This window comes from Stegostoma tigrinum, chromosome 3 (assembly GCF_030684315.1).
Source record: "Stegostoma tigrinum isolate sSteTig4 chromosome 3, sSteTig4.hap1, whole genome shotgun sequence".
Taxonomy (NCBI): Eukaryota; Metazoa; Chordata; class Chondrichthyes; order Orectolobiformes; family Stegostomatidae; genus Stegostoma; species Stegostoma tigrinum.
The window spans coordinates 1,031,049-1,175,227 of NC_081356.1; the positions used below are offsets into that span (position 1 = coordinate 1,031,049).

The following is a 144,179-nucleotide window of genomic DNA, read 5'->3' on the forward strand; positions in this document are numbered from 1 at the left end:
AACTAGAATTACCACATGGTGATGGAATGGAGCCCCTTTAACTTTAAGGAACAATCTAAATGGGTGTTACCAACTTAGCCAGAAGTTATAAAAACGCTTAAAGTAATTGAAAATGGTATCAAGTGGAAAGTCTATTAGACAATTCTACACTCTTGCCAAAGATTAAAATGTCCAACGCTAGTCTCAAGCTCTCTGTTGGAGCACAGGTAAGTGCCTCAAGCCCCAAATGTGTCTTTTTGTGTTGGGTTCTGAGTTTTTCACACAAAGAACAATAAACTCAAACAGAATTAAATACAGTCTATTAGTTGTGCTAAGAACAATGAAAAAGTCTTTAAATATCATTTATTTCATGATATACTATGGTAATGTATTACATGGTCTTGACGTGGGTCCTCATCTGTTTGTTGGAAATTCAGGTTCCCCATGATTTTCCACCCAGATGCAGAGGGATGCATTTTGCTAATGGGATATTCCATTCTAAGAATATGTTTTTGTAATTGCAGGTCACAGTTTCATCCAGAAATCCATTAAGGGGCACAGGGTGAGGAGAGGCTGAATAAATGTGACCCATGCTTTCTGGAACTTAAGAGGTGATTTTTCTATTAAACATACAAAATTTTGATGGTGCTTGACAGGTAGACACTGAAAAGTTAAGATAGCAAAGTGTGGAGCTGGATGAACACAGCAGGCCAAGCAGCATCTCAGGAGCTTTTGCAGTTCCCATTATCACAGACACTGAGAAGTTGTTATTTTGTTTGGGAAATCAAGAACACAAGGGCACACTCTCAGGGAATGGGTTGGTGATTTAGGACTGATATGAGAAATTTCTTCCCACTGAGAGTTATGATTCATTGGTACTGTGTATGTGAATGAATGAATGAATTATTTGTGAATGATTTATTGTCACATATATCTAGGGAGGTAGAGTGAAAAGTATTCTGTCGCCACAATCTGGTGCTGTTTTGAAGTACAAAAGAATAAAAAGAAAGAACTTAAATAAAGTTTGCCTCATTGCCCAGCGTCCCAAACACGGCTCCAGGACTTATGCAAGGCCTCAGCAAGGCCACCGCTCCAGGCTTACCGCAGCCAGGAGTCTCTGTTCCGGTCACCTCCACCTCAGGAAGATGAAGGAAAGAAGAAACAAAAGAGAGAGAGAAAAAAAGATGTGGGCCTTTACCCTCTATCTCATAGGGTTGTGGATCCTCCATCATGAAGTACACTTAAAGCCTGAGGTTGCCATTTTATTGTTTGTTCAGGGAATCAATGGATATAGAGAGTTGACGGAAAAGCTGAAAGTTGAAACCCAAGATCAGTTATAATCACGTTGAATGAGGAAGCATCCTCAATGGCCTCTATGGTCTGTTTTTGATCATGTTCTTCTTTGGAAAGTGAAGTTGAGATGGAAGAAAATTTCCTCTTGACTACTTCCAATATCTCTGAACTTGGCAGGCAGATTGGTAAGGATGAAATCACTTGTATGAAGTATGTTGAAACAATATTCCACCCCCAGTATTGTAAAACCACTCACTGGAGGCCCAAACATTGCTGCTTTTACTTTTTAAATAACTTCCAAGTTTGGAAATCTGCATGTATTTTAGGGATATATTTCTGGGGTGGGTGGAAACCATTGGAAGTAGAAAATCTAAGTGATTGAAATTTCACCCAACCCTATAAACAAATTTACGTTTATCTACACTTCTCAACAATTTAACCCATTTCTAATGTTTGGTAAACAAGAGCTGAAGTTTGCAGATAAATTATCCATTATCCTTCAAGAAACCATGAACTTAGTTATAGCCCATGAACTTAGTTATAGCCTAAAGAAATCTTTGGCATACCAGCTGACCTATTAAAAAAAACTGCTTATGCTCATCAAGTGCTTAGTACCAAACAATGAAAGGTATATGTTCATCTTGCTCATGTGAGTCATTTGGTTCAGCAAACTAACATGCCATTTACTAAGTCTCTATCGTTTTCATTCCATTGCATGAGTGCTTCTTGTAAAACAAGGAAGCCATTTGCTGATATTAACCAGAGGGAAAATAAGTTATTATCTAAGCTGCAGGTAGCTGAAATCAGTTTTTCATTCATATCTTCCAAGTATCTAAGTTCTACAGAAAAATAAACACTGGTATTTTCTCGGTGTGATGAAGGATAAAAACATCGCTTCTATTACACAATATTTTCTTTTTTGCCTTGGCGGTCCCTCAGCGCACAGAGGACACTTGACACAAATTCCCAAAGTATATGGAGAGGGTGTGGAAAAGAAAGGGAAAGATAAAGAGGGGTTGAAAAAAATAGTGGTGAAATTAGTGAGGGCTAAAGGATGTGGAAAAGGGAAACAATTAAGGAAGGGACAGATTTAAATTAAGATCTACATTCCACGTCGGCAGGCAAGGATTACTCGGTCTATTGGCCAGCATGTGGTCGAACAGGAATTGTCTGCCTTTTTGACCTTCTAATTTGAACTATCTATGTGGAACAATAATTAGCCTGTTCAGGAGTGACCTCCTCACACGTGTGGCTATCAGACACTGACGTTCTTCCTTAGTTGAGACATGAAAATTCATTGCAGACAGGTATAAAGATCCATGTGTATCTTTCAAAGCTGGCTTTACACTGCCTTGTAGTAATTACCTATTGCAAACTCAAGTACAGATTACCCCTCTTTGTGAATATTTCACACCTTTTTTATTCCTTAGGCCTCTAACCGCCGATTTATATTGATTGTTGCTGCAAAGTGGATGCTGGTAAGACTGAACTCTCTAGAAGGAACATTTTTTCTCTTATTGCCTCAAGTAAATAGTTTTTTTTAAATTGAGCATTGCTTTGGAATAATAGTATTATTTCTGCCAGTTGGTGTCCTGCACACATAATGTCCCATTTGGTCAAATAACAGCAGACCCTGTGATCAGAATTGCCTACTATATTTGGAAAGTTAGCTGCGTCAAAGAAATGCAGCACCATGTGAGTAGAATCCCTTATTAGATGGGATTATAGCATCACTGCCTGAGCTACAGCACTTCATCAATTTTGAACACACATGGAACCCTATTTCAGGTTGGGAATCCTTTCTCTGCAAACTGTGGAACCAACTGGTTTTCAGATGAAGGATATTTTTGGCTTTGGGTCCACTATAGTCCATGCAGGTCCTTTGGGAGGAAAGAAAGTGTTTTACTTCTAGGTTCATTTGGATCCATTCAAGTCAAGGAAATTTTATTTTCAAAAGAACACAAACTCAGAGAGCCAACAAGTTTAGGTTCACCTGCGAGAAGACTTTTTGGTTTTAAGGTCTTTTCAGTTTTTAGATGGATGCATAATAAGTACTTAACCGACACTTCAAAACGCATATACTCAAGAGGATACAAAACCTTCAAATTGTGTTGTTGATATCCCTGTTTTCAGAGATTAAATCTGCAAGTGGTCACCCAAACTAATCAGTAAATACTAATGTCGTCATTTAGGGGATCAGCAGCAAAGTTTACCCCATCACTGGAGACAGTGTAAATTTGATATTGATGTCATCAGAGCATCATATTTCACTTTAACACAGTACATGACTTTAAAATCATGCCAGTGATCTTAAGCAACAAAGGGCATTCTTAAAAACAAACTTTTCAGATTGAGATGAACTGCAACAGATGGGCTTAACCTAGAGGCAGACTCACAGCAACTTTCCTGAACATGTAATTGGTCAGATTTTGTTTCAGGAGTTGCGATTGATCAGTGATTGCCCACCAGGCCATGTCAAATATTCTGGCTGGGGTAATTTTCATTTTTTTCAATTGATTTGCATATGAATGACCACTCACAGGATCTGGATGTGTTAATTAACTATTGCTTCATAACTGTGGAATACCTACTTTACTGATTTACACGGGCTGAATGTTGCTTGACCCCTCACATTCAGACAGCAAGTTACCAGATGTGGAAAAATGGATATGGAAAAACTGGTCTCAAAAGCTTCATTTGATAATGCAACATGAAATGTCTAATGAAGATTTGTAAGGGGAATTTTATAGAGGTGATAGGATTCCTTCTTGAACGATGGAATTTGAGAGAGACCCATGCTGCTTCGTTTGGATTTACTCTGCTGAACTGTGGGCCTTTAAGGTGGACTCAAATGGAGGGGAGAGCCACCCACTGAGAGTTGTTCAACAATCAGAAACTGTTAGCTCATTTGCACAAAGAGGTGGCTGCTGTGGGAAGTATTCCCATCATGATCATGAAGCAACCAAGGCAAGAGGTAAGTGATGCCACAAGGACTTTTCTTTGCAGTGGGGCTGTGGGGGTAGGATGAGTTTGTGTGCTTTGGGGGAAAAAAAAATCTTTTAGCCAAATGGACCCAGACAAACCTAAAAGCAAAGCTTTCTTTCCCTCACAGGAACCTGAATGGACTACAGTGGACCCAAAAACCGAAAGTACCCTTCAACCAAAAACCAATTGGTCCTGAGGTTTTTCAAATTGTAATAGGATGACATGTGTGTTCAAAACTGATGACCTTCAGTAAGAAGTGTAGGGGTGTAGCACTTAACACAATGCTCAACTTTATCAATGCCAGGTTCATTGTTCGGGTTTTGAGTCACTGCACCTTAGAATAGCTTAGGTTTAGATTTGTTTCTCATGAAAACAGTGGCATGCTGGATCACCAGAGCCATTTTTGGATCCTACAACCAGAGGGTTTCTGGAATGAAGTGCAGTCCTAAACACGAATGGGATGTGAGTGATTGTAAGAGCACATGGAGCAATGTACTTGAAACATTGCATTTGAGGTGAGATTTGTGTTTAGTGTTTTGATCTAAATATTATGTATTCCTAACTTTTTTATGTTTTTAAAGCTGCCCAAATCCCATTAAATTATGAGGAGGTCCATGGATATTCCACAAGTTGAACCTTGTTGAAGGAGCTTTGAACCTGATAACGTTCCATTGTTTGGTCATGCATTTTTGAGAAATGTCTGTTTCAACAATGTCCTCCAGAGATGAAGAGGTCAAAGATGATGTGATTGTAATGATTAAAATAAGTTAACAGATAGAAGATGTCAGAACAAGAACATAAAAGTCTCAATACTGCATGAGCCAGTGCATTCAGGCTTGGAACAGACCAGACCAAATTCCCTCAAAATAATTTATGAAGATAGCCAAAACCTTAACTTTTTCTTATTTATAGGATCATAGAATCCTACAGCACAGAGACAGGTCCTTCGGCGCAAAGGTGTCAATGCCGACCAAAATGTCCATCCATGCTAACACCATTTCCCTGCACTTGGCCCATATCCTTCTAAACCTTTCCTATCCATGCATTTGTCCAAATGCCTTTTAAATGTTGTTAATGTACCCGACTCGACCACTTCCGCTGGCAGCTCATTCCATGTGCATATCTCCCTCTGTGTAAAAAAGTTGCCCTTCAGATTCCCATGTATTATTTCCCCTCTTACCTTAGACTGATGCCCGTTAGTCCTTGATTGCCCAATCCTGGAAAGAAGACGGAGTGCATTTACCCAACCATGCCTCTCATGATGTTACACACTTCTATAAGATCCCCCCTCACTCTCCTATGCTCTAAAGAAAAAAGTCCCAGCTTGTCCAACCTTTCCCTATAACTCAATCCCTTGGGTCCTGGCAACATCCTTGTAAATTTCTTCTGCACTCTTTCCAGTTTAATAACATCCTTCCTAAAACAAGGTGACCAAAACCGAACACAATACTCCAAGTGCAGACTAATCAACATCATGTACAATTGCAACATAACTTCCCAACTTCTGTATTCAATACCTTGACTGATGCAGGCCAGTGCACCAAAAGCATTCTTTGCTGTTCTGTCTACCTGTGACTCCACTGTCAGAGAACTGTGCTCCTGAACTCCAAGGTCCCTCTGTTCTACTACACTCCTTAAGGCCCTACCATTCACCATGAAATTCCTACTTTGATTTGACTTTCAAAAAATGCAACACCCCACACTTATCTGCACCATTTCTTGGCCCACTTCCCCAGCTGATCAAGATCCTGCTGCAACTTCTTCTTTGGATTCACCCTAATCGTCTCAGGCAAAGCTATCTCATGTATCTTTTTCATCGTCTTGATTTCCTTCTTCAGTAAACTCCTGTATCCCTTATATACCTCCAGGGATTTCCTTAATCCCAGCTGCTTGTTCCTGAGCTGTGCGTCCATTTTTCTGGTCAATGCCTCAATATATCTTGCCATCCAGGGTTCTCTACTCCTGCCAACCGTACCATTCACCCTCACAGGAACATATAGATCTTGAAATCTAGCTTTTAAAAGTGTCCCACTTGCCAGAAGTTCCTTTGCCTGCAAATAAACTGTTCCAATCAACCACTGCAAACTCCTATCTAATTCCATCAAAATTCGCCTTGCCCCAATTTAGAACTTGAACTTGTGGACCAATTCTGTCCCTCTACATAACTATTTTAAAATTAATGGAACTATGGTCACTGGTCCCAAAGTGTTCCCCTCATGTCACCTGTCCTGCCCTATTTCTCAAAAGAAGGTCAAGATTTGCCCTTTCCAAGTCAGACCCTCTATACACTGCTTGAGGAAACTTTCCTGAACATGTTTAACCCTATTCCACCCCATCCAAGCGTTTACCTCTATGGCAGTCTCAGTCAATGGTAGGAAAATTAAAATCCCCAACTATGCCAACTCGATTTCTCCTGCAAGCTCCGCAATCTCCCTGCATATTTGTTTCTATAATTCCCATTGATGATTTGTGGGCCTATAGTACAACCCCAATTACATCACCATCCCCTTCTTATTTCTTAGCCCTAGCCACAAAGCCTCACTGGATGTTCCCTCAGTTAGTTCATCTCTGACTTCTGCTGTGATACTTCCCTTAATCAAAATGCAACTCCCCTTCCCCTCTTTCCTCCACCTCTGCCCTGCAGCAGGAAGAGGACCCCAGTTTTTAGCTATAACAGAGAGAAGAATAAAAATTGCCACATCTAGCTTCAAGACTCCAGCAATTGCTACTGAAAGTTAAACTAAAACCCCGGTTCTGACTCCAACCATTCAGGTGGCTTCTATGATTCAAACTTTAAGCTGATTTTGTTTTGTCTTTGAGCAGCATGCTCAACACCTCTGTCTCAATCTTTCTTCATTTAAAAAAAGGACAAATGCGCCTCTCAAAGACATAGTATTGTCACAGTTACCACCAGCCACCGTGAAATTTACAAAGAGTGCATCTGAAATTCTGACAATATTGTATGCTTAGTAGGGCAGAAGATGTAGGAACTATGTACATTGTGATTTCCCTAAAGTTTATATAAGTATTTCCAATCTTGAATTGGAGTGATCGACAACTGGTTTATCTTTTGTTTCAGCATTATCCCTCAACTTATATTCTTCCCTTCAGATGAAAGAGGTTGTGTTTTTGTCACCAATTTCCTTGATTATCTTAAACACCCAAAACAGATTATTTCACAGCTCCTATATCTAAAACAATGTAGTTCATCATGCATCTTTCCTCAAAATTGGAAAACATCATTTATGGAAGCTGTCAACATCAGCACTGAACTATCAAAGGTGAGTACTGCTGAACATGTGTACTTCTTATAGTTTAATTTCATACATAGAAATATGGCATTTGTGCTGCAGTGCAACAGAAGTGAACAAGTACTACGAGTGCCCACAGTAATCAGAATGAAAACAGTGCCTGCTTTGTTTTTGTCAGGCTATACCTAGAATCTAAACTCATAAGCACTGGCACTTCACAAAACCCACCACATGTGGGCCGGAAGACCAAACAGTGCCCAGCCCAGTCCTGCCAAATTATGACTGCTGAAAGTTCCGTGATGATGTAATTATAACTTCACTGAAATCCATCTGCTAGTAGGAACTATGAACTTATAGTCTAGTGTACTGTAATCAGATTCACACAGGCAGTTAGTTCAGTCTGCACAAATAAATGGATGAATGTCTGAATGGTCTTTTCTTCCACAAAAATGTATGGGGATTAAATATATGATTGCCCACATACCTTTCGAAGCATGTGGAACTTTGTCCATTGCACGTGTACCTTGCGAACTCCTACACCTAGAATTTTTTTGTTCATTTACAGAAAACCATGTTTAACTAATTCTGAAAACTTTCATAATATTTGAAAATTATGCAATAAAATTTAATCTGCATTTTATTAATGAAACAAGTGAAATGCAGGTGATCATGCTGTTAATGAGAAACTATAGAATAGAATGCTGGCTATAATTGTATTTAATTCTTACACTGTAAGATCCATGCAATAATCAAACTAAGTTGATAGCTTTGATCTGTGATGATTGATAAGATAGTTAGAAGTAACTTGCCTTTGTGTAGCACCTTTAACAAAGCTGGCAAGTCTCAAAATGGAAAACAACCAAATGAAGGATCTTTGAAGGCTCTTAGTCGCTGTTATAATGTGGGAAATACAATAGCCCACTTGTGCATAGTGAGCTCTCCTAAAGAGCCATTTGATAAACAACCAGTTATCTGTTTTTTCAGTGAAGGATAAACATTGGCCAAGGACACTGGGCATATATCCCCTGCTCGCTTTTAAATCATAATGTGGGAACTCTTACAACAAACTGAGAAGACAAATAGGGTAATAAAGTGTGAAGCTGGATGAACACAGCAGGCCAAGCAGCATCTCAGGGTGTTTACTTAATATCTCATCTGAAAATGAACTGTCAATCTTTAGTTAAATTTAAAAGTTATGCAAAACCTGCATGCCTTAGAATAAATTTTAAATTGTTGCCATGTTTCAAGCTGTTTTAAAGAACATTTGACTCAGAGGGGATTATGATTAGTATAGATTATGGAGAGGCGGTAGGGTTGGCAAATAATGATTCACTGTTATCTCTGGTTTGTGTGGCCTATTTATTTTAATATAGGGTCTTTGCTTGCATATTGTTGCACGTGTTCAGGATGACAGCTTGCGAATAGCTTATGTGCAACCTCCACGATTATTGCACAGTGCTCAGGCATGACATTTAGAGAGAATTTTGGTTGTCACTGCCTCAGGATTATCTTTGAGATTCCAGTAATTAAACTCCAAGACACTGCTGAAGTCAAACACAGAAGAAAAAACTAAGGAGCATTGAATAAATTTTTGCTCTCATTGTTCTTTGAACACTTATTCATATGAATATTGTAGGTAGTTTAAAAATTGCTTTTAACCCTTGGCATTAATACTGTGCAATAGGACCACATTCTGATTATGCTTTCTTTCTAGGTCTAAAATTGCAACAACATTTTGATCCAATATTCCTGGAACCTGAGTAGGTGAGTTAGTTTCGGCCAATATGTGTTACTTCCAGGTATTTGCCTTTTCTACCCTTTGTGTCTGACACAAAATTTCTCACTTGTGAAATTGGATGCATTTCCTTTAGATAGAGTGGGTGGAAGGATGGTGAAATGACACTGAAAATCTTGCCACCTCCACTTCACAACAGATATTATGAAGCACAACTGCATGATGGAGATACATTTGATGTACATAAACTATAACTGGAATTAACAGTGTTGATGACTGCAAATATACTAATGAATACCAAGGAGAGCTTCAACATAACATTTACTTTTTTTATCACTTTGGTCAGATTGTCTTCTCAAAGTGATAAAACAGCCTGAAGATTTCAAAATCAACCTGTCTCCATCCTGTAACCTCCCCACTGATTGCAACCCAGAGCACGCTACCATGGATCTGATACCAATGAGTGCTATAGACACAGTTACACTTCTAATGACTCCTTTTCTCAAAACATCAATACCACTTATTTGGAATTGCCATTCATGTTGAAAGTAGAAAATTTCATCATTTTCTTGGCAGAACAGTTATAACCAGGGGTATGTTAATGTGCAATATTAGCAATGTTTACTTGTTTTATTGACTTCCTGTGACAGACTGACAAATAATATTGTGCGGGATCCTAAATGTAAGGATTGGAAGATGCAAGAGCACTTGCTCCAATTGTTGGTTGTTTTCTCCATACCTATTGATCCTGGTGGATCCCAACCTTGACTTGGGCAGGTTTCTGGGACCACACTAAGAAGAAACAGCAGAGATTATTCTCATATTTATTCAATGACAGTGAAGCTGTCGGTTATGCTTGTGAAGGACATGATCTGTTGAAATGTTTCTTCTTCGCACCTCAGACTTCCTGGGGCATCCCAGAAGAGTTTCCTTTAAACATATGCAATCTCTCAAGCAAAATGGTGAATTTGATTTATAACAGAAAGGGAAAGACTTGCAGTAAGAAAAAGATTGGACCTTTGACTTGTCATTCAGCAGCCAGCATGGGGATTCTGTTTTACAACAAAACTACAGTTATGTTCACATTTTCCTAATCATACGTGTTCAGCAAAGCCACTCACACAAGTAGTGCTGCAAACAGCAAAGTTTACACTCTGTCATACACACCCCTATTGCTTATCACTTCCCACTAATCAGACATAAGACAACTGAAACTTGACAGCAAGTAACTAGGGATGGGGGAAAGTAATACGAAGATATAACTTTAAAATATCACATACTTACAACATTTAAAAGGCATCTGAACAGGTACATGAATAGGAAGGATTTAAAGGGATATGGGCCAAATGCAAGCAAATGGGACTAGATTAATTTAGGATGTTTGATCAGCATGGACAAGTTGGACCCTCTCTGATGAAGGGTCTAGGCCCGAAACGTCAGCTTTTATGCTCCTGAGATGCTGCTTGGCCTGCTGTGTTCATTCAGCTCCACACTTTGTTATCTTGGACCAAAGGATCTGTTTCTGTGTGTACTGCTCCATGATCCTGTGACTTAACAATTCTGCAGTATGTGACACACACATCTGCATATCATTGTGCACTACAAGTCTTTACTCTTCCTTTTCCAGGCATGAGTACATAGTATCACTTCTGACACTTCTAACAAAGTTAGTGTTTCGAGTCTGTTATGACTCCCCTCAAAAGGGTTCAAGTCACTTGAAACACTCAATTTCTCTCAACAGATGTTGTCAGACCTGCTGAGTTTCTCCAGTGTTATTTTCCGTTTGTTGCATTTAAAATTCCACTGTGAATGTACCTACATTCAAAAATTATCACTTTCTTTCATATTAACTCAATTTCACAAGACCTGAATATTGTGGCATCTGAGGACAAGGATGAGAATTGGCCCTGATTGTGATCTGAAAGCACCCTTTATTTTCACCTGTAATAAGGTTACCTTAAAGGAATCTCTTTCTCAATCTCTCCCTGAGATGTGATGACCCTTAGGTTAAGCAAACACCAGTTGCCTCATTACAATCACGGCATTGCTGTATCCTTTGATAACCTTCATCATTATCCACAACTCCATTAATTTTCATATCAGTACATAGAACATAGAACAGTACAGCACAGTAGAGGCAGTGTGGCCCATGATGTTGTGCCGAACTTTTACCCGAAACCTAAAGTCTATCTAACCTTGTTTCAGAGAGAGTAGGAGTTGCGGATGCTGGAGACTCTGAGATTACAAAGTGTTGAGCTGGATGAACACAGCAGGCCAAACAGTATCAGAGGGGCAGGAGGAGAACATGAAGAGCCAGGAGGATACATGAGAAGTTGTTGATCAAGGTAAACCCTAAGGCTTTCTACAGGTATTTAAGGGATAACAGAATGACGAAAGTAAGATTAGGGCCAATCAAGGATAGTAGTGGGAAGTTGTGTGTGGAGTCAGAAGAGATAGGGGAAGCACTAAATTCACTCTAGAAAATGACAATGTTGTCAAGGAGAAGACTGAGATACAGGCTACGAGACTAGTTGGGATTGCGGTTCGCAAGGAAGAGGTATTAGAGATCCTACAGAGTGCGAAGATAGATTAATCCACTGGGCCGGATGGGATTTATCCTAGGATCCTCTGGGAAGCCAAGAGGAGATTGCCGAGCCTTTGGCATTGATCTTTAACTTGTCATTGTCTACAGGAATAGTGCCAGACGACTGGAGGATAGCAAATGTGGTTCTCCTGTTCAAGGAGAGGAGTAGAGACAACCCTGGTAATTATAGACCAGTGAGCCTTACCTCAGTTGTTGGTAAAGTGTTGGAAAAGGTTATAAGAGATAGGATTTATAATCATCTAGAAAATAATAAATTGATTAGGGATAGTCAGCACGGTTTTGTGAAGGGTAGGTCGTGCCTCAGAAACCTTATTGAGTTCTTTGAGAAGGTGACCAAACAGGTAGATGAGAGTAAACCAGTTGATGTGGTGTATATGGATTTCAGCAAGGCGTTCAATAAGGTTCCCCACAATAGGCTATTGTACAAAATGTGGAGGAATGGGATTGTGGGAGATATAGCAGCTTGGATCAGAAATTGGCTTGCTGAAAGAAGACAGAGGGTGGTAGTTGATGGGAAATGTTCATCCTGGAGATCAGTTACTAGTGGTGTACTGCAAGGGTCGGTGTTGGGTCCACTGCTGTTTGTCATTTTTATAAATGACCTGGATGAGGGCGTAGAAGGATGGGTTAGTAAATTTGCAGACGACACTAATGTCGGTGGAGCTGTGGATAGGGATGGAGGATACTGTAGGTTGCAGAGAGACATAGATAAGCTGCAGAGCTGGGCTGAGAGGTGGCAAATGGAGTTTAATGCAGACAAGTGTGAGGTGATGCACTTTGGTAGGAGTAACCGGAATGCAAAGTACTGAGCTAATGGTAAGATTCTTGGTAGTGTAGATGAGCAGAGAGATCTCGGTGTCTATGTACACACATCCTTGAAAGTTCCCACCCAGGTTGACAGGGCTGTTAAGGAGGCATACAGTGTTTTAGCTTTTATTAATAGAGGGATCGCGTTCCGGAACCAATGGGTTATGCTGCAGCTGTACAAAACTCTGGTGCGGCCGCACTTGGAGTATTGCGTACAGTTCTGGTCACCGCATTATAAGAAGGATGTGGAAGCTTTGGAAAGGGTGCAGAGGAGATTTACTAGGATGTTGCCTGGTATGGAGAGAAGGTCTTACGAGGAAAGGCTGAGGGACTTGAGGCTGTTTTCGTTAGAGAGAAGAAGGTTGAGAAGTGACTTAATTGAGACATGTAAGATAATCAGAGGGTTAGATAGGGTGGATAGGGAGACCCTTTTTCCTAGGATGGTGACAGCCAGCATGAGGGGGCATAGCTTTAAATTGAGGGGTGAAAGATATAGGACAGAAGTCAGAGCTAGCTTCTTCACTCAGAGAGTAGTAGGGGAATGGAACCCTTTGCCTGCAACGGTAGGAGATTCGCCAACTTTAAGTACATTTAAGTCATCAAGCATATGGACGTACATGGAATAGTGTAGGTTAGATGGGCTTCAGACTGGTATGGCAGGTCGACACAACATCGAGGGCCGAAGGGCCTGTAATGTGCTGTAATGTTCTATGAAAGTCAACATTTCGGGCCTAGACTCTTCTTCAGAAATGTGGGAGGGAAAGGTGGTTCTGAAATAAATAGGGAGACTGGGGGAGGCAGATAGAAGATGGATAGAGGAGAAGATAGGTGGAGAGGAGACAGACAGGTCAAAGAGGTGGGAATGGAGCCAGTGAAGGTGAGTGTATATGGGCAGGCGGGAAGGGGATAGGTCAGTCCGGGGAGGATGGACAGGCCAGGGGGGGCGGGATGAGGTTAGTAGGGAGGAGATGGGGGTGCGGAGCAGGGGATAGATGAGAGGAAAGACAGGTTAGGCAGGTGGGGATGAGCTGGGCTGGTTTTGGGATGCAGTAGGGGGAGGGGAGATTTTGAAGCTTGTGAAGCCCACATTGATAACATTGGGCTGCAGGGTTCCCAAACGGAATATGAGTTGCTGTTCCTGCAACCTACAGGTGGCATCATTGTGGCACTCTAGGAGGCCCAGGATGGACATGTCATCTGCGGAATGGGAGGGGCAGTTGAAATGGTTTGTGACTGGGAGGTGCAGTTGTTTAGTGCAAACCGAGAGCAGGTCTTCTGCAAAGCGGCCCCCAAGCCTCTGCTTGGTTTCCCCCAATGTAGAGGAAGCCACACCGGGTACAGCAAATGCAGTATGCCGCATTGGCCAACGTCCAGATGAACCTCTGCTTAATGTGGAAAGTCTTCTTAGGGCCTGGGATGGGGGTGAGGCAGGAGATATGGGGGCAGGCGCAGCACTTGCTTCAGTTGCAGGGAAAAGTGCCGGGTGTGGTGGGGCTGGAGGAGAGTGTGGAGCAGACAAGGGAGTCACGGAGAGAGTGATCCCTTCGGAGATCACACAAGGGTGGGGAGGGAAAAATGTCTTTGGTGGTGGGGATGATTTGCACATGGCGGAAGTGTCAGAGGATGATGCGTTGGATCCAGAGGTTGGTGGGGTAGCACATGAGGTTGAGGGGGATTCTCTTTTGGTGGTTATTGTGTGAGTGGGTGTGAGGGATGAGTTGTGGGAAATGCGGGAGACACGGTCGAGGGCATTCTCGACCACTGGCGGGGTGGGGAGGATGTTGCGGTTCTTGAAAAACGAGGACATCTGAGATGTATGGGAGTAGAATGCCTCATCCTGGGAGCAGATGCGGTGGAGGTGAAGGAATTGGGAATTGGGGATGGCATTTTTGCAGGAAGGTGGGTGGGAGGAGGTGTATTCTAGGTAGCTGTGGGAGTCGGTGGGCTTGAAATGGACATCGGTTTCTAGGTGGATGCCAGAGATGGAGACTGAGAGGCCCAGGAAGGAGAGAGAGGTATTTGACATGGTCTAGGTGAACTTAAGGTTGGGGTGGAAGGGGTTGGTGAAGTGGATGAACTGTTTGAGCTCCTCGTGGGAACACAAGGCGGCGCCAATATAGTCATCAATGTAACGGAGGAATAGGTGGGGTTTGGGGCCAGTGTAAGTATGGAAGAGGGATTGATCCACATATCCTACAAAGAGGCAGGCATAGCTTGGGCCCATGCGGGTACCCATGGCCACCCCCTTTGTCTGTAGGAAGTGGGAGGAATCAAAAGAGAAGTTGTTGAGGGTGAGGATGAGTTCGGCTCAGCAGATGAGGGTGTCAGTGGAGGGGGACTGGTCAGGCCTGTGGGACAGGAAGAAGCGGAGGGCCTTTAAGCCCTCAGTATGGGGAATTCAGGTGTATAGGGACTGGACGTCCATGGTAAAGATGAAGTGTTGGGGACCGGGGAATTGGAAGTTCTGGAGGAGGTGGAAAGCATGGGTGGTGTCACGTATGGGGAATTCAGGTGTATAGGGACTGGATGTCCATTGAGAAAATGAGGTGTTGGGGACCAGGGAATTGGAAGTTCTGGAGGAGCTGGAGGGCGTGGGTGGTGTCACAGATCTAGGTAGGGAGTTCCTGGACCAAGGGGGAGAAAATGGCGTCCAGTTAGGTGGAGATGGGTTCAGTAGGGCATGGGCAGGTGGAGACAATGGGTCGACCAGGGCAGGTGGGTTTGTGGATTTTGGGAAGGAGATAGAAGTGCGAGGTGCACGGTTGGAGAATGATGAGGCTGGAGGCTGTGGGTGGGAGGTCACCTGAGGTTATGAGGTTGTGTTTGGTTTGGGAGATGATGGTTTGGGAGTCGGGGGTGGGGTCATGATCAAGGGGGCGGTAGGAGGAGGTATCGGAGAGTTGGTGCCTGGCCTCGGCGATGTAGAGGTCAGTGCACCATCTAACCTTCACCGTTACCTTATACTATCATCCATATATCTATCTAATAGCCACTTAAATACCCCTAATGAGGTCGACTCCAGTACCCTCTCTGGCAAAGCATTCCACACCCCACCACTCTCTGAGTAAAGAACCTACCTCTGATGTCTCCATGATATCTCCCTCCACTCACTTTAAAACTATGCCCCTTCATAAAAGCTACCTCCACCCTGGGAAAAAGTCTCTGGCTGTCTACTCTCTCTATACTGATCGTTTTGTACACCTCGATCAAGTTGCTTCTCATTCTTCATCGTTCTAAAGAGAAAAGCCCTAGCTCTCTCACCCTTTCCTTTTAAGGCCTTCCCTCCATTCCAGGCAACATCCTGGTAACTCTCCTCTGCACCTTTTCCAACACTTCCACATCTTTCCTGTAATGAGGTGGCCAGAACTGGGCACAATACTCCAGATGTGGCCGAACCAGGCTTTTGTATAGCTGGAGCATAACTTCACCGCTCTTGAACGCAATCCCTCTATTAATGAAAACTAACATACCATACGCCTTCTTAACAACTCTATCTGCCTGGATGGCAGCTCTCAGACAACTGTGAACATGAACCCCAAGATCTCTCTGCTCCTCCACACTGCTAAGAATCTTTCCGCTAACCCTATATTCTGCTTTCAAGTTTGTCCTTCCAAAATGAATATTGTCTGCAAACTTACCAGTCACACCAATTACATTTTTATGCAAATTATTTGTATAAATTACAAATAACAGACGTCCTGACACTGACCTCTGTGGAAAACCACTGTTCAGGACCTCCAGTCAGAAAAATACCGAGGCGCAACTACTCCCTGTCTTCAATGATCAAGCCAATTGGCCAGACCCAGTCACTGTGGATCCCATTTGACTTAAATGAAGATGTGGAGTGAGAGAGAGGTATAACTTTTATGTGTGATGTGGCTGAATGAATATTGTCTATTTTAGATTCTCTCACAAAATCAAAATCTCCTGTAATATATCATGGAATTCACTTATGTTAACCCATGAGTGAAAATGAAACCTTTTGGGTGTTAATTGGGTTGGTACGTGCAGAATCCTACCACAATGCTCAAATCTTCAGATGAAATTGTTGAAAATCTAAACAAAATGGTTGAACGAATCTTAAGTTTGTGACTTTCTGTGAGTTTGGGAGTGATGGTAGAGCGTTCCGGTTTAGTGTGAGAATCCTTAGAGATCATTGCAAAAGGTCCCTCAGTGGCTTTTCACCCAAAGATAGCATTACCATACAATTTCCAGAGCTCCCAACCAATTGGTGCAAATGGATATGATGATTATGATGATGCACAAGACTACGCTGAAACACTTGTTTTCAAAAGTACACTCAAAATGTGCAATTAAAAGAGTTTGGCTTGGAAAACCAAAGAGAAATAAATGTCAGAATGCAATCCAGAGGAGTGAGTTTTCTGCCACTAGGCAAGGTGAGGGAGATAGACCCAGCAGTATGCCATTCCCTCGTTACCCTTGCTCTATTTCACCACAATTGGTAGTCGCTCCACAGAAAAGAGGCCAAAGAAAAAGGTAAATGTAAAGTTGCCATTGTTCTACAAGACTATACAACACCTCTCTCATTAGGAAGAGAGAGAGAGTGAGAGAAAGAAGAGAGGCAACATTTCTGAAGAAGGGTCTGGGCCCAAAATGTCAGCTTTCCTGCTCCTCTGATGCTGTTTGACGTGCAATGTTCATCCAGCTCAACACCTTGTTATCTCAGATTCTCCAGCATTTGCAGCTCCTACTATCTCTGAAACAAGGTTAGATAGACCTTAGGTTTCGGGTAAAAGTTTGGCACAATATCGTGGAATGCACGGCCTGTACGGTGCTATACTATTCTATGCTCTATGTTCTGATAATAAAACTAATGGAGTTGTGGATAATGATGAAGGTTATCAAAGGATACAGCAGTGTAGTGATTGTAATGAGGTCAGCTAAGTGATTCTCAAAGAATATGAGCTCCTTGGTTAGGGCTGTTAATTTGGGCCAATCAGGGAGTTCTTACTGATAGATATAAACAGGAGTGTCAGACATCTTGTTTACACTGAGACCTGGCTCTGAGGGAGCTGGATCAGTGCTACTCTCCACATGTAAGTAAAGGGTGACTTGTGAAAGGATGCTGGTCTCTGTGGAGTTATTCCAAGCAGGACACAGATCAGTTGGAAAGTTGGGTGTAGAAATGGCACATGGAGTTTAATCTGGTAAAGTGTGAGCCAATGTATTTTGGGAGGTCAAGTGCAAAGGGAAAGTATAAAGTCAATGGCAGGGCCCTTAGGAACACTATTAGATTATACAGTCATTGGGTAATACAGCATGGAAACAGGCCCTTTGGCCCAAGCTGGTCCATGCTGGCCATGGTGCCTACTCAGCTAGTTCTAACTGCCCACATTTGGTTCATATCCCCCTAAACCTTTCCCATCCATGCAATTTTTTTTCAGTGTTGCGATTGTACCAGCCTCAACCACTCTCTCTGGCAGCCCCTTCCATATATGCACTACTGTCTGTGTGAAGAAGTTGTCCCTCAGATCCTTCTTAAATCTTTCCCCTCTCACCTTAAACCTCTGTCCTCTAGGTTTCAGTTCTCCATCACTGGGAAAGAGACCATTTGCATTCATCCTATCTAAGCCCCTCATGATTTTATACACTTTAATAAGATCAGTCCTCATTCTCCTACGATCCGAGGAATAAAGTCATGTCTTGGCCAACCTCTCCCTATAGCTCAGGCCAAGTAGTCCTGGAAACATCCTTGTAAATCTTCTTTGCACATTTTCCAGTTTAACTATATCTTTCCTATAACAGGGTGACCCAAAACTGTACACAATAGTTCAAATGCAGCCTCATTCATGACTTATACAAATGTAACATAACATCCCAACTCCTATACTCAATACCTTGACTGATGAAGGCCAGCATGCTCAATCCCTTCTTCACAACCCTGTCTACCTGTGATGCCGCTTTCCACAAATTATGTACTTGTACTCATAGCTTCCTCTATTCCACTACACTCCTCACAACCTTACAGTTTACTATATAAGTCTTACCTTGTGTTTGACTTTGCAAAGTGCAACACCTCACACACACCTATATTGAATTGCATTTGCCAATTCTCAGCTCACTTCCCCATCTGATCAAGATCCCTCTGTAATTTTTGATAACCTGCCCAGCTATCAACAATACCTCCTAATTTTGTATCATCTGCAAACTTACTAATCATTTCTTGTACATTCTCATCCAGATAATTTATGTAAATAACAAAGGTCCCAGCACTGACCCCTGTGGCATATCACTAGTCTCAGGCCTCCAGTCTGAGAAACAACCTTTAACCATCAGCCTCTGCTTCCTACCATTGAGCTAGTTTTGAATCTGGTTAGCTAGGTTTTCCTGGATCCCATGCGACCTAATCTTCGTGACCAGCCTGCCATGTGGGACCTTGTCAAAGGCCTCACTAAAGTAATACAGATGGATCTTGAAATGCAAATCCAAAGCTCCTGAAAGGGGCAACATAGGTGGATAAGGTGGTAAAGAAGGCCTACGGCACGCTTGTGTTCATTGTTCGGTGCATCGAGCAGAAAAGTTGGCAAGTCGTGTTGTAGCTGTTTAAAATTTTATTTAGGCCACATTTGGAGTAATCTTTGCAGCTCTCTTTGCTGCACAATAGGAAGGATGTGGAGATTTTGGAGAGGGTGCAAAATAGGCTTACTGGGATGGTGCCTGGATTGGACTGCAATAGCTATAAGGAGAGGTTAGACTAATTTGGATTGGTTTCACTAGAGCGTTGTGGACTGATGAGTGACCTGACAGAAATATATAACATTATGAACGGCATTGACAGGATGGATAATTGGATTCTGTTTCCTAGGATGGAAATGTCAAATACTACGGGGAGTAGGTTTAAGGTGAGAGATATAAAGTTTAAAGGAGGTGCGCAAGGCAAGTATTTAATGCAGTCTGTGGTAGATGTCTGGAACATGCTGCCAGGGGATGTGGTGAAAGCAGATACAACAACATTGTTCATGAGACATTTCAACAGATACACGAACAGGCAGAGAACAAAGGGATATGGACCATGTATAGGCAAGTGGGATTAGCTTACAATGGCATCATGGTTCACAGAGATATGGTAGACTGAAGGATCTGTGCTGTACTGCTCTATGTTCCTTTAAATTACCCTCTTTCTGGCTCAGTTGTGTGGGTATGATAACTGAAAATAACTAGACACATTAATTTCTCTTAAAAAATTTTTCTGTGAAGTGGAGCAAGATACAGTATATACCTAATGCATTATTCGATGTTGCCTATATATATCTGCATTGGGCATTGTAGTTTCAGAGAAAATACACCACATGATTACATGTCACAATCTGAAACATCAGCTTTCCTGCTCCTAAGATGCTGCTTGGCCTGCTGTGTTCATCCAGCTGTACACCTTGTATTCTCGGATTCTCCAGCATCTGCAGTTCCTTTTATCTCTAACCATGATAAACCATTGCCTTAAACTTCTGTAGGTATGTGCAGTCATTAATACCAAATTGTGCCATTTCTCATATGTAAAACAATGAGGAAAGTCTTTTGGATACAATATGTAATGAAGCACACCTATTGATTATATCTGCAATTTCACTACACACTGAACAAAGCCTTGCTTTCACAGTAATGCAAGACCAGACCAGCAAGCTTGGTGAACTTTAAATCAGCTAGTTTAACCACAATATAACAGAATGTGTATACACTTTACAATTTTCCAGATTACATTTTGGCCATTAACAGTCAAGTTATGTAATGACAAAACATAATGTTTAACCGGATTAGAAACTTCCCGTGGCAAGAAAATTAAATTTTGAACAAGTTGAAGTTTATACAGTTGCAGGAATCAACTTGGTATACAGAACCTGCATGTTTATTTAGAAATAAACATATAATCAGTAGACATATGATTAGGTCCACACAAAGAGCTATGCTACTTTCTACAGTTAATTACATTGGTTCTGAATTACCCAGATGTCAAATTGTGATAAATTTATATCAAGGCAGTGTTATTTTATTTTTTATGAAGTTGTTATCTAAACATCCTACTGTTGTTGATGCCTCAATGGTGCAATGTAACATTATCCAAGGTATTAAAATGCTTTCTCAGCAGATGGGAAAATGTCGAGATTCCAGATGTTCAGCTACTTCAGTGGATGAAACTCAGGCATCCCTTGGCACTTAGCATATGGGAAAATTCCCTCAACTACGTAGATCACCGGCTATCAGAATTTATGTTATGATATGCATTATTTCACACTTTCCAGGTTGAATTCCATTAGCCACTGTTCTGCCCAGCTGACCTGTCTGTTGATCCCTGTCTTCTAGCTATGAAGAGAGGTTGAGTAGATTAGGATTATTTTCATTAGAAAGATGGAGATTGAGGGTGGACCTGATTGAGGTCTACAAAATCATGAGGGGTATAGACAAGGTGGATAGCAAGCAGCTCTTTCCCAGAGTGGGGGATTTAATTACTAGGCGTCATGAGTTCAAAGTGAGGAGGAAAGTTTAAGGGAGATATGCGTGGAAAGTTCTTTACACAGAGGGTGGTGGGCGCCTGGATCTTGATCGGCGCAGGCTTGGAGGGCCGAAGGGCTTGTTCCTGTGCTGTAGGTTTCTTTGTTCTTTATTCTCTGTATGCCCTCCCTGAGTTTATAACTATGTTAACTATTTTCCAGAGACAGTAGGAACTGCCGATGCTGGAGAATCTGAGATAACACAGTGTAGAGCTGGATGAACACAGCAGGCCAAGCAGCATCAGATGAGGAGGAAAGCTGACGTTTTGGGTCAAGACCCTTCTTCAGAAGAAGAAGGGTCTTGACCCAAAACATCAGCTTTCCTTAACTATTTTCCAGCCCATTTTGTTGCATTATTTATGAATTTCTTGATCATATCCCATGTTTATCAAAAACAGCAAGGACCCAAGCACTGAGTCCTGTAAAACCCCAATGGAAACAATCATCCAGTCACAGAAACACTCTCTACCATCACATAATTGATATACCACTTTCACTGCCTGCAGTCAGACCCCACAACCAAAGAGATATTCCCTTCCCAAGCCCTATCTACTTTCTCATCTGCTCCATACTCCCCACCAACCCTGCCACACCTGGCACCTTTCCCTGCAACAGCAGGAAAATGCTACACCTGCCCCTGCACCTCCCCACTCACCTCCATCCAAAGAATCCAACAGGGATTCACCTGTATGTTTTCTATTGTATCTGTTGCTCCCAGTGTGGGCTCCTCTATATTGGACAGACGAAGCACAGACTCGGTGACCGATTTGAGGAGTGTCTGAGCTCTGTACTCAAGAAAAAAAATGCCTCCAGTTACCAGACATTTCAAAACCCCCTACCCATTCCCTTGGTGACATATCCAGCCTGGGCCTCCTGCAATGTCACAGTGAGGCCTATTGGTATAACAACACCTTATATTACGCCTTGGGAGTTTACAGCCCAATGGCTTCAACTTAGAATTCACTAGCTTCAAAATCTCCCTACCCCTGGCCTCATCCATGTCCAGCCCTCCATCTCAACCCACCTCCTTGACCTGATACAACTTGTCCATCTTCCTTCTCCCTATCTGCCCCACCCTCCCATTGACCAATTTCCACAACTCCCTATCTGCATCTACTTATCACCACTGCACCTACCTTTGCCTAAACCAACACCCCCATTTATTTCTGAGCACCGTTACCCCTCCCTAGGCCTGATAAAGGGTTCCAACTAGAAACACCAGCGTTCCTGTTCCTCTCATGCTGCCTGACTTGCTGTGTTCCTCCAAGTCCATACTGTATTGACTCTGGCTTACAGCATCTGCAGTTCTTGTTATCCCTGTCATCACCCTCTGTTTCCTGCATCTCTGCCAATTTTGGATGCAACCTTGGAACACATGGGTTTTGGTCACATGGGATTTTATTTTCTTGACCAGCCTGCAGTGAGGGATCTTTAGGAAGGGTTTTGTTAAGCCCATAATGAGTGGCAAGGTAGCTTAGTAGTTAACACTGCTGCCTCACAGTTCAAGGGATCTGTGCTTAATTCCAGCCTCAGGTGACAGTCTGTGTGGTGTTTGCACCCTCTGACTGCGTCTGTGTGCGTCTCCTCCAGGTGCTCTGGTTTCCTCCAAGTCCACAGTTGTGCAAATTAGGGTAGATTGGCCATGGGAAATACAGAGTTACAAGAATTCGATAAGGATGTGGGTGGGAGGGTCAGTGTGGACTCGATGGGCTGAATGGCCTGCTTCCATACTGTAGGCATTCTATAAAGACTACATCAAATCCTTTATTCTTATTAACATTCTTGATTACTTACTCTTACATGACCTTTCTTGAACAAATCCACGTCACTAATCTGTCCCTCACAATTCTCACTGACCACTTCCAAGCCACAGGGGTTGGACTAATTTTCTGCGATTTTCTGGTTGACATTAATTTAATGGGTCAACTTAAGCAATCCTCTAGTACCTCACCTATGGCCAGAGAGGTTTTGAAAATCACTGCCAAGGCCCCTGATATTTCCTTTCTTGCCCCCTCCCCACCCCATAACAGTCTGCGATGCAACTTAATCTAGGTCTTCAGATTTATTTACTTTTAGGGGCTGCTCAATCCGCTAGCACCTGCTGTCTGTGTTAATTTCTCCTACTATTTCACAGAGTACCACCCCGTTGTCTACGCACTTCTACACACTGATGGTGATAGATGTTGGAACACAAATATCAATGAATGCTATATCAGAGATAGTGGGAACTGCAGATGCTGGAGAATCCAAGATAACAAAGTGTGAAGCTGGAAGAACACTGCAGGACAAGCAGCATCTCAGGAGCACAGAAGCTGACGTTTCAGGCCTAGACCCTTCATCAGAGACGGTCGAGGTCTAAAACGTCAGCTTTTGTGCTCCTGAGATGCTGCTTGGCCTGCTGTGTTCTTCCAGCTTCACACTTTGTTATCAATGAATGCTGAATCAGTTGTTAATTTTAAATCTTAGGTAGATATATTTTTGTGAAGCAGACGTATTAAGGGATACAGGGAAAAGGTAGGTAAATGAAGTTAGCCCACAGATCAGCCATGATCTTATTGAATAATGGAACAGGAACAAGGGACTGAATGGCCTACTCCTTTTCCAACGTTCCTCTGGTGACTGCTTCCTTTGTCCTTCTGAATGGAGGAGGTCACAAGTATGGAAGATTCTCTTAAGGAAGTCTTGGTGGGTGGCTAGTTTTCACTTTAGATTTTAAAATTTCTTCCCACTGTGCTCCTCTTTCTCCAATTTTGACACATTGACTGCTTGTTTATCATATTCCCCACACCAACACCTCTGACAGAGCATTTTTAGTACATTTTCTACAGAGTTGGTGATCCTGGAAGAGTAGGCATAGAGATCTCCCTGGTGGAACCAATGTAGCTATATTAGAGAATGATCAGAGGGAAGAGTAGCAGGCCATTGTAAAGGAAGCGGTGTACAAGTTGTAGACAGAGAAAGATTGAAAGATTTGGTTATTTTATTTTCTGCATACAGGAAGCTGTATTTGCTTCTTGTATACACAAATGTAATGGGCTGTGATCACCTTCAAATGTTTGACTTCTCAAGCATGATTTTGTGCAATTAGAATTCATTCCAAATTACACCATTCGATATTCTGTAATCCCTGCTGCAGTCTTGAACATTATAGAGCTTGACCAAATGCTTTGTTTTTGATTTGGCAGGGTTGTGTCTACTTGTCCCCATGCAGGAAGACAGTGTGTGACTGCTTGAATGTATTTTTAATGTATTCTCTTTTCAATCCATTTCTCAATTTCTCTGTCACACAGATCACATTAACATCAAGTGCCTATCTATATCATAAGCTAAGATCATATGACATTTTCCAAAATAAATATTAAAAAATAGAAACTTCTCATTTTGACACCAGAAATAAGGAAATGTTGTGGGACAACTTGTTACTTTCTGAAATTATTATTAAAAATATTTAGCATTGTTTACAGCAATGACTTTGATAACAATTTTGCAGACTGAAGTATTTAGAACATAGAACATAGAACATAGAAAAGTACAGCACAGTACAGGCCCTTCGGCCCACGATGTTGTGCCATGGAATAATCCTAATCCAAAAATAAAATAACCTAACCTACATTCCCCTCAATTCACTGCTGTCCATGTGCATGTCCAGCAGTCGCTTAAATGTCACTAGTGACTCCGCTTCCGCGACTAAAATTTTGTGCCCAAAATTTCAGGATCTTCGCAAATGAATGCCTTTGGCTAGACCTGTCATCTTTCACGGCCCTCTAGATGTCAGCTAAACTGATCCGTGCTGGAGATTTTCTTTATCACAACCAAGCATAGATGCTTGTATTGTTAGTTCAATATTTAAAGCAGAATGCTGCTGTAAAAATGAAGTAAAGTTTTGCTGTACCATGATACAAAAGCAGCTGCAGGCATATGCAATGGAAGCTGCTGTCAGTTCTTTAAATTTACCCCAGGTTTAACTACAGAATGATGCATATCATAGGAACAGTTCTACACCGCATGTCAGTCATGAAATTAATCAGCTTTTCCTTTATGAATGCACCAATCTTCATTGTTGTAGAATTTTATATGCTAAAAATAACAGGAGCACTAAATTTAAACGGCACAATTGATATACCTTGGTTGAAATAAAATTTAATAGCCCTATAAAACCTGCATGCTCGGTACTATGTAGAATTGCAATTCTCATCTCATCATCTCTGAAGTTAAAAAGACAGTTCACAGCAGGACTTCAATAACACCTAAACTGATATTTTACGCTAATTAGAGAGTGCTGCATTGTTTTTAAACCAAGGTAATTTCTACTTATTCAGGTGGATGAAAAAGCAATCGAGCTATCACTTGAAGTGGAGTAAGGAATTCCTGATCAAAACTGATCATTCAACCACAATCAATATGAAATGGTATAAGATAATGAAAATGATTCAAATTGTCAGTTGGTCAAGCAGCATTGTTGGAGAGAACACCAGTGAATACTTCCAGTATATGAATTTTCTTTGATTAAAAACAATATCAACCGGGTCAACTGATTATTGATGTCACATGCTATTTCTGGGTCTCTGATTAGCACAAGTCAGCTTGTGGCACAACAATGACAAAAACAGCAGTACTTTACCTTTGTCACAAGTTGACATTTCCAAACATAAGAAAACCACTCTAATTCAATGATAGTAGGAACTGCCAATGCTGGAGAATCTGAGATAACACAAAAGCTGACGTTTCAGGCCTGGACCCTTCATCAGAGAGAGGGATGGGGAGAGGTTCTGGAATAAATAGGGAGAGAGGGGGAGGCGGACCAAAGATGGAGAGAAAAGAAGATAGGTGGAGAGGAGAGTATAGGTGGGGAGGTAGGGAGGGGATAGGTCAGTCCAGGGAAGACGGACAGGTCAAGGAGGTGGGATGAGGTTAGTAGGTAGGAAATGGAGGTGCGGCTTGAGGTGAGAGGAAGGGATGGGTGAAAGGAAGAACAGGTTAGGGAGGCAGAGACAGGCTGGGCTGGAATGCAGTGGGGGGAGGGGATGAGCTGGCTTGGTTTTGGGATGCGGTGGGGGAAGGGGCGATTTTGAAGCTTGTGAAGTCCACATTGATACCATTGGGCTGCAGGGTTCCCAAGCGGAATATGAGTTGCTGTTCCTGCAACCTTTGGGTGGCATCATTGTGGCACTGCAGGAGGCCCATGATGGACATGTCATCTAAAGAATGGGAGGGGGAGTTAAAATGGTTCGCGACTGGGAGGTGCAGTTGTTTATTGCGAACCAAGCGGAGGTGTTCTGCAAAGCGATCCCCAAGCCTCCGCTTGGTTTCCCCAATGTAGAGGAAGCCACACCGGGTACAATGGATACAGTATACAACGTTGGCAGATGTGCAGGTGAACCTCTGCTTGATATGGAAAGTCATCTTGGGGCCTGGAATGGGGGTGAAGGAGGAGGTGTGGGGGCAAGTGTAGCATTTCCTGCGGTTGTAGGGGAAGGTGCCGGGTGTTGTGGGGTTGGAGGGCAGTGTGGAGCGAACAAGGGAGTCACGGAGAGAGTGGACTCTCCGGAAAGCAGACAAGGGTGGGGATGGAAAAATGTCTTGGGTGGTGGGGTCAGATTGTAGATGGCGGAAGTGTCGGAGGATGATGCGTTGTATCCGGAGGTTAGTGGGGTGGTGTGTGAGAATGAGGGGGATCCTCTTTGGGCCTCCTGCAGTGCCACAATGATGCCACCCGAAGATTGCAGGAACAGCAACTCATATTCCGCTTGGGAACCCTGCAGCCCAATGATATCAATGTGGACATCACCAGCTTCAAAATCTCCCCTACCCCACCACATCCCAAAACCAGCCCAGCCTGTCTCTGCCTCCCTAACCTGTTCTTCCTCTCACCCATCCCTTCCTCCCACCTCAAGCCGCACCTCCATTTCCTACCTACTAACCTCATCCCACCTCCTTGACCTCTCCGTCTTTCCTGGACTGACCTATCCCCTCCCTACCTCTCCACCTATTCTCTCCTCTCCACCTATCTTCTTTTCTCTCCATCTTTGGTCCACCTCCCCCTCTCTCCCTATTTATTCCAGAACCCTCTCCCCATCCCCCACTCTGATGAAGTGTCTCGGCCCGAAACGTCAGCTTTTGTGCTTCTGAGATGCTGCTTGGCCTGCTGTGTTCATCCAGCTCCACACTTTGTTGTCTTGGATTCTCCAGCATCTGCAGTTCCCATTATCTCTGACGCAGTATAGAGCTGACAGAACACAGCAGGCCAAGCAGAGTTAGAGGAGCAGGAAGGCTAAAGTTTCGGGCCTAGACCCGTCTTCAGAAAAGAAGTCTAATTCAAGTTGTCTTTATACACATTAAGAGGGAGAAATATTCTTGCATTGTTTCATTCTAAAAGAAAACAACTTTTATAACCAGGGTGCAAGTGCCTCTGGGTCACACATGTAAATGGAAAATCTATATAATTGTTTCAATATCCCTTTACCTGAAATCAATTAATATAGACAGTGACCTCCAAACATTCTCAGTGAGGTGTTCTCATGCACTGCCCGCGCCAGGTCAGTTGTTAATTTAGTTGGTCCACTGAGATTTTATGAAGCATTCCTCTATTGCTGAGTGGTTTCTTTCACACCCTCCATTAAGGCAGAGACTCTGGAAATTCCCTTGGCATTTCTAGGATTAATTTGTCTGTTATAGCTCCCCAATTCCCACAAGCTGTTTATTTACTAAGAGATCGTTCATAGAGTTATTAAGTCACAGAAATGCAGTATGGAAACAGACCCTTGGTCCAGCTTGTCCATATTGACCTGGTTTCCAAAACTAAAGAGTTTTCACCTGTATCTGTGCAGTCTCATACTGGCACAACTATTCAATCCTCCCTGCTTCATGTTTTATGTGCACCCTACCTTTAAGAGAGTTCACTTTTAGGCACTCGATGTGCTGTACGTATGTGATACTATGACTTGGCCTTGCAGTTAGGAAATCAGTTCGTTTCCGTTGTTGTAAAGTATGCTTCATAGCTTTAATTTTATTTTTACTGTTTTAAAATAAACTAACCCAAAGAGTTAATCAATCCCTAATGAGAAATTGATTATTAGATAATTAAATAAGAACATAGAGAATTGGGGCAGGTGTAAGCCATTCGGCCCTTCAAGCCTGCACCACCATTGAATATGGCCATGGCTGATCATGCAATCTCAGTATCCCATTCCCGTCCTCTTCCCCACACCCCTTGATCCCTTTAGCTGCAAGAGTCACGTCCAGCTCCCTCTTGAATATATCTAATGAACTGGCCCCAACAGCTTCCTGTGGGAGAGAATTCCACAGGCTCACAACTCTGAGTGAAGAAATTCTTCCTCATCCAAGTCCTGAATGGCTTCCTCCTTATTCTTTGACTAACATTAGGATTTATACAACATAGTCAACAGTGGTGGAAAACACCATGGTCAGGAAGGTGAAATATGGAGCCGTCTGAATGCACCAAGAAACTATGCAGCTGTCAATCAATTTTGAAAAGCATTTGACAGAAAGAAGTCATTTACAGAGGCTGTGCTCAGGAACACAGGTTGACACAGCAACAAAGAGTTGTGCTTCAATCCAAATAGCTTGCAGACAATAAGTACCTTCAAGCTACAATAGATACTATCTGATGCACCACTAGAGGTATACATGAAGCAATCAACATAAAAATATCCAGAAGTTTTTGATAAAATTATCAGTTTCAAAGGAATTGAAACACTGTACCGATGCACTGATGAACCAAGTACTTGCCGTGTCCACTTCAAAGTCAAATTAAAGTTCACACAGATAAGATGGATTGAGAGGTATTCATTAAAAGAGGACACAGACTGGTCTAACTTAGTAATAAATATCACAGAGAAAGATGCAAGTATGTGTTGACGCCCAAAGCATAAATGCTGCTTTGAAAGAGTGCCCGTACAAGATACCCATATTTCAAAAGATCTAAGGACTTAATGGGTCAGAAGAATAAGAGCACAATTTTTCTCGAAGCTTAAGTGCCACATGTTGACTGCTCAGTGCATCTTTTGGACAAGAGACATGACCTTGCTACATTTCACACCCAATTCCACCAATGCTATTTGCAATGACTGTCTTTCAGACTGCATTATCTAGGATTTCTTTTGAACTCTAATAGATTTCACTAGACCCACTGTGTACCAGTATGCAACTGTATCACAGCTGGCATTGCTATGTACAACAAAGCAAGAATCTGACTATATTGATGCAAGAGCCATACAATCAAAGATTGTGTACAAATCAAAAATATCACATTGAAGGGTTTCAGATGAACTTTTTCTGTTCTATTTACTCTATTTCATGCTTTAGGTCATGATCCAGGTAAATAAAGGACATCAAAAGCCATGCCAACTCCTCAAGACAAAGATAATCCTTGAAGGTGGGTAGGTCTCTTAATTTCTTATCACCACACATTCCCAATTTTGCTCAAAAGTCTTCATCATAAAGGAAATTAGAGAAAGAATGTGCCTTTCTCACCTGAGAACAGGTATGCTTCATATTTGTCTTCTGTTGAAACACCATTCTGTGGCATGAAGATTACCAATGTTTAGTCAAAGCACTGAAATAGTCACAATGAAGTATCAAACTTATAACTTTATAGTCCTATGGAGATAAGTATTCTGGAGAGGGGACCTCCGAGAAAAGTTTACAAGCTTACAAAATCCAAAAAGGTGCACTGATTGCATTTGCTTCAAAAGCTCTATCTGTGGTGCACATTGAGTCAAAAGCAAGACCTTCAGTGTTTGGTGTCATTCTTTTTCATTCCTATCTATTCAGCAAAAGGTCTGTGGTCAAGATTGGTCATGAGCTTCTGGAGATTATAGTGCACTGCATAATGCTCATTGTCACAGCAAGGTTGGGATCTCTCCTGGTAATGATCAAATGGTTATAACTGAGACATTAGGCACGTTAAGTAAGCTGACAGCTATTTGGATATCCTTAGCAGCCTCTGCAAACTGCTGAACACAGTAGACATAGCCTTGGTTATATAAACTGCCTTCAATGACATGAAACTGGAAGATACTTCAAAATGTAACCTGACATGTTTTGTTCAATGTAAATGCCAGCAATTGCAAGAGCAAACACCAAAAGATGGTGTACTAGAAAAATTATGGAAACATGTAGTTGACAAAAGCCCTGATCCAATTTAGCATGCCCATGAATATTTGAGGACTTTGTTGGCTGTTTTGGGATGAGCTAGGCATCTCCTTGAAAACCCTTTATCAAAGTGAGGCAGGTCATTAAACCGGAAGCTTCCAGACACAGTATTGTTGAATAATTTCATCTGATACTTGCTGTAGGCATAGGTATAGATTGGACATGAAGAGAGTCAGTATACTGACTGGGTGTCAATATTGTTGTTCAGAGCTTTGAGGCACATCCAAAAGCATATGCCGAATCAGAACAAAGAAACATTGATAATATATGAATTCCATGTCTATCTTTGTTTCATATTTGCAGTCAAAGTTTATCATAACTATAAAAGTGACTATGTCATTGATGACTTACAATACTTCACAATCTATTGGTGAGCCTTTTCAGGACATAAATGAGAACTGGAGTATCGATGATGCTACTTCTTCACATTAAGCCGGGTGTGGTGGTCTAAATGAACAGCACAAATGATATCTTTCTGATAAACTGAGCTGCTGTGCTCATGGTATAATTGAAGTGACTAAAGCTGTGCTCAAGATTTTGAGCCAAATCACGACACATGGTTTGAGGGGCTAAGTGAGAAAAGGGCATATTAATGTAGATGGCAGTAATGTCTCTGTGAGCAGGTGCAGTGTTTGACCTCTGCTCTAACACTGTTTTTCATCTGTTTTGTCAAGCATATTGAGGTTAAATTGGTAGGAAACACCTTTTCTAGCTGTTCCACTTATTTTAACACATGGTTGAAATAAATTGGCTCAAGTGATGGTAGTGCTCCATTTTTCACAATAACTATTCTTATGGTTGAAACAGTAAATGACCTCCAGGATTTATCTTCATCTCTACTATAGCAGTCAACGAGGTGCTGCTTATTAGCTCATGGTCATTTGGAGAAGTTAGTGTTCTAATAAATGACAACCACTGAGCTAAGAGACACATAGGTAGGGTCAATAAATGCATTATTGTAATAATACATGAAATACAGTGGAAAAATGTAGTATGTAGTCATTTTACAATAAAAGAATAAAGGTATATAAATAAAGCATGTTTTTTTTGGATAAAGGAATGCTCCAACAATTTTTTAAAAAATTGATCAGGAACCCGAGCAGGAATGACAACTGGTAGACACAAATGAAATTCTTAGATGATGACAAACAAGTTTATTATAAAGATAGAGTGATTATGTGAAATTATATTCTGTGTTAAAACTTCAGCAGTTTCTATAAAGTATAATAATGATTGGTTAAGTTACCTCGCACTGCAAAAAATATAGTTTTGTTACAGAGAGCAATGTTGGTAGATGTCAGATTGGAGTGGCTTTCAGCCCAGATACCATTTGGATATTACTGTTCAGCAGTGCTGCAGAGGATTGTGCTGATAGGATTCAATGAAGTATTGAGTCTTGTGTGAAGCATAATCTGGATGGGCTGAATGGCCTGTTTTGGTACTAGTTGCTCACTTCCCGTGGTTGTAACAAAGCAATTGAAACAACAAAGTAAATTTTAATGTTAATTAGGCGATAATTATGTTAGTTTTCATCCATGGGAGATGGGCCTCACTAACCAGGCCAGCATATGTCACACATCTAGAAATGCCCTGAAAAAGGCCAGACAGCAGAAAATCTGTAACGGATCCTATTATTTCCCAGGGCTTCTTCTTCCTGAGAGGTTACTGATCAATTGTGTTATTATAAAATAAATCCTTTTCTCACAGAATAATATGTGAGCCTGAAATATTTAACAGAAGGGTCAATGACATGACTGACACTACAATTGATCCAATAATGCCTTGTTAGATGACTGAAAACATGTAGATAATGGCTAATCCACCAGGGGGAAGTAAAGAACTGAATATGGAAATATACGGGTCAGTCACCTCATAGAGAGATGTGGGCCCAGATGTTATAATGACAGCAAAACTGTCAGCATTCACTATCATTATTCTGTTAAACTGTTAGAAACTATTGGTACCTACACATAAGCAATTATATGCAGAAATCCAGAAGTTGCTTCCAAATGTTTCTCTGCTCCTCCACAGGTTGTTCGGGTGAAATCCTTGCAGGTGTAAATCTTACAAGTTACTTGAACCAAATGAACTTTCACATCCTTTTATAACTATTATTTTTTAAAAAGTTGTGTTATAACTTATTGAATTGATTCAACTGGAGGTTTAATCATGTGCTAAATCATAATTACTCTTGAACAGACTCTCTAGCCCTGAAAAACTAATTCTACATTTGCTAAATGTCACAGTGTTCCATCATTATGAAAAAAATCCATTGACTTTTTTTTATAATTTCAGAAACATTTATTTGGTATTTCAATTTCTACCATAATCCCTTGTAAACTTCCCAAAGTTTATTATTTTGTTCTTTTAAAAATGGTTAATACATGTTGCAGTGTCACCCTTGCTTTTAACTTCCAAGTTTGCAATCTGTGAGAATTCTTCAATGTGACTGGTTACTTAGCCTACTTAATTTGCTTAATGCTATTAGAATACATGGTGAAAGACTCATTGATACATTGCGTCTCCACAAATCCATTAGTCTTCAGTGTGACGTCTCAAAAGTTAATTACTCTCATTTTTGGCAACCGAATTATGATATGAATGAGTGAAGATAGTTAGAATTGGTTATTTCTAATTATATCATATTTACTTCGATCTTGACTTTGCTGTGTCATCATCAGTGAATGGTGCATCTCTGGTCAAGTTTCTATTACATGCATTTTAAGTACCTTACTATGTTTTGACCTGTTCCTACTTTCTTTAAAATTGTATATTGTATAGTCAATACCATTTGCAAGTAATATCAGATCTTACTAAAGAAAGCTAAGACATACATTTTAGCTTTGGAGCATTGACTGTAGCTGTTACCTATTTTTCCAGCTTTCATTGATTTTTGATCAGGGAACACCACACCTGTTGCATTGAAGCAACTGGAATCAAAGACCCATTGAGTAATACAGCATGGAAACAGACCTTCGGCCCAAACTGGTCCATGCTGACCATGGTGCCCACTCAGCTAGTTCCAACTGCCCACATTTGATCCATGTCCCTCTAAACCCTTCCCATCCATGCACCTATTCAAATGTTCAGTTAGTGTTGCTACTGTTCCTGCCTCACCCTCTTTCTCTGGCAGCCCATTCCATACACTCACCACTCTCTGCATGAAGAAGTTGCCCCTCAGGTCATTTTTAAATTTTACCTCTCTCACCTTAAACCTATGATCTCTAGTTTTCTACTCCCCATTCCTGGGAAAAAGACTATAAGCATTCAACCTATTTATGCCCTCCATAATTTTATACACCTCAATAAGGTCACCCCTCATTCTCCTACATTCCAAGGAATAAAGTCCTACCCTGGCCAACTTCTCCCAATAACTCAGTTAATAACTACTAGTCGAGGCAACATCCTCATAAATCTTCTTTGCACACTTTCTAGTTTAACTATGTCTTTCCTATAACAGGTTGGCCAAAATGCACACAATACTCCAAGTGCGGGATCACCAATGATTTATACAACCGTAACATAACGTCTCAACTCTGATACTCAATACCTTGACTGATAAAGGCCAGCATGTTACACACCTTCTTCACCACCCTTCTACCTGCTCTGCTTTCAATGAACTATGTACTTGTCCTCCCACATCCCTCTGTTCTGCAACACTCCTCAGGACCTTATCATTTACTGTATAAGTCATACCTTGGTTTGACATTCCAAAGTGCAATACCTCACACTTATCTGTATTGAATTGCATCTGTCAATTCTCAGACCACTTCCCCATCTGATCAAGAATCCTTTATAATTTTTGATAACCTTCCTTGCTACCAATAATACCTGCTAATTTTATATCATCTGCCATCTTACTAATCATGCCTTGTACATTCACAGCCAGATATATATGTAAATAACAAATAATAAATGTCCCAGCACTGACCCCTGTGGCACACCACTAGTCAGAAGTCTCCAGACCAAGATACAGTCTTCAACCATCACCCTCTGCTTCCCATCATCGAGCCAATTTTGAATCCAATTAGCTAGCTCTCCCTGGATCCCATGCGACCTAACCTTCATGACTAACCTTTCATGCGGGACCTTGTCAAAGGCCTTACTAAGGTACATATAGACAACATTCACTGCCCTATCCTCATCTATCCTCTTGGTTACCTCTTCGAAAAACTCTAAAAGATTTGTCAGATATGACTTTGAATGCACAAATCCATGCTGACTATCCTTAATCAGACATTGACTATCCAAATGTTGGTTGATCCTGTCCCTCAGTATCCTCTCCAATAACTTGCCTATCACTGATGTCAGGCTCACTGGCCTGTAGTTCCCTGGCTTATCTTTGCTACCTTTCTCAAACAGTGGAACAACATTAACTATATTAGCAACATTAGCTCTGATCTTCCGAAACTTCAGCAGTAGCTAAATATGAAGTAAAAATCTCTGCAAGGATCTCTGCAATTTCTTCCCCAGCTTCCCACAACATCTAATGATGGTCTTGATTGAGTCCATGGGCTTTATCCACCTTAATGCATGTTAAGGCTGCAAACGCCTCCTCTCTGGTAATGTGTATGTGGTCCAACATGTCCCACTTGTTTCCCTTATTTCCTTAGCACCCATGATTCTCTCCTCAGCAAACACTGAGGAGAAATTGTCATTAAAAATCTCCTCCATCTCCTGTGGCTCCACAAATAGATGGCCATACTGATCATTAAGAGGACCTATCTCTCCGTCACCACCCTTTTACTCCTAATATAATTATAGAGCCTCTAGGGATTATCTTTAAACTTATTTGCTAGATCCATCTTCTTCCCTCTTTTTGCTCTTCTGATTTCTTTCTTAAGTGTTTTTCTATACTCTTTAGAGTCACCTAGGGATTCACTTCAGCCAATAGCTTAAACCCAATGTATGCCTTCTTCTTTTTCCTGACCAGAGCCTCAAACTTCCAGGGATCCCTAAACCTGCCAGCTTTTCCCTTCAGCCTAACAGGAACATACTGTCCCTGGACTTTTGATATCTCACTTCTAAAAGCCTCCCATGTGTTAGTCATTCATTTTCTTTCAAACAGACTCACTCAATCGACTGCTGCTAAATCCTGCCGAAAGTCCCTAAAATTGGCCCTGCTCCAGTTTAGCACCTTAACTTGTGGGCCTGACCTATCTTTTTCTAAAACTATGCTAAAACTAAGAGAGTTATGGCCACTGGACTCAAAGTGCTCACTGACTGACACTTCAGTCACTTGCCCGACCTCGTTTCCTAAGAGGAGGTCCAGCATTGCACTCTCCCAAGTAGGATCCTCTACATAATGATTTAGGAAACTTTCTTGGGCACATTTAATGAATTTCACCCCTTCCAGGCCTTTTACACTCTGGGTGGCCCAGTCAATACAGGGGAAATTAAAATCTCCAACCCGTACTATTCTGTTATTCCTACAAGTATGTGCAATCTCCTACAAATCTGCTCCTCTAGTACCCACTGGCTAGTTGGGGGTCTATAACACTGTCCCGACAGAGTGAGCAATTGCTTCTTGTTTTGAAGCTCACACCATATGGCCTCATTTGATGATCCTTTAAGAATATCCTCTCGAAAGACTGTTGTTATATCTTTGCTTATCAAAAGGGCAACGCCCCCTGTTCGCTTGCTTATACTTTGGTTGTGTCTGTAGTGTGACAAAAGAGCCTCACATATTCCTTTGCACTGAATGTTGAACCTTTTATGGTCTTCATCCAGCATTTGAAGATTCTCTTGCTCTGTCATGGTTGTGATCAATGCATTATCTTGATTGCACTTTGCAATGTGACACTGCTTGGATGATCTTCAGAGAAAATTTCACACCATCGAGCATCTTCTTGTTGAAGTATAACCCACTTGTCGGTTTATCACTAATATCTGCTGATTCACTCAATCCATACAAATCTGTACTTAAACATAGACCTACATAATTTAGTGAAAATCTCAGATTCCCCCAGTCCAACATACAAATTTTGTAATGTATACAACTCATCATTCATTGTCTAGTCAATTGCTTAGTCCATAGTTTTATCTGATTTGGTCCCATCTGCATCAGGGTCACCCAATCATTGTCAGTAATTTTCAGTAGCGTTATAGTTTTCTCTACCTTTTTTATTTCTTAAGATTGGGTTTAAAGAGCATACAAAAAAGACCTAGACTTACAATGCTCTGGTTTTGCATGATGCTAGATTTGTACTTATAGAGCATAGAAAAGTACAGCACGGTACAGGCCCTTCAGCCCACGATGTTGTGCCGTGGAATAATCCTAATAAATTATGTTTTGACATTGATTATACCTTCATAATTATCCTTTTAAACTTTCCCCTCACTATTCAATTGCTAATCAAGCTTCTTGGCCATTTTGACTTAAAAAAATGCTTGCAAGCCAACTTCAGCTTGAGGTCAATCCTCTCCTGTTAAAAGTAATTTGTTGAGTATCTAGCCGTGCCAACAGGCAGTTTGAGGAACTGGCTCTTCTACTGGAGCTTGCAATCTATTTGTTTATATTACCAGAGTAGATTTTCAACAGAACTGAGTTCTCAGCCAGGAGTATATTACCCAATTTGCCATTATTGCTAATCTTTACTCATGATAGAAGAACTTCACAATTTGCGGCTGAAATTAATATACTGTTAATTTAATCGCACTTTAATTTAAAAACCTCTGGCTGTGATTTTCTCCTCCCTGGAGGTAATGGAAGAGGTGGTGAGATTGGGGAGTAAATGGCATATTTTCTTGAAGAGAAACTAGCCTCCTTTTCAGAGAATCATAGAACCCTTACAGTGCAGAAAGAGGCCATTCAGCCCTTTGAGTCTGCAAAGATCCTCAGAACAACATCCCTCCCAGGCCCACTACTGTATCCTATCTCTGTAATCCCACATATTCCCATGGATAACCCACCTAGCCTGTGCATCCCTGGACACTATGGACAATTTAGCATGGCCAATCTGCCTAAGATGCGCATCTTTGGACTGTGGGATATAAATGGAGCACTTGGAGAAAAGCCACACATACAGAGGGAGAACGTGTAAACTCCACACAGGCAGTCACTCAAAGCTGGTATTAAACCTGAGTCCTTGTCACTGCTAATCACTGTGCCGCTGTGCTGCCCATCTAGTGCCTCAAGGGCTGGTTGAGAAGGTCCATGGATGAGTTTCTCATCTTGACAGCAATTCCAACTCTTATGTGGTCGACTATTGGCCATCTAAGGACCTTAACTCCCCATTGTGGTAGATGAGAAAGGTGGCTGTGTGTGTGTGCGTGTGTGTATGTGTGCCTGTTAATATTGCCCATTGATCTGATAGGCCTAATGGCCCCTCTTTTAATAATTCACAACTACTCAGATATTGAATCAGTTCATGTCCAAATGCACCAAGAACTGGATAAAACTGAAGGGGCAGGGTGCCAGCGAGGAAGGATATCAAGTGGGGAGATAGGATGGTGCTGGGTGGGTCAGATGCCAAAGGCGTAGGTAGGGGTCCAGGTGGACAAAGTTCCAGGTGAATAGGATTCCATGTGCCGTTCTAAGGAAGGGTCACCAGACCTGAAACGTTAACTCTGATTTTTTTCTTCACAGATGCTACCAGACCTGCTGAGTTTTTCCATCTACTTTTTTTAGGGTTCCATGTGGGTAGGGTTCCAGGAGGCTAGGGTTCTGGGTGGGTAATGTTCCAGTTGAGTAGGGTTCCAGTTGGGTTGGATTCCGGGTGGGTAGATTTCCACATGGGCAGGGTTCCAGGTGGGTAAAGGTGCACATGGGTAGAGTTCCAGGTGGATAGGCTTCCAGGTGGAGATGGCAAGAACTGCAGATGCTGAAGTCAGAGTCAATATAGTGTGGAGCTGGAGGAACACAACAGGTCAGGCAGCATCAGTGGAGCAGGAAAATCGATATTTTGGGTTTACACACTTCATTGGGACTTCATTCCAGGTGGGAAGGAATCCAGGTGGGTAGGGTTCCAGGTGGGTAGGGTTCCAGGTGGGTAGGGTTCCAGGTGGATAAGGTTCCAGGTGGATAGAGATCCATCTGGGTAGGGATCCAGGTGGATAGGGATCCAGGTGGGTCAGGTGCTAGGTGGGTAGGAATCCAGGAGATAACGTGCTTGTACCAGGAAATAACTCAGTGAGACAGTGATTATGGTGGATGTGACAAATCAGGTCTGTGGGGGAGGGTTGGTCAGGTTCACCCCTCATTCTGTGGGAGGTAGATCTTGGGATACGTGAAAGAATTCAGTTGAGGCAGATTGGTTCTATAGTGGGTGACATGGGGACAAATGGGGGCAGCACGGTGGCTCAGTGGTTAGCGCTACAGCCTCACAGTGCCAGGGACCCGGGTTCAATTCCCGCCTCGGGCGACTGTCTGTGTGGAGTTTGCACATTGCCCCCGTGTCTGCATGGGTTTCTTTCGGGTGCTCCGGTTTCCTCCCACAGTCCAAAGATGTGCAGGCTAGGTGGATTGGCCATGCTAAATTGCCCATAGTGTTCAGGGGTGTGTGGGTTATAGGGGGATGGGTCTGGACGTGATGCTTCAAGGGGCGGTGTGGACTTGTTGGGCTGAATGGGCCTGTTTCCACACCGTAGGGAATCTAATCTAATCCTAAAAAAGTGGGTGAAAGGGATTGAGGTACTGGGATGTTGGGGGAGCATTAAAGTGGTGGAGGAGCAGTGGATGGGAGTCTTAAAATGTGAAGGGGTGAGGGGAGGGGTTGGGACTCAGCAAGGTGAAAGATAGGCTCAGGTCCTGGGAGTGAAAGGTTTGTCAGGTCTGGACTGGGTGAAGGGATTTCAGCCCTGGAGCGGGGAAAAGAGTTGTGTCCAGGGTGGTGTAAACCAGAGGGAGGGGATTCAGTGAGGTCATGTCTGGAGCAGGGGGGGGAGGTGTTGGGTTTGACATGGGAAAGGGGTTATCCTCTAAATGAAAAGTTATCACATCCTTTATAATACATTCTAACATTTCCCTAACACACTACTGATATCAAATGAATAGATTGAGAGTTCGCCATTGTTCATCTTCCTCCCTCCATAAACAGGGGTGGTCGTATTTGCTACTTTCTTATTGGCTGAAGCCTTTGCAGGATCTAAAGAGTTTTGGAATTTATCAATCTCCATTCTGGTTAACTTTTCAAGTATTATCTCCTTTACAAAATTTTCTTTTAGTTCCTCAGTTTCCCATTAGTTCATCTTGTATTTCTAGGAGGATTTCTGTATCTTCCTCTCTGAACATATATGTATAGTAACTGTTTAGTCCTTGTTCTCCACTCACAATTTTCCCGCTTATAATAGGCACACTTGTCATGGGTTGACTTGCCTTTCCTTTGGGTATTTGTGTCCGAGAGGAAAGCATATCAGTTGTAGACCGTGTAGTGTTTAAATACTAATCATGTCTGTCTACCATCAAATATTTTAGTGTATTTTTTCAATTCACCAGAGCTCAATTGCCCCACATACCTTTGTATTTTCCTTTCTTCAGATTTAACTCAGTTGAGTTTTATATTAAACAGATCCAATTGTCTTTGTTCTGTTTGACTGACCACATATTTTCAACGGTTACCTCGATGGAACTGTTGCTATTCCTAATATTTAGATTATCAAAATATTTCTGACATTTTTTTGGTTCTATAATAACTGTGTTGCAGATAAGGTTATAGTTTTGGTGAGCAATACAGATGAATCTAATTATGTCAGAAATCGTACAACACCAGGTTATAGTCCAAAGAGTTTATTCAAGTAATGTGATTTTGGACTTGGTCTATCCCAGTCCAACACCAGCACCTCCATATCGAATTTAATGATGACTTAATTTAGCTTTGTTCTTTCAGTAAAATCTTACTGTGATATATGATAATAATTGTGAACCCAGGACCCATGTAAATAGTATCAACTTTACAACAGACAGCAGGCAGCTCTAAAGTGGATCATGCACACCTATGGGATGGCTTCGTCACCATTTTTCTTTCTATATTAGCATTGTAGCAAAGCTATACATCCTGATACACATCTCATTTTAATGTTCTTGGTGCACTCACGCACGGTGAATCAACTCTCCTTTTTTCTCTTTCCTGTAAGCCACCTCTCTGTGATTTTTGAATGAATAAAGATCCAGGAATTATTTGCAGTCTCTTGAGCAAACTACCCCAGAGTTAATCCATATGCTTGTGTAAACAGGATTAAAGAAATGCCTTGGCACTACAATACATGAAGAGAAGTTTGGAGAGCAAGAGAGTCCTTTCTAAACTCAGTGGAAGGAAAACCTAATTAAAAACGTTCCTTTGGCTACAAAAGCCTTTGTTTGTGATTCAGAATCTTGTTTGGGCATATATGAACTGATTAACCAATCTGTTTGTACTTGCTGTTGAATCATGCAGAGTTTTCAGTTCGATGGACAAATGCTGTTTTAAATATGTTGTGAAATGGTGGCTAATAAAAATTAGGGAAAAGAAAACATATTAACAGTGATTATTTTAAATGCTCATTTATTGTTTCTCACCCACTGTCCTCACACTGCAGACCATATATGGAAGGCCTAAATGTTTTGTCCCCAAAAACTTTTCAGTGATTGTTATCAATGTTAGTCTATTATTAAGAATAGAAAGAAATTGCAATAACATAGTGCGTTTTATGAGCTCAGTGTGCCATAAAATGTTTATATCCAGTGAAGTGTTTGTTGAAGTGTAATCAGTGTTGTAATATGGGAAACACAAGAGACACATAGTAAGATCCCATAGAAGGTAATCAAGTAGTGTCTGAAGGATAAATATGGCCCAAGACTTTGGGGAGGACACAGGTGTCTTCTTCAAATAATGCTTTGGGATTCTTTAAATCCACACGGAATGCAATCGGATCGATTGACTAATTTAACGCTTCATCTAAATAACAGCATCTGGGACAGTACAGCACTCCATCAGCACTGCACTGGAGCACCTGTCTCAATTACAGGTTCAAATCTTAGAATCAGAACTTCAATCCAAAGTTTTGTTTCTCAAATGAGGAAACAACCATTAAGCAATAGATGGCACTTTATTTTGAGGGAAAGGTTGAATTCAAACAAGACAGCCCTAATATGGGGATAATTTTAAATCCTGGGAGGATTTTGCAAGTGTTTATTCCATCTTCAGAGACAGCAAGGGGCAGGGAGTGCAATTGGTTTTATTCACTGGGAATCATTAGTGTGTCATTAGCCAACTTCGTCTAGAATCTAGACTCAAATAGAATTTAACACTGATTAAATTTCTTTTTGACATTTGGTGCTTTGGTATTTCACTCCTAAATGCACTGGCTGTAGTTTTAAGTTGATGCCTTCTTCTTCTGGCGTTCTCTACCAGAGGAAATAAAATCTCTGCATCTATCCTATCAAGCTCCAGTTGATACTGCCACACTAGCTCTTGCATACCTCACTACTCTTGTCGTGGTCATTTGCTTGACCCAGTTTTAATATGCTCCCTTACTGATCATCCTCCCTTTCCCAGTAACCCTATCCTAATCATATTCCCTTCTGTTCTGATCTAAACAGCCAGAGTGGCTGAGGTGATGGTCTAGTGGAATTATTACTAGACCAGTAATCCAGAAATACAGGCAATGTTCTGGAACGTGGTTCGCGAGCCTTAACCCATAGCACAATGTGGACTTGAAATCAACAAAAGTTTGTCATTAAGAATCGAATAATGATGCTGAAACCAGTGTCAATTGTTAAGAAAAACCCATCTGGTTCAGGAATGTCTTTTAAGGGAGAAAACTTCTGGCCTAAGTGTGACCCCAGACTCATAAAACTTTTAATTGTCCTCTGAGCATAAGCCAATGACACCCACAATCCCAATGAATGAATAAAAATGTAGCCAGTGGATTTCTGTGGCTCTCAACTCCTCTAAATGTAGCCTAATATCTGATACAACACAGACCCTCTTAATCAGGAATCATTCCCTCTATCCTCTGTCCACATGTAGATCTTCGTAGTCAAATTTCTAGGTCACCATTCTAAAAATAGCCCAGATAATGACACTGTGCTTGCAGAAATTTATCATTATTTCTTTGTTTTTGTAATTAATCACCCTGTTTATGAAATCTCAGTTCCCATGTGCTTTTGAAAAAATTCATATAAGTATCATTGATAACAGGCACTTTCTCTCAGCCCATGAAATTATCCCTGAAGTAGTATAAGCACGCAATGTGCAATTTTTGTCTGCTATTTTAACTGAGGCATTAACCCAATTAAAATAAACAGGTTAATGTCTCTCTTAAGTCCCAGACAAAACAATTTCGTTAAATGTGTGAAATGCATGTCGGCTCATTCAGCTAGAATTTTGGAATAGATTGTAAGTGTAGAAATTAAGTAAGTACCATCACTAATGAGCACTTTACCTTAGGCCCTGAGATTTAATTGTGCGACACTGAATTAGCAGCAGCTCAGAGCTACTATATAGCTTGCCAAAGGTTTCAGCTAATATTCAACTCACAATGGTTATCGTGTGTATAGCGAGTTTTATAGTGTGTACCTCATGGCAACATGATGTGATACTATCAAAGCTTGTTGTTCAGGTATTGAGGCTTTGCAAACTCAGGCAGTTGAACAGTTAGCTGACTAATTGCCCTGGATGCTACATCCTCAACAAGGGGCTGCTTCAGCATGATGCAATGGAAAAACTGTACACAAAAGCACAAAGTGCTGCTGTAATTCAAAACTCTCAATCACAAGTTGAAAAGCAGATGAGCACACAGCTGATTTAAGGACGTTACATGGATGCCATGTATCGCAAGCACTGTAATTTACTCAAATGAGATAACATTACTCACAATATGTTTTGTGACCTGTTATTTTTAAAATGTGCTGTAAGATGTGACACAAAAAAGTTGGCCTGATGACCATTGGAGCTATGCAAATTGGAGTGCCCATCAGGCCCTGCCAAAATCCCCAAAGCAGCAGACCCTGGAAGATTGAAGATTCCAGCTGGTGCCTTGGACTCTGCAAAAGAACCCATGAGTTGAGAATTCAGAGGGTTCCACTTCTGGTAAATTAATAGATAACCAGAAAAAGTGAAATGATTTAAAAGCTGAGTCTAACTCCATCAGAACCATTAAACTGAACAGTCTCCGCCTCAGTAGCTTGGCTCACCTCCCCTGGCCCTGACTCTTCCAACCTCTACCTGTCAGGCAGAGATACAAAAGCTTAAACACACTTATCAACAGGTTCAAGAACAGCTCCTTCCCTGCTGTTATTAAACTGCTGAATGGAGCTCTCACATTTCAAATCTACTGTTGATCTTGCTTTTTGTGCACTTTTTACATCTCGGTCTGTTCAATTGCCCTGTGAATTTTATGTTTTTATTAGCTACAATTTGTCTGTACTCCATGCAAAACAAAACTTTTCACCATACTTAGGTACACGTAACAATAATAAATCAAATCAAATCATATCAAATCTTACAGCCCAACTCCCACTGACTAGACCTCTTCCCAACACAACATGATTCCTCTCCTCCCCACCTCACGGCCCCACCACAACACTCCCTCAGCCACAAGCATGAACACCTCCAGCTCTGACAGCCCTCTCGTTTGCTTCAGGCCCTACAGTCCCCTCCACTACAACTGGCAACTCCACATCTCCCTCATTACCTCCCTCCCCCACTTCTCCCAAACTGTCCCAAACACACATCTGACACCCGATTTACATGACACTCAATTCACTTGGCACCATGCTGTAGTATGTGAATATGTTGTGCTGACTTAATTTGGTAAAGCAAGCATTTCCATTCCTTTAAACGTATGCAAGTTGCCTTTTTGGTGTTCCCAAATTTGATTTGGAAATGACTACAATGTCGTTATCTGGCGAAGTCCCCAAGATGCTTGATGTATGAGAAGTGATGAAAACATTGCTGCTCATATTTCACATCACTGCTGGAAATGAATTAATTTTGATATTTTCATCCCTACTCTACTAAGGCTAGATCATTGGCCTGATTGGAATAAATCAATAACCTATCTTTATCAGCTAATGTAACAAATTTAATATTTCTGTGTAGAATGACCTCTAATGAGACTGTGACAGCTCTTAACAAGTAATGTTTTGGCTTCATTTTCCTAATATCAACACAGAGTCATAGAGTGCATACTGACCACGTTTCCTGAACTGAATTACTCCCATCTACCTGTATTTGGCCCATACTGCTACTAAACCTTTCCCATTTATGTATCAAATAACTTTTAAATGTTGTACCCACCTCTACCACTTTGTCAGGCAGCTCATATGTGGAAAACGTATCTCTAAAGCAAAGGTCAATAATGTCAGAAGCATAAATTATTCTTTGGCATTGGTTTTTGTCACCAGTTACCTTATTTTCCTCAGTATATGGGGGTTAAATAAGTAACAATGAATGCTTATGAAAGATCAACAAGTCAATAATATCTGAACAAGTTGAAAAGGACATACTATCAGGCCTAAGGTTCCACTGGAAGATGTCGTAACATTTTAAATCTTAAATTCCAAGCAATTGTTGATTCGTTAGGAGTCTACTCACTGGAGTTTAGAAAAATGAGCGTGATCACGTTGAAATATATTGGATTGCTAAGGGGTTTGACAGGGTAAATGTTGAATGGATGTTTCCCCTTGTGGGAGAGCCCAGGACCAAAGGGCATAGTCTCAGAATAAAGGGGTGCGAATTTAAGACTGAGATGAGGAGGAATTTCTTCTCTGAGGGTTGAGCGTCTTTATAACTCCTTGTCACAGAGAGCTCTGGGGACAGTGTTGTTGTGTAAGGTTAAGGCTGTGAGAGATAGATTCTTGTTCAGGAGGGGAATCAAGGGGTTACAGGGAAAGGACAAGATGTGAAGGGTATCAGATTAGCCATGATCCTACTGTATAGCAGAGCAGGCCCAAGGGACTGAGTGGCCTGTTTCTGTTCCTATTTCTGATGGTCTTAAGGATTTTTGATGCCAAGAAATTAAATAAATTTTTCACTGCTGTATCTACAGTAATACATGGTAACTTCAAAATACTTCTGCAAGAAGCAAAAATTCCTTAAGTGCTCTTTGTTCCCTAACAGTAAGTTCGCAACTAGGGTAAGCTCAGCTTGAAAATAACGTGAAAAATTGAAATTTGTTATTCGAAGTGTCTCGTAAGGGATGTGCTGGAATAGTAGAGTGATACAAGATAAATCATGGCTTTTCAGTATTTAGGGAATGCAATTTTGTTGGTATAGAACATCACTAAACTTGATTTCACGTAATTCTATAAAATCTTTGTAATATGTACCATGCCTTAGGACATCCTTGCCTGCAGCGTATGAGACAGGCAACATTGTCCGAGTCATATGAGTATCAGCCGTGTACGTGGTGGGTGGTGTTCCCACGTGTGATGGTAGTGTCCATGTCCACGATCTGACATTTCTTGCAGAGGTTACCATGACAGGGTGGTATCTTGTTGTGGTCAATGTTGTCCTGAAGGCTGGGGAGTTTGCTGTGAACAGTGTTCAGTTTTAAGGTTTGGCTGTGGTTTGACGGTGAGAAATAGAGGTGTAGGGTTGATCTTGGTGAGATGTTTGTTGTCATCAATGACATATTGAAGGCTGCGAAGAACATGGCATAGTCTTTTCGCTCTGGAGAAGTAGTGGATGACAAAGGGTACTCTATCGTCATATCCTATGTCTGTCTTCTAAGGGGGTTGTTCTGGTTTCTTGCTGTGGCTCATTGGAATTGGTGATCAATGAGTTGAGCATTGTACCCCATTCTTATGAGAGCATCCTTCTGAAATTTTTAGGTGTCAGTCACATTCCTCCTCATCTGTGTATGTGCAGGGTTTGTCCATAGGGAATGGCTTCTTTAAAATGTCTCGGGTGGAAGCTAGACAAATGCAGCATCATGGGGTTATCCATGGGCTTGTGGTAGAGTGAGGTACTGAGGTGTCTGTCTCTGATAGAGATTGTGTGTCCAAGAATGAGAATGATTCTACAGAGTAGTCCGTGATAAGTCTGTTGGTGGGAAGAAACTTGTTGATATCACAATGTAGTTGTTTCAGTGATTCCTTGTCATGAGGCCAGAGGAAAAAAATGCCGTTGATATATCTGGTATATAGTGTTGGTCAGAGGTCCTGTGCAGTGAGGAAATCTTGTTTGAACTTCTGTGTGAAAATGCGGGAATATTGGGGTGCAAACCTACTTCCCATGGCTGTTCTGTGTGCCCGGATAAAGAACTGGTAGTTGAAGGTGACAAAGTTGTAGTCAAGAATGAGTTGTAGGATGGCATCTAGAAATTGGCAGTTGTTGGTATTGAGTACTGAGGTTGTTGCAGTGATACCTTTGTTGTGGGGGATGCTGGTGTAGACTGTATAAGTGTCCATTGTGACAAGGAATGTTCCTGGTTCGACTGGTCTCTGGATGTTGAGTTTCTGTAAGAAATCTGTAGTGCCACAACAGAAGCTGTGTTTCAAGATGCCCTTGACATAGCCAGAGAGGTTCTCACACAGGGCCCCGTTGCCTGATATGATGGGACATCGAGGCATGTTGGCATTGTGTATCTTCAGAAGGCAGTAGAAATCTCCTATGCAAGAAGTACACGGGATGAGAGTGGGTAGGATACTCTGAAGGTCTGGATCAAAGGCCTCGATCAGTCTATTCAGTTGACGGGTGTGTTCTTTGTTCAGATCGGTACCTAGTGGCTGCATTATCCCTGGTTGTTCAGTTGTTGGTATGCTGTTTTACAATAGTCTATTCTATGCTGTGTGACAATGGGTCCTCCTCTATCTGCTGGCTTGATGACAATGTTGCAGTTGTTCTTGACAACATGGATGGCATTGTGTTGTGCTTGTGTTGTCCCTCCCAGTCGTGGAACACTTCAGTGGTCAAGAACATTCAGCTTCCAATTTTCAGATAAACATCCTCCAAGACAGCCTTTGAGACACACCAGCGCAGAATCGCCAAGCTGAAAGTGATCGCCAAGTTCTGCACCCATGAAGACAGCCTTAACCTTGATCTTGGGTTCATGTCATGCTACATGTGATTCCACCACACTGTTCTGTATCTGTAAAATCTTTCTTGCTATCTTGTTATAACACCATCACTTTGATAAATTGATGTGATCTCTCTCCCTTAATTAGTTTGTACAGTTTTGGATTACTTATTATTTTGGTTACACCCTCAGCATGTGATGCTTACACCTATCATTTTATTCCAGTTATTTGGTTTGTCTCCTGTACCACCCTATTTTTAATTTTTCGTAGCCATCACTCTGCCTCATTTAGTTGGATTAAGGGTCATCCCTTCACTTGTTATTCAGCTGTTGACACTTTACTCGCATCATCTAACACTTTTGATCACCTGCAAAGACTTACTATCTAATGCTCTATACATTTGATGTCTCTGCCTTTGATCTCTCTGCCTATAAGTTCTGTATTCTGTGTGCTTCTCACTCACTTCACCTGACAAAGGGGCTACACTCTGAAAACCTGTGATTTCAAATAAACCTGTTAGACTCTCGTCTGGTGTCATATCAGTTCAGATTAAGTGATTGGAATGTGAGAATGAGCGAAGAAGGGTGTGCCTAACTGCCAGACTTGAAAGGACAGACAGTCTCATTGGGGTGGATAGAGGGGAGAGAGGACATGGATCCCAGTTAAAAAAATCAAAGAACTGTGGATGCTCTAAATCAGAAATAAAAATGAAAATTGCTGAAAAAGTTCAGCACGTCATAGAGTCATACAATATGGAAACAGGCCCTTCAGTCCAACCAGTTCATGCCAACCATAATCCTAAATGGTGTTTCATCTCTTGGATAGAAAGGTCAGTGCTGACCGTTCAGCAAATCTCAATGTTATGTTGATGTTAGTGCAAACTTCTCTGTCCATCTACAAGTTGCCTCTTGGATTATTCTTTTACTTGCAGAACCACAAATGATTTGGTTCTGACATATTTTGGGTGCTTCAATTTAGTGAGGTCTTCAGAGCGTTAGAATCAAGCTAGGTAAATCTGTAGAAGTGTTCCATATCAGAATTATTAGTTTTCTTTTAAGAGTCCCTACAGTGTAGAAGCAAGCCCTTTGGCCCAACAAGTCCACACCGAACCTCAGAACATCCACCCAGACCTGTCACCTTGTAACCCACCTAATCCCCTCATCCCTGAAGACAACAGGCAATTTAGCATGGCTGATCCACCTAACCTGCACGTCTGTGGACTGCGGGAGGAAACCAGAGCACCCGGAGGAAACCCACGCCCCTGAAAATATGCAAGGATGAAATAGAAAGCACTGGTTTTCAGAAAATGTATTCGAGCGATCCTGAATGTTCAATGTGAACAGTTGCAGCCTTTCAAGCTTTATGCCCTTTTTTTAAACATACACTTACTTCCACTTGACCGATAGAACTGCTGTTATCTCCATTATTGACATTTCATAGTTCCTTCTCCACACCTCAGCAACCTTTCATTTCATTCTTCTGTATATGAGTTCTTGATTTTGATAACAATTCATCATAAATTCTCATTCTTCTCTCCTCTCAACCCACCATAATCAAGCTTTAATCTCTGTACTTCTCAGCATTTTCCATTACGTCCACAGTAGCACCCAATGCTGCTAGGAATATTAACACCAACTCTCCCATTCCCCAAGGATGGTGAGTGAGATTGTTGGCAAAAGTGAAGATTAGTCTCTGTCCTGCTGTATCCAGCACGTCCTGCTCTCCATCCTATCGCAAACACCACAGCTTTATTACCGACAGATATTTCTCCCAAGAATATTTCCAAATGGAAACTGGATCCTTGTTAGCTATAACCTCATCAGTGACAGTGTTAGCATCCTGACATCAAGACTAACACATCTTACTGGTAATGGACTCCTTCTTTCTTAAACAATTCACCCTGCCAGATAGAGACTGCTTGATGTAATCCTCATCAATTTTTTAAGTATTAGCTTGAAAAATACGAAAGTTCAAAATTAGAATGCTGTGCAAAATATCTTTTTCATCAAACTCAACAATACAAGCAAATTGTACATGATTAATGCTTACTTCTTAGCTTTTACCAGAATGTGCTTTGCATAGTCAATTGGGAAACACTCTGCAAGACTTCCACTTGGTAAAAGACATCCTGCACCGGCATTTTGTCCGTGGTAGTAAATAGCACAAATCAGCAAAAAGAGACAAAACCATTGGACAATCAGAAGGGATACAAGCCCCATCACTGTGCATGACTTACTCACATAACCATACATTTGGCTGCAGCTCTAACTTACTATGAATTTTAAACACAGGTAAGAGTTCAAGGCACTATTCAGCATTTACACATCAAAAGAGATAAAGTGCAGCTCAGTACATTAAGAAGTTCTTTTCAAAATGCTCGGTTATGCAATCAGTTAGAAAGCACGTAACTATAAACAGTTCCTTTGAAAAACATAGAAACAATTTGGATTTAAATTGCATTTTATCACATTTCTCTGACTTCCAAATAATTTTTTTTTAGATGTTGGTCACCGTTAATTTGCCTCATAGCAGTCAGTTTATTCCGCTCTTCGAACAGCAAAGAAAGCGAATAACTGGATAACTGGCCCCCAACACCTCATTTTCACCATGGACGTCCAGTCCCTATACACCTGTATTCCGCATGCAGATGGCCTCAAGGCCCTCCGCTTCTTCCTGTCCCGCAGGCCCGACCAGTCCCCCTCCACCGACACCCTCATCTGCCTAGCCGAACTCGTCCTCACCCTCAACAACTTCTCTTTCGATTCCTCCCACTTCCTACAGACTAAGGGGGTGGCCATGGGTATCTGCATGGGCCCCAGCTATGCCTGCCTCTTTGTAGGTTACGTGGAACAGTCCCTCTTCCGCACCTACACAGGCCCCAAACCCCACCTCTTCCTCCGTTACATTGATGACTGTATCGGCGCCGCCTCTTGCTCCCCAGAGGAGCTCGAACAGTTCATCCACTTCACCAAGACCTTACACCCCAACCTTCAGTTCACCTGGGCCATCTCCAGCACATCCCTCACCTTCCTGGACCTCTCAGTCTCCATCTCAGGCAACCAGCTTGAAACTGATATCCATTTCAAGCCCACCAACTCCCACAGCTACCTAGATTACACCTCCTCCCACCCACCCTCCTGCAAAAATTCCATCCCCTATTCCCAATTCCTCCACCTGCGCTGCATCTGCTCCCACGATGAGGCATTCCACTCCCGCACATCCCAGTTGTCCACGTTCTTCAAGGACCCCAACTTTCCCCCCACAGTGGTCGAGAACGCCCTTGACCGTGTCTCCCGCATTTCCCGCAACACATCCCTCACACCCCGCCCCCGCCACAACTGCCCAAAGAGGATCCCCCTCATTCTCACACACCACCCCACCAACCTCCGGATACAACGCATCATCCTCCGACACTTCCGCCATCTACAATCCAACCCCACCACCCAAGACATTTTTCCATCCACACCCCTGTCTGCTTTCCAGAGAGACCACTCTCTCCGTGACTCCCTTGTTCACTCCACACTGCCCTCCAACCCCACCACACCCAACGCCTTCCCCTGCAACTGCAGGAAATGCTACACTTGACCCACACCTCCTCCCTCACCCCTAACCCAGGCCCCAAGATGACTTTCCACATTAAGCAGAGGTTCACCTGCACATCTGCCAATGTGGTATACTGCATCCATTGTACCCGGTGTGGCTTCCTTTACATTGGGGAAACCAAGCGGAGGCTTGGAGACCGCTTTGCAGAACACCTCCGCACGGTTCACAATAAACAACTGCACCTCCCAGTCACAAACCATGTCCACTCCCCCTCCCATTCTTTAGATGACATGTCCATCATGGGCCTCCTGCAGTGCCACAGTGATGCCACCCGAAGGTTGCAGGAACAGCAACTCATATTCCGCTTGGGAACCCTGCAGCCCAATGGTATCAATGTGGACTTCACCAGCTGCAAAATCTCCCCTTCCCCCACCGCATCCCAAAACCAGCCCAGTTCGTCCCCTCCCCCCACTGCACCACACAACCAGCCCAGCTCTTCCCCTTCACCCACTGCATCCCAAAACCAGTCCAACCTTCTCTGCCTCCCTAACCTGTTCTTCCTCTCACCCATCCCTTCCTCCCACCCCAAGCCGCACCTCCATCTCCTACCTACCAACCTCATCCCACCTCCTTGACCTGTCCGTCCTCCCTGGACTGACCTATCCCCTCCCTACCTCCCCACTTATACTCTCCTCTCCACATATCTTCTTTTCTCTCCATCTTCGGTCCGCCTCCCCCTCTCTCCTATTTATTCCAGCACCCTCACCCCAACGCCCTCTCTGATGAAGGGCCTAGGCCCGAAACGTCAGCTTTTGTGCTCCTGAGATGCTGCTGGGCCTGCTGTGTTCATCCAGCCTCACATTTCATTATCTTGGATTCTCCAGCATCTGCAGTTCCCATTATCACAAATAACTGGATAGATTTTCTGAAGAAGGGTCTAGACCTGAAACGTCAGCCTTCCTGCTCCTCTGATGCTGCTTGGCCTGCTGTGTTCATCCAGCTCTACACCTTGTTGTCTCAGAATAACTGGATAAATCCGTTTTAGTGGTATTAGAGATTTTAACTAGGACTCTTGTTCTTCAAATAAGGCCATGAAATCTACAATATCAAGTTGAACAGTAAAATCCTCGCCTTCACATCTTATCTGAAAACACCTGAGACTGCAGCATCCTATCAGAAGTGAACTTCAGTATCCAACGGTGGAAATACAGATTATTCAGCAGATGAAATACTAGTGTGAAAATCAAGTCATTGATTTTTACATGCTTAGAAATTTTCTGCAAAAACTCACCTACCTACCCTTGTTCAAGAGCAGGAAGTTTAATTTCTTTTAAATCTACGTGGCTTCTGTTGTAGAGTTTATTTATCTTTTCCTCCAATCTTTGACATTGATTAGTGTTTTCAAAAAGATCATTGAAGCCATTTGTTCTTCTCCCCTAGAAACAGCTAGGGTCTTCCACCTTTGTAATGGCAATATCTGTGAGGAGAAATCAAAGTTAATGTTTTGGGTCTTCCTCAGAACTGATGGCAGCTAGGAAGATGCCAGCTTTTATGTGCAAGATAGGGTGAGAGGAGGGGTTAAGGTCTAACGAGAGGTGGGATAGAGTCCAAAGAGACAGAAGAACGAAAAGAGGAGTTGCTGGGAAAGCTCAGCTGGTCTGGCAGCAACTGTGAAGTAAAGTCTGAGTTAACATCTGGTGACCCTTCCTCAGAACTATCAGTAGCTAGAAAAATGTCAGTTTATATCAAGAAAATAGGGTGGGGTAGGGGTAAAAGTGTAAACAATAGATGGAGATAGAGCACAAAGAAAGAGAAGATCAGTTGGATAGACAAAGGAGTTGATAATGATCCAGCTAGGAGGATGAATAGCTGTTAATGGAGACTGTTAGTGGATAACAATAGATAGTATGTAAAGACAAGCTATGTCATAGCAAGGCCTGGTGTGTGGTGTAGGGGGCTAGGACATGGGGCTGTTTAGGCCCTAAAATGATTAAACTCGATATTGAGTCCAGAAGGCCCCAAGTGGAAAATGAGGTGTTGTTCTTCCAGCTTGCGCTGAGCTTGACCCCACCATGAAACATCAGGCCATTGTAACCATCATGGTCACCAACCCCATTTCATCTGGCAATCTCCCCCTGACTGCTTCCAATCTGATAGCACCCCCAGCACCACATAACTCACTTCTACCTCCTTCTGAAACCCACAAACAGGACTGCCTGGGTGGACTCATTGTTTCTATTTGCTCCTGCCCACAGAACTCATCACTTCCAACCTTGATTCGGTTTTTTCTTCCCTGGTCCAGTCCATGCCCACTTACATCCGTAACTCCTCTGATGCTTTATTGCCACTTTTGGAATTTCCAGTTCGCATGATCCAGCCGCCTCCTCTTCATCATGGACGTGCAATCCCTTTACACTTCCATACCCCACCAGGATGGTCACTGGCTCCGTCTATCACAATTTGTTTCTACTGTTTGGCATGCAAATATTCCTGTGTAGAGCTTCACTTGGTTGACACCTCATTTTTAGGTAAGGCTGGTGTTAGTCCTGATGAGGTTAAGTAGAATTTTCCCTCTTGTTGGTTGACTCACCATCTGCTATAGCCCTGGTCTAGGAGCTATGACTTTTTCGGCCATCTCAGTGAGTGGAGGTTCTATTGAGCCACTCTTGGTGATGGACATTGACAATCACCATCCAGAATATATACCTTGATCTTCCTGAACATTGTGCAGCAATGATAACCCACAATGTGGTGAATTTAAATGCAACATTTGAGCATCATGGGACTAAAGTGCCTTCATGAATGCTTCCAGCTATTTAACTTATAGTAGATGTGTGTTATTGGCCAATAGTTTTGGTTGAGTTTCAAAGACTAGAATGGAAAATGTTAATCAGGGATCCTGCAACAGACCTGATTAATTCTACAAAGAGATCTGCTGGTGTGGCATCCATTATACTACACTGGCCAATGGGTCAGACGAGGCCAAGAGAATCTGAATACAAGTCTTTTCTAATGTCTTCAAGGCTGTACTTTGGTAAGTTAATTACTGATGATTGACATAATCTGCCATGATATTTTTACTGGCAGCCATTTGGTTAGCACATTCTTCCCTTTAGAACGTATCTGCATATCAGTCTGAAACTCTGTCTCAACAACTCCCAGGCAGCACTGGACACAGTAGAATTTATTCTTCATTTGTCAGAATTTAAAGTCAAAACATTCTCCAAGTAACAGTAGCTAACAGGATGCCTTATCTTGTTAAATGCTGGTATCAGATTCTCATACAGTTGTAAATCAAATATAAAAATACACTGAATAGGTGTTAGCTTCATGATCTCTATATTTTCATAGATTCCATCATGAATATAATTTTAAAGTATTTATCAATGGCCTGTTCAGGAAGTTTCTGCAGTAACAATTCTTAAATATGTGTTTTATTTGAACATTTAGAAGTGATCAAAAAGAAATTAAATTGCCAGCAATGAAAAGTAAACTTTAAACCAAGTTACTTCTGAAGAAGGTCTAGGCCTGAAACGTCAGCTTGCCTGCTCCTCTGATTCTGCTTGGCCTGCTGTGTTCATCCAGCTCTACACCTTGTTATCTCTTTAAATCAAGTTAATATTTTGTCCTTGAATTGCAATACTTCCAATAACAAAATAATTGGCTTTATTTCTTCTTGCAAACTGGACTGAGTGTGCTAGCTGTCCATTTTCTTCCCTCTTGGGGTGGGGTATAAAATATGTGGCTGATCCACTGCCATCAACTCATTGCCTGGAGAAAACATTAGTATCAACCTCAGATGCAGGGAATCAAAATTGATATACTTCCATTTTGTCATAACAGTGGATTGTAACCGTGAAATACTTATGAAGATGTTGACCTTATAAGTACTAAGTTTTTTTTCAAAGAATCTACAAGCCAAAAGGTGGCAGAGGATGTAAATTCAGTGGCAGTCTGGAACATCGCTACGGAATTACACTCAATCCTGAAAGGAACTGCAGAATGTTCCATGGATGAAAAAGAACTTCAGATAGCAATACTTTAAAGGGGCAGATGCCATTCAGAAAGAATCAGAACTGTCTCCCTACAAAGACAATAAGGGACTGATTACCTCTTCTCAGCAGAAAACCCTCTCATATGGGTTGTGTCCCAGACTGAAGACATGATATCAGCTGAAAGAAAGGCAGTTCTGGGTGAAGGACATGTTTGTGTTTTGCCCTCCAGGAACACCAAAAAAGCCATTTAAAAATCAATTGCAACCTCTAGTGTCTATAAGTTAGAATGCTGGCATGGCAGCGTGGTACCTTGGGGGGTTGAGTTACATTGTGTTAAAGTGTGCTGTGAAAGGATAAATCTGAGAACTTCCACTGGATTCACCTATGTGTCCAGATGAAAAGAAACAGTGTGATAGCTGAAAATGTGTAAAGTCAACTGGACAAATCTCTTTCAGCCAACATCATCAACAAAAATGTCCAAGCAACTACTCAATCTCCAAAGTCAGTGCTATTGGAAGCAACCACCTTAATGACCATGACTTTTCACAGTATCTTACTTACGGACAACATAAAGGCAGATTTGGGTATGACAAGGAAGATTGTCAGAACAGAAGCATTTTCACAGTGTGAAAGACATGTGGAGTGAAACTAAGATATCAGAATAATTAGAAAGTGAATCAGGAATTGAAAATTCTAAAGTTGACAATGTGGAGCAGATTTAACAGTTATATGGAGTGTTATGCTATCTTCCAGAAAGCTGCCAAGTTGACTGACTTACAAAAGCTATTGCAGACCCGTGAATCAATTTCGTGAATAGGCCAGGGAAAAAAAACATCATTGGCTATACATGATATTAATGTAGGAGGCGTATTACCATGGACAGAATCTTCTCAGACTTTGAACAATGTGGGTTGTAGTGATAAATTGAGGAAAAGTGGTTAAGGTGTTCACTGAGACCCCTCTTGACATCAAGACCATAAGACCATAAGACATAGGAGTGGAAGTAAGGCCATTCGGCCCATCAAGTCCACTCCACCATTTAAGTCATGGCTGATGGGCATTTCAACACCACTTCCCTGCACTCTCCCCATAGCCCTTGATTCCTTCTGATATCAAGAATTTGTCGATCTCTGCCTTGAAGGCATCCAAAGTCCTGGCCTTCACTGCTCTCTGCGGCAATGAATTCCACAAGCCCACCACTCTCTGGCTGAAGAAATGTCTCCTCATTTCAGTTTTAAATTTACCCCCTCTAATTTTAAGGCTGTGCCCATGGGTCCTAGTCTCCCTGCCTAACGGAAACAATTTCCTAGTGTCCACCCCTTCTAAACCATACATTATCTTGTAAGTTTCTATTAGATCTCCTCTCAACCTTCTAAACTCTCATGAATACATTCCCAGGATCCTTAGCCGTTCATCATATGTTAAACCTACCATTCCAAGGATCATCCGTGCGAATCTCCGCTGGACACGCTCCAGGGCTAGTATGTCCTTCCTGAGGTGTGGGGCCCAAAATTGGACACAGTATTCTAAATGGGGCCTAACTATAGCCTTATAAAGCCTCAGAAGCACATCGCTGCTTTTATATTCCAACCCTCTTGAGATAAACGACAACATTACATTCACTTTCTTAATTACAGACTCTACCTGCAAGTTAACCTTTAGAGAATCCTGGACCAACACTCCCAGATCCCGTTGCACTTCTGATTTGTGAATTTTCTCACCGTTTAGAAAATAGTCCCTGCCTGTATTCTTTTTTCCAAAGTGCAAAACCTCATATTTACTCACATTGAAATTCATCAGTCATTTCCTGGACCAGAATGTTGCATCTTCTAACTAAGATAAGATCCTCATTATTGAGTGCAGGGAGATACTCCAGTACCATAGACTGGAATGCTGATGTCTGGACACATAGCATACAGAGAGAGGCACCCAGTCCAAATGTTTCCCAAATGTACTTGAAATTATGAATATAGGTGAATAAGTCTACAAATAAAGTACAAATGATATTGTGTGTTATAAATTGGACATTCTGTGGGAAAATTAAGTAATTTATAATAAATCTATACAATATATCGATTTGGACAAGGGTGAAGAACACTGCGTGCACACCAACAATGAAAAGATACTAAAGCCTTAGAGATTTCATTGCACTGATTTACAAGTTTGGTGTTTGGGGTGAGAAAGTATGATTACTGTAAGAAACTTAAGATACTTCCAAGCAAGCAGAAAGAACAAAGTAAAAATTTTTTTCTGAACTAAGAAACATTTTGACAGTGTGAAGTGAATGCAGTATTTTATATGGTTGTAAGGCAGTGACAAGGGAGCATTAACTAAAACTATTAATGAAAGAATAAAAAGAGAAAGTTCTTTCAGTGAAAAATTACTGGAACACAGAATGCAATGCTGCATGAAACACTTGTGAGGTCATCACATCATTAATGGGAAATTTGAATCAATATTTGCAAAAGATAAAGGTTAAGGAGAAAATCAGGGCAGAGGAAATTGTTTTTATCGAGACTGGCAAATAACTGATGAAGACTTATTGAACAAGGAAGAACTATGTCACACATTATTGTTATTAATGTGTAAAAGGTTCGTCAATTTACAAGAGGAAGAAACATGGCGAGAGTTGCAAAATGCCACAAATAATTGACTTAGTTGTGCCACTCCACAGGCAATCTTGCAAAAACTGGAGTTTGAGTCCAGTCCTCTTGAGTGCTGAGAAATTACTAATTAAACTGGACATACACAGTAAATTTTCCTTAGAAAGTGAGGGCAGACATTCCATCACATGACAGCCCTTTGAACATCAAGGTTTATACATTCTTACCATGTTGTTCACCCTCAGAAGTCAAGAGAAAGAATACTTGAAGCTGGTGTGTGTCACTGCTACAGGTAATGAATTGTTCTGTGAGGCTTGCCAAATTACTTCTTTTAAATACATTTTCATATTTTCTATTGTGTTTCCTTCTTCTCTCATGATCAAATCTCTTTCCTCCTTTCCTCCTTCTGTACTTAAGCTGACTCAAATTCATCTTTTTCCTTCTCTGACATTCAATATGTTTCTTCCTCTATCCTCAAGTATAATTAAGGAGAGTGATGAGGTAACAAGGTGTAGAGCTGGATGAACACAGCAGACCAAGAAACATGAGTGGAGCAGGAAGGCTGATGTTTCAGGCCTAGACCCTTCTTCAGAAAATGCCCTTTTCTGAAGAAGGGTCTAGGCCTGAAACATCAGCCTTCCTGCTCCACTGATACTGCTTGGCCTGCTGTGTTCATCCAGCTCTACACCTTGTTATCTCAGATTGTCCAGCATCTGAAGCTCCTACTATCTCTTAAGGAGAGTGATCGTTGATTCTGTTGCATATGAATGACCTAAATGCTCCATTGGCTGCTCTTCTAGCAATATGTGATTCAAAATTAATTAGACCCAAAGGGTGGGGAACAAGATCCATTTCACACTGCTCACTGTCAGATGCTTCATTCCAACAAATTTGGGTTTTAAGTTATATGAACTACTTTTGTACCAATCTGTTTCTTTAGTCTAGAGTTTTGATGCATTTCAGGTGAAGAAACAATTGAATTTTGTCTTTGGTGCTTTCCTCACTGGAAATAAAAGTGTTAGCAAATTGCCCTTCTTTCCTTAAAATGAACAAATAGCAAAGTTACATTCAGATCGAGGTTCCAATAAGATAGTGGTGACAATAGAAAGAGGGTACAATCACATTAGCAATGATCTGATCGAATGGTGATGGATATGGCTCAATGGACTGTTGGTCTCGTCCTGTTCCTAATACGTGTGTTTGTAAATATCAGGATAAGTTAAGGTAATGGAGCATCATTAATATTTCCCAGACCTACACAACCAATATCATTTCCCTTCTCATTTGCTTCCTATCTCAGACCAGAGAAGGTGATCTCTGACAGCGAATTACCCTTACTGTTGCAGACATTTATTACTTCTGGAAGTTAAATGGGTTACATTTTCCCCTCCTCAAATGGGTTTAGGAGCTTGTCTGTGTCAAGTTCTGACATTTCTTTCTTTAAATAAGTATTACTCCCTGGCCAGAGGAAAACAAACTGTTCCTATCAACGATAATGGGAACTGCAAATGCTGGAGAATCCGAGATAACAATATGTGGGGCTGAATGAACACAGCAGACCAAGAGGCATCTCAGGAGCACAAAAGCTGATGTTTCGGGCCTAGACCCTTCATCAGAGAGCTCTAGGCTCGAAACATCAGCTTTTGTGCTCCTGAGATGCTGCTTGGCCTGCTGTATTCATCCAGCTCCACACTTTGTTCCTATCAACACTGAGTTGACATATTTTAATTGATGCATGTAAACATTATGCAATCTATAACAGAATGTTTTTACAATGTGCTGCATTTAAACACTAGCTGAGATTTTAACTTCACAAAGTCCGATTTGATATACCTTAACAGAAGAATACGCAGGCTCATATTAGCAAGAGTCAAATGAAGCCCAGAAAATTTGCAGTAGATCAATTTTTCTTTAAATTCTATCACAGGATGAGGGTGTTGCTAGCTCAAACAGCATTATTTCCCATCCCTGATTGTCCAGGGCACAGTTAAGAGTAAACTACATTACTGTGAGTCCGCAGTCATGTGTAGGGCTAGCAGTTTCCTTTCCTCAAGGGCATTAGTGAACCTGATGGGTTTTTCCCAACAATAGATTCATGTCACTTTTAGGCGCTTAATTTCAGGTTTTAATTGAATTTAAATTACATTATCGACCATGGGAGAATTCAAATTCATGATCCAGAAATTTACCTGGATTTCTGGATTAACAGTGCAGGGATAACACCACTAGGGTCTCACTTCCACATAACATGCATCTGTGTTTGAAGGAAGGAGAGAAGTGATTGAATGGCATTATGAGGAAGAAACTTTTTATTCAGGTCTGTTAGCAAAGTAACTTTCAATTTGCACAAAATTAAAAGTAGATAATTTTAATTTGCCAGGAGCAGTGATGCTTAAACATTTCACATTTGTATTTCTTCACGGGGAAGTATTTGTCACCAAAATAAACAGTGGAACATCTGGGAATTTACTCCTCTTTTTTCAGAAAACCAGGCTATTCCAGCTGAACTGAAGTAGATTTTTCCTGAAGAATCACTAGCTGATGTCAGAGGTCTAGATCAACCACAAGAAAATAGGCCTAAGGACTGGAACAAGGCTTTCATTGTGCAGTCTAAGTTCAGTGCTGTACCTAAAGTGGATGTCACTTCAGCACAGAGGTTGTTGCGTTTTTTCACAGGATCATACAGCTCTCAGCTCATTCTCGTTCTCTTCGGAACTACATCACCGACTAAAGGAGGGAGTACTCCCAGACCAGCAGGGGTGGTGGAAGGTGTATGTGGTACCAGGTATTCCCATCCCATTGCCTTTTGAAGAGGAGGTCACACAGTGAGCAGGGGAGGGCGATGACCTTGTTTCCACAAATAGAGAGATTGGCACCTTACTGAAAGCCAATAGGGATTCCCGCAATCGGACAGTAAAATGTGCAGATTTGGATTTTGTTTCAGTAAAGGGTATGTGCATTTCAAGCTGCTAGTATTTTGTACCGCCATTCCAAGTTACACAAGAGGAGGTGGCATCTGTTAGCTTCAGCATCTCTTCATTCTCTAGCTCCAGATATAGCTTCACTCCCACCAATTCTGAAGATTGTCTTCCAATCCACAAGCTTCCTTATCCCTGATAACTGTCCAATCCATATTCCTCCATATCCCTGATAACTGTCCAATCCGTGTTTCTCCATATCACTGATAACTGTCCAATCCATGTTTCTCCTTATCCCTGATAACTGCCCAATCCATATTCCTCCTTATCCCTGATAACTGTCCAATCTATATTCCTCCATATCCCTGATAACTGTCCAATCCATATTCCTCTATATCACTGATAACTGTCCAATCCATATTCCTCCATATCCCTGATAACTGTTCAATCCATATTTCTCCTTATCCCTGATAATTGTCCAATCCATATTTTTCCTTATCCCTGATAACTGTCTAATCCATATTCCTCCTTATCCCTGATAACTGTCCAATCCATATTCCTCCATATCCATGAAAACTGGCCAATCCATATTCCTCCTTATCCGTGAAAACTGTCCAAACCATGTTTCTCCTTATCCCTGATAATTGTCCAATCCATATTTTTCCTTATCCCTGATAACTGTCTAATCCATATTCCTCCTTATCCCTGATAAATGTCCAATGCATATTCCCCCTTATCCCTGATAACTGTTCAATCTATATTCCTCCTTATCACTGATAACTGTCCAATCCATATTTCTCCTTATCCCTCATAACTGTCCAATCCATATTCCTCCTTCTCCTTGATAACTGTCTAATCCATATTTTTCCTTATCACTGATAACTGTCCAATCCATATTTCTCCATATCCCTGATAACTGTCCAATCCATATTCCTTCTTATCACTGATAACTGTCCATTCTACATTCCTCCCTATCCATGATAACTGTCCAATCCATATTCCCCCTTATCCCTGATAACTGTCCAATCCATATTTCTCCTTATCCCTCATAACTGTCCAATCCATATTTTTCCTTCTCCTTGATTACTGTCTAATCCATATTTTTCCTTATCCCTGATAACTGTCCAATCCATATTCCTCCTTATCCCTGATAACTGTTCAATCCATATTCCTCCATGTCTGTGAAAACTGGTCAATCCATATTCCTCCTTATCCGTGAAAACTGTCCAAGCCATATTTCTCCTGATCACTGATAACTGTCCTGTCCATATTTCTCCTTACCACTGATATTTGTCTGATTTATATTCCTGCTTCTTGCTGATATCTGTCCAATTCATATTCATCCTTATCATTGATAACTGGCCAATCCATATTCACCTTTATCACTGATAACTTTTGGATCCATAATCCTCCTCATTGCTGATAACTGTGCGCCCTTTCGCTTACCAGTAAGCAATGCCTTAAAATTATTCAAATACTCTGATTCCATCGCCTTTTCATATCATAAATTTTCTAAGACTGTTAGTTCCTGTGAGAAAATATTGACCTCATTTCTGTTTTAAATATGCAACTCCTCATTTTTAATTCATGGCCCCTAGCTTCAGTTATAGTAGACACTAGTGAGTCTCCATCTGAGATACTGTGTACAGTTACCTTTGAGAGGATCTTTAGAAGCAGTTCAAACAAGGTTCACCTGGCTTGGAATAAACAGGTTGCCTTCTGATGAAAGTTTTGCCAGTTGTATCCACTGGAGCTTCGAAGAATAAGAGATGATTTGATTGAAACATATTAGTTCTGAGATGTCTTGAAAAGGTGAATGTGGAACAGGAGCTTCCTTTTATGAGTGAATCTATTTTAAAGTTAGGAATAAAGTTAGGTAGGGCTAAAGCAAGTGGATGAGTCTGGGTGAGGTGCTCTTTGGAGGGTCGGTGTGGACGTCTTGGGCCAAATGGCCTGTTTCCACATTGAAGGCCAAAGGGCCTGTACTGTGCTGTAATGTTCTATTGTACATTTAATATCGGCCCAAGGTTTATCTCAATAAATCCTGTGGAGAGGGACTACTGACCTCGTTTCCTAAGTCTGTCCCTCTACCGATAACACCAATGTTTTTTATTGTCTATGTCTATGTCTGAAAGTGTGTCTGCAGAGGGGATTTTATAAGGGGGTTAGAATTTTAACTTGTACGGTTATGTCTTTAACATTTGTGCCACACCTGTGCTAAGCAATGACCATCTCCAGTAAGACACAATCTAACCATCGCGCCTTGATATTCAATGATGTTACCATCACTGAATCCCCAAATATCAACATCCCTAGGGTTACTATTAAGCAGAAACCCAACTGGACTCTTCAAATAAACACTGTGGCTATAAGAGCAAGTCAGAGCCTAGGAATGCTACAGCAATCGACTCACTTTCTGACTCCCCCAAGCTTGTCGACCATCTATAAGGCACAAGTCAGGAATTTGATAGGATACTCCCAACTTGCCTGGATTGGTGCAGCTCCAACAACACTCAAGAAGCTTATCACCATCGAGGACAAAGCAGCCCGCTTGTTTAACAACGCATCCACAAGCAGCCACTCCCTCCACCACCAACGCTCAATAGCAGCAGTGTGTACTGTCTATAAGATGCATGCAAATTTCATCCAAATCCTGAGACAGCACCTTTCGATCCCACTTCCATCTAGAAGGACAAGGACAGCAGATAAATGGGAACACAGCCATCCGCAAGCCCCCTCCAAGTACTCACCATCCCCACTTAGAAATATATTGCCATTCCTTCACAGCTTCTGGCTCAAAATCCTGGGATTCCCTCCCTAATGGCATTGAGGGTCAATCCACAGCAGAAGGAATGCAGCAGGTCAAGAAGGCAGCTCACCACCTTCTCACGGACAAACAGGAGCAGGCAATAATTGCTGGCCAGCCATTGAAGCCCACATGCCAAAAGTGAATGAAAAATACCTTTGAAATGACTCCAGGAATAGCTTGATATCCAGACTGTTATCCCAGTGAGATGTAGCAGTGTTCTTCATAATTATCACTGACAATATATCATCCCTATGGTAGCTACATCTAACGTATATAGATGTGGAGGAAATATCTACAAATACATTTTGTTAGTGGGCTGTTGGTCTGTGGAATTCTTTTCTGTAGAGTGGTGAAGGCAGGTCCTTTTAGCATTTTTAAAGCTAAATTAGATAGAATCTTGATTGACAAGGGAGTCAAAGATTAAAGGGTATGCGGGAAATTGAAGTTAAGGCTCAAATCAGACCAACCATGAACTTTACAAATGGTGAAGCGGGTTCAAAGGGCCAGATGGCCTGCTCCAAATTGTGATTCATTTCTTTATAAGTCAATGCATTTATGTTAAATAACATGGACCTTGACATGTCAATGGTCCCATGGGAAACATGCATCTCTTTCTATAATTCATTGCTTTCTCATTTTGGTGGAATTATTAACTCATTTATTTTCAAGTGTTCAATGCTTCTGTGATCAAAATAAGTCTTCTGATTTTCCTTCCATTTATTTAAATGGAAGGAAAATTTGGCAGATTTCTTGAAAACATTTTTCCCTGTCCAAATGCCTTGTACTCACTCTGGCTGAATGACCCATTGGCCTCAGGGAAAGAGTCAGAATAAACATTATAATTTTTTACTGGGCTTTGGGAGCTAAAACACACAAGTGCAAAATCAAGAATTCCATCGAATTAGGCACAATCCTAATTCTGCACCTAAGATCATTGTGGGGAGCACCTTGATTATAAGGACAGCAGTAATCAAGGTTAAAAGCACTTTAACCCCTCCTCAAGAGCAACTAGTAATGAGTTATTCTGGTTTTATTAGTAATGACTATCTTCTGAGAATAATTTTGTTTCAAAAATATGACATTAATGTTAGAGGTAGCCAGAACCACATTGCGAGCAGATGATACAGTGGATCAAGTTGTTCCCAATGTAGCCTCTTCTAATTCTGTGAGACCAAGCATAGACTCAGAGACTGTTTTGTAGAGCACCTACATTCTGTACGCAACAAACGATAACACCTTCCGGTCACCAGCCATTTTAACTCCCCCCCTCCCCACTCCCTGGGTGACATGTCCATCCTGGGTATCCTCCAGTGTCACAATGACACCACCTGAAAACTGGAGGAGCGGCACCTCCATATTCCTCCTCGGGAGCCTACAGCCCAATGGCCCAAACATGGAATGCACCAGTTTTAAAATCTCCCCACCCCTGGCCTCATCACATGACCAACCCTCCCTCTCATCCCCGTCTCCTTGACCTGACATAATCTGTCCATCTTCTCTCCCACCTATCCACCTTTCCCATCCCACTGGCCAATCCTCACCACTCCCTTCCTGCACTCACCTATCACCATCCCACCTACCTTCCCCAGCCTCACCCCTCCTCTCTCTATTTATTTTTGAGCTCCCTTCCCTCTCCCCATCTCGATAGAAGGGTCCCAACTAGAAACATCAATTTTCCTGCTCCTCTATATTAATGTTAGAGTTTGGTTTGAAAGTTCCCTGTTACAGCATTGGAAGGTTGAAGAGGTAACTGATCAAAGTGGATGTGCCAAGATGGTTATTGAGCACCAGAACTGCAATGTCCACATTTACAAACTTCCATGAACCTATCTGCAGGCCTCAATGTACCTAGTTCGCAATGTGAAAAAGAAAGTACCTCAGTACACATTGGGCCAAGATGGGGCCAGTTACAATGTTGTGAAATTTAAATATATCATTTTGTTGGAGGCATCTCAGAAAAGGTTCCCGAGGATGATAGCCAGTGTGGAGGGATTGTCTTATGAGCAAAGACCAAAACAGTTTGGGATTCTACTCACTGGAGTTTATAAGAATAAGGAGTTCTCATTGAAACATATTGGAGTCTGAAGGGTAAAAGCTGAGAGGATATCTCCCCTCAAGGGAGAATCTTTTTTGTACTATTATTGAGCTATTCATGGAATGAGGGCATCACTGACTTGCCCATCCCGGAGGGTGGTTAAGTGTCACAAGTAGACCTTGCCTAAAGGACATTAGTGAAACAGATGGGTTTTTCCAACAGTCGGTAATGGATTCTCAGTCATCATTGGACTGTTATTTCCAGCTTTTTATTGAATTCACATTCTGCCATCTGCCAGGCAGGATTCAAATCCTGGACGCCCAGAATATTAGCTCGGTCTCTGGATTAACAGGCTAGTCGTAATGGCCACTAGGCCATTGCCTCCCCTCTAGAGTCAGAGGGCACAGTCTCAGAATAAAGGGATGCCAATTTAGGACTGAGGTGAGGAGGAATTTCTTCTCTCTAAACGTTGTGAGTCCTTATAATTCCTTGCCGCAAAGGGTGGCAGAGTCTTTGTGTATATTTAAGGCTGAGGTTGATAGATTCTTTGATCGGGAGGGGAATCAAGAGTTATGGGGAAAGGCCCATTACGTTGAATCAGCAATGATCATATTGAACAGTGGAGAAACTGAATGGCCTACTCCTATTCCTATTTCTTTTGGTCTTATGGTTACAAACACGTAACAATTCCCAAAAAAAGTTCATTTCTCACTACTTTGCAGCTTTGCATAAGGATCGGTTGCAGTGTCAGGCAATGCATCAACCATACCTCTAACAAACAGATTAGCAAACATTTTTACCTGTCCTACATAATAGTACTAGCTCCATCAGCTGTATGATATGGTTGCTTATCAGTCCACATTTCTACATTTCCCAAGTACCTTATATGTAACCACATGAAAACTAGGCCCCAGCATCTCCTCCACCTCTATGATTTCTTCAACTTGGCTTGCCTGTTGGGGAGATCCAAAAATAAAAGCGGCTTTAAATGAGTTTCTTCTGTAGTCATGTATATCCTAAGGATTTGCTGAAGGAAGAAAGAACTCAATGAAACATAGAGAAATATTAGATTTAGATGTGTTTTAATGAAGTAGGGCCTGATAGTACAGCCTAAGCAGCGACTTGCTAGTTCTATTGCTCATCAAAATTCCACCATGGAGCAAAGGCTAATCATTTAAATAATTTAGTCTCACACTAAATAGTAAGTGGGTGACACGTTGCAAATTCCACAGGGACCGAAAAATCAAATGGCCTATATTAATGGAAGCGCAGGTGTTTCTCGCAGCATGACACTAAATGGCCTGGAGCTTCATGCCTAAGGCAGGTGTGCAGAGCTTGGGCATATCCCAGCTAACCACACCCAGCTGCAGAATAAGTTCCCATGTAGTACTACCTTCGTTCCTACGTGAGGGGCTAGGGTGAACCATAGGATAGAGACAGGCCATCTGTCTCTTATCACAGGTGGCCCTGGGCAGTATTGAGTGTTGAGGTGGGCTGATTAAAAGGCTAGCTCTATTCTTTGGGACTTGTTGTGACCCTGATATTGACAGCTGATGAGGGCCCAGGGTGTTGAGAGCAATTCATTGCCACATGCTTACACATAGGACACTGCCCACTCTCTAACTAAAATGGGCTTTGTAACTGGAAGCATTAAAATTCCTGACACGTTTACAGAAATGACAGTCCACCTCCTGTTCCATCAGTGGGAGCCAGCTGTTATTAAGCTCTGCACAGGATATTCTTTTGCAACTGTTCCTTTTGCAACGGTCCACCTGGGAATCTTTAAGCCCTCTTCGTCAGTTCCTGAGCTATCACAATATGTGCCAGCCTGAGAGTCAGTGCAGTCCAATTCTTCATTGGAAGTCTATGCTTTAAGATACATAGATTGCACCAGAAAAATTGTTCTTAATCAGCAACGGCTGATAAAAATGCTGACTTTCATTTTGGCACTAAGTATTTCAAAATCATTTTAATCAGCAATTATCATTGTAAGCTAAAACCAAACTTTTAAACTGATGCATCATATGCTTACGGCACCAACATAGGACTTGTTTTTGTGCTTCTCCCAGACCACATCAAATATCACACAACATTAGATGACAGTCCAAAAAGTTTCTTTGAAAACCCAAGCTTTCAGAGTCTCGCTCCTTCTTCAGGTGTTAGTGAGGGAGGTGGCATCAGACACATAATTTATAAGTAAAAGAGCAAAGGGTCAGAGAACTGATGCAAACCTAAGATGGATGTTAAATCTTTAATCAGTTAGAAAGGTGATGCAGGTTTCAATTGACTAATATGCAAATCCCAGAATTTCTTTCAAGCCATTAACCCGAGGTAAATAAAGATTTTATCAGTATACCAGAGGTGACATCTCAGATCAGAAAATGCATTTTAAGTGTGAGGCCTTGTTTAGAATCTGGCTGCATGTTAACTTGGAGTCAAACTAGTTTTATTTCCAAAGCAGGAATTCATAAAGCGCCACATTGACTGTCGACAAATTGTATGCTTTTTGAACAAAATGGAATGTGTCTGCAATTACAAATATGTAAATGCAAATTTACCCCATAGATTTGTGTGATTGTGTGTGTGTGTGTGTGAGTTAGAATGTATGAATGTGAGGGAGAGAGGCTGTATGTATGTTTGTGTGTGTGTGTTAGTGTGAGCATGCACATACGTGTATGTGACAGTGTGCATTTATGTGTGCTTGAGCGAGAGAGAGAGTGCATGTGAGTTTATGTGTGCACGTGAGTGTGTAAGTGTGTGTGTGTAAGAATGTATAGTGTGGCGGGGTCACCTGTAGTGGGAACCCAAGATCCCAGTTGAGGCCGCCCTCATGGGGACTGAATTTGGCTATCAGCCTCTGCCCAATGACTCTGCGTTGTTGTGTATCCCAAAGTCCGCCTTGGAGAACGTTTACCCGAACATCCGAGGCTGAGTTTCCTTGACCTGCTGAAATGTTCCCCACTGGGAAGGAATATCCCTGTCTGGCGATTGTTGCGTGGTGTCCATTCATCTGTTGCCATAGCGTCTGCATGGTTTCACCAATATATCAGGCTTTGGGGCATCCTTGCCTGCAGCGTACAAGATAAACAATGTTGGCCAAGTCACAAGTATCTGCCGAGTACGTGGTGGGTGGTGTTCCCACGTGTGATGGTAGTGTCCACATCGATGATCTGACATGCCTTGCAGACGTTACCATGACAGGGTTATGTTTGATGTTGTCCTGAAGGCTGGGGAGTTTGCTGTGGATAATGGTCTGTTTAAGGTTTGGTGGTTGTTTGAAGGTGAGAAGTGGAGGCGTGGGGAAGATCTTGGCAAGATGCTCATTGTCATCGATAATGTTTTGAAGGCTATGAAGAAAATGGCATAGTTTCTCCACATTTGGGAAGTACTGGATGACAAAAGGGTACCCTATCAGACGTATCCCATATCTGTCTTCTGAGTAGGTTGTTACAGTTGGTGGACGTGGCACGTCGGAACTGGCAATCAATGAGTTGAATATTGTATCCTGTTCCAAAGAGGGAGTTTTTCAAAACCTTCAGGTGTCCGTCTTGTTCCTCCTCATCTGAACAAATCCTGTGTATGCAAAGGACTTGCCCATTAGGGATAGCTTTTTAATTATGTTTAGGGTGGAAACTGGAGAAGTGTGCAACATTATGAGGTTGCGGTAGAGTGAGGTATTGAGGTGACCATCCTTTATGGAGACGTGTGTAGTCCATGGTAAGCCTGATTGTCGGATGAAACTTTTTGATATCACAATGCAGTCATTTCAGTGATTCATTGTCATGAGTCCAAAGGAAGAAAATGTCGTCAATGTATCTAGTGTATAGCATTGGTAACAGGTCCTGCACAGCAAAGGAATCTTGTTAGAGCTTGTGCACGAAAATGTTGGCATATTGGGGTGCAAGCCTGGTCCCCAAAGCTGTTCCATGTGTCTGGATGAAGAACTGGCTGTTGAAAGTGAAGATATTATGGTCGAGGATGAATTGTAGAATGGTGCCTGGGAATTGGTAGTTGTTGGTATTGAATACTGTGCCTGATGCAGTGATGCTGTCATTGTGGGGGATGCTGGTGTAGACTGCGTACATGTGCACTGTGACAAGAAATGTTCCTGGTTCGATTGGTCTGTGGGTGCTATATTTCAGTAAGAAATATATAGTGTCATGACAGAAGTTGGGGTTTCCTTATACAATGTGTTTCAAGATGCCCTCCACATAGCCAGAGAGGTTCTCACACAGGGTCCCATTGCCTGATACGATGGGATGTCCAGTTATGTTGGCTTTGTGTTTCTTCAGAAGGCAGTAGAAATCTTCTATGCAAGGAGTACATGGGATGAGAGTGAGTAGGGTTCTCTGAAGGTCCTGATTAAAGCTCTTAACCAGTCTGTTCAGTTGATGGCTGTGTTCTTTGGTGGGATCGGCAGGTAGTTGTCTGCAGTGTTCCTGGTTGTTCAGCTGTCAATACACTTTCTTGCAGTAATCCGTTCTATTCTGTATGATGATGGCTCCTTGTTTGTCTGCTGGTTTGATGGCAATGTTGCGATTTGTCTTGAGAGCATGGATGGTATTGCGTTGTGCCTGGGTGACATTTTGTCCTTCCTTGTGAGCACAGCGATTGAATCTGTCATTCATGCATTCTCTGATGGCTTGAGTAGACCTGTTAAACCCCAAGAACAACCCTGGTGGGGTCCACTTCTCCTCCTTCTTTGCCTCCTCCGCATACCGGTCTGTCAGCTGATCCAGTTCGTTGGTTATCTTGTTGGACTTGCAGCTAACATTTTGGAAGAATCCCAAAGTCTCATTCGTCTGATGAATTCCCTATGTTTGCCATGTGACCAATGGGGTTTATTTTGGTGGTTGGTGACAAATTGAGCCCTCAGCTGAGAACTTCGATCTTGTTTGGTTGAAAGGTGTGGTCTGTTTTGTTCAAAAAGCACACAATTTGTAGACCAATCAATGTGGCACCTTATAAATTCCTACTTTAGAAATAAAACCAGTTTGACACCAAGTTAAAACATAGACAGATTCTAAACAAGTCCTCACACCCAAAATGCATTGTCTGACCTGAGATGTTAGCTCTGGTACAACGAGGGAACTGATAAAACGTGACTTGAAAGAAATTCTGGGATCTGCATATTAATCAATCAAAACCTGCATCTCCTTTCTAACTGATTGAAGATTTAACATCCATCTTCGGTTTGTTCAGTACATTTGCATCAGTTTTTACCCTTTGATCTTTTATGTATAATTTCTGTGTCTGATGCCAGCTCTCTCACTAACACCTGAAGAAGGAATGAGACTCTGAAAGCTTGCGTTTTCAAATAAACCTGTTGGATGATAACCTGTTGCCATGTGATTTTTGACCCTATTCACACAAGTCCAACACCAACATCTCCACATCATGTCTCCCAGACTACCCTTGTTTTGCATAATGGATGAAGGGCTAGAAAGTTTGCTGGAAACACAACGCACAAATAAAATTTCGAACTTTGAGGTTACAAACAGGTCCATTACAAGAAATATTTATTTTAGGGTGGGATATAAACATTTAATGCATTTCTGACAGCTGTTTGTGAAACATTTCATAAATGTACAATATTGTTTCATAGAATTTTGCACTGTGTTTCATGTATAGACTTCTGTGGCTTATCTCTTTCAAAGTGAAAGCACTTAGCGATCACTTGACTATGGCAAATCATAGTGTATGTCAGAGTTTATTGTCAGTTCAAGATAAAATAGTAAGAACTGCAGAAGTTGGAGTCAGAGATAACAAGGTGTAGAACTGGATGAACACAGCAGGCCAAGCAGCATCAGAGGAGCAGGAAAGCTGATGTTTCTGGTCTGGACCCTTCTTCAGAAATGGGGCAGGGGGAGGGGGTAGGGAGCTCAGAAATAAATCGAGGAGGGGTGGGTCTGGGGAAAGTAGGTGGGATGGTGATAGGTGAGTGCAGGTAGGCAGTGATGGGATTGTAGATGGACTCCACAACCAAAGATATATTTCTCTGCCCACCCCTATCCGCCTTTCATAGGGACTATCCTCTCTGCGGGTCCCTCCCCTCTAGCCCCACTATCCCCGGGACCTTCCCCTGGAAATGCTGGAAGTACTGCACCTGCTCCTACACCTTCCCCCCCCCTTCCTCTGTTCAAGGCACTGAACAAACCTTCCACATTATACAGATGTTCACCTGCACATCCATCAATGTGGTCTGTTGCATCTGCTGCTCCCAATGTCTGCTCCTCTACATCGGTGAGACCAAGTGGAGCATTGGAGATTGATTTGTCGAGCACCTGTGCTCTGTTCACAACAAACAACAACACCTTTCAGTCACAAATCATTTCAACTCCCCCTCCCACTTCTTGGGTGACATCTCCACCCTGAGCCTCCTCCAGTGCCACAATGACGCCACTGGCAAACTGGAGGAGCAGTGCCTCACATTCCACTTTGGGAGCCTACAACCCAATGGCCACAACATAGAGGTCGCTATCTTAAAAATATCCCCAACCCCAGCCTCATCCCATGACCAACTCTCCTTCTCATCCCTGCATCCTTGACCTGACACAACCTGTCCATCTTCTCTCCCACCTGTCTGCTCCTCCCACCTCACTGGCCAATCCCCACCACTCCTTACCTGCACTCACCTATCACCATCCCACCTACTTTCCCCAGCTTCCTTCCACCACCCCACCCACCCCTTTTCTGAAGAAGGGTCCCGACCCGAAAGGTCAACATTCCTGCTCCTCTGATGTTGTCTGACCTGCTGTGTTCCACATGAGTTCAAAATGTTGCGTCATAGAACACGTTCATTTAATGTAACAAAGTTAAATAGTTCAGAAGGGATCATTTAACATAAATTGAATTTGAATGCAGACATTTGATGGTGCTTTGACAGTTCTGGAGCAAGGACACTGAACCTGAAATGTTAGCTCTGCTTTCTCTCCACAGATACAGCCTGACCTGCTGAGTTTTTCCAGTAATTGCTAATTTCTTTCTGTTTTTCAGCATCTGCAGTCTTTTTCTAATTTGATACTGATTGTTCAATATGACAGATGGCACCTACACACCCATTCTGTGCCAATCATTCATTAACCACCAGAATGCAGTAGTTTAGGAATTGTGCCAGAAATATTTAGAATTACTGTTATGAGACCTATGTCAATTACTAATATGGTTATGAGCTTGAAAGAGCCAGTTTTAAAGTTTACTAGTCCTGATTTAATAAAAGACTCATTTCAGGTGAAAAATAAGGCGGCACGGTGGCTCAGTGGTTAGCACAGCAGCCTCAAAGCACCAGGGACCCGGGTTTGATTCCAGCCTCAGATAACTGTCTGTGTGGAGTTTGCACATTCTCCCTGTGTCTGCATGTGTTTTCTCTAGGTGCTCCGGTTTCCTCCCGCAGGCTAGGTGGATCGGCCATGCTAACTTGCCCGTAGTGTTCAGGGATGTGTGGGTTATAGGGGGGTGGGTCTGGGTGGGATGCTCCAAGGGGCCGTGTGGACTTGTTGGGCTGAAGGGCCTGTTTCCACACTGTAGGGAATCTAATCTAAAAAACTTTTACAGCATCAATTAATTTAGCTTAACATTACAATAGAAATAAAACTTCATAAAACTATTGGTTTTCAATCCATCTACTTTAAGTCATTTGTTCATGAGACTGTTTGACTGGGCATAGGTCTCTTTTTCCATTGACTGAAGTTTGCCTTCTGTTTTCATCCTTCCTCCTTGTGCATCAAATCAATAAAATCCAGATCTTCATAATCCTTGCTATCTACACACATTCCCCTTTCCTCCCCCTGTGCCTGATCAGGGATACCCGGAACTCTAATTATCTTGTTCATGAATGAAAAGTTCAGGGTCAATCTTTGATTGGTCAGGAAGTAACTGCCCAGTTCTTCATTTGTTCCCTTAAATGTAATGGTTAGCTTATTGAAACAAAACAAAGAAATGCAGATGCTGTAAATCTGAAACAAAAACAGATATTACTAGAGGAGCTCAATAGATCTGGTAACACCTGTGGAGAGAAACAGAGTTTTGTTTTGGGTGTGGTGACTCTTCTTCAGAACTTGACATTGCTTCTTACTGCCTCTGGATTCATTCTTTGGTAATATGTAAGATCATCACATTTATAATGGTCTGTCTCACTTAGCATATCAACCCACTGATCTTTACCAAAATGTGGTAGCACCAATGAGATGACTGATCTGTCTGCTTCGGTTAGGTAAGGTCACGGCCTAGTGATTAACTAGCATCTGTATCTTGGAGTAAACCTATTTTGCAATGAAGCATTTTCACATTTGTTAACCTCAGATTACATCAGCTCATAAGGCATTGGAGCAGAGAGAGGCTATTCAACCAATCAAGTTATGCTTTGCCATTCAAATAGATCAAAGCAGATTTGATCAGTTCCATTTTCCTGCCTTTTCCACATTAACCTTGAATCACTTACTGATTAAAAATCTGTTAACTTCAACCTCAAATACACTTACTGACCCAGCATTGACAACCCTCCACAGTAAAGAATTCCGCAGTTCATTACTTTCTGAAAGAAGAACATCCTCCTCATCTCTGTCATATATTTGCAACTCCTTGTTCTGAGGTTATGCCCTCTGGTCCTAGACTCTCCCACAGAATGAAACATCCTTTCTGCATCTATCCCGTCCAGTCCGCCAAGAATCTTACATGTTTCAGTTAGGTCACCTATCATTTTTCTAAATTACAATAAGTATAAGCCCAACCATATACAACTTGCCCTCATAAGACAATCTCTCTATATCTGGTATCATCTTAGAGAATAAAAACCAAAAGAACTGCAGATGTTGTAAATCAGGAACAAAACCAGAAGCTGCTGGAAAAGCTCAGCATGTCTGGTAGCATCTGTGAAGGAAGCAGCAACTTCTGTTTTTGTATCATCTTAGAGAACCTTCCCTGCACTGCCTTTAATGCCAACGTATCTTTACTCCAATAAGGGAACCAAAACTCTTCACAGTATTCCACGTGATTAGTGCTAGGCATAATTTGAGTTAAACCTCCCCATCTTTATGTTGCATTCCTTTTGAAATAAAGGTGAACATTTCCTTTGCCTTCCCTATTAACTGCTGAATTTTGATACTAGCCTTTTGAGATTCATGTAGAAGGACTCCCAGATCTCTCTATGCTACAGCTTTCTGCATTTAAATAATATTCAGCTCTTCTTGCTGCTGAAGTATATAGGCTCACGTTTTCCATATTATACTCCATATGCCAAGTCTTTGCTCATTCACTTAACGTGTGTATGTACCTCTGTAAATCAGGAACAAAAACAAAGTTGCTGGAAAAGATCAGCAGGTCTGGCAACATCTGTGAAGGAAGAAACAAAATTAACGTTTTGGGTCCAGTGACCCATCCTCAGGACCTCATGGTAGCTCTGAGGAAATTGTCAATTTATATGCAAAAGATAATCAGGGGGCCTGGGGTACGGAGTAAACGATAGAATAAAGGATAGACCTTGAAGAGAGAGAAGAGAAGCTGGATGGACAATGAAGTTGATACTGATCTAAAAGGGTGAATAGTTGTTAATGGGGACTGTTAGTGACTGACAACACGTAGTGTGTAATGGCAGGCTATGTGATAACAAGGCCTGATGTGTGGGGTAGGAGTCTAGGACATAGGAGCGTCTAGTCCCTAAAATGATCAAACTTGATATTGAGTCCAGACGGCTGGAGGGTTGCCAAGTGGAAAATGAGGTGTTTTTCTTCCAGCTTGCTCTGTGCTTCATTGGAACACTGCAGCAAGCCAAAGACAGAGATGTTGGCCAGGGAACAATGTGCTGCGTTAACATGGCAGGCAACTGGAAGCTCAGGGTCTTTTCTAAGAACAGAACACAAATGTTCTGAGAAGCAGTCACCAAGTCTATGCTTCGTTTCCGCAATGTAGAAGAGACCACACTGTGTGCAGCGAATGCAGTAGACTAGAATGTGGGAAGTGCAGGTGAAGTGTTGCGTCACCTGGGAGGTATGTTTGGGCCCTTGGATACCGGGGAGGGAGGAGGTAAATGGGCAGGTGTTACAAACTCAGTGGTAGCAGGGGAAGGTGTCATGGGGCTGTGGGGGGCTGTGGGGAGTGAACGAAGAGTGGACCAGATTGTCCTGGAGAGATTGGTCCCTGTGGAAGGTGGATAGGGGAGGGAAGGAATATATGTGTCTGGTGGTGGCATCTTATTGGAGGGAGCAGAAATGGTGGCTGATGATCTTCTGGAAGTGGATGCTGGTGGGATGGTAGGTAAGGAGAAGGGGAACTCTCTCACTATTGTGAAAGAGAGGAGAGGGGGTGAGGGTGGAGGTGTAGGAGATTAAGTTGGACTCAGTTGAGGACCCTGTTAACAATGGTACAGTGGAATCCTTGGTTGAGGAAGAAGGTGTACATTTTGGAGCCTCCCTTATCAAAGTTGACCTCATCTGAACATATTGGATAGAAATGGAGGAACTGAGAGAATAGAATGGAGTCTTTACAAGAAGCAGGGTATGAGGATATATTGTCCAGGTAGCTGTGGGAGTCAGTGGGTTTGTAATGGGTATTAGTGGCCAGTCTACCTCCAGAAATGGAAACAGAGATGTCAAGGAAGGGAAGGGAGGAGATTGGCCAGGTGAAAGTGAGAGCAGGGTGGAATTTGAAAGCAAAATCAATGAATTTTTCCAATTCCGGACAAGAAAGGGAAGCAGCATATGTTCACTTGTCATTTCTGCCACTGCCAGCGAGATGCCACCACCAGACACATATTCACCTCCCTCCGTTGTCCGCCTTCTGCAGGGACTGTGCCCTCCAGGACACCCTGGTCCAGTCTTCCCTCACTTACAACAACCCCAGCCCCCCGTCAATGGCATATTCCCCTGTAACCAGCGAAGGTGCAACACCTGCCCATTTACCTCCTTCCTTCCCAGTATCTAAGGGCCGAAACATACCTTCCCAGTGAAGCAACACTTTACCTGCACTTCCCAGAATCTAGCCTACTGCATTCGCTGCTCACCATGTGGTCTCCTCTACATTGAGGAAATGAAGAGTAGACTTGGTGATTGTTTCGCAGAGTATCTACATTCTGCTCACAAAAAAGATCCGGAACTACCTGTTCCAGCGATAGTAGGGACTGTCGATGCTGGGGAATCTGAGATAACAAGGTGTAGAGCTGAATGAACACAGCAGGCCAAGTAGCATCAGAGGAACAGGAAATCTGACATTTTGGGCCTAGACTCTTCTTCAGAAATGGGAGAGGGGAAGAAGATTCTGAAATAAATAGGGAGAAAGCGGGAGGTGGTTAGAAGATGGATAAAGGAGCAGATAGGGTGCGAGGAGACAGACAGGTCAAGGAGGTGGGGTTGGACCCAGTAAAATTGAGGTAGGGTGGGGATAGCTCGGTCCAGGGAGGATGGACAGATCAAGGAGGTGGGATGAGGCTAGTAGGTAGGAGATGGTGGTGGGGCGTGAGGTGGGAGGAGTAGATAGGTGGAAGGACAGGTTAGGGAGGTCAGTATGAGCTGGGCTGGGTTTGGGATGTGGTCAGGTGAGGGTAGATTTCAAAACTTGTGAAGTCCATATTGATACCATTGGGCTGCAGAGTTCCCAAGAGAAATACGAGATGCTGTTCCTGCAACTTTCGTGTGGCATCGTTGTGGCACTGCAGGAGGCCCAGAATGGAAATGTTATCCAAGGAATGGGAGGGGGAGTTGAAATAGTTTGCAACTGGGAGGTGCAGTTGTTTAGAGCAAACTGAATTTAGGTGTTCCACAAAGCGATCCCCAAGCCTCTGTTTGGTTTTCCTGATGTAGAGGAGGCCACAACGGGAACAGCAGACACAGTATATCACATTAACAGATGTGCAGGTGAACATCTGCTTGATGGGGAAGGATTTTTTGGGGCCTGGGATGCGGGTGAGGCAGGAGGTGTAGGGGCAGGTGTAGCACATCCTGCAGTTGCAGAGAAAAGTGCCGGGTGTGGTGGGGCTGGTGGGGAGTGTGGAGTGGACAATGGAGTCACGGAGATAGTGATCCCTCTGGAAAGCAGATAAGGGTGGGAGGGAAAAATGTCTTTGGTAGTGGGGTTGGATTGCAGATGTTGGAAATGTCAGAAGATGATGCGTTGGATCCAGAGATTGGCGGGTTGGTACGTGAGGATGAGAGGGATTCTGTTTTCGTTGTTATTGCAGGAAGGGAGTGAGAGGGATGAGTTGCGGGAGATGCGAGAGACATAGCCGAGGGCGTTTTCAACCACTGTGGAGGGGAATTTGTGGTCCTTAAAAAATGAGGGCATCTGGGATGTCTGGGAGTGGAATGCCTCATCTCGGGAGCAGATACGGCAGAGGCGAAGGAATTGAGAATAGGAGATGGAATTTTTGCAGGAAGGTGGTTGAGAAGGTGGGCCTGTTTCCACACTGTAGGGATTCTATGATTCTATGAAAAGGGCAGATCTGGCAACTCAGTGTTCCTGGATACAGAAGCTACTGACATGACAAAAGTACAAGTAAGTGAGGAAGGGGAGTTGCCCTTCGGGTAAGTGAGGACATAACAACAGTGCTTAGAGAGGATGTTCTTAAGGGATCATCAAATATTGGCACTTAGAAAGAATAAGGAGACTGACACTCTGTTGGGACTGTATTCGAGATCACCAACTAGCCAGTGGGTACTAGAGGAGCAGATGTGTAGGGAGGTTACAGATAACTGCAGTAATAATGGTCATATTGGCTGGAGATTTTAATTCCGCCCCCACCCACCCCGTATTGACCGGGTTACCCAAAGTTTAAAAGGCCCAGACAGGGTGGAATTTGTCCAATGTGCACAAGAAGGTTTCCTAAATCAATATGTAGAGGGCCCTACTTCTGAGGGTGCAATGCTGGACCTCCTCTTAGGAAATAAGGTCGGGCATAGAACATAGAACATAGAACATAGAACAGTACAGCACAGAACAGGCCCTTCAGCCCACAATGTTGTGCCGACCATTGATCCTCATGTATGCACCCTCAAATTTCTGTGACCATATGCATGTCCAGCAGTCTCTTAAATGTCCCCAATGACATTGCTTCCACAACTGCTGCTGGCAACGCATTCCATGCTCTCACAACTCTCTGTGTAAAGAACCCGCCTCTGACATCCCCCCTATACTTTCCTCCAACCAGCTTAAAACTATGACCCCTCGTGTTAGCCTTTTCTGCCCTGGGAAATAGTCTCTGGCTATCAACTCTATCTATGCCTCTCATTATCTTGTATACCTCAGTTAGGTCCCCTCTCCTCCTCCTTGTGACTGAAATGTCAGTCGGAGGGCACTTTGGGTTCCCTGACTGTCAGTCTCTTAGTTTTACCATAGTTATGGAAAAAGATAGGCCAGGTCCACCGGTTAAGGTGCTAAACAGGAGCAGGGCCAATTTTGGGGCCATTAGGCAGGATTTAGCAGAAGTTGAGTGGGTGAGCCTGTTTGAAGGAAAAGGAATGACTGGCAAATGTGCGGCTTTTAAAACTGTGATATCATGACTCCAGGGACAGTATGTCCCTGTAAGGGTGAAGGGAAAAGCTGGCAGGTTTAGGGATCCCTGGCTGACAAGGGATATTGATGATCTGGGCAGAGAATAGAAGAAGGCATACATTGGGTTTAAGCTTTCAGGCTCAAGTGAATCCCGAGATGACGATAAAAAGTGTAAAAGCACACTTAACAGGGAAATTAGAAGAGCAAAAAGGGGTATGGGATAGATCTGGAAGATAAGGTTAAAGACAATCCCTAGAGGTTCCAGAGCTGTATTAAGATGTAGAAGGGTGCCTAGGGAGAGAATAGGTCCCCTTATGATCAGTATGGCTCTCTATGTGTGGAGACACAGGAGATGGGGAGAATTTTAATGATTATTTCTCCTCAGTGTTTACTGATGGAAGAATCATGGAAGCTGAGGAAATAAAGGAAACAAGTGGGCATGTGTTGGACCACATACATATTACCAGAGAGGAGATGTTTGCAGCCTTAAAGCACATTAAGGTGCATAAGTCCCCAGGGCCTGATCAAGCCCAAACTCGGATATTGTAGGAGGCTGGGGAAGAAATTGCAGAGGCTCTTGCAGAGTTTTTTGCTTCTTTTTTAGCTGCTGGTGGAGTTTCGGAAGATCGGAGCGAATGTTGCTAATGTGGTTAATGTTGTTCCATTGTTTAAGAAAGGTAGCAAAGATAAGCCAGGGAACTACAGGCCAGTGAGCCTGACATCAGTGATAGGCAAGTTATTGGAGAGGATACTGAGGGACAGGATGAACCAACATTTGGATAGTCAAGGTCTGATTAGGGGTAGTCAGCATGGATTTTTGTATGGGAAGTCGTGTCTGACAAACCTTTTAGAGTTTGACAAAGAGGTAACCAAGAGGATAGATGAGGGTAGGGCAGTGGATATTGTCTATCTGTACTTTAGTAAGGCCTTTGACAAGGTCCTGCATGGCAGACTAGTCATGAAGGTTAGGTCGCATGGGATCCAGGAAGAGTGAGCTAATTGAATTCAAAATTGACTCAACGGTCAGAGGCAGAGGATGATGATTGAACGTTGTTTCTTGGACTGGAGGCCTCTTGCTAGCGATGTGCCACAGGGGCTGATGCTTGGACTTTTGTTATTTGTTATTGACATAAATGATCTAGATGTGAATGTACAAGGCGTAAGTTTACGGAAGGTACAAAATTAGGAAGTATTGTTGATAGCGAGGAAGGTTATCAAAAATTACAGAGGGATCTTGATCAGGTGGGGAAGTGGGCTGAGGATTGGCAATGTAGTTCAATACTTATTAGTGTGAGGCGTTACACTTTGGAAAGTCAAATCAAGGTAGGACTTATACAGTAAATGGTAAGGTCCTGAGGAGTGTTGTGGAACAGAGGGATGTAGGAGGACAAATAAATTATTCATTAAAAGTGGGAAAGCAGGTAGACAGGGTGGTGAAGAAGGTGTTTAGCATGCTGGCCTTCATTGGTCGAGGCATTGATTCTACAGTTGGAATGTTACAGTTGTATAAGTCATTGATGAGGCCGCACTTGGAGTATTGTGTACAGTTTTGGTCACCCTGTTCGAGGAAACACATAGTTAAACTGGAAAGTTGCAAACAAGATTTACAGGGATGTTGCCAGGACTAGTAGGCCTGAGTTATAGGGAAAGGTTGGCCAGGATAGGACTTTATTCCTTGTAACGCAGGAGAATGAGGGGTGACCTTATTGAGACGTATAAAATCATGAAAGACATAAATACGATGAATGTGTTTAGTCTTTTTCCCAGGAATGGGCCTTTTAAAACTCAAGAATATAGATTAAAGATGAGGGGGTAGATTTAAGAAGGACTGAAGGGGCAAATTTTTCACAATGAGAGTGGTGTGTATATGGAATGGGCTGCCAGAGAAAGAGGGTGAGGCAGGTACAGTAGCAACATTTAAAAAAAATTTGGATAGGTGCAAGGATGGGAAGGGTTCAGAAGGATGTGGGCCAAAATGGGGGCAATTATAACTAGCTGAGTGGGCAGCATGATCAGCATGTACCAGTTTGGGCTGAAGGGCCTGTTTCCGTGCTGTATTACCCTATGGCTGTATGACTCTATCTCTGTCTCAGGCTTGCTGTAGTGTTCCAGCAAAGGCCGATGTAAGCTGAAAGAACGACATGCCATTTTCCACTTGCAGCCCTCTGGACTCAATATCGATTTCAATAATTTTAGGGCCTAAACTCTCCCATGTCCTAGCCCCCTACTCCAGCTCCCAGGCATTATTACCACATAGCCTGCCATTACAAACTACCTATTGTTAGTCACGAACAGCCCCCATTAACAACTATTCACCCTTCTCACCAGATTGTTATCAACTCCTTTGTCTATCCAACCGCTCTACTCTCTCTTTGAACTCTATCCTTTATCCTATTGTTTACTCCTTACTCATCCCCCTCCCTATCTTCTGCGTATAAACCAGTATTGTTCCAGCTACTGTTAGCTCTGTGGAAGGGTCAACGGATCCAAAATGTAAAGTTTGACATTTTCTTCACAGAGCTGCCAGACTTGTTGAGCTTTTCCAGCAATTTCTGTTTTTGTTCCTGATTTACAGAATCCATAGTTCTTTCAGCTTTTAACCAGATGTATCTCTTCACCATCTCTCAACTCTACCTTTGCTTACATTATGTCTACTTCACTGATATCCAGACTTTGACAAGCAGCAATTTGCTTCAGTGAAGTGGTATGAAGACTGTAAGCTATGGATTTCAGCCGATCCACTCCCTTTCGTCCAATTCAATTTCCTGCCCCCAGGCATCATGTTCAGCCTTAAGATAACTTCTGAATCCACTTTTTCCATCACAGAGAATGTCTTCAGTCCTACATCTGTAATATTCTTTAATCCGCTCCTGCATTTGAAAACCTCATTCCCTCATGAGTCTGGGTTTGCCTTACCTGGCAAGCCTACCAACTGCCAAGTCTCATTAAGTTTATTTTATCTAAAACTCCATTGCCTATATTCTATCCAGCACAATGTCCAATATACCAACCACTCCTCTACATGCTCAGAGGCATTGGTTCCTAATTCTTAAAATGATCATATTTAAAATGCTCATCAGCTGGCTTAAATGTATTCATTTTGTTCTCATTTACTGCTTCCTTTCTCTAAATTCTCCAACACAGCTCTGAGCCTGACAAAAACAACCACACTCAGTTCCAGGGATAATGGGAACTGCAGATGCTGGAGAATTCCAAGATAATACAATGTGAGGCTGGATGAACACAGCAGGCCAAGCAGCATCTCAGGAGCACAAAAGCTGATGTTTCGGGCCTAGACCCTTCATGAAGGGTCTAGGCCCGAAACGTCAGCTTTTGTGCTCCTGAGATGCTGCTTGGCCTGCTGTGTTCATCCAGCCTCACATTGTATTATCTCACACTCAGTTCCTTGAGCTTTGGCCTTTTATTTTGCCTACCTCTCCTTTTTGACCTTAACCAGACATGACTACAGTTGCTCGGTTCCTATTCTCTAGCATTTCTGCCTCAAACCCCTTCGCCTCTCTTATTTTGTTTTTAAGACTCTCTTAAGAAACTCATTGATGTTGAAGCTTTTCATTTCCTTGCGTCATATCTCTCTTTATCTGAGTTGGTCTCCATTATTTTTATTACATCTAAAAAGTGCCTTGTGAAATTTCCATGTACTTGACTGTTGTTATCTTAGCAGATATCTTTTACAAAAGGAACATTTTGTGAAGTTACATTAAAAGATTGATCCAAGCATTTGTGCATTCTATGGAATAACAAGTTCAAGTTTCATGTTTAAACTATACACGCATGTTTATAAACCACAAGGGACCATCAAGACTGAAAAGTTAGAAATGTTCTTCAACAAAATTACAATTCAAAAAATAAGATAATACTTTGCAAATATGCGAGAATTATTTATTGAATTAGTTGAGAATAATGTTTATTCCAGTTAATGTATGAAATATTTATATAGTATGCAGAAATATTGTAAATATTTAAAACACGTGTAATCAACCTCTCAAAACTGAAATTTGTTCATAATTTTTAAGAACATATGTTTACATAACCCAAAAGCAAAACTAAACTGCTGCAAATCTCTCATATAAGGCAAGAAGTTTAATACTCCCTGCAACTAAAAATTGTTTTGGTTTTTCTTATATACCTCTGGATAAACATTTGCTCCAAGTACATTGGAAAACAGCAAACACATTCTCTCCCAAATGTTCTGCCGACAAAGGACTGTTACTTAGTCTAAGGAAAGCACTGAAGCTACTTGACCTTCAGTGGGGGATCATAAATATGTCAGCGTTGACCGGGCATATTTCTTATCCTCTGTGCATTTATATTTATCTTCATATTCCGCAAAACACAGAATATTGACAGGGTTTATCTACCACAAGGTTTTACTAATAGTTTAGCAGGCTTAAGCTGCTCAAGGTCAATATGGATCAGCAAACTATTTTTAATGTTTGCACTTTTCAAAAGAACAGACTCATGGTGGATTTAACAAACCAGGTTCCTACCTAGCAATTTAATCCTTTTTCAATGAGCATTCAGAAAATAAATCTCTGATTCATGTTACAGATATAGTCTCCTCTTATTGGTGCTGATCAGAATTTTGCAAGATACCGTTAATAAATAGAAACGCTCTACCAATAAAATTTAAAAATGGCCGTCAAGTTCTGAATTTAAAAATAAAGCTATGTAGTAAATTTCAGTTTCTAACAAGGTTTAGAACTTTTCACAGAATGTCTGTCTGGAGACTGATGATCTTTAGCTATTGGTAGCGGATGATTCATTTCTGGTCAAACCTTTTTAATATCAAGGGAGACATTGAGTCTCTCTCTCACAGTGATTGCCTTGCCTGTTAATTGTTTAGTGCAAATGTTCCTCATCACTTACCAGCTCAAGCCTGAATGTTGTTTTAGTTTTGCTTTAATATGCACAAATTACTTCATGAGTGAAAGAATTAAAACTGGAATTGAATACTATATAGTAATCAGCAACCATTACTAATTGTAACTAAGATGGAGAGCAGGTCATTGGATGATGCAGGTTTTGATGAGTCAACCTAGAATATTCCTGTGAGTAACTCCAGCAATTATACACTGGGCTGAGACTTTTGGCCTCCAACAACTACAACTATCTTCTAACTTACACATTGTCTCTGGAATTCAGGTTTTGCAGCCACTTTTGTACCATATCTATCTCTGGAACTGACTGATGTTGGCAGAACCCAAGCTGAGTGTTGTGTGGAAGCTGTGGGGAATCAGTCATTGCACTATTGAAGAATCCTTGACTCACATTTCAGGATTGGGTTAAGAAGTCAATTATTTTCCAGATTTACTTGCATTTTTTCGTGAATGATGCAATGGAAAGTGTCCTCATTGTAAAGGTGAGATTTGGTCTCTGAGAACAGGGTAATTGAACAGGAAGGGATGAGAGGGATATGGGCCAAATGCTGACATATGGGACTGGATTAATTTGGGATACCTGGATGGCATGGATGAGTTAGACTGAAAGCTCTGTTTCCATGCTGTACACATCTATGAGTCTGTTTCTACAACTGTGGTTGTCAGTTCCGGAAAGATACCTGCAGGGCTTTTCTCCATCTCTCTGGCCCCCGCTTTGTTGTGCTGGAGGGCAAGTTGAAAAGACTCTAAAAGATAAGGGAGAGGGAGCAGTATCTGGTCATTTTGTTCCTAAGTTAAAAAAAAAGAATTTCAGATGCTGGAAATCAGAAACAAAATCAGAAATCTCAGCAGGTGTGGCAGCATCTTTGGAGAGAAAGCAGTTCTGAAAAAGGGTCGCTGGACCCAAAACACTAAGTCAGCTTTGTCTTCACAGATCCTGCTAGAACTGCTGAGCTTTCCTAGCAATTTCTGATTTCATTCTGTTCCAGATTTCAGTAAAACTTTGTGCAGGTTTGGAATGGGGTTGGTAAGTCCATGCACAGCAATAGGACCACAAGCTCGTTAGAGAATAATGAACTGCAGACGTTGATCCTATCTAAAAGGCACAGTGTTCTAACTATCTTGTGAGGATAAAGGTTAACGCTATTGGAAGTAGGGATATCCAAAATATGTAATCTGGCACTTCAAACAGGAGGCTGTCCATTTAGGGTAGGCACAGAAGGTAGCCAGTGTTATGGGATTCAGTAAATTAGGGAAGATAGGTTTCTTTGTAAATAGAACTGAGATTTTGAGACAGCTTGTTAGCTTCCTGGTGACAGGATGAGGGACAACTTGAACTATTGGAAATGACATCAGGGAAGGAGGGAGATGATCCAATTATTGTGAACCATGTTGAAGTCAACAATATGGAGAAGAGAATGAAAGAAGTCCTCTTTGCAGAGTATCAAGAATTTTGAGTTAAAAAATTAGACTGCAAAAGTTATAATCACTGGGTTATAGCTCAACCCAGTTGCCAATTCACATAGACTCCAGCAGATTAGGGAGATGACTGAAGTGGTGTGGAAAAGACATGTTGGATACTGACATCAGTCCTAGGGTGTGGAGGAGCTGTACTGTTGTTGTAGACACCATCTAATCTAGGCTGGGATCAGGTGGAAACTGATACAATTTTGTCAACCAAAAGTCTGAAGAAAAAGTGTCAACATCAAATTAGGTTGCAGTTCAGCCGTGTTCTTGATGAATACTACAACTGGTTCAAGGGGCTGAATGGACTTGTTCGTATGTTTCTAACACAGAAGTAACACAAGATTAACACTAAAGGCACTTGACTAGTTTTGCGAAGTAAGTGAGAAAGTGTGTTAGGATATAGAACTAGCTAGTTAAAAATAATAGTTGAAGTTGATGTTTGCCATTCATAGATCCTTGGTACAGCTGCATCTCAAATAGTTTGCCCAGTTTGTTTGTAAATGTCAGAATAATGTAGAGGATCGAGGAGAGTACAACCGGAATAATGGGTAGAATTATATCAAAATAAAGGTACAGCACAGACATGAAACATTTGGGCCAACTGGTTTAACCATGAGCTCAGCCATGATGATAACAAATGGTGGAGTAGGCTTGAGGTGTTGAACTGTCCATTCCTGCTCCTAGTTCTTACATTCTTCCATCCTTTCTGATCCTGCATGTATGACATAAAGGCTATCTAAATATCCAAACCTATCAGCACAAAATTCCGTACCTTTCTCTCTCATATGTTTACCTAAATTCTTCTAGCCTTAGGGTTCTTAAATATTTGGAAATGTTTACTGGAGGAGTATGCATTTTGAGTGAATGATTGAGGTCTCAATTCAAAACACTGCACAGTCCTTGTGGGCACAAAGTCCCATTGACCCATTGAGAATACCCTGCATCGTGTAATGACACATTATCATTGTACCATGTGTGACAGACTTCGAACAAATCTAACAATTTATGACTGGGAATCTACAAGGTACCATCAACAGCAGCAAAATTATACTCGAGATAATGGGAACCGCAGATGCCGGAGAGTCCAAGATATCAAAGTGTGGGGCTGGATGAACACAGCAGGCCAAGCAGCATCTTAGGAGCACAAAAGCTGATGTTTCGGGCCTAGACCCTTCAGCAGAAAAGGGGGATAGGGAGAGGGTTCTGAAATAAATAGGGAGGGGGGGGGAGAAGGCAGACTGAAGATGTCTAGAGGAGAAGATAGGTGGAGAGGAGAGTGTGGGTGGGGAGGTGGGGAGGGGATAGGTCAGTCCGGGGAGGACGGACAGGTCAAGGGGGTGGGATGAAGTTAGTAGGTAGGAAATGGAGGTGCGGCTTGAGGTGGAAGGAGGGGATAGGTGAGAGGAAGAACAGGTTAGGGAGGCGGGGATGAGCTGGGCTAGTTTTGGGATGCAGTGGTGGAAGGGGAGATTTTGAAGTTAGTGAAATCCAAATTGATACCATTGGGCTGCAGGGTTCCCAAGCGGAATATGAGTTGCTGCTCCTGCAACCTACGGGTGGCATCATTGTGGCACTGCAGGGGGCCCAGGATCGATATGTCGTTAGGGAATGGGAGGGGGAGTTAAAATGGTTCGCGACTGGGAGGTGCGGTTATTTGCTGTGAACCAAACGTAGGTGTTCTGCAAAGCGGTCCCCAAGCCTCCGCTTGGTTTCTCCAATGTAGAGGGGGCCACACTGGATACAGCGGATGCAGTATACCACATTGGTGGATGTGCAGGTGAACATCTGCTTGATGTGGAAAGTCATCTTGGGGCCTGGGATGTAGGTGAGGGAGGTGGTGTGTGGGCAAGTGTAGCACTTCCTGCGATTGCAGGGGAAAGTGTCCGGTGTGGTGGGGTTGAAGGGGGGTGTGGAGCGGACAAGGGAGTCACGGAGAGAGTGGTCTCTTTTGAAGGCAGACAAGGGTGGGATTGGAAAAATGTCTTCAGTGGTGGGGTCGGATTATAGATAGCAAAAGTGTTGGAGGATGATGCATTGTGCCTGGAGGTTGGTGGGGTGGTATGTGAGGACTAGGTGGGTTCTCTTTTGGCGGTTATTGTGAGGGCGGGGTATGAGAGATGAGTTGTGGGAAATGCGGGAGACACGGTCGAGGGTGTTCTCAACCACTGTGACGGGGGGGGGGGGGCGTGGGGGGAGGGGGGAGTTGCAGTCCTTGAAGAATGAGGACATCTGGGATGTGCGGGAGTGGAATGCCTCATCCTGGGCGCAGATGTGGCAGAGGCGAAGGAATTGGGAATAGGGGATGGAAATTTTGCAGGAAAGTGGGTTGGAGGAGGTGTATTCCAGGTAGTTGTGGGAGTCGGTGGGCTTAAAATGGACATCACCTGGGAACCCGGCAGCCGAAAGGTATCAATGTGGACTTCACCAGTTTCAAAATCTCCCCTTCCCCAACTGCATCCCTAAACCAGCCCAGTTCGTCCCCTCCCCCCACCGCACCACACAACCAGCCCAGCTCTTCCCCCCCACCCACTGTATCCCAAAACCTGTCCAACCTGTCTCTGCCTCCCTAACCGGTTCTTCCTCTCACCCATCCCTTCCTCCCACCCCAAGCCGCACGCCCATCTACCTACTAACCTCATCCCACCTCCTTGACCTGTCCATCTTCCATGGACTGACCTATCCCCTCCCTACCTCCCCACCTATACTCTCTCCACCTATCTTCTTTACTCTCCATCTTCGGTCCGCCTCCCCCTCTCTCCCCATTTGTTCCAGTTCCCTCTCCCCATCCCCCTCTCTGATGAAGGGTCTAGGCCCGAAACGTCAGCTTTTGTGCTCCTGAGATGCTGCTTGGCCTGCTGTGTTCATCCAGCCTCACATTTCATCATCTTGGATTCTCCAGCATCTGCAGTTCCCATTATCTCGGTTTGTAGGTGGTTGCCTGAGATGGAGACAGAAAGGTCCAGGAAGGTGAGGGATGTGTTGGAGATGGTCCAGGTGAGCTTAAGGTTGGGGTGGAAGGTGTTGGTAAAATAGATGAACTGTTCGAGTTCCTCTTGGGAGCATGAGGTGGCGCCGATACAGCCATCAAGGTAACAGAGGAAGAGGTGGGGTTTAGGGCCAGTGTAGGTGTGTGAACACTGTTAGTTGCTATATGGTCCAGTATATTCCCCACTCTACCATTACCATCAAGCCAAGGGATCAACCGTAGTTCAATGAAGAGTGGGGGACAGCATGCCAGGCACAGCATAGGGCATTTCTAAAGAATGTTGTCAACCTCGTGAAGCTACATCACAGGATTTTGTCATAAAATGTTTAACGTATCACATGACACAAGGTTGTTAGTAACATTTCAATCTGTCTTTATTACTCTGGTACTGAAACAACCTGAACTGGAGATTTCTGTAATGATACGAGATTTCCAGCCCATCACTTGTTCAGATTAACCTATCAGTGCCTCCAGGTCACACATATTGGCCTCCACAATCCCTTTGCAAGCATTGCGTGGTTAGATTGCACATCACCTGTATGTCTTGTTTCATATAAGCTTCTGGTCTATGTTGATTCATGCTTGAACCTGTCCTCGTCAAAGCTCCCTTGCTCATTGATCCTTTCCCATCTCTACTTTTGCTGTTTGTTCTTACTTTGTCTGCCTACATTCCACACTGCGAATGATAGACAGAGCTAAGTGATTTCCACAATCAATGGGTCGGATCTAAGCTACAGTCTAGCCACATCCAGCCAGGAATGGTGGTGGACATTTCAAAGATTTATTGGAGGAGGAGGAGACTTCAAAAACCTACCCCTTCACTTATTCACAATCCACAGAGTAATGGCTCTACCCAACTAGCTGTGCTTGCAATACTCACAACACAGTGTCTAAGATTCCATGTGATTCTGCAATTGGGCAAACCATAAGACAAAAAGGTATAAGACAGAATCAGCCCATTGAGTCTGCTCCACCATTCAATCATGGCTGATATGTTTCTCAACTCTATTCTCCTGTCTGTCCCTGCAACCCTTGATCCCTTTACTAATCAAGAACCTGCATATGCTAAAGTATGCTAAACAATCATGACCATGCTAAGAATTATGCTGACAATCAATTTAGGACAACAAGATGTTGAGCTGGATGAACACAGCAGGCCAGGCAACATCAGAGGAGCAGAAAGGCTGACATTTTGGGCCTAGACCCTTCTTCAGACTGTTTCTACAGTTCCTACTATCTCTGACCCAATTTAGGATTATTAGTCAGACTCGCAGCACAGTACATTTAGACATGCTAGAAGCTACATTTATTAATACACATAATTAATGCCTGTATCAGCTCAACAAAATAGTGACAGGCATTATCTGGTTCATTTATTGCGTTGAAAGTCTTGACCAATCAGAGCCAACTTGCCTGGTTTAAAATTTAATCAAATATTGGCCATTATCTGCCAGTCATTGATAGCTGATGCATTGTTCATGGCAACGCCTCCACCAATCAGCATTAACTTGTCAATCAATCAGCATTTTCCTCCTATACACTAAAAATGTTGATTTGCTTTTCCATTTTTTAATGAGTCGCAATAAATGCAAGATGGAAACCTCTGCCAAACTTGTTTTTATTTCTGCAATACTCAAGTCTTTACACCAAATGTCTAGCAAAATGCAGAAATTAAAGAAGTGTCAGAGTATCAATCAAAAACATGAAATCATGATATCAAATAAACATAGAAGAGAAACTAAGGCAGAAGCATTACAATTAGGGAAGAAAGGCAATTGTAGATTTAATCTTTGAACGTTGGCACACTTGTCCACTTTAATCAATAACAATTATTTCTACTCAAAGAGACATAAATACTTAACCAATGAAGCAGAAAATTGATAACAGATTCAATAAATACAATTTACATGACGAGCTCAAGAAATATTTTTTATAAAGATTCAGAATGCAGAAAACCTAAATATTACAATTTAAATTGGTTGCAATTGGGTTAAAGACTAAACAATTTCTGCAACAAGTTAACCAAAATAAATAAAAAGGTTAAGCCATTTAAAAAGATATACTAGCCATGTAACTTCATACCCTGTCATGTTCATACCTATTTTACAATGAATGATTAATTATCCAATACTTCTGATGCAGATGACACTGTGAAGACAGTATCTTTATACTTTTCTGCAATTTTGATTGTGCACTGAAATTGGGAAAAGACTGTTTGCTTTTTGAAAATGGATTTTTCTTTAAAATGAATTTTAACAGGATTGCTGCACTTTTTAAAAGCAAATAACCTGGCTGTCATTGGAAACATTATTTACACAGTTGCTGGTGAAAGGGCTAGGGAAGTGTGTTTAATTGGAGTGTTGGCTAACAACAAGAAGCTAATTGGTCTGTGGGCTAGTGACCAGTTATCAATGACAAAGGCCTTCTGCCCACCAACAGTTAAATGATTGGTTCCCAGGTAGCTGGCCACCTTAGAGTGCGAATGTATTAGCAGAAACCATCAGACTTCTGGAAAAGAAGGAGCAATTTATGCTCTGCGGCTAAAAAAAGGTATCTCAAACCTGACAGTACTCAGTTTACTTTCCACTTTCCAGTAACTGTAAACTGTGACTTTTAATTAATAAGTAAAAGACTTTAATGAATATGAATCAATCAACACATTGCTCATGCAAACAGGTGAAAGTATCTGGAGAAATAAGATTGAGAAACAGCTTCTTTAACAGCACAAGAATCATCCCAGCAAACCCCGTGAACAGGGAATATTAAAGTTCCTTCCTGGTCTTTCCCTCTAACCGGTCCGCCTCCCCCTCTCTCCCTATTTATTCCAGTTCCCTCCCCCCATCCCCCTCTCTGATGAAGGGTCTAGGCCCGAAACGTCAGCTTTTGTGCTCCTGAGATGCTGCTGGGCCTGCTGTGTTCATCCAGCCTCACATTTTATTATCTTGGATTCTCCAGCATCTGCAGTTCCCATTATCTCTGATACTACTATAACAACTATGTTCTTTTCTCACAACCCCACCTGTATATCATTGTGTGTGAATATAGAGAGAGCTTTTATAAAGGAGTTAGTGTTTTAGTTATTGATTGTTATGTCAATGGTTCATAATTATTAATCTGTAGAACCTGGAATCTATTTATTTCTGATAAATAATCATGTTTTGTTGAGTACAGAATCCTGGTCCATGCTTCCTGTCAACCTGGTCTAAATGCTTGGTCAATTGGAGAATTTTGCACACTGCTTAAAACCTTTAATTTTTGTGACAACTCAGGGGATAGTGAGGCTTGATTTCCAGTGAACTCTGCTCAGTGAGCTGCAACACAAATTTCATGCTGTGTGTGAATTTAAAAGGATGTCGGAGCAGGGAGCAAGTGAGAATTCAAGTTAGCTTGCATCTGCTAAAAGGGGAGGTTCAATTTTTACTGGAACAGGTTGTTGCATAAATGATTTGGTATGGAAAAGACAAGAATGACACCATTTGGCAGACTGTAGGTCAAGATTTTTGAATGCTGTAGTAGAGACCTTGTTTCAGCTGTAGGGGTTAAGGAGATATGTGCTTTCTTCACAGACAAACTGAAGGCTATCTAGACAGATTTTGTCATGGCAGTGGGGCCAGATAACTATTGCAGCAAATGCTGGAGTCCAGCTCCAAACACTTGACATAATGCTGGAAGAACTTCAGTGACCTCCTACGAATGATCCTGTGGAGAGGCTGGTGTTGGACTGGAGTGGGCAAGGTCAAAAGTCGTAAGACACCAGGTTATAATCCAAAAGGTTTATTTGAAAACACAAGCTTCAAGAGTCTCACTCTTTCTTCAGGTATTAGTGATCAGTAAATGAATGTATCTTCTTATGCTACATCCTGCTCATAAGACACTAGTGCCTGGGTATTAGAGATAATGGGAACTGCAGATGCTGGAGAATCCAAGATAATAAAATGTGAGGCTGGATGAACACAGCAGGCCAAGCAGCATCTCAAAAGCTGACGTTTCGGGCCTAGACCCTTCATCAGAGAGGGGGGTGGGGTGAGGGTTCTGGAATAAATAGGGAGAGAGGGGGAGGCGGGCTGAAGATGGAGAGAAAAGAAGGTAGGTGGAGAGAGTATAGGTGGGGAGGTAGGGAGGGGATAGGTCAGTCCAGGGAAGACTGACAGGTCAAGGAGGTGGGATGAGGTTAGTAGGTAGGAGATGGGGGTGCGGCTTGGGGTGGGAGGAAGGGATGGGTGAGAGGAAGAACAGGTTAGGGAGGCCGAGACAGGTTGGACTGGTTTTGGGATGCAGTGGGTGGAGGGGAAGAGCTGGGCTGGTTGTGTGGTGCACTGGGGGGAGGGGACGAACTGGGCTGGTTTTGGGATGCAGTGGGGGAAGGGGAGATTTTGAAGCTCGAGAAGTCCACATCAATACCATTAGGCTGCAGGGTTCCCAAGCGGAATATGAGTTGCTGTTCCTGCAACCTTCGGGTGGCATCACTGTGGCACTGCAGGAGGCCGAGGATGGACATGTCATCTAAAGAATGGGAGTGCGAGTGGAAACGGTCCATGACTGGGAGGCGCAGCCGCTCATTGCGAACTGAGCGGAGGTGTTCTGCAAAGCGGTCCCCAAGCCTCCGCTTGGTTTCCCCAATGTAGAGGGAGACACACCGGGTACAGTGGATGCAGTATGCCACATTGGCAGATGTGCAGGTGAACCTCTGCTTAATATGGAAAGTCATCTTGGGGCCTGGGATAGGGGTGAGGGAGGAGGTGTGGGGGCAAGTGTAGCATTTCCTGCGGTTGCAGGGGAAGGTGCCGGGTGTGGTGGGGTTGGAGGACAGTGTGGAGCGAACAAGGGAGTCACGGAGAGAGTGGTCTCTCCAGAAAGCAGACAAGGGTGGGGATGGAAAAATGTCTTGGGTGGTGGGGTCGGATTGTAGATGGCAGAAGTGTCGGAGGATGTGCCTGGGTATTTTTGTATTCATTCAATGAGGGCCTCGTTGGCCACGCAGCATTTATTTCCCATTCCTAATTGCGAGAGGACAGCTAAGAGTCAACAACGTTGCTGTGGGCCTGGAGTCACATGTAGGCCAGACCAGGTAAGGATAGCAATTATTTCCCTAAAGGACATCAGTGAACCAAATAGTTTTTACCCCCGACAATTCACAATCATCATTAGACACTTAATTCCAGACATTTATTGAATTTAGATTCCACCATCTGCCATGGTAGGATTCAAACCTGGGTCCCCCGAACATTATCTGGGTCTCTGGATTAGCTGTCCAGTGATACCACTAGGCCATCGCCTCCCCATTTGTTCAGAACCTGTACCTAACATGCAGGAGTTCAATGCACTTTCACAGGAGAAGGTGACACATTATTGGAGAGAGCGGCACCTAACAAATAGGGGCAGGCACTCCTAAATAAAACAATAATTTGCTTGTACTTCTTTCAATGTAATATACTGTATTTACTGTCCACAATGTGGTTTCCTCTATTTTGTAGAAATGAAACACTGACTAGGTGATGACATTGTCATTCAGTCATTTGTCACTCAAATTAATCATCTCTGTCCTTGGCCTGTTACAGTGTTCCAAAGAATGTTAACACCAGTTCGAAAAACAACATCTCATTGTTTGCCACAGCACTCCACAGTCTTTTGGAAACAGTATTGAATTAAAAAAAATTAAAACAAAACCTCTGGCTCCATCTTGTTCAGTAACATTTCTTCATTGCTGCCTTGCTTCTTTCTTTATTATTAGAACATTCCAGCAGACCAAGCACAGGAACGTCAGAATGGAAGCAAGGTGGAGAATTCAAATAATAAGTATCAAGAAGCTTGTGGTCATGCTGGTGGTCTGAAAGGCAAAGGAGTCATCCAGGTTTCCTTCAGTCTCCCAAAGATAGGTGTGACCACATTGCAAACAGTGAATGCAGTATGTTCAATTGCAAAAATTACAAGGAAATTGCTTTTTCACATGGGTTCAATTCCTTACACTAGGGATTAACTGAAACCTTCCCTATGGCTGCTATCAGAGGTCATATTAGACATTTTGCAATCTTGACATTCATTCTATTAAATGCAGAGCTGAGCTTCCATCCTTACATTTTATCCACCACCTTCTACACCTCAACTAGTGAGTTTTGAGAAGATTTGTAGCTCAGGTTGAGGTTCTGGATGTGAGTTTGCTCGCTGAGCTGGAAGGTTAGTTTTCAGACGTTTCGTCACCGTTCTAGGTAACATCATCAGTGAGCCTCCGACGAAGCGCTGGCTTTCTATTTATCTGGTTAGGTTTCCTTGGGTTGGTGATGTCATTTCCTATGTTGGTGATGTCATTTCCTGTTCTTTTTCTCAGGGGATGGCAGATTGGCACCAAATCAATGTGTTTGTTGATGGAGTTCCGGCTGGAATGCCATGCCTCCAGGAATTCTCATGCGTGTCTCTGTTTGGCTTGTCCTAGGATGGATGTGTTGTCCCAATCAAAGTGGTGTCCTTCCTCATCTGTATGTAAGGATACTAGTGATAGTGGGTCATGTCATTTTGTGGCTAGTTGATGTTCATGTATCCTGGTGGCTAGCTTTCTGCCTGTTTGTCCAATGTAGTGTTTGTCAGTTCTTGCAAGGTATTTTGTAGATGACGTTTGTTTTGCTGGTTGCCTGTATAGGGTCTTTTAAGTTCATTAGCTGCTGGTTTAGTGTGTTGGTGGGTTTGTGGGCTACCCTGATGCCAAGGGGGCCGAAATGGCAGTCATTTCGGAAATGTCTTTGATGTAGGGGAGAGTGGTTATGGTTTCTGAGCCTGTTTTGTCTGTTTGTTTGGGTTTATTGCCTCTTGGCATCAGGGTAGCCCACAAACCCACCAACACACTAAAACAACAGCTAATGAACTTAAAAGACCCTATACAGACAACAAACAAAACAAACGTCATCTACAACATACCTTGCAAGAACTGTGACAAACACTGCATTGGACAAACTGGCAGAAAGCTAGCCACCAGAATATATGAACATCAACTAGCCACAAAACAACATGACCCACTATCACTCGTATCCTTACATACAGATGAGGAAGGACACCACGTTGATTGGGACAACACGTCCATCCTAGGACATTCCAAACAGAGACAAGCACGAGAATTCCTAGAAGCATGGCATTCCAACCGGAACTCCATCAACAAACACATTGATTTGGAGCCAATTTACCATCCCCTGAGAAAAAGAACAGGAAATGGCATCACCAACGCAGGAAATGACATCACCAACCCAAGGAAAGCTAACCAGATAAATAGAAAGCAGGACATAACACCAGCGCTTTGTCGGAGGCTCACTGATGATGTTACCTAGAATGGTGACTGATTATCTGGGAACAAACCTTCCAGCTCAGTGAACCAGCTTACATCTGGAACAAAATAAAGACCCACTCTCTTGTGGACCGAGACGAGGAGAGCGCTGTGTTGGAGGTGGAAGGAAGACGTCGGGTTGGCAGTGCACCCTTGCAACCAGTGGATCTTAATGCTGGCTTCGGCCTAACGCTGGTTCAGGGGAGCAGCCAACTTGCAACGATGGCTGCGGCAAGTGCTCGTGCCCCAGGTCAGAGAGTCCGGAACACCATCTGTGTTTCTGTAAAGAAGGTGGATGAAGGTGCACCTGTGGACCGCACCTTCTTCGTGAAGAGGGTCCTGTTGGACTGTTGTGGGTTCGCTGCTGCGGACATTTACTGCCTGCAGGATTTCGCCGGAGGAGGTTTTTATGATGTGACCTTCAGGAGTGCCAAGCTTTGCGAGAGCTTCCTGGAGGTTTTCAAGGAGAAAGGAGGGGAGGGCCCCCTCTCTGTATTGACTGCTGTCCCGCTGTTCGTGATGCCAGCGCAGAGGAGCCGTATGGTGACTGTACACATGTACAACCCGCATGTGCCAGCAGTTGATGTCCTGAGCTTCCTTGGAAGGTACGTGAAGGTGGAAGGGGACCTAACTGACATCATGGACCCCTTTGTCATCTGGACCAGTAAGAGGCAGGTCAAGGTGACGCTGAGGATGGGCGCGGACGGGAACCTCGGACACCCACCGTCCAGCTTCACGATCGGTGGGAGCATGGGCTACCTGACCTACGCAGGGCAACCTAAAGTCTGCCATGCCTGTAGCAGGTCAGGTCACGTGGCGGCCGACTGCAAAGCCACCATCTGCAGGAACTGCAGGGAGGAGGGACACCTTGCAAAGGATTGCCCACAAGAAAAACGCTGCAACCTTTGCGGGGAAGCGGGCCATCTCTACAGGGCATGCCCGCGGTGGGGGACCACCTACGCCCAGGTCGCCGGCAGGGGCAATGCGGGGCAAACCCCCCGGGGGAGAGGAAGGCACCAGGGCCCTGCAAGGACCCACTAATGTGCAGGAGGGCCAGGCCGTGCAGGAGGGCCCAGCTCCGCAGGATGGTCCCGAGGCCAGCAAAGCGCCCCTGCAGGCACCGCTCCTCCCTGACAACCCGGAGTCGATGGAGGCAGTGACAGGCGACCCAGGGGAGTGGACAATGGTCCGGAAAGCGAGGAGGAAGGTGCGTTGGTGGGCCCAGGAACCGCAACCATCAGGTGGGAAGAGGCAGCTACAGGGGGGCTATAAGAGCTCGTCTGACAAGGGGGATTCGGAGAGGGCCCACGCGAAGCAGAAGTTAAAGATCTCAAGAGAGAAGGAAAGCAGCACCACGCTTCCAGGTGACGGGAGGCATCCTGAGGCTCCCTCCGACACCCAGTCATGTGCCGCTGGGGCACTGGAGGGGCCCCCGGAACTTCCAGGCGGGAAGGAGGAAACAGCGCGTCCCCAGCCTGACCCAGAGCTGGACTCTCCTGCCTCCGTACCCCCGACGGAGGGATGCCACCCGGAAGGCAGCACGGACGGTTTCCTGAGCCCGGAGAGCGTCCAGCAGTTAGCCCGGGCAATGGGCATGAAGGGACAGATGGAGGGGCTGGACCTTGGACTTGGGGAGGGTACTGCGGTCACTGTCCACAATGAGAGTACGGGTTGCGAGCATTAATGTGCGCAGCGTCAAGTCCACCACAAGATGTGTGTCCACGTTGGCCTACCTGACCACCGTCAAGGCGGACCTCCTGTTTCTGCAGGAGTGCGGGATACCGCACCTCAGCAGGTACGGGAAATGGTCCGGCGCCTGGACCTGTGGGCCTTCGATCTGGTCGGGGGGTAACGACTGTCGCTCCTCGGGCCTGGCTGTTCTGCTGCGGGGGCGCAACTTCACCATCTCTCAAGTTCAGGAGGTTGTGGGGGGGGGGTGCGCCTCCTAGTGGTTGACGTCACCTACAGGAACGCTCCCCTGAGGCTGATCAACGTGTACGCCCCAGCGGTACGGAGTGAGCGGTTGGCTGTCCTGCAGCGGCTTCCACCCCTGCTGGCTACGTCCAGGCCAGTCATCCTAGGCGGAGACTTCAACCGCATCATCGATGCAGATGGAAGATCCGGCGTGGGGACAGTGGGTGGGGGGAGTCAACTGGACGTCACATCCAGATTCCTGATGGGCACGGTGAAGGACACCAAGCTGCTCGACGTCTTCAGCAACCCTGCAGACGGAGCGCAGCGGAGGTACACCTGGTCGCGGCCAGACAGGTCTATTCACTCAAGGATAGACTTCCTGTTTGTGTCACGGGCGTTCTTGGTCAGGTCCACCGGCATCGCGCCGGTGTTCTTCTCTGACCACTGCCTCCTGCTGGCCGACTGTCACGTACAGGACGGCCAGCCGGCCGGCAAGGGGACGTGGAAGCTCAACATGACTCTGTTGACCCCAGAGAACGTCAAGGAGCTTAAGAGGGAGTACGCCGGTTGGAGAATCGTGAAACCCCTCCTTGAGTCTCTGGGCGACTGGTGGGAGACGGTGAAGGAGAACATCAAGAGGTTCTTTGTCCTCAAGGGTGTTCGGAAGGCGAGAAAGAGGTGGGGAAAGCTGTCGCGATTCCAGAAAAGGGTGCAGAACCTGCTCCTTCTGCAGTTGATGGGGGTCAATGTCACGGAGGACCTCCGCGAGTTGAGGGGCCAGCAAGCCTCGCTCTTCACCACGGAGGCCTCCAGGATAATCTTCCGGTCCAGGGTCCGCTCCATGGAGCAGGACGAGATGTGCTCACGTTTCTTCTTTCAGAAGGTGCATAAAGAGGGCTCTGTGCTTAGCCGGCTGAAGGAGGACGACGGCTCAGTAACATCGTCTCGGCCCGACATTTTGAGGATCAGCAGATCCTTCTATGCCGGACTGTACGACACGAAGCCCACAGACAGCACGGCCTCTGAGTCGTTCCTGTCGTCTATCATGGAGGTCTTAGACGACGGCACGAGGGAATGGCTGGACCGACCGATATCCCTGGACGAGCTGACCAGAGCCCTCAAGTCCTTGGAGAGGAATAAGACTCCCGGGAGCGATGGCTTACCAGTCGTGCTGTATTCCGCTCTGTGGGACCTGGTCGGCTAGGACCTGCTGGAGGTGTACGATAGTGCGCTTCGGGCAGGGGAAATGTGCAAGTCCATGAGGAAGGGCATCATCACCCTCATTTACAAGAGGAAGGGGGAGAGGGAAGAAATTAAGAATTGGCATCCCATTTCACTATTGAACGTGGATAACAAAATCCTGGCCAAGGTCGTTGCCAACCGGGTCAGGTCTGTCCTGGAGTCGGTGATTCACCCTGACCAAACCTGTGCTGTGCTGGGCAGGAAGATCGCTGAGAGCCTCGCCCTCATCAGGGATACGATCGCCTACATGCAGGACAGGTGGGTGGACACCTGCCTCGTCAGCCTGGACCAGGAGAAGGCCTTCGACAGGGTCTCTCGTGCTTACATGAGGGACGTCCTCTCCAAATTGGGGTTCGGGGAGGGCATCCACAATTAGATCCGGCTGCTCTACACCAACATCATTAGCGCAGTCTCGATTAACGGGTGGGAATCGGACAGTTTTCCCGTCAGATCTGGAGTCAGGTAGGGCTGCCCGCTCTCTCCTGCCTTGTTCGTGTGCTGTGTGGAGCCCTTCGCCGCATCCATCAGGAAGGACATGAGCCTGAAGGGCGTGACTATCCCAGGCAGCGGAAGCTTTCAGGTCAAGACCTCCCTGTACATGAACGACGTCGCCGTCTTCTGCACCGATTGTCGGTCAGTGAGTAGGCTGTTGGACATCTGCGGCCAGTTTGAACTGGCCTCGGGTGCCAAAGTCAATAGGGGTAAGAGCGAGGTCATGTTCTTCGGGAACTGGGACAACTGCTCCTTCATCCCCTTCACCATCAGGGCAGACTACCTGAAGGTGCTGGGTATTTGGTTCGGTGGAGCTGGGGCATGCACTAAGACTTGGGAGGAGCTTATGACCAAACTGAAGCAGAAGCTGGGCAGATGGACGCTCCGGTCCCTCTCCATCGCGGGTAAGAACCTGGTTGTCAGGTGCGAGAGGCTTTCGGTACTGTTGTATGTGGCGCAGGCCTGGCCTATTCCCTGGACCTGCGCCGCTGCGGTCACCCGGGCCATCTTCCACTTCATTTGGGGGTCGAGGATGGACTGGGTCCGCAGGGACACCATGTACAAAGACCTGGAAAATGGGGGAAAGGGCGTACCGAACGCCACCCTCGCCCTGACAGCTACCTTTGTGTGCAGCTGCATCAAGCTGTGCGTAGATCCTCAGTACGCAAACAGCAAGTGTCACTGCTTACTGAGGTTCTACCTGTCCCCGGTGTTGCGAAGGATGGGCCTGGCCTCGTTGCCACGGAACGCTCCGAGTAGTTGGACCGTCCCGTACCACCTGTCCTTCGTGGAGAAATTTTTGAAACGAAACACCTTTGATCACAAGGTCGTCAGGCAGTGGTCAGCACGTAGTATCCTCGAGACCCTTTGGGAAAAGGAGAGGGTGGATCCCGTCGTGTGGTTCCCCACGCAGACTGCCAAAGTCATTTGGCAGAATGCCTCATCGCCAGAACTTTCAAACAAGCACAAGGACATTGCTTGGCTGGCAGTGAGAGAGGCTCTGCCAGTGAGATCCTTTATGCATGCCCGGAATCTCTGCGCCACCGCACGCTGCCCTCAAGGCAGCTGCGGGGGGGAGGAGACTGTCGATCACCTCCTTCTGGAGTGTGTCTATACGCAGGAGGTCTGGAGGGGGATACAGTGGTATTTGTCGAGGTTCATCCCGAGCAGCTCCTTGACGCGGGACTCCGTGCTCTACGGGCTGTTTCCCGGGACGCACACCGAGACCAACATCAACTGCGCCTGGAGGACCATCAATGTGGTGAAAGATGCTCTTTGGTCTGCCCGCAACTTGCTGGTCTGCCAGCTGAAAGAACTGACCCCGACCGAATGTTGCAGACTGGCGCACTCGAAGGTCCAGGACTACGTGCTGAGGGACGCGCTAAAGCTTGGGGCAGCCGCCGCCAAGGCGCGGTGGGGAAAGACCACGGTATGAAACCCCTCGTCCAGAATAGGAAAAAGGGCCCTATCTGGTAACTGGGCCCAGCTGGCGCCTTCCCCAACTGGTCAGGGGGCCAACTGGGACTGTGCGGGGTGACGACTGCCGGGGTATTTTCTTTGCTTTGGTTTTTTTTTCTTTTAGTTGGTGTATGTACCCTCTGGGTAACCCGGAGCGGCTTGCATGACTGGGTAGGTGTATAAATATTTTTTTTGTACATCTTATGAATAAAGTATATTTTTTCAAATAAAAACAAAGGTGACGAAACGTCTGAAAACTAACCTTCCAGCTCAGCGAGCAAACTCACATCCAGAACCCCAACTAGCCTAAAAACAAACGTCGTATTTCTTCAATGCTGGCTGTTTGTGATCCCTATTTTTAACTAGTTAGTAGCTCTGCCTTCTCTTCTCTGTTCTTTAGATTGCTGCTGAAAATCTATCTCTTAGACTAAGCTTTGGATCACCTGGAGTAAAGTCTGTTCATGATGACACTGAAGTGCCTGGAACTGCTTTTCCTCTGTTCCAAGTCCTGTGTAAACAATGGACAAAAACAAAGTTGCTGGAAAAGCTCAGCAGGCCTGGCAGCATCAGTGAAGGAGAAAACAGAGTTTAGAGTCAGGTGACCATTCCTCAGAACCTGTGTGAACAATGGCTGATGCTGTTGATGTTGGGCCTCAGGTTTCATTTACATGAAATATAAATGCTTACTGACTATCCCTATGGAGTTCAATGTAAAGAGGATGAAATGACATAGCTCACTGATCCTCCAAATTTTCTCCATGGTGGGTCGCAGTGTTCTGCATCAGGAGCTTTGTCAACTGTTGTTGATAACTCATAGGATTCCTACAGTGAGGAAACAGTGTTGTCATCGCATCAAAGGGAGGGCACTTCAGAATTCACATTGAATATATTAACTTTTCATTCTGAGATGAATGTACAAGTTCAGGGGCCATTAAAACATTTCTTCCATCTTATATCTTTGGGGATATTGTGATATGCTTGTATTTTTAATATTAGATGTAATTCTGAACGAATTTGCAAGCAGAACAAGATTCTAACATGCCTCAGCAAATGGTTGAGAACAAAGAACAAAGAAAATTACAGCACAGGAACAGGCCCTTCGGCCCTCCAAGCCTGTGCCGGTTGAGATCCTCTGTCTAAATCTGTCACCTATTTTCTAAGAGTCTGTATCCCTTTGCACCCTGGCCATCTACCTGTCCAGATACATCTTAAAAGACACTATCACGTCTGCATCTACCACCTCCGCTGGTGACGCGTTCCAGGCACCCACCACCCTCTGCTTAAAGAACTTTCCACACATATTTCCCATAAACTTTTCTCCTCTACCTTTGAACTCATGACCCCTAGTAATTGAGTCCCCCACTCTGGGAAAAAGCTTTTTGCTATCCACCCTGTCTATACCCCTCATGATTTGTAGACCTCAATCAGGTCCCCCCTCAATCTCCATCTTTCTAATGAAAATAATCCTAATCTACTCAACGTCTCTTCATAGCTAGCACCCTCCATACCAGAATTTCTATATTTCTGTCTGCATTTCATTGATTTTAATATTTTTTGACATAAGGGCACAGACTTGAAATGTTATCAGAGATAATGGGAACTGCAGATGCTGGAGATTCCAAGATAATAAAATGTGAGGCTGGATGAACACAGCAGGCCAAGCAGCATCTCAGGAGCACAAAAGCTGACGTTTCGGGCCTAGACCCTTCATCAGAGAGGGGGATGGGGGGAGAGAACTGGAATAAATAGGGAGAGAGGGGGAGGCGGACCGAAGATGAAGAGTAAAGAAGATAGGTGGAGAGAGTGTAGGTGGGGAGGTAGGGAGGGGATAGGTCAGTCCAGGGAAGACGGACAGGTCAAGGAGGTGGGATGAGGTTAGTAGGTAGCGGGGGGTGCGGCTTGGGGTGGGAGGAAGGGATGGGTGAGAGGAAGAACCGGTTAGGGAGGCAGAGACAGGTTGGACTGGTTTTGGGATGCAGTGGGTGGGGGGGAAGAGCTGGGCTGGTTGTGTGGTGCAGTGGGGGGAGGGGACGAACTGGGCTGTTTTAGGGATGCAGTAGGGGAAGGGGAGATTTTGAAACTGGTGAAGTCCACATTAACTGTTTTTGCTTTTCATTGATGCTGCCCAACCTTTGGATTATCTCCAGCATTTCTTGATTTTATTTCAGGTTTCCAGCGAGTAATATATTTTGTTGTTAGTTTTGTTTTTATTTCTACAATTTTAATCAATGCAGGGGCTGACAATTTATCCAATAACAATCCACACTCTTCAGGCACGTACTGACCATGCAATGTCCAATTTGGGTCCAGAAACAGGTCCAGGCTAATTTTTACTCTCCACTTCTCAGATTCCATTCCTTCCTGTCACCATGGGCCTAGTCTGTCTTTCAATGCAGGGATGATTTGTTGTCTGCCAAGAAACAGGGGAGTTTTAATGCCTCAATCAAGGATAATTTGCAGTGCTATTTCAAGTTAAACTGTTACAGATCAAAGGGTCACTTGTGTAAATGGGTAAAAGACATATCGAGGCTGATGTCAAGACTGTAATTATACAAAGAATAATCAATATTCAGAACAGTTTTTTATGTACAGTCGTGGAGGCAAAACTCCAGAGTCATTGAAATAGCGGCTCATGCTGTGAGGAGGGATTTCTGCAAAAGGATGGGTGAGATCATTTGATTCATGTCTACTATTTGTGTTCTGTTTTAAATTGTAAATTGTGAACTATAATCAATTGACATTGTAATGACCCAAGTTAGTCTATTAATCAAAATATTTCTAATGGTAATGATTCTAATCAGCTATCAACATCGATACATCGGAACAGGAGTAGGCCATTCAGTCCATCAAATTGATTGCTGTTTTATTCAATCATGGCTCAGCCATGCACCCTTCAGGAGTTTTTCCGTTTACTCAATGTGAGTAACCCTGGATAGGTCTTGGGACCTGGTGAAGCATGTGGTGGATGCGTGCAATCAATACATGAAGCAATTAGTAGGAGTTCTGGGAACCTAGGAATGCCATGTGAAAAAAAAACTTTTGTTTGTTTCTTGCTTGTAAATAAACATTGAATGGCACTCCTGATGTTGGCACTGCTCAAGCCAGACACCTTAAAACATGTTTTTGGACCTGTACTGTGCCTGTTTTCAGAGATATTGTGTCAGGCGTGTTTAGGGGTGTCAGGCATAGCCCTTTAAAATCTGTCATTTTCCCTTTTTACCAGTTGGAAAACTGACACAATTATGACCAATTCCTATTCCTATAGCTTGGAATAAAGTAAACATAAATCACTTTTCATTACAACCTTGAGGTCCAGATGAAAAAAATAGAGAAAACATTTTTAAAAATTGTTAACTTTCATTTATTCATGGAACTTGGGCGTCATTGGCAATGCCAACATTTACTGCCCATTTCTAAATGTTGTGAAAAAGGTAATGGTGAGCCACTTCCTTAAATCATTGCCAGTTTGTCTGATGAAGCCAGTCCTAAGGTTTCTGTTAGACAAGGAGCTCCAGGATTTTAGCAAAATTATGATAATAAATGAACTGTGATTCGCTTCAAATTCAGGATAAACTGACATTTTCTGGAAAATTTGGAAGCATTTGTACCCCCATGCAACTGCTGCTCTGTGTTATCTTTCTGGGTGGTCAAATCTCTGGGTTTGGAGTTAATCTTCTCAACTTCCATGATGAAGTATGCGAGCTGTTATGCTAAAACTCTGATTGGGCATTTTTACTTGCCCTGGAAAGTTCTCTCTTTGGATAGTCTTCTGAAATTTTACAGTAGTGTTTTCCTCAAAGAAGGGGAAAGACAAGTGTATCCTGCTTTAAAAGAGCAACTTATCAAATGGTAATGGTCTGAGTTTCAGGAAGGTGGTGAGCAATTAGGAACTCAATTTGACTAAAATTAATAATGTTCCATTGTGAGCAAAATGGTTCTTCATTCTAATCTCAACGTCTTTGAGATTTCTGGGAGGATCGTTTGTACTGAAACCATCTGTGCTGCAGATGCACTCTCAAAGCAGGAAGGGAGGTGTGAATTGCTTAGAGGATGGTGACCAGTGAGGAACCAACTACAAAAAACAACACATTGTCTCTCAATCATGAGGGCCTCTGCTAAGGCAGAATTATTCTTTATAGTGATCATTATATGACTAATACCACTAATGACCTGTTGTAAGAGCCTCGTAAAATGTCTGGTGTCCGGTACACCAATGATGGTTACTACAATCGGTTCCAACTTGAGATGGGCTTTGGCTACAATTCTGTGGCCCAACTAAAAGATAGCAGCTGTTTCTGCATGTCCAGGAAACATTCCTCTGACAGGAATACTAGATCTAAGACAGTCTGGAATTTGGCTTCAATAAAAGTTATGTGCTGGGAGAATTCCAATTCCAATTTCTCCAAGTTCAATAGGAGGCTGTCAAGAGGGAACAGTCTGTGCTTCGCTCTAATAGGAACGTAAGCAGGAATCTCTTAAATCTATTGCTCGCAGCTAATTTTCCAGCTAGGTTGCCTGGAGAATGGTAAATAATATAAACATATTTAACTTCTTTTTGAGGTTTTCTCTCAGGTTTTCCTTAAGCCAGCAATAGCTGTAATCACCTGGATATTTTGGAGATTGCAAAATGTAGTTGAGAACAGGTTTCTTGAACTAGGGGTTACTGTGATTCATGCTTTAACCCCTGAAACTTGGGAGAATGATGATCCTGTGGAAGTGGACCGAGAGGAGGTAAAACCTGTAACTGATTAGACAATACTCTGTGATATTGAAATAAATTTAAGTAACTACCAATTATTTCTTTTGCTCATGTAGTTGGACAGAATTGCTCCCGAAAGAGAAACCTCCTCAAGATACCACCATGGCACTTGTGATTGCTGAAAGCCCTGAAGCTGAAAAGACAAATCACTTGACAGTGTTATGAACAGACTTTTGTCTCAACGTTTTTAAGCAAAGTGTACTTCTATATTTGAGGTGCACATTTTTTAGAGATCTTGTGAACTTAATGCAAATGCAAATCTCTTTGTAGGCAAGACCCTTTGTAACAAAAACTGACATACCATTTACTTCCACAATTGCTTGCTGTACCTGCACATCAACTTGCTGGGATTTATGTACAGGACTTTGAAATTTGTCTGAATGTAACTATTTCCCAAAATATCCTGTTTTTGTTGTTTCAATTGTTCTACCATCAGGGTTACTTGATACCTTGCAACAATGTATTCTAACTGTTCTTCCACACAGGCACGGTGTTTATATCCCCTTGCAGCCTCTCTGTCCTTACATTCGTTGATCTTGTCTGCAAATTTGGTCACATTCCATCATCGCATCTAAGCCAGTGTTATAGATTGTAAATAGCTGAGGCCTAGGTACTTATAACTGCAAAACTACACTAGTTACAGTCCACTCATCTAATAATGTCCCTTTAATTCCTGCTTTCTGTTTCTGCACATTAATCATTCCTCCTTCCATGCTACTCCAATGCTACGATCCCAATATTTATTTAATAACTTCTTGTATAGCATCTTACCAAATATTTTATGAAGATCCTTAGATGCAACATCTACTCTTTCCCCTTTATTAACCTTTTTAGTTATTTCCTGAAAATATGCATAAGAAATTTGTCAAATATGAATTCCCTTTCATAAATCCGTGTTCTTGCTGTTAAATCACATCAAGTTTTTTTAAGAGTCCTGTTACCACATATTTGATAACAGATTCCAACATTTTGCCTATAACTTATATAAGCTTAATTGGCAACAATGTTCCCCATTTTCTTTCTTCTTTTTGATAACATGGCAATATTTTCCATCTTCAAATCATTGGGAATTGTTCTAGAGTTGAGGGAATTTTTGAAGATGTTATCTCTGCATCTTCCTCTTTTAAAACCCTAAGGTGCACGTTGTCTGGTCCAGGAATTTGTTGTTATTAGTCCCATTAAGCTGTCCAGCTTTCTTTCTTTACTAATCCTGATTTCTTTAAGTTCTCCATTCGCATTTTGGAAGATCGAATCTAAATGCAGAATACAGGGTTAATGGCAGGATTCTCGGCAGTGTGGAGGAACGGAGGGATCTTGGGGTCCACGTCCATAGATCCCTCAAAGTTGCTACCCAAGTTGATAGGGTTGTAAATAAGACATATTGTATGTTGACTTTCATCAGCAGGGGAATTGAGTTTAACAGCTTTAAGGTTATGCTGCCACTCTGTAAAACTCTGATTAGACCACACTTGAAATATTATGTTCATCTCTGGTTGCCTCATCACAGGAAAGTTGTGTAAGTTTTAGAGACAGTGCAGAGGAAATTTACCAGGTTGCTGCCTGGGCTGGAGGGCTGGTATTCTGAGGAAAGGTTGAGGGAGCTGTAGCTTTTTTCATTGGAGCGACGAAGGATGAGAGGTGACTTGATAGAGTGTACAAGATGATGAGAGGCATAGGTAGACTGGACAGTCAGAGACTTTTCCCCAGGGCGGAAATGAGGAGGCATAATTTTAAGGTGATTGGAAGAAGGTATAGGGGAGATGTCAGAGGCAGGTTCTTCACACAGAGAGAGCTGGGTGGGTGGAATGGGCTGCTGGCAGTGGTAGTGGAGTTAGATATTTTAGAGACTTTTAAGCAACTCTCGGATAGGCACATGGAAGGTAGTAAAATGTAGGGTATTAATCTTAGTCGAATAATAGGTCAGCACAACATCGCAGGGCTGAAGGGCCTGTCCTGTGCTGTACTGTTCCATGTTCTATGTTCACAAGTCTCTTTGTTCCTAATTATTTGAGAAATGCTCTTTGTGCACTATTTACTAAAAATACAGATACAAAGAGCTTCATTTTTGCTATTAAATATGGACGCTCAAATTGACAAATTCCCTTTTCCTTTAAGAGGGTCTCAGTCCACTGTATTATTATGCAAGGAGGTAGAGGTAGGATGAAATCTGATCTGTTGCCTCTGGAGCAATTTAAAGATGGCCATGGTTATTGGTGAGTGCTGGAATGAAGATCTGCCTTGATACTGTGAGACTTTCAGCAGCTGGATATAAAACCCCTTTAGGCCCTCTAGCCCCCACCCATCCTTGTACTCAAAGGCTACCTCTGAGCTCCCTCAAACTCATTATGCCAGCTCAATGCACTGCAATTACTTATTGCCACATCCATGCTCCCGTACAAACTATGCCTGTTGCATTGCAAATGCCATGATGTCATCCTGATGTTCCATAGAACATAGAACATAGAACATTACAGCGCAGGTCAGGCCCTTCGGCCCTCGATGTTGAACCAACCTGTGAAACCAAGCTGAGGCCCATCTAACCTACACTATTCCATTATCATCCATAGGTTTATCCAATGACCATTTAAATGCCCTTAAACTTGAGGAGTCTACTACTGTTGCAGGCAGGGCATTCCACACTCTTACTACTCTCTGAGTAAAGAACCTACCTCTGACTTCCGTCCTATATCTATCACCCCTCAATTTAAAGCTATGTTCCCTCGTGCTAGCCATCACCAACTGAAGAAAAAGGCCCTCACTGTCCACCCTATCAAATCCTCTGATCATCTTGTATGTCTCTATTAGGTCACCTCTTAACCTGCTTCTCTCTCACGAAAACAGCATCAAGTCCTCAGCCTTTCCTCATAAGACCTGCCCACCATACCAGGCAACATCCTTGTAAATCTCCTCTGCACCCTTTCCAAAGCTTCGATGTCCTTCCTATAATGCTGCGACCAGAACTGTACGCAATACTCCAAGTGCAGCCGCACCAGAGTTTCGTACTGCTGCAACATGACTTCATGGCTCCAAAACGCAATCCCTCTACCAATAAAACCTAACGCACCGTACACCTTCTTAACAACCCTATCAACCTGGGTGGCAACTTTCAGGGGTCTATGTACATGGACACTGAGGTCTTTCTGCTCATCCACACTACCAAGAATCTGGCCATTAGCCCATTACTCTGTATTCCTGTTCGTCCTTCCAAAGTGAACCAGCTCACACTTTTCCACATTAAACTCCATTTGCCACCTCTCAGCCCAGGTCTGCAGCTTATCTGTGTCCTTCTGTAACCTGCAACATCCTTCCGCTCTATCCACAACTCCACCGAATTTAGTGTCATCCACAAATTTACTAACCCATCCTTCTATGCCCTCATCCAGGTCATTTATGAAAATGACAAACAGCAGTGGCCCCTAAAACAGATCCTTGCAGTATACCACTAGTAACTGAACCCCAGGATGAAAATTTCCCATCAGCCACCACCTTTTGTCTTCTTCCAACTAGCCAATTTTTGTTCCAAGCCACTAAATCACCCTCAATCCCATGCCTCTGTATTTTATGCAATAACCTACCGTGGGGAACCTTATCAAACGCTTTGCTGAAATCCATATACACCACATCAACCGCTTTACCGTCATCCACCTGTTGGCCATCTTATCAAAGAACTCTACAAGGTTTGTGAGGCACAACCTACCCTTTACAAAACCGTGCTGATTATCCCTAATCAAATTATTCCTTTCTAGATGATTATAAATCCTACCTCTTATAATCCTCTCCAACACTTTACCCACAACCGAAGGAAGGCTCAATGGTCTATAATTACCAGAGTTGTCTCTACTTCCCTTCTTAGAGAAGGGGACAACATTTGCTATCCTCCAGTCTTCTGGCACTATTCCTGAAGATAATGATGAGATAAAGATCTAAGCCAAAGTCTCTGCAGTCTCCTCCCTGGCTTCCCAGGGAATTCTAGGATACATCCCATCCGGCCCAGGAGACTTATCTATTTTCACACCTTCCACAATTGCTAACACCTCCTCCTTTAGAACCTCAATACCATCTAGTCTAATAGCCTGTATCTCAGTATTCTCCTTGAAAACATTGTCTTTTTCCTGTGTGAATACTGATGAAAAATATTCATTTAGTACCTCTCCTATTTAGTACCTATCTCCTATCTTCCCTTATAAATCTATTCCCTCTCTGTAACCTCTTATCAGTTTTCACTTTGGCCAGAGATCAGAAGCTATGTAAAGAAGTAAAACATTAAACTTCTAACAATCTAAAAGTGCTTTCATTAACACACACCCTTGTGCTGAACAAGAGTTTCATTCATGAAAGCCATATCTAAAATTTAAATTACCACTAGTGGTCAATCTGTTCTAAAAACAAACAAACTCAATTTCAATGGCCGCACCAAACAGCGAGATCAGCCCGCCTGTCAAGATGAAGGAGTTTGGAGTTTTTAAATAATTCATAAAGAGCTCAGTTATAAACACAATCATTGGGTAATGCTAGCAATGAATGTTATTGAATTTGCAGGACAAAATACGGTGAAAAATTTTTATACAGCTCCACCAGATGACCTGTCAATTCTGGCAGACAGTATCTTTTTGTTTGTCTAATTAAATACTGAAGTTTTAAAACTATATTTTGAGAGGCCAAGAAGTTAAATTATTTTATGCCATGACATTTGACTTGACCTTTTTCTCCCTTCACCAGCATATCAATTCCTTCCTGATTCCCTTTCCACGGGTTAAAAGTCTTGGAACAGAAAGGATTGGATCTGGGTGAGTGCTAAACTCACTTTAAAAGGCCCTGCAGAATGCAACTCTGATTCATGTCCTGCCCCTTTCCATTTGCATTAAAAATGGGATTTGTTTCAAATTGGGGCAGGGCTTGTTCAACCAGGTCCAAAGTGCCATTTTTAAAGGTCTCTGGAATTCGGCCAACTCCATGAAATATTTCTTTAATGTCCCTGCCATTTCCTTATTTCCTAATAAAATTTAATTTGTGTCTGCTTCTAATTGGCCCACTTTAACTTTCACTAATGCCTTCCTATGAATATGCTTTGAAAATATTCATGTGGTGTTTTTATACAGCTTATGAATCTACTGAAATATTTTATTTTCCCATTTCCTTATCAATATTTGCTTTTCCTTTGCAGAGTTCTAAAGTTTTCTAATTTTCAGGTTTATTATTTTTGATATTACAAGGCTATCCCTTTAATTAATATGATCTTTATGTCATTTTGCTCGGCACAGTTTAATCACTTTATCTGTGGGAGCTCTGCATGTTAAGGAATACATATTTATTACTCCTTTAAAAAATAGCTGTTACTTGTCATATTTTTTAATGCAGTTTCCTAACTGCCATTGCCAACATGCCATTAATAGCAACATTTGTAAAGTCTTGACCAATCAAAGTCACCTTACCTGGTTTAAAATTTAAACAATGTCTGGCAGTTCACTGTCAATCACAATTAACTGTTCCATGGCAACACCTCTACCAATCAGAATCCACTCGTCACTTCTGTACTGTCCTCTCATGCAACATGAGTATTTGCCTTTCTCTTAAATTGGTATTCTTGCAAATTTCTCTGATTAATACAAAAGGAAATACTTTGTCAAAATGTGTTTATTTTCAGTAATATTCAAATTAAACTTATGACTTAGCCCATGGTCAGAAAGAGAAAGTGCATTCCTCGTATCTTGGCCATAACACATATATTATAATCATTGTTCTTTGGAAGCCCTTGATGGCAAGATCATTCACAATTCCTTTCTCATTCTACAAACAAAACTTAAAGGACCCTCTTTCCAAGTGTTAATTTTGAAAACTATCTAGTATAATTTTCATGGACTCATCTACCACAGAATTTCTGCAAATTTGGTTTTTCCAATCTATATAAAAATTAATGGCCTTCATAATTACTGTAGTACCGTAATTACATGTCCCTCTAATTTCCTGAAAATACTCCGCACTATTATTATTACCAGAGTACCAATAAAGAAGTGTCAGCAATGTTTACCATGCCTTGCTGTTTTCTAATTCTTCACAAACAGTCTTCACATTCTGAGTTAACAGCTTTCCTCTCTATTATTTTGATTCCATTGTTTGTTGTTCAGTGCAATCCTTCTTCCTTTTCTATCCAGGCTATCTCTTCCAAATGTGAAAAATGCTGGGGAAATGGTGATGTCATCGTTATGTCTTGGATTAGCAATCCAAATTCAGACTAATAACCTGGGGCCAGGGTTCAAATCCCACCTTTACAGAGGCTGGTAGTAAGGGTCATCCCATCATAGCTGTACAAGCCCAACTGGATATAGAGTAATAGAGATAACAAGGTGTAAAGCTGGATGAACACAGCAGGCCAAGCAGCATCATAGGAGCAGGAAGACTGATGTTTCAGGTCTAACCCTTCATCAGAAAATCCTATCATCTTATTGTCTCTGGTTATAGATTAATATAGCACAGAAGCAAACCCTTTGATCCAACCAGTCCATGTTGACCATAATCCCAATCTAAACTAGTCCCACGTGCTTGGGCTTAGCCCATATCCCTCAAAGTCTTTCTTATTCATGTATTTGTTCAAATCTCTTTTAACTATTGTAATTATGCCCTCTGGAAATTCATTCCACACATGAACCACAGCCCCTTGTGTCTTTTTTGAATCTTACTCATCTTACCTTAAAAATAAGCCCATAACCTTGAAATTCTGCCACCGAAGGAAAAGAAACCTGCAATTCACCTTATCTATGCCTCTTAATATTTTACAGGCATCTGTCAGGTCACCCCTCAACCTCCTACACTTCAGTGAAAAAAGTCCCAGCCTATCCAGCCTCTCCTTATAACTCAAGGCATCCATTCCCGGCAACATCCTGGTAAATCTTTTCTGATCCCTTTCCAGCTTAGTAGTATTATTCCTATAATAAGGCGACCAGAATGGGACACAATATTCCAGAAGAGGTCTCACCAGTATCCTATACAACCTCAATATAAAATAATGTCCTTTCGGGAAGAAATCCACCATTCATATTCAGCCTTGCCTACGTGTGAATCCATAATCACAGCAATATGGTTGACTCTTAATTGCACTCAGAAATGGCCTAGCAAGCCATTGAGGGATGTTCAATAATTGCAGGTCCTGATAACAAGATTGAATACCAATGAAAACTTCCCAGCATTGGCAACTTTACAGTTATATGTTTGCAAACATTCTTTGTTCAACCATGTTAATTTCAATTTGTGCTCTTAAATTGTCTAATTTGTTGGGAATACTTCATATATAATGATGTAATTTAAATAATAAAATGTGTAATCAGATATGAGATGCTGCTTGGCCTGCTGTGTTCATCCAGCCTCACATTTTATCTTGGAATTCTCCAGCATCTGCAGTTCCCATTATCTCTGTAATCAGATATAATGTCTTCAGCTCTGACTCTTTTCTATTTTCTTCTAATTTTCACCTGATGCCACCTTAGTCACAAATGTTTACTCTCGCTGTCTTTCCGCATCCACACAACTTAGTTTTGCCTAAAATGATGCTGTGCCCTGCAACATTGGGGTTTCCTTCGTGCTTTTGAATGAATCCTTTCCTGAATCATTGCACATCCTCTGCTGCTCTGTTCTTAGGTCATATTATTATCTACAGCATTTATTATTGGATTTGCCAGACACTAATCCAGCCCAGAGCAATAGAGCACATTTCAACACATTTATTGATCCTTTCTGCATATGAATTATCATCATAACCCATTGTTCCCTTCTCTCTTATTTGTTTGTCTAATATTGAATCAGACTGGAGGCCTGTGATCTGTGGTGTGCCACAAGACTTGGTGCTGGGTCCACTGCTTTTTGTTATTTGTAGAAATGATTTGGATATGAACATAGGAGATAGGGTTAGTAAGTTTGTAGATGACAACAAAATTGTACGTATAGTGGACAGAGAAGAAGGTTACCTCAAATTACATTGGGACTTTGATCAGATGGACTAATAGGTTGGTGTGTGGCAAGTGGAGCTTAATTTAGATAAATGAAGGTGTTGCATTTTGGAAAAGCAAATCAAGGCAGGACTTATAAACTTAACGGCCAGGTCTTGTGGAATGTTGCTCAACAAAGAGGTCTAGGGGTGCAGGTTCATAATTCCTTGAAAGTGGAGTCACAGGTAGACAGGACAGTGAAGACAGTGTTTGGTATTCTTGTCTTTTTTGGTCAGTGCATTGAGTGGAGGAGTTGAGAGGTCATGTTGCAGCAGTGCAGGACATCGGTCAGGCCACTTTTGGAATACTGTGCTCAACTCTGATTTCCCTACTATAGGAAGGATGTTGTGAAACTTGAAGGGATTCAGAAAAAAATTACAGGGGTGTTGACAGGGTTGGAGGGCTTGAATATAGGGAGAAGCTGAATAGACTGGGACTACTTTCCCTGGAGTATTAGGGAAAGAGGGGTGACCTTATAGAGGTATATAAAATCATAAGAGGCGCAGATGGAGTAAACAGTCAAGGTCTTTTCCTTAGGGTGGGGGAGTCCAAAACAAGAAGGCATAGGTTTAAGCCAAGCAGGGAAAGATATAAAGGGAATCTAAGGGGAAAGCTTTTCATTCAGACGGTGGTGCCTGTATGAAATGAGCTGCCAAAGGAAGTGGTGAAGGCTGGTACAATTACAACATTTAAAAGGCATCTGGATGGCCATAAGAGTAGAAAGGGTTTTGAGGGACATGGGTCAAATGTGGCGAATGGGACTAGAATTATTTGGCATATCTCATCAGCGTGGATGAGTTGGACTGAAGAATCTGTTTCTGTGCTGTACATTTGCATGACTCTGTGACTCTATGAATGTTTCTACAATATCGTTTTTACCCAGCTTATGAGGTCGGAACTTCCATATTTGCACCACTCTATAGGAAAATAAATTTCTTATAAATTTCCCAATGAATTTCTTTGTAATTGTTTTCTATTCACTGCTTCTTGTCTTGCACTTCATCATAATTAGAAAAAACTGGGCTGGACTTTTAAAGGGTCTTATTAAAGGGATCCTGTGTGGATGGAATTTGAAAATTGTGATTGTAGACTTTGTCTCAAGAACCCAGCACCTGTCGACTGCTTGCAAGTTTCAAAGAAGCTGGATGAGGCTAGGGACCAGAAAGGAAAGATTGCTTAGCACCAATTAATGACCGTTTATCCTCCTTAAAGGGTTTGGTAAGGTGCCTGTCTGATAGAAAACTGAATTTTATTTTGGGAAACCTGAACAGTTTGGTGCTTGTTGGAACACAGCTGTTGAGTTTGCAAGGAGTCAATTCAAATTTATCTGTCCTTTTCTTACTAAACTTGTTTTTTTTGTCTGAAGTCTACATTTGACAGCGTGCAGACTGGGCCTTCATGAGGAGTTGACTGCTGTAACCAGCAATGCAGCGAGTGCCTCTAAATTTGGATAAAGCCGTAAAGTCATACAGCACAGAAACAGGCCTTTCAGCCCACCATGCCTATGCTGACCAACAAAAAGCAAGCTACTCTAATCCCATGTGCACTCGGTCCATAGCCTACAATGCCCTGGCATTTTAGGCACAGCTCAGATACTTCTTAAATGTGGTGAGAATATCTGCCTCCATCACCCTCTCAGACAATGTGTCCTATATTTCTACCATCCTCTGGGTGAAAAAAACTTTTCCTTGGATCCTCTCCAAACTACTAATCTTACCTTAAACCTATGCCCTCTTGTCTTAGACATAACTGCCAGGGGGAAAGATTCTCATGTCCTCCCCTGTCTATAACTCTCATAATTCTGTACACCTCAATTAGACCCCCCTCAGCCTCCTCTGCTCCAAGTAAAACAAACACAGCCGATCGAGTCAATCCACATAACTGGATTTTTAAACATCCTTGTCAATCTCCTCTTCACTGTCTCCAATGGAATCATGTCCTTCTGATTGTGTAGCAACCAGAATTGCACACAGTACTCCATCTATGATTTAAATAATGCTCCGTAATATTGCAATAAGACTTTCCTGCTCCTCTTGACTATACCCCAGGTAATGAAGGCAAGCATCCTATCGGCTGCTGCCTTCACTACCCTACCTAACTGTGTTGACACCTTCAGGGAACAATGGACACATACACCAGGGCCCCTTTGTTCCTCACTTCTCCCAGGGACCTGTCATTTATTATGTAAATTCTTCACTTATTAGACCTATTAGACCAAAATGCACCACCTCACACTTATCGGGATTAAATTCAATCTTTCATTTCCCCATCCAGTTTACCAGCTGATCAATAACAGACTGCAGTTTGAGACTGTCCTCCTCACTATTAACAACAACACCAATTTTCATGTCATCTTCAAACTTACTAATTATACCTTCAACATTCACATTCCAGTCATTAATGCATATAACAAACAGCAAGGGTCCCAGCGCCAATCCCTGTCGTACAGCACTGGTCACAGGCTTTCAAATACAAAAAACAACCCTTCACTATCACCCAAAGCCTACTAGTTATAAAGAAATTTTGCATCTAATTTGCCAAACTTCCTTAGATTTATATTTTTGAAGGGCCTCCCTGAGTTGTTCTGTACCTTCTATATGCTTTGTTCATTTTCGTCATCAAACTCTCAATAGCCTTTAACAACCAGGGTTCTTTGGATTTGCTGCCCTTGCCCTTCATTCTTAGAGGAACACATTGGCCTATAACAACTGCACCTCCCAGTCGCAAACCATTTCCACTCCCCCTCCCATTCTCTAGATGACATGTCCATCATGGGCCTCCTGCAGTGCCACAATGATGCTACCCGAAGGTTGCAGGAACAGCAACTCATATTCCGCCTGGTGACCCTGCAGCCATATGGTATCAATGTGGACTTCACCAGTTTCAAAATCTCCCCTTCTCCTACTGCATCCCTAAACCAGCCCAGTTCGTCCCCTCCCCCCACTGCAACACACAACCAGCCCAGCTTTTCCCCCCCACCCACTGCATCCCAAAACCAGTCCAACCTGTCTCTGCCTCCCAAACTGGTTCTTCCTCTCACCCATCCCTTCCTCCCACCCCAAGCCGCACCCCCAGCTACCTACTAACCTCATCCCACCTCCTTGACCTGTCCGTCTTCCCTGGACTGACCTATCCTCTCCCTACCTCCCCACCTACACTCTCTCCACCTATCTTCTTTACTCTCCATCTTCGGTCCGCCTCCCCCTCTCTCCCTATTTATTCCAGTTCCCTCTCCCCATCCCCCTCTCTGATGAAGGGTCTAGGCCCGAAACGTCAGCTTTTGTGCTCCTGAGATGCTGCTTGGCCTGCTGTGTTCATCCAGCCTCACATTTTATTGCATTGGCCTATAATTCTCACTGTACTGTTTATGAAAAAACCCACTTTCTAATGTAGGCTGACCTACAACTAGCTGCCTCCAGTCAATATTTGCTAGATTTAGGCATGCAACTTCTGCACTATCCTTATCCCTTTCCACAATGACTTTAAAACTTAGAGGGTTATGGTCACCAACCCAAAAATGTTCACCCACTGACCCAGCCACTTGACCTGCTTCATTCCCTGGGATTGGGTCTTACATTGCCCTATCTCTAGTCAGACTATCTATGTATTGGCACAAGATGTTCTCCTGAATGAACTTTAAAGATTCCACCCTGTCAAATCCTTTCACACTTAAGTGATCCCAGTTAATATTGGCAAACCCTCAAAGTTGCCACCCAAGTGGATAAGGTTGTTAAGAAAGCATATGGTGTTTTGGCTTTCATTAATAGGGGGATCGAGTTTAAGAGCCACGAGGTTATACTGCAGCTCCTCAAAACCCTGGTGAGACCACACTTGGAATATTGTGTCCAGTTCTGGTCACCCTATTATAGGAAAGATGTGGAGGCTTTAGAGAGGGTGCAAAGGAGGTTTACCAGGATGCTGCCTGGACTGGAGGGCTTGTCTTACGAGGAGAGGTTGACTGAGCTCGGACTTTTCTCTCTGGAGAGAAGGAGGAAGAGAGGTGACCTGATCGAGGTGTACAAGGTAATGAGAGGCATGGATAGAGTCGACAGCCAGAGACTTTTCCCCAGGGCAGGATTGACTGCCACGAGGAGTCATAGTTTTAAGGTGTTAGGAGGAAGGTATAGAGGAGACGTCAGAGGGACGTTCTTCATCCAGAGAGCTGTGAGCGCATGGAATAGTTTACCAGTGGTAGTCGTGGAAGCGGAGTCATTAGTGACATTTAAGCGACTGCTGAACGTGCACATGGACAGCATTGAATTGAGGGGAATGTAGGTTAGGTTATTTTATGTTTGGATTAGGATTATTCCAAGGCACAACATTATGGGCCGAAGGGCCTGTACTGTGCTGTACTTTTCTACGTTCTATGTTCTAAAGTTGAAATCCCTGACAGCTATAACCCTATTCCTCTCACTTCTCTTTGTGAAGTGCCCACATATCTGCTTCTCTATCTGTCTTTCACTGCTGAGAGCTTTTCATAATCTCCGCAAAACTCCTTGAGGAGTATAAAGGAAGCAGAAAAGAATTTAAATAAGAAATTAGGAATGCTAGAAGGGGCCATGAAATTTCCTTGACAATAGGATTAAAGAGAATGCTGAGGCATTTTATATGTATATTAGGAACAAGAGGGTAATAAAGAAACAGTCCACTCAAGGACAAAGGAGGGAATTTATTTGTGGAGCTGCAGGAAGTGGGTGAAGTTCTTAATCAGTACATAACATCTAATTTCAGCAAAGAGAAAAAGAATGATGGTAAGCTTAGAGATGGTTTTGTTAATACTATAAGGTGTGTTGATATTAGGAAGGAGGAGGTGTCGACCTTGAAAGACAATGAGGGAGATAAGTCCCCAAGGCCTGATAGGGTCTATCCGAGGGTATTGAAGGAGGCAAGGGAGGGGAGGCTGGGGCCTTGAGCGAGATAATAAAATGTGAGGCTGGATGAACACAGCAGGCCCAGCAGCATCTCAAGAGCACAACTGACCTTGTCAAATGCCTTTCCTCATCAATTATCTTCATCACTTCCTCAAAAACTCAATCACGTTTGTGAGACAAGACCTCCCCCATACAGCGCCCCACTGACTACCCCGATAAGTCCATTCTTCTCCAAATGAATGGAGGGGCCTAGACCCTTCATCAGAGAGGGGGATGGGTTGAGGGTTCTGGAATAAATAGGGAGAGAGGGGGAGGCGGGCTGAAGATGGAGAGAAAAGAAGATAGGTGGAGAGAGTATAGGTGGGGAGGTAGGGAGGGGATAGGTCAGTCCAGGGAAGACGGACAGGTCAAGGAGGTGGGATGAGGTTAGTAGGTAGGAGATGGAGGTGCGGCTTGGGGTGGGAGGAAGGGATGGGTGAGAGGAAGAACAGGTTCGGGAGGCAGTGACAGGTTGGACTGGTTTTGGGATGCAGTGGGTGGAGGGGAAGAGCTGGTCTGGTTGTGTGGTGCAGTGGGGGGGGGGGGGGGGACGAACTGGGCTGGTTTAGGGATGCGGTGGGGGAAGGGGAGATTGTCTTTGTTTCCTCATCAGCCAAAGGCAAGGCCCCAAGAGACTGAATAATAGTCAAGGTTATTCCTTTGCTCAAGAAAGGCAACATGGATAATCAAGGAAATTATCAGTCAACTAGTCTTACATCTGTGATGAGGAAACAATTGGAAAAGATTCTTAGGGACAATATTGACTTACATTTGGAGAAGAATGGACTTACCGGGGTAGTCAGTGGGGCGCTGTATGGGGGAGGTCTTGTCTCACAAACGTGATTGAGTTTTTGAGGAAGTGATGAAGATAATTGATGAGGAAAGGCATTTGACAAGGTCAGTTGGTCCAGAAGATCAAATTGCATGGAGCCTGCGATAGGGTTAAGGTTAGGGTGAGGGACTCTGTGGATGGTTGGCAAGTTAGATACAAAATTGGCTTGGCCATAGAAGACAGAGGGTAAGTTGTGGAGAGCTGTTTTTCTGACTATAGGTCTATGAGCAGTGGTGTTCCAAAATGATCAATGCTGGGGCCTCTGTTGTTTGTAATATACATAAATGATTTGGATGAAAATGTAGGTGATTTGATTAATAGGTTTGCAGATGAAACAAAAAAATGGTGGAGTTGTGGATAATGAATAACGATAGCAATGGATATAAATCAGTTGGAAAATTGGGTGGAGAAATGGCAGATGGAGTTTAATCCAGATAAGCATGAGGTGTTGTATTTTTGGAGGTCGAATACAACTGGATAGTATACTGTAAATGGTTAGATACTTAGGGACATTGATATACAAAGGGATATTGGCATCCATGCCCATACCTCCTTAAAAATGACAACACAAGTAGATAGGGTAGTAAAGAAGGCATATGACATGCTTGCCTTCATCAGTCGTGGTACTGAGTATAAAAATTGGCAAGCCATGCATTAGAGTTTAGTCAGATCAAAAAGGAGTACTGTGTACAATCTGTGATAATGGGGACTGCAGATGCTGGAGAATCCAAGATAATAAAGTGTGCAGCTGGATGAACACAGCAGGCCCAGCAGCATCTCAGGAGCACAAAAGCTGACGTTTCAGGCCTAGACCCTTCATCAGAGAGGGGCCAGTTCGTCTCCTCCTATACTCTCCACCTATACTCTCCTCTCCACCTATCTTCTTTTCTCTCCATCTTCGGTCCGCCTCCCCCTCTCTCCCTATTTATTATAGAACCCTCACCCCATCCCCCTCTCTGATGAAGGGTCTAGGCCCGAAACGTCAGCTTTTGTGCTCCTGAGATGCTGCTGGGCCTGCTATGTTCATCCAGCCTCACATTTTATTACTGTGTACAATCGGGTCACCACACTATAGGAAGGATATTGAACCTTTGAAGACCATGCAACAGAGATTTACTAGAATGTTGCCCAATTGGAGTGTATTAGCTATAAGGAGAGGTTGTACAAATTTGGATTGTTTTTGCTGGAGTGTCAAAGGCTGAGGGGTGACCTGATAGAAGGTTACAAAATTCTGAGAGGCATGATTGGGGCAGATGGTCAGATTGTATTTCACTGAATGGACATGTCAAATACTAAGAGGGATTGGATTAAGGTGAGATGGGAAAATTTAAAGGAGATGCGGCGGCACGGTGGCTCAGTGGTTAGCACTGCAGCTTCAAAGCGCCAGGGACCCGGGTTCAATTCCAGCCTTGGGTGACTGTCTGTGCGGAGTTTGCACATTCTCCCCGTGTCTGCGTGGGTTCTCTCTGGGTGCTCCGGTTTCCTCCCACAGTCCAAAGATGTGCAGGTTAGGTGGATTGGCCATGCTAAATTACCCGTAGCGTTCAGGGGTGTGTGGGTTATAGGGGGATGGGTCTGGGTGGGATGCTTCAAGGGGCGGTGTGGACTTGTTGGACGAAAGGGCCTGTTTCCACACTGTAGGGAATCTAATTTAATCTAATCTATACTTGGAGAGATGTGCAGGGAAGGTCTTACACAAAGGGTAGTGGGCGCATGGAGCGCACTGCTAAGGGAGATGGTAGAAGCAGACAAGTTAGTGAAGTTTAAGAAACATTTAAACAGATACATGAGCAGGCATGGAATAGAGGGATATAGACCATATGGAGGCAGATGTGATTAGCTTGGAATGGTTTCATTGCCAGCACAGACATAACAGGCTGAATGAGCTGTTCCTACACTGTACTGTTCTATGTTCTTGCCCCCATTTTTTATTTCTAAACTTCATCCAGGTGAGCAGCCTGCTATGACACCCTCCCTCATTCGTGCAGAGATGGTCTCCTTTGTCAATAGTGCAATGTCCCCTCTTTTCTTACATCTCCAGCATCACACCTGAAACTTCTCTACCCTGGAATGTTGAGCTGCCTGTCCTTTCTTCAACTATTTCTCAGCAAATACAAAAATATTCCCATGTGATAATCAATGCTCTAATTTCATCTGCCTTACCAGTTAAGTTCCTTGCATTTAAAGAAATACAATTTAGTTTTCTGGTCCTCCCATGTAACTTATGATGCTCATGTCTTCTCTGTCCAATGGACAGTCCCAGTATTCCTCCTATATCTGATCAAACCTTTACACCTACTCCATGCCCCAGCCACCCACCAAATTAGGTTAAAACCTCCCCAGCATCATGAGCAAACCTTCCCAATGCTGCCTGACTTTGCTGCTGGTCTCATGCAGGCAACTCTGCCTCCTGGAGACATTTAGGAACATACCAACAGCGGTAGGCCATCCTGCCCCTCTAGCCTGTTCTGCCATTCAATGAGAACTTGGCTGATTTGCAACCTAATTCCATGTACCTGCCTTTGGTTCATATCCATTAATACCTTGGCTTAACAAAAAGTCTTCTATCTTAGCTTTAAAATTAACAACTGAGCCAGCATCAGCTGCTGTTTGTGAAAAAGAGTTCCAAACCTCTCCCACCCTTTGTGCGTAGAAGTGCTTCCTAACTTTTCTCCTGAAGGGTCTGGCCCGCATTCTCAGATGGTGCCTCCAATTTCTCACCAAATTCAGCTCTTTGCCATTTAGGCCAAGAACAATGTGATTATTAGAAATATTATGTGGTCAAAATTAGTGAGTTTTTAAACTCATAACTTACTGGTGTGCTGCATTTTCTGGAGAAAGTTCTATTTTACAGCCTGGCCATTGTTCAATGTCACCATACATGCAGCAAGTGTGACATACCAAAACTACTTATTTCACTGTTCATTTTAGCAAGCTGATCTAAAAATACATCATTAAATGATGAAGGGAGCAGAAAAAAGTTGGCAGACAAAGCAAAGTATGATTCAGAGAGACAAATGTTGACCACCTGCCAGATGACATTTAACATAATATTATAGCAAAACGTTTTGGAACACACCTCAGTCCTCCATCCAAATGGTGAAGAAAAAGTATTTACAGAGGAGATTGCTGACAACAAGGATACCAGAAGTAGATATGAACATAAATGGACCATTCCATCCCCACAGCAAATGCAGCCATTGAATTAGGTCATGACTGATCAGCACTCAACATCATTTAAACCATCTCATCCATAGCCTTGATGCTCAAAGTTAATAAAGGTTATCAACCTCAGTCTCAAAATCTTCAATTTATCCATCATCTATTGTTTAATGTTCCAGGCTTCTGATTAACCTAGTTTGGAGAACTGATTGCCTTTATCCGAAATCAGCAAAAAGCTGCAGACGCTGGATATCTAAAATAAAGGCAGAAAATGCTGGAGAAATTCAACAGGCCTGGCAGCATCTGTAAAGAGGGAAATGGAAGTAATATTTTGTGGTCAAAGAATCTTCTTTGTAACATTCTGAAGAAGAGTCAGGATGGACTTGAAATAATAACTGTTTCCCTCTACACTGATGCTGTCAGGCCTGCTGAACTTCTCCAGCAACTTATGTTTTACTTCTGATTTCAATCCTGAATAATACATATTTAATTTTAAAAATATGCCTCTTTTCTCCTGCATTCCTACCTGGGAAATAACTTATTTTCATCTATTTTTCATTAGACCACCCTTTACTTCCTTCTCTCAAGGGAATACAAACCATGCTCAAACTTCTTATCTCATAATGAATCCTTTTTGTTTGGTGTAATAACACCAAGACTCTGTTACACCATCTGCAAAGCCAAAATATTTCTCTGCAGTACAGATCTTGCCTCCAGATGAAAAGTTTATTGATGATTTGCCATATATGTGGTTGAATAGGATGTAAGGAAAATGGAGGAAGACAGTTTTAAGCCAATGAATGATAAGTCATGAAATGCAAATGAAATCAATGAGCTATTCAGTGGTCTGGTGCTCTGCTTAGCCGCTGTTCAAGGGAAATCACAATGAATGAGTACAGTTAAAAGCCCTCCAATGTTGTCTTTTTTTACAGAGATAGTAAGAACTGCTGATGCTGAAGATTTTCTGAAGAAGGGTCCCAACCTGAAACATCAGCTTTCCTGCTCCTCTAATGCTGCTTGGCCTGTTGTGTTCATCCAGTTTCACATTTTATTATCTTCACACTGTGTTGCCCGTTTTTATGCTGCCTGAGTCAACCCTACCCCATTCCGGGCCTAAATCACAATAGCCTTTGAAAAAATACAAAACGTAGAGGGTGCTGTTTCGGTTTCAATGTTGAGAATGCCCACTTCAAGTGGATCTCAACCTGCCACATGCTGCAGGTAAATTGCAGAACCGACATGACACTGCAAAGTGTGAGATATCAGAATCCGCAACTACTTTAATGATCTGAACATTGGAGTCTACCTATTATTGAAACATAAAACAGAAAAAGTTTTATTGCATAGAAGGAGGTAATTCAGCGCATTATATCTATCTCATACTTGCTTCATCCTCTGAGAGTAATCTTCTTTTAAAAGCTTGAACTAATACTTGAGTTGTAAGACATGTGATCTGAAAAAAAAGATGCTTTGTACTTCTCTGGGCCCCGTGTCTGCGGTTGCACCCTGAATGCCACCTGCTTTCTCTCACCAACATGTCCATTTTCTAGTTATTTTTTAATCGTTTTTTTACAAATCTGTGTCTGCGCTGGGAAGAAAAGGATCATTGTGAGCAGCTGTGAAGAAGGGCTGACAGTATGTGAAAAAGAGACTGCTGTTATACTTCTTTCTTAAAATCCCAAGACAAGACTAATAGTATTGCAGGGATATGTGTTTGTCAAGACACTGAAAAACATCAGAGTTATCTTTACAGATACTAAATTATGAGGTCTGTATAAAAATAAGAAGAAAAAATGCCGACCACAATCAATTGGTATGTAGCTGGCATCTGTCCTAATATTTTATTCTGCAATCTGCTTGCACATTGACTTGTGCCGAAACTTGTGTTTTGCAGTTGTAATACAGGCATTAGAGGAGAGACTGTGTGACTATGATTTGACATGGCTGACTTTCTCCTGGACAAAGGCAAAGCATAACTTGCAGCCTTCAGTACTGAATATTTGGACACCTCCTTCCATGTCCTCTCCTGATCCCTAACACCAGGTCTTGTCATCACATGATCCCCACTCACTATTTGTCCCCATTAGCAGCTTGACTTTCATGCCAGCTCACCATTATCCATCCTTTTGTCTGCCTGACTTCTGGCATCTCTCTCTCTCTCTCTCACCCTGGGCTCCATCTCCTCCTATTGTTTACTCTTTCACACCAGCCCCACAGCTCCACATCCCCATTCTGCGTCCACCTAACTCCCCTCCTAATCAGCCACATTCAGCATACATAACAACATACCAACCTTTTCCCACTACAACCAGTTCTGAAGTAGGATCACTGGATCTGAAATGTTAACCTTGTTTTCTCTCCACAGGCACTGCCAGACCTGCCAAGTTTCTCCAGCAATTACTGTTCTTGTTTCAGATTTCCAGCATCCGCAGTATTATGTTCTTTTTGAAAACAAAACAATATGTTTGTTCGTAAATTGTTGTATATTTATTCTGTGATAATGAGAAACAAATAAACTAATATGAAGTGGAGCGTGATGCATTGCCATTAAAGGTATATCATAAATTTGATATTTTTGAATTTGATTTTCAAAATAGATGCAGATTGATGTGTCAGAGATAATAGGAACTGCAGATGCTGGAGAATCCGAGATAAGGGTCTAGGCCCGAAATGTCGGCTTTACTGCTCCTAAGATGTTGCTTGGCCTGCTGTGTTCATCCAGCTCCACACCTTGTTATCGCAGATTGATGTGTGTCTGTTCATAAAATCATCTGAACAGCGAACTACATACATCAGTTTCAAGAAAGCATGTAATTGCTGTTGAGCAGCTGGGAAAACTCCCATAATAGACTCCAGCATCAGTAGTTCCTGCTATCTCCAAAACATTAATATTGTTGGATTTGAGACAAGTTGAGTGAGTGGGCAATTACATGGCAGATAAAGTAGTCTGAAAAAATGTGGGTATATCATCTGAGGTAGCAAAAGCAGGAATTATTTGAATGGTAATAAATTGGGAAAGGGTGGGGAGAGAAGCAATGAAACCTCGGTGTCCTTGTGCACCAACTGCTGACAGTAAGCATTGCAGGTGCAGCAGGCAGTGAAGATGGCAAATGCTATGTTAGCCTTCATAGCAAAAGGATTTCAGTATGGGAACAGGGGTGTTGAGCTGCAATTGTACAGGGCCTTGGTGAGATTGTAGCTAGAGCACTGTGTACAGCTTTGGTTGCTTTATCTGAGGAAGGATGTTTTATCTGTGATAAGGCTAGATCTGTTAGGATTATATTCCGTTAAGTTTAGAATAAGGGAGGTCTTATAGAAACCTATAAAATTCTTATAGACTTAATCAGGATAAAAGTAGGCAGTAGAGATAACAAGGTGTAGAGCTGGATGAACACAGCAGGCCAGGCAGCATTCAGATTTGGACCCTTCTTCAGAAATTTTTTGAAGAAGGGTCCAGACCCGAAACGTCAGCTTTCCTGCTCCTCTGATGCTGCTTGGCCTGCTGTGTTCATCCAGCTCTACACCTTGTTATCTCAGATTCTCCAGCATCGGCAGTTCCTGCTATCCAAAAGTAAGCAGTATATACCTGAAAACCAAGGAGTGCAGAACAAGGGGTCACAGTCTAGGTATATGAAGTAGGCCATTTAAGCCTGAGATAGAAAAAAATGTTTTTACCCAGAGAGTGGTGGGACACAGAAAACAGTTCAGGCCTAAATGTTTAATGTTTTCAAGGAGTTAAGTATTGCTCTAAGGGCTAAAGAGATCAAAGGTTATTGGGAGAATGCAGGAGCATGGCACTCAGTTGGATGATCAGAATGAATGATACTGCAGGCTCAGAAGACCCAAATGGCAGGCGACTGTCTGAAATCCAACAACTTCTTTCATCCTTGAGTTTTCAAAGGAAGTCATTTCCACCAAGTTTCTTGCTCCCTCTTGCTAGTGGGATGTTGGTTACTGTAGCTGCCTTCCTAAGAAGGGGAGGGTAGTTGCAGGAGGATCAGGGCTGACAGTAGGTCAGGAGCAGCAGTGGATGGAAGCAGCCAGCTGAGGGAGAGCTGAAGATAATAAAATGTGAGGCTGGATGAACACAGCAGGCCCAGCAGCATCTCAGGAGCACAAAAGCTGACGTTTCGGGCCTAGACCCTTCATCAGAGAGGGAGATGGGGTGAGGGTTCTGGAATAAATAGGGAGAGAAGGGGAGGCGGACCGAAGATGGAGAGAAAAGAAGATAGGTGGAGAGGAGAGTATAGGTGGGGAGGTAGGGAGGGGATAGGTCAGTCCAGGGAAGACTGACAGGTCAAGGAGGTGGGATGAGGTTAGTAGGTAGGAGATGGAGGTGCGGCTTGGGGTGGGAGGAAGGGATGGGTGAGGAAGAACAGGTTAGGGAAGCAGAGACAGGTTGGACTGGTTTTGGGATGCAGTGGGTTGAGGAGAAGAGCTGAGATAATGGGAACTGCAGATGCTGGAGATTCCAAGATAATAAAATGTGAGGCTGGATGAACACAGCAGGCCAAGCAGCATCTCAGGAGCACAAAAGCTGACGTTTCGGGCCTAGACCCTAGACTCTCACACACCACCCTACCAACCTCCGGATACAACGCATTATCCTCCGACACTTCCGCCATTTACAATCCGACCCCACCACCCAAGACATTTTTCCATCCCCTCCCCTGTCTGCTTTCCGGAGAGACCACTCTCTCCGTGACTCCCTTGTTCGCTCCACACTGCCCTCCAACCCCACCACACCCGGCACCTTCCCCTGCAACCGCAGGAAATGCTACACTTGTCCCCACACCTCCTCCCTCACCCCCATCCCAGGCCCCAAGATGACATTCCACATTAAGCAGAGGTTCACCTGCACATCTGCCAATGTGGTATACTGCATCCACTGTACCCGGTGCGGCTTCCTCTACATTGGGGAAACCAAGCGGAGGCTTGGGGACCGCTTTGCAGAACACCTCCGCTCAGTTCGCAACAAACAACTGCACCTCCCAGTCGCAAACCATTTCCACTCCCCCTCCCATTCTCTTGATGACATGTCCATCATGGGCCTCCTGCACTGCCACAATGATGCCACCCGAAGGTTGCAGGAACAGCAACTCATATTCCGCCTGGGAACCCTGCAGCCATATGGTATCAATGTGGACTTCACCAGTTTCAAAATCTCCCCTTCCCCCACTGCATCCCTAAACCAGCCCAGTTCGTCCCCTCCCCCCACTGCACCACACAACCAGCCCAGCTCTTCCCCCCCACCCACTGCATCCCAAAACCAGTCCAACCTGTCTCTGCCTCCCTAACCGGTTCTTCCTCCCACCCATCCCTTCCTCCCACCCCAAGCCGCACCCCCAGCTACCTACTAACCTCATCCCACCTCCTTGACCTGTCCGTCTTCCCTGGACTGACCTATCCCCTCCCTACCTCCCCACCTACACCCTCTCCACCTATCTTCTTTACTCTCCATCTTCGGTCCGCCTCCCCCTCTCTCCCTATTTATTCCAGTTCCCTCCCCCCATCCCCCTCTCTGATGAAGGGTCTAGGCCCGAAACGTCAGTTTTTGTGCTCCTGAGATGCTGCTTGGCCTGCTGTGTTCATCCAGCCTCACATTTTATTATCTGAGGAGAAGAGCTGGTCTGGTTGTGTGGTGCAGTGGGGGGAGGGGACGAACTGGGCTGGTTTTGGGATGCGGTGGGGGAAGGGGAGATTTTGAAGCTGGTGAAGTCCACATTGATACCATTGGGCTGCAGGGTTCCCAAGCGGAATAAGAGTTGCTGTTCCTGCAAGCTTCGGGTGGCATCATTGTGGCACTGCAGGAGGCCCATGATGGACATGTCATCTAAAGAATGGGAGGGGGAGTGGAAATGGTTTGCGACTGGAAGGTGCAGTTGTTTATTGCGAACCGAGCGGAGGTGTTCTGCAAAGCGGTCCCCAAGCCTCCGCTTGGTTTCCCCAATGTAGAGGATGCCACACCGGGTACAGTGGATGCAGTATACCACATTGGCAGATGTGCAGGTGAACCTCTGCTTAATGTGGAATGTCACCTTGGGGCCTGGGATGGGGGTGAGGGAGGAGGTGTGGGGACAAGTGTAGCATTTCCTGCGGTTGCAGGGGAAGGTGCCGGGTGTGGTGGGGTTGGAGGGCAGTGTGGAGCAAATAAGGGAGTCACGGAGAGAGTGGCCTCTCCGGAAAGCAGACAGGGGTGGGGATGGAAAAATGTCTTGGGTGGTGTGGTCGGATTGTAGATGGCAGAAGTGTCGGAGGATGATGCGTTGTATCCGTTGGTGGGGTGGTGTGTGAGAACGAGGGGGATCCTCTAGCTTCAGGGACCTCTAAAGGCCTATAGGAGGCTCTACTTCCCGGGTGAGTCAGTGAGGCATATTATCGATCCAGGATCCTTATATCCTGGGACACTGTGATTTGAGGGCTTCAGGATTAGGGCCCATCTACTCCTACTGGCTATGAAGGTGACAGTCACTTTGAACTTCTTTGCAACTAGACTGTTCCAGGGAGTGACAGTAAACTAGCTGTGACCCACAAATTCTCCAAAACCGAGACCAGTACTGTCTGTGTATGGTCACACTGGTTCATTTTGTTCCCCTATGATGTTCAGTGCTGCAGCCCAGGCAGTATGATTTGGGAACATAGCTGGGTCATCCCAGGTGAAGGATGCCAATGACTGTACACACATAGAACTGAGTGGACTGCATCACAACACTGAGGAATTCATCAACAGGAAGGGGTTCCAATCCATTAATATTCCAGTGATCTGTGTTCCACTTCCTGGAGCATTTTGTCCATTATCCCAGCAAGTGTCTTACCTCCTACATCTCCTACACCCTGCTGTGTTTGAAGATCCAGGTACCTCACAAAGCTGGTTACTGGGGTACAAGGACTGCCACTGCCACCAGGGCTCATGGCACCATTGCACACCTCCCTGACTAATGATGAACACAGATGCAAAGCTTCACTCTGGCCCATGGTATATCAGATGATGGTGCTGTTGAGAATCCTCCCTATCCTTTGCTGCAGATACTCTTCCCACATTGACCCTGCAACTAACCGTTCTTCCAATTATTTTCTCTGCTGTGTGAACCTCGGAGGTCCATTTGTGGAACAGCTTCTGAAAGCAGAAGCCAATGTGTGCGTTTGCAAAGAACCTCTGAGCGAACTTGTGGCTCAGAGGGGAAGCTGCTTGTGAGAGTCCATTCCCATCCTTACACTTTCATTCACCTCTATCCTCGCATCTAAAGCCTCTTGGCTGTCTTACTGACTGCAGACTCCAATGATGCTGCCACCCTGTGGCTGTACAAGGTATTGGTAAGGCCACTTTTTAAGAACTGTGTACAATTCAGAGATAGTAGGAACTGCCGATGCTGGAGAATCTGAGAGAACAAGTTGTCAAGCTGGATGAATTTCTGAAGAAGGGTCTAGGCCTGAAACGTCAGCTTTCCTGCTCCTCTGGTGCTGCTTGGCCTGCTGTGTTCATCCAGCTTGACAACTTGTTATGTCTGTGTACAATTCTGCTTGCCCTACTATAGCAATATTAAATTGGAAAGTGTGAAAAAAAATTGGCAATAAGTTTACCTAGAATGGAAAAATTGAGCAATAAGGAGAGGCTGGATAGCCTGAAATTTTTTTTCCCTGGAGTTTCAGAGGCTGAGGGCTGACCTTGTAGAGGTTTATAAAATCATGAGGGGCATAAATAAGGTGAGTAGCAAAGTTCTTTTGTCCAGGGTGGGAAAATCTAAAACCAGAGAGAATAGATTTGAAAGGGACCTCGAAAACAGGTTTTTCAGGTGGAGAGTAATGTGTATGTGGAATGAGCTGCTAGAGGGAGTGGTGGAGGCTGGTACAATTATGACAGTTAAAAAGATAGATGAACAGGTACATGGATAAGACCATAAGATGCAGGAGTGGAAGTAAGGCCATTCGGCCCATCGAGTCCACTCTGCCATTTAAGCATGGCTGATGGGAATTTCAACTCCACTTCCCTGCACTCTCCCCTTAGCCCTTGATTCTTTGTGAGATCAAGAATTTATCGATCTCTGCCTTGAAGGCATCCAACATCCTGGCCTCCACTGCACTCCGTGGCAATGAATTCCACAAGCCCACCACTCTCTGGCTGAAGAAATGTCTCCTCATTTCCGTTTTAATTTGACCCCTTCTAATTCTAAGGCTCTGCCCACAGGGCCTAGTCTCCCCGCCTAACGGAAACACTTCCCAGCGTCCACCCTTTCTAAGGCATACATTATCTTGTAAATTTCTATTAGATCTCTCCTCAACCTTCTAAACTCTAATGAATACAATCCCAGGATCCTTAGCCGTTCATTGTACATTAAACCTGCTATTCCAGGGATCATCCATGTGAATCTCCGCTGGACACGCTCCAGCTGCCGTATGCCCTCCACCTGAGGTGTGGGGCCGAAAATTGGACACAGTATTCTAAATGGGGCCTAACTAGAGCTTTATAAAGTCTCAGAAGCACATCACTGCTTTCATATTCCAACCCTCTTGAGATAAATGACAACATTACATTCGCTTTCTTAATCATGCACTCTACCTGCAAGTTAACCTTTAGAGAATCCTGGACCAACACTCCCAGATCCCTTTGTACTTCTGCTTTATGAATTTTCTTACCGTTTAGAAAATAGTCCATGCCTGTATTCTTTTTTCCAAAGTGCTAAACCTCGCATTTGCTCACCTTGAATCTCATCAGCCATTTCCTGGACCACTGTCCTGAACTGTCTAAATCTTTCTGCAGTCTCCCCACCTCTTCAGTACTACCTGCCTGTCAACCTATCTTCGTATCATCGGCAAACTTTGCCAGAATTCCCCCAGTTTCTTCATTAAGAATATGATAGGAAATGATTAGATAGATATGTGCCAAACACAGGCAAATGGAACTAGTTCAGTTCAGGAAACCTAAACAGCATGGATGAGTTGGGCTGAAGGATCTGTTTCCTTGCTGTATGACTCTAAGTGTGGATGATGAGTTGGATGTTGCTGAAAGTTCTTTCGCATGTAATGGTAGGAATCCACGATGAATGAAAAGGAGGTCGTATCGGAGATAGCTTATTGGAAGATGCTATCGTTGGAACAAATGCAGAGAAGAAGGAACTGGGAGAATGGAACAGAATCTTTGTGGCAGCAGGATGTGAGGAGATTTCATTAAGGTAACTGTGGGAGTTGGTGAGCTTGGTAAGCAGCTGATCCTCCGATCTGCACAAAGTGAAAGCAAAGAATGGAGGGGCAGAGCATATTCACGGATGGGTCAGGTGAAGGTGAGAGATGACCAGGTATGTGGGATTGTCTATAGCTCATGATAACAAAGTGGAGTTGGATGAACACAGTAGGCCAAGCAGCATCTCAGGAGCACAAAGGCTGATGTTTCGGGCCTAGACCCTTCATCAGTGAGGGGGATGGGGAAAGGGCTCTGAAATATATAGGAAGAGAGGGGGAGGCGGACCGAAGATGGATAGAGGAGAAGATAGGTGGAGAGGAGAGTACAGGTAGGGAGGTGGGGAGGGAATAGGTCAGTCCGGGGAGGACAGACAGGTCAAGGAGGCGGGATGAGATTAGTAGGTGGGAAGTGGAGGTGCGGCTTGAGATGGGAGGAAGGGATAGGTGAGAGGAAGAATAGGTTAGGGAGGTGGGGACAAGCTGGGCTGGTTTGGTGATGCAGTGGGGGGAAGGGATGAGCTGGGCTGGTTTTGGGATGCAGTGGGGGAAGAGGAGATTTTGAAGCTTGTGAAGTCTACATTGATATCATAGGGCTGCAGGGTTCCCAAGCGGAATATGGGTTGCTGTTCCTGCAACTTTCGGGTGGCATTATTGTGGCACTGCAGGAGGCTCATGATGGACATGTCATCTAAAGATTGGGAGGGGGAGTTAAAATAGTTCGCGACTGGGAGGTGCAGTTGTTTATTGCGAATCGAGTGGAGGTGTTCTGCAAAGCGGTCCCCAAGCCTCCGCTTGGTTTTCCCCAATGTAGAGGAAGCCACACCGGGTACAGTGAATACAGTATACTACATTGGCAGATGTGCAGGTGAACATCTGCTTAATGTGGAATGTCATCTTGGGGCCCGGGATGGGGGTGAGGGAGGAGGTGTGGGGGCAAGTGTAGCACTTCCTGCGGTTGCAGGGGAAGGTGCCGGGTGTGGTGGGGTTGGAGGGCAGTGTGGAGCGAACAAGGGAGTCGCGGAGAGAGTGGTCTCTCCAGAAGGCAGACAAGGGTGGGGATGGAAAAATGTCTTGGGTGGTGGGGTCAGATTGTAGATGATGGAAGTGTCGGAGGATGATGCGTTGTATCCGGAGGTTGGTGGGGTGGTATGTGAGGACGAGGGGGATTCTCTTAGGGCGGTTATTGCGGGGGTGGAGTGTGAGGGGCGTGTTGCGGGAAATGCGGGAGACGTGGTCAAGGGCATTCTCGACCACTGCGGGGGGAATGTTGCGGTCCTGGAAGAACGTGGACATCTGGGATGTGCGGGAGTGGAATGCCTCATCGTGGGAGCAGATGCGGCGGAGGCGAAGGAATTGGGAATAGGGGATGGAATTTTTGCAGGAGGGTGGGTGGGAAGAGGTGTATTCTAGGTAGCTGTGGGAGTCGGTGGGCTTGAAGTGGATATCAGTTTCTAGGTGGTTGCCTGAGATGGAGACAGAGAGGTCCAGGAAGGTGAGGGATGTGTTGGAGATGGCCCAGGTGAACTTGAGGTTGGGGTGGAAGGTGTTGGTGAAATGGATGAACTGTTCGAGCTCCTCTGGGGAGCAAGAGGCGGCGCCGATACAGTCATCAATGTAATAGAGGAAGAGGTGGGGTTTAGTGCCACTGTAGGTGCGGAAGAGGGACTGTTCCACATAACCTACAAAGAGGCAGGCATAGCTTGGGCCCATGTGGGTGCCCATGGCCACCCGCTTTGTCTGTAGGAAGTGGGAGGAATCGAAAGAGAAGTTGTTGAGGGTGAGGATGAGTTCGGCTAGGCGGATGAGGGTGTCGGTGGAGGGGGACTGGTTGGGCCTGTGGGACAGGAAGAAGCGGAGGGCCTTGAGGCCATCTGCATGCGGAATACAGGTGTATAGGGACTGGACGTCCATGGTGAAAATGAGGTGTTGGGGGCCAGGGAATTGGAAGTCCTGGAGGAGGTGGAGGGCGTGGGTGGTGTCACGGACATAGGTGGGGAGTTCCTGGACCAAGGGGGAGAAAATGGAGCCCAGATAGGTGGAGATGAGTTCAGACAGGCAGGAGCAGGTGGAGACAATGGGTCGGCCAGGTCTATAGCTCATGTTAACCAGCAATCTGGCAAAGTTATCACCATGACCATTGAGCAACATCCAGGAAACCAGTCTTTGGGTTTCGCTGGAAGTTGGTTGCAAACCTGTAGCACTATAATTAGCAGGCAGAGTCACAATGTTGTAGGCACAGCACGGCATAGAGATTCTTTAAAGGTAAGATGCACATATATTCAAGAATACTGGCATTGACTTTGGTATTCTGTGCCAAATTCAAATTAATTGCCTAAATTTTTGTACATGGGAGCCAAAGATTTGCATGTCACACCTGATTATAGAATTCTCTCACACCTAGTATCATTGCTCAAAATTTTGTTTCTCCATCCAGGTGGAAAGTGAACCATTGAGCAGTGAATGAGAATTGTTGGAATATGTACCATAGATTTGGAAATTCTACGTCTTGCCAATTGGAATTACATGCCATTGCTCCAACTCTCTCCATGTTCCAATTTTGAGAAACACGTCTTTTGTTTCAGTTGTACACAGCTGCTGCTATGATACTGAATGTACTAAATATGATTTCATTCATATTCCTGTTATAATTGCATTTTATCCAAAAAGACGTAACTTCCAGGTAAACTTTACAAAATTTCTTTACTACATTTGCATAAGCTTATTCTGTAATAAATTTATCATAGGCTGAAGTTAAAGGTAAAACATAACTTTCACCATGCCAGAATATGCACAGCTGGAGAGGTGAGTTTATTTGCTGGTATAATTCAGGACAGTATAAACAGCTGCCCAAAATCCCTCTGGTGCCAGGCCTTTAAAGTGTCTGGCAAAACAAACTTTAAAGGGGAGACATCACATCACCTCTTAGGTATCTGTCACATCTGAGGGAGGTATAGTATGTGTATACATGGCAAAGTACCAGGAATTAGGAGGGAATACCGTTTTCAAAGTTTATAAATGGCAGTATTGGGAGTAATCTTCTGAGTACTAATGCATATGACTATAATTAATGTATAATGGATAATCTTTTAATTTTAGAAAGGTTTAGAAATCAATGATTGATCATTTATTCCATCATGAAGGCTTAACACTGGCCAATCACAACTGGTTTGCTGCTTTCGGACCTATATTTTCAATCCGCATCTGAGCTCCACATTTCTGAGTCTGCATTCTGATGCCCAAGGCTTCACATACATGCAACATCACTTCAGGGGGAGACAACACCCCATTGTTGTTATCAGTAGAAATTCATCCAGACATTCAGATAATGTTCTGGAGACCAGGGTTCAAAGCACACCATGGCACATGGTAGAATTTACATTCAACAAAGAATATGGAATTAAGGGTCTAATGATGACCATGAAACCATTATCGATTGTCAGAAAAACCCATCTGGTTCACTAATGTCCTTAAGAGAAGTAATTCTGCTGTCCTTACCTGGTCTGGCCTCAATGTAACTCCAGAGCCACAACAACATGATTGACCCTTAACTGTCCTCTGGGTGATTAGAGATGGGCAACAAATGCTGCCTAGCCAGAGACACCCACATCTCATCAGTAAATAAAAAATAAATTGAATCCTTGGAGGGTAAGATGGTTAGGGGATGTCATTGAATGCCCCATTTTACAGCACAACTGCTTTATTCCAGTAAGCATGGAATGTATAGATCATAGAATCCTGACTGAAAAGCCATGGAAGGAAGGTAAGTGGGTCAATGTAGCATTTGGTGAGGGGATAGAGTAGCAGGTGGGTGGTAGTAGGATTGCAGGTGGGTGATTGGTAAGGTGGTAGCTGGGGAAGAATGTGGGTGAGGGGTTGAGTGACAGTTGTGTGGTGACAGGTGGCATGTAAGTGAATGAGGGATTATGATGAGTTGGGGACAGTTGGGTTTTGAATTTTAGTGGACGTCAGGTCAAGCAGTGGTTGAGGTGTTGGGGGAGGTGGAAGGTGGGTGAGTGCATAGGGTGGCAGGTGGCTGAGGTGCAGCGTGTAACTTTGGCAGGTGGATGAGCTATTAGGGTGACAGAGTGAGGGGTAATGTGAGTCAATACAGGCAGTTCTTCTATAACGGGAAAGTTGCGTTCTTGTGTAATCACGCACTATTGAAAATTGTATTATGAGGAAATTGCTATAAAAAATCACTATACCTGTACCACAGAAACAGTGTCCATTATTCATCAATAACATTAAAGCAAAGTCCTGTCAATGAAACGCATGTTATAGCAGAGTTAGTAGGAACTGCAGATGCTGGAGAATCTGAGATAACAAGGGTGTAGAGCTGGGTGAACACAGCAGGCCAAGCAGCATCAGAGGAGCGAGAAAGCTGATGTTTCGGGCCTAGACCCTTCTTCAGTTATAGCAGAGTTTCCTGTATGGCTAGGTCAGGTCTGGTTGAAGAGATTCATGAGGAAATCAGATCAATGATGTTTGGGTTGGCTGATGAGTTGGTGGAAATGTCAAATTTGGCCTGGAGGAAAGGTATGACAGCAGTGTTGGGAGTGATTTGGGGAGTCAGTGATGAGTTGGGTTGGGGAAGCTCAGCTAGAGGAGTCGAGTTGGTTTTAATCCCTGTAATTTTCCTGGGTGACTATCAAATTAGTCAGTCCTCAGATGTCTCCAACTCTATTTTCAGTTGGTTCTAAATATTGGAAAACTGCTTCTCAAAAGATGTAAATTTGCTGGGTAACTGCTGGCTACTCAGTACATCAGAACGCCCTCAGTATCCCAAAGCTAATCTGACAGAGTGCACTGGTGCACAGATGATTTCCCATTCAGAAAGTCTGGGCCAATTACTCCGAACTCCAAATCCAGAAGATATGGCATTCCTTTTCCATCCATCCATCGAAAAATTACATTTACCAGATCAAAAGCAGTTGCAAATGCCTCTACACCCATGTACCAAACAGAAGAAACAGCCCAGAATGTTTTCTAGTCCAGAGATAATGGGAACTGCAGGTGTTGAAGAATCCAAGATAATAAAGTGTGAAGCTGGATGAACACAGCAGGCCATGCAGCATCTCAGGAGCACAAAAGCTGACGTTTTGGGCCTAGACCCTTCATCAGAGAGGGGGACGGGGTGAGGGTTCTGGAATAAATAGGGAGAGAGGGGGAGGCGGACCAAAGATGGAGAGAAAAAAAGGTAGGTGGAGAGGAGAGTATAGGTGGGGAGGTAGGGAGGGGATAGGTCAGTCCAGGGAAGACGGACAGGTCAAAGAGGTGGAATGAGGTTAGTAGGTCGGAAATGGAGTTGCGGCTTGGGGTGAGAGGAAGGGATGGGTGAGAGGAAGAACAGGTTAGGGAGAGCAGAGACAGGCTGGGCTGGTTTTAGGATGCAGTGGGTGGAGGGGATGAGCTGGGCTGGTTGTGTGATGCAGTGGGGGAAGGGGATGAATTGGGCTGGTTTTGGGATACGGTGGGGGAAGGGGAGATTTTGAAGCTTGTGAAGTCTACATTGATACCATTGGGCTGCAGGGTTCCCAAGTGGAATATGAGTTGCTGTTCCTGCAAGCTTCGGGTGGCATCATTGTGGCACTGCAGGATGCCCATGATGGACATGTCATCTAAAAAATGGGAGGGGGAGTTGAAATGGTTTGCGACTGGGAGGACTGACTTCCTCTACATTGGGGAAACCAAGCGGAGTCTTGGGGACTGCATTGCAGAACACCTCCACTTGGTTCGCAATAAACAACTGCACCTCCCAGTCGCGAGCCATTTCAACTCCCCCTCCCATTCTTTAGATAACATGTCCATCATGGGCCTCCTGCAGTGCCACAATTATGCCGCCTGAAGGTTGCAGGAACAGCAACTCATATTCCGCTTGGGAACGCTACAGCCCAATGGTATCAATGTGGACTTCACCAGCTTCAAAATCTCCCCTTCCCCCACCGCATCCCAAAACCAGCCCAGTTCGTCCCCTCCCCCCACTGCATCACACAACCAGCCCAGCCTGTCTCTGCCTCCCTAACCGGTTCTTCCTCTCACCCATCCCTTCCTCCCACCCCAAGCCGCACCTCCATTTCCTACCTACAAACCTCATCCCACCTCTTTGACCTGTCCGTCTTCCCTGGACTGACCTATCCCCTCCCTACCTCCCCACCTATACTCTCCTCTCCACCTATCTTCTTTTCTCTCCATCTTTGGTCCACCTCCCCCTCTCTCCCTATTTATTCCAGAACCCTCACCCCATCCCCCTCTCTGATGAAGGGTCTAGGCCCGAAACGTCAGCTTTTGTGCTCCTGAGATGCTGCTTGGCCTGCTGTGTTCATCCAGCCTCACACTTTATTACCATGTTTTCTAGTCCCACTTGTTGGTAAGTCAATATGTAGTTAGAATCCCATTGTCCCATCTTATTTAATGGCACATTTTTTACTCAGATGAGTCCCCAAGTGATTGTCCTGGTGTAGGAGATAGTCCTTATTCATACTCTTGAGAGGTAATTTCTCTGGATGGAGGTTAGATTTGTTTCCACTTCAGTTAAGTTGGAGTGAAGAAGGTGCAGTAATCTTCTGACTATGATCTCAAGCCATTGAAATCAGCTTCATACAGCACAGAAACAGACCCTTTGGTCCAACTCATCCATGCCAACTAAGCATTCCAAACTAAACAAATCCTTTTGTCTACATTTGTCCCATATTCCTCGAAACCCTTCCTGTTCCTTCACCTGTCCAAATGTCTTTTAAATATTTCAGCTTTATCTGCATCCATCACTTCCTCAGGCAGTTCATTCTACATCTGAACCGCCCCCTGTGTGAAAAAGTTGCCCCTCAACTCCCTTTTTAATCCTTCTCCTCTCACATTAAAAAATGCCCCCTTGTTTTGAACTCTCCACTCTAGGGAAAAAAACTTTTGCTATTCATCTTATCAGTATTCCTCATGATTTGTAAACCTCTATCAGGTCACCCTCAATCTCCTACACTTCAGTGAAAAACATCCCAGTCAATCCATCCTCTCCTTATGAAGTGAACCCTCCAGTCCGGCAATATCCAGGTAAATCTCTTCCGAACCCTCTCCAGCTTAGTAATAACCTTCCTATAGCAGAGTGACCAGAACTGTACACAGCACTCCAAAAGTGGCCACGCCAATGTCTTGTACAACCTCAACGTGACATCCAGCTTCAGTTAAAGACCTGCAAAAATTGATCAAAAATCGTGCCCTATAAAGTGTGGCTTCAGAGTGATAATAATGGGAAAGACAAAGGAGAATGATTGTATATTTTCTCTCTTGATCAATGCAGATATGCAGTTCTATTTAAAGGATTTATTTACAATAAAATTATGCAGTGCTTTAAAATGCTTACTTTAAGCTTTTAACTTCCAGCTCTTTCTACAGTTTGCCTATGTTTTGTTGAGTACATTTCCAGCCTATATCAATGGAGAACAGTAGGCATTGACAGTAAACAAGCTCACATTATTATTTACAGTGCAAGGAATATTACAAGAACAAGGTCCAGTTCAGTGATTGGTTCTAGTCATTTCATAGATCAACAATATAAAATGTAGCCAGGAGAGTGTGGTTTTAAAATATCGAGAAAATACCATTTTTTTAATGAAAGAACATCAAAATCGAGAAAGGGATGCTGATAAAATGGAGAAAAGTGCAGATAAGTTTGGATGGAATTCAATGTCAGTAAATATGATGCAGTTTAGACATAACATGAGCTTCAAATTTAGCTGTTGAATGAATGTAAACTTGCAGCTGTGGAAGGCCAGAATGCTTTTGAGGCCAGGCACAAACAATTACACCTCATGCTTCAGGTTAATGAATCTGGAGAAAAACAATTAACAGAATTTTATGCTTATATAAAATAGAAGGATACAAACTCTCAAGAGACTGATTTTGTGAGACTGTACAGTGATAAAGTCTCAAAGCCCACCTGATAACAAAATCTGAACTTGGTCCAAGTTTAAGACTCATTGTCATTAGTTGGGTAAAGCTTTACACATGTCTTGTGTTTCCATATTCCCCTCACTCATTTGACGGATTAAATATTAAGCCTTGTTAGAAGCGTCCTAAAGGTGAATCCTAAAGAGGATATGAGAGAAATGGAGGGTACGATGGAGTCAGGGGAGTATTCTTCCTCTGCCTGCTTCAGCAGAACTTTAAAAAAATTAAATTGGTTCTCTTTGGTATCTAAAATAACTGCACAGAGGCTGGTATCCCATCACCAAGTCACCCCTTATTTACTTGAGCACAGTACACTGGCTGTGGCCAGCCAGCTCAAGGTCAGTCCTCTTGAACTGAGGGCATTTTCATCTCCTGGTTATATTGGTCAGCCAGAGCCTTCCTGATTTTCCCAGGTTAACAATCACAATCAAGGATCTTGTAGTCAATGAGGTCCACTGGTTCCATTCACTACAGTGGTCAACTAAAACTTAAAATCCTTACTTTTGTACTCAATTCCCCTCAATATAAACTATACCATTCTATTAACTTCCCGAATTACTTGCTATGCCTACACACTAGCCTTATTCCATTCATACACGAGACCACACAGATCTCTCTGCATCTCAGGGCCCTGCAAACTTTCACTATTTAGATAATATGCTCCTTTCTATTCTACCTGCCAACATGAAAAATTCCACATTTTTCCAAATATGTTTCATTTCTCCGATCTTTACCCACTCACTAAACCTGTTTAGATCCCTTACAACCTCTTCTGTTCTTGTCACAACTTATTTTTCTAACTATCTATGTTATCAGCAAATTTAGCTACTATATTTTTGCCATCCTCATGCAAGTCGCTGATATGTAGATTATGAAATGTTGAAGCCAGAGCACTGATTCCGGTGGTACTCATATGTAACATGTTGACAATGATAAAATGCCCTATTTGTTTCGACTCTTGAACCATGAGCCTTTATTCTCTTCAATAATCTTTGATGTAGTACCTTGTTAAATGCGTTCTGGAAGTCTATGTATTGTACATCCATCAATTTCCGTTTATTAACTGCATATTACTTCTTCAAAGAATACCAATAATTTCATTAAGCATGATCATCCTTTCACCAAATCATGTTGGCTTGGTGTGCCTACATTGAAATTTTTGAGATTTCCTAAAATATCAACTTTAATGATGGCTCCTAACATCTTTCCTATGTCAGATGTTAAGCTAACAAGCTTGTAGTTTCCGGCTTTCTGTTCCTCTTCGTGAATAAAGGATTTACTTTCAATTGTCTTCAAAGCTAATTCAACCTTTCCCAAACCTGAGGAATTTTAGAAAGTTAGCACCAATATCTGAACTATCTCACTAGCTCTCGGATGAAGTCCATCAGGACATAAGGACATCAGTTATAAATAAGTGTCATATCAGAGTTGAAATGTTAACTTTAGATCTATTTCCTCCCCAAACTTGTTGAGTTTCTTCTGCACCTTTTGTTTTTTATTAAGGGATGTGACCACAAGTTAAAGAACAACTCCAACAATTTGCTTTGTACCACTTGCCTGGTGATTGCAGTTTCCCTGTCTATTCTGTTCTTGATTGATACATATTTCAGAGATACGATTTGTATCCTCTATGGCGAAGACCGAAACAAAATACAAGTTCAATTCATCTACGGTTTCTGTTTTTCTATTTTTCTATTGTTATTCCCCAACCTTGCTTTCTTTCAGAGAAATATTTACTTGCATAACTCTTTATCTTATTAATAGAAACTCTCGCTATCTGTTTTTATATTTTTGGGTAGCTTTCTCTCATGCTGTAATTTTTCCCCATCTTTTAGTTATTATTTGCTGTTCTTCATATTTTGTCCATCTTCTGACCTACCACTTCTCTTTGTGCAATTGCATAAATTTCTTTAATTTTAACTTATTTAACCAGTTCAATTCAGCGCATTCCATTTTCATGCCCTCATAATTTCCCTTATTTAAGTTTAAAATACTTGAATTGGAACCATTCTTTTCTCCTTCAGACTGAAGGTAAAATTCAACTATATTAAAGTATTAAAACAAACAAAAAAGAAATGTTAAGAATGATAACCAAAATTTCAATCAGAGAGCTGGGTTTGAAGAGCTCCTTAAGGGAAGTGGGTAGGCTGGAAAATTGAGGCAGTTCCACAAGAGTTATAGAATCATGCAGGTATACAGTATGGAAACAAGCCCTTCAACCCAACTCGTCCATGCTAACCAAATAACTTAAACTGATCTAGTTGCATGTGACAGCATTTGGCCCATATCCCCCCAGAAAGAATAATGGCATGCCTACCATTGAAATTAGATTAAGGGAAATTCACAAAATGCTAGTCAGAAGTGGAGGGTTTTTGGCAGAAGATGTCTGAGAAAGATGGTGAAGACTGGACAGAAGGGAGGTGTTAATTTCATTTGGGAATTTAAATACAAAAGTAGTTTAAAGCTAAGATAACCAAAGTTATACATCCTATCGAAAAGATAGGCAGGTGGGCCGAGGGGGTGGGGTTGCCCTGTTAGTGAGAAACGAAATTAAATCAAGAGGAAGAAACAAATTAGGGTCAGATGTTGTGGAATCTGTGTGGGCAGAATTGAGGAACCATAAAGGTAAAAGGAGCTGGGGTGCAAGATACACTAGGTGATAGAAAAGGTGTGTAGGAAAGGCAAAGTCACAGTGATCATAGGGGATATCCCAGGTGGACTAGGAAAATCAGGTTGGTAGTGGATTGTAAAGAAAGGAGTTTGTGGAATGTCTACGAGATGGCTTGTTGGAACAGCTCATGGTGGAGCCCACAAGGGAAAAGGCAATACTGGATTTGGTGTTACACAATGGGGAAGACTTGATGAGGAAGCTTAAAGAAAAGGAACCCTTAGGAGGCAGTGATCATAAGATGATAGAATTTATTCTGAAATTTGAAAGGGAGAAGATCGAATCAGAGATAACATTATTACAGCTGAATAAAGTTGATGACATAGTAATGAGGAAGGAGCTGGGCAGAATGGACTGGGAGAGGAGACCAACTGAAAAGACAGTCGAACATCAATGGCAGGAGTTTCTGGGAGTTATACAGGAGATGCAGCAAAAATTCATTCCTTGGGAAGATGAGGCAACCATGGCTGAGAAAGCAAGTCAGGGATAGCATAAAAGCAAAAGAAAAGGCATATAATGTGGCGAAGGGCAGTGGGAAACCAGCGGACTGGGAAAATTACAAAGACCAACAGAGGGTAACAAAAAAAGAAAAAAGGAGGGAGAAGATTAAACAGGAGGGTAAGCTAGCCAGTAAAGTAAATGAAGACTGTAAGAGTTTCTTTCGATATATAAAGGGCAAAAGAGAGGCAGAAGTGGACATTGGACCACTGGAAAATGACAATGGAGAGATAATAGTGGGGAACAAGGAAATTGCTGAGGAACTGAATAATTACTTCGCGTCAGTCTTCACAGTGGAAGACAAGTAATATCCCAAAAATTCAAGAGAGTCAGGGTGCAGAACTGAGTATGGTGGCCATCACTAAGGAAACGTTGCTGGTAAAGCTAGCACTTTTTGACCTGAAGGTCGGTAGATCACCTGGACCAGATGGGCTACACCCCTGAATTCTAAAGGAGATAGCTGAAGAGATAGTGGAAGTGTTAGTGGTGATCTTTTACAAATTGTTAGAATCAGGGAGGGTTCCAGGGGACTGGAAAATTGCTAACGTTGCACGCCTATTTATAAAGAAAGTGAGGCAAAAGACAGTTAGGCCGATCAGCCTAACCTCAGTTGTGGGTAAGATTTTGGAGTCCATTGTAAAGGATGAGATTTCTGAATATTTGGAAGTGCATGGTAAAATAAGGCAAAGTCAGCATGGTTTCCTCAAGGGGAGGTCTTGTCTTAAAAACCTGTTAGAACTCTTTGAGAAAGTATTGAGCAGGTTAGACCAAGGAGAGCCAATGGATGTTATGTATCTCGACTTTGAGAAGGCCTTTGACAAGGTGCTGGCATAGGCTGCTGAGTGAGATAGGGGCCCATGGTGTTAGGGGCAAGGCTAGCATGGATAGAAGATTGGCTGTCTGGCAGAAAGCAGAGAAGGGGGATAAAAGTGTCTTTCTCATGATGGAGGTCGGTGACAAGTGGTGTTCCGCAAGGGTCAGTGCTGGGACCTTCATTTTTCACTTTGTACATTAATGATCTCGATAAAGGAACTGTGGGCATTCTGGTTCAGTTTACAAATGATACGAAGATATGTGGAGGGTCAAGTAGCATTGAGGAGGTGAGGAGGCTGCAGAAGGATTTGGACAGCTTAGGAGAGTGGGCAAAGAAGCGGCAGATGGAGTACAACGTGGGAAAGTATGACGTCATGCACTTTGGTAAGAAGAATAAAGGCATGGGCTATTTTCTAAATGGGGGGAAATTCAGAAGTCTGAAGTGCAAAGAGACTTGGGAGTTCTAGTGCAGGATTCTCTCAAGGTAAACTTGTAGGTTGAGTCAGTAGTCGGGAAGGCAAATGCAATGTTGGCATTTATTTTGAGGACTTGAATATAAAAGCAGGGATGTACTACTGAGGCTTTATAAGGCTCTGGCCAGGCCACATTTGGAGTATTGTGTGCAGTTTTGGGCCCATTTCTCAGGAGGGATGTACTGGCCCTGGGGCGGGTTCAGAGGAGATTCACAAGAATAGTCCCAGGAATTGAAATCTTAACAAATGAGGAACATATGAGGGCATTGGGAGTATAGTCTTTGGAGTTTAGAAAGGATGAGGAAGGATCTAATTACAACATACTGAATAGCCTGGACAGAGTGGATGTCAGGAAGATGCTTCCACCGGTAGGAGAGTCTAGGACCTGAGGGCACAGTCTTAGAGTAAAGGGAAAACCCCTTAGAATGGAGATAAGGAGAAACTTCTTCAGCCAGAGAGTGGTGAATCTCTGGAATTCACTGCGACAGAAGGCTGTGGAGGCCAGGTCATTGAGTATATTTAAGGCGGAGATAGATAGTTT

General features: G+C 43.2%; 1 long non-coding RNA gene across 1 annotated transcript; it reads left to right on the plus strand.

Annotated features, from left to right (window-relative positions):
* The first annotated feature begins 500 nt into the window (after positions 1 to 500).
* Positions 501 to 105,454, plus strand: LOC125451106 (uncharacterized). The gene is made up of 6 exons (XR_007247213.2): positions 501 to 590; positions 2,703 to 2,750; positions 7,337 to 7,538; positions 9,223 to 9,272; positions 29,488 to 29,557; positions 105,242 to 105,454. It is a non-coding gene; the product is annotated as an uncharacterized LOC125451106 (long non-coding RNA).
* The last annotated feature ends 38,725 nt before the right edge of the window (positions 105,455 to 144,179 follow it).